Below are 144,179 nucleotides of genomic sequence, written 5' to 3'. Positions count from 1 at the left end.
GATATGGTTATTTCTACAAATCAGAAAAAAGAAAATCATAGCATTCATAATAGAAAGACATTTGGGTAGAATCACTAATGGGAAACTTGTAGATAAATTGGGCATTTGATGCTACATTAGTGATTGAGTCTAGGACTTCATGCATGTTGTCCACGTTCTCTGCTGCTAAGCCACACTCCCAGCTCTCAGCTAAAAGGAATTGTACCTCACTCCAGACACAATCTATTTCTACCCAAACTTTGGTAGACACTTCAACTTAAAGAAAATGGGAGACAAAATCCCTCAGCCAATGATCCATCTCTAAGACAATAGAAGTAGGGGACATCTGATGATCTACTCCTGGACACTTAACCCCACACATACCTATTGTGGATACCATACCTACAAAGGTCCTCAGCATGGTTGCTTCCATGTCCCATCAGATTGCACATTGATAAAAAGACTGGAAATCAGTGTCACAGGGGGAGCTGTGACTCTGGCCTCTACATCACCCATGAAACACAAGGATCTATGCTAGTGTCTAAACAGAGGATAAAATCTTCAGGTATTTCACAATGACCAGAATAGGCAGTACCAAAACTAATTTCAAGTAACTGAACAAATAGAAAAAATACATAAGGAAATCTCCATCACTTTATAGGGGATTCCACTCCCACTGTAGGAGTAATGACAGAGATTTCTGTCTACACCATACTTACTTGAACTACCAGGGAAAACCTACTCTTGCAGGAATTACATAGAAAACAGGTCCCTCAGACTTGGACACCCTCAGACTTTTGACACATTAATCACTGACAGAGAATTCACAGGGAAACTACATAATAAAGACGAATTTGAATCCATCTCAACACTACAAAATAAACCAATATCCCAGGACATATCTTCAGAAGAAGCCTGCTTATAAGAAGGTCCTTACATAAAAGCAGAAAAGCTATTTATCCCAACAGATTTACAAGTCTCAACATAAAAACACACACAAAAGAAGAAGTAAAAAAATATGGTGATGATAAAGAAGAAGAACAGGAGGAAGAAGGAGAAGGGGGAGGAGGAGAACTATCAATTTAGGAATAATTATATATATATATATATATATATATATATATATATATATATATATATATTAGTATTCCTAATTAGGAATAATTATTTTCTACCAATATTGGAAATCATCAAAGGTCTAAGATGAATAAGAGAAGAAGAAATGAACACAGATGTTCAAAACAATCAGAAGAAAATCAGCAAATTAACAGAAACAATTACACACCTTTCAATAATGACTCTGAATGTAAATGGTCTTAATTCACTATTTAAAAATGCATACTAGCTGATTCTATTAAAGAACGACACCCAAAATAAGCTGCCTGAAAGAAACTCATCTCACCTGTGAAAACATGCACAGTCTGAAAGTGAAAGAATGGAAAATTATATTCCAAGCAAATGGGATCCAAATGCAAGCAGAAGTAGCAATACTTATATTTGACAAAATATATTTTAAGACAAAATTAGCTAGAAGTGACAAATAAGGTCACTATGTATTGATCCAGGGAAAATAAATCAAATAGATATAACAATTATAAATAGATATATATCAAATGTTAGAGAAGTCAATTGCAAACACTACTGTCATAAAGAAAGAAATAGTCCCCATCCAATAATGATGGATGTCTTAGTTAGAGAGATAAATCATCCAAGCCCCCCCCAAAAAAAATCAACAAAGAAACACCAGAGTTAAATTGCACTACAGATCAAATGAACTTAATAGACATCTACAGAATATCCCATCAAGCAACTGAAAATATATGTTCTTTTAATAAGCAAGAGGAACTTTTCCCACAATAAAGCATATATTAGGCCATAAAACAAGTCTTAACAAATTCAAAAAATTAGAATTATTTCTCATATCTTATCAAATCACAGGGAATGAAAGTAGAAGTCAACAGCAAGAGAAACTACAGAAATTATACAAAAACAATGAATGAACACTGTGGGTCATTGAAAAAATCAAAAAGGAAATTTTTTAAATTTCAAGAATTGAATGAAAATGAAAACACAACATACCAAAACCTGTGGAATACAGAAAAAGCAATATTAAGAGAGAAATTTATAGTAATGAATGCCTACATCCAAACAAACAGAGATAGCTCAAATAAACAACCCAGTAGTAACTCTTAAGTTCTCAGAAAAATAAGAACAAACCAAATCTTAAATGAGTGGAAGCAAAGAAGTAATAAAGATCAGAGCAGAAATAAAGACTATGAGATCAATACATGAAACAGAGTTTACTCTATGAAAAAAAATTGAAAAACCTTTAAGTAAATTAATGAAATAAAAAGATAAAGACCCAAATAAATAAAATAAAATTAGAGGGTAAAAAGGGGACATTACAATAGATAGCACTGAATTTCAAAGGATTATTAGGGAATGTTTTGAAAAAACTATATACCAATAAATGGAAAATTTAAAAGAAATGGACAAATTTCTGGACATGTGTGACCTATAAAAACTTAGCCAAGAGAATATAAAAATTCTAAATATAGAAATTGCTGGGGAGTTATATTGGCCATATACAAATATGTAAAAACAAATCCCATCATGTAAAACTAAAATGTACCAATAAAAAATGTGAAACAACAACAAAAACACTAAAACTAAATATATCAATAACAAGATAGACAACTGAAGCAGTAATTAAATGTCTCCCAACAAAGAAAAGCCCAGGACTAGATGGATTCACTGCTAAATTTTACCAGACTGTTAAAGAAGAACTGATACTAATGCTTCTTAAAATATTCCATGAAATAGAAGGAACTCTACTGAACTCATTCTACAAAATCAGAATTATACTTTTACCAAAAACTGATAAAAAACCAACAAAAAAGAATATAGGAATACCATTCCTAATAAACAAAGATGCAAAGACTCTCGATGAAATGCTTGCAAATAGACTTCAACAGTACAGCCAGACATGTTGGCACATACCTATAAGCCCAGTGACTTACAGGTTTAAGGTCAGTTTCAGACATTTAGTAAGACTCTGTCTCAAAACACAAATTTTTTAAGAGGGCTGGCGATATGACTTAATGGTAAAGCACCCTGCCAAAAAAAAAAAAAAAAAAAGAATTCAACAGCACATTGAGAAGAAAATACATTGTGCAAGTTAGTTCCATTCTAGGAATGTAAGGATGGTTCAACATATGCAAATTAATAAGCATTATATAGAACATAAATAGAATCCAGCATGATCATTTTAATAATGCAGAAAAAGTTCAGCATCCTTTTATGATATAACCCCTGAATATATACTAATATATTAGTTATAGAAGGATCATACCTCAACATCATGAAGGCTAATATAACAACTCTGTATCTAGCATCATACTTACTGGGGAAAAGCTTAAAGCCTTTCCTCTAAGGACAGGAATAAGATAAGGATGTCTACTCTCATCACTTATTCAACGCAGTACTAGAAATGTTAGCCAGAGCCATAAGTCAAGAGAAAGAAATAAAAGGGATACAAATAGGAAAAGAGGAAGTCAAATTATTACTGTTTGCTAATGATATCATTCTATTCTTAGAAAACCCCAAAGACTTCACCAAAAAAGTCTTCGAACTAATAAACAAATTCAGTGAAGTAACAAGATACAAAATTGACATACAAAAATCAATAGCTTTTCTATACACCAATAATGAATTTACTTGCAAATTAAACCTCACTGAGATTTCATCTCCAGTCAGAATGGCAATTATCAAGAATACAAGTAAAAATAAATGTTGGCAAGGACGTGGGGGAAAAGGTTCACTCATACATTGCTGGTGGGACTTCAAATTGGTGCAACCACTCTGAATATCAGTAGGGAGGTTCCTCAGAAAACTTGGAATGGAGCCACTATTTGACTCAGTTGTGCCACTCCTCAGCATATACACAAAGGACTTAAAATCAGTATACTATAGAAATGTGGATACATCAATGTTTACAGCAGCTCAATTCACAATAGCTAAGCTATGGAATCAACCTAGGTGCCCTCCAACAGAGGAATAGATAAAGAGATGTGGTACATATACATAACGGAATATGACTCAAAGTAGAATGAAATTATGGCATTTGCCGGTAAATGGATGGAACTGGAGAATACCATGCTAAGCGAAATAAGCCAATCCCAAAAAACAAAGGTCAAGTGTTCTCTCTGATATGTGGATGCTGCCTCACAATGCCAGGAGTTGGAGAGTTTGTTCACATTTGGGAATGGGAAAGACAGTAGACAGTAGAATGAATCAGACATAGCTTTCCTATGTTCGCATATGAATACACCACCAGTGTAATTCCACAACTGTACACCCACAAAATGGGAAGTTATACTCCATGTATGTTTGATAAGTCAAAATACATTCTATTGTCATGTACAACTAAAAAGAACAGACAAAAAATAATAATGAATTCACTGAGAAAGAAATCAGGAAAGCAATTCCATTTGTCAATGGTCTCAAGAAATATGAATAAAATACCTACAAATAAACCTAGCTGAGAATTTGAAAGAACTCTATAATGGAAATTACAAAACACTGAATAAGACACTAGATAGTGAAAAGATCTCCCATATTTATCAATTGGATTGTTAAAGTGCCCTATTACCAAAAGTGATTACAGATTCAATGCAATCCCCATAAAACACTAGTGTCTTTCTTCAGACTAGGAAAAACAATCATAAAACTCACATGGAAACACAAAAGATCCTGAAGAACAAAAGCAATCCTAAGTAAAAATAGCAGTGATGAAGTCATCACAACATCTGATTTTAAAACACACTACAGAGTCATTATAACCAAAGCAGTATAGTTTTGGCCTAAAACAGGCATGTAGACCAATGAAACAAAATAGAGTCCCCAGAAATAAATTCATGCATTTACAGCCAACCAATTCTTGATGCCAAAAACATAAATTGGTGGCAGAAAAACTGAATATTCACATATGGAAGATTGAAACTAAATCCCTATCTGTCACCCTGTACAATTTTTTTTTAAAAAATTGAACACTCAATGGTGGAGTGCTTGCCTAGCATGCTCGAGGTCCTAGGTTCAATATGCAGCTCTGGAGAAAAAAAGAAAGAGAGAAAAACAAAGACAAGCCAGGTGCTAAAAGTTTCCTTGTTATTTTTCCTAGAGTAATACCCTGAAATTTTCAAGGTTAAGCAACATCTTTCAATCTAGCCAAGTTAAGTTAACCTTGTATGTTTGTGCATAATCTGTAGAAGCTCATGGGCACTATCTATGGGAGCATACATGGGGTGGCACCTGGGGATCAAAGGAGAGGCACAGAGCACAGGTACTGCATGTGCTTGGAAGTCCCCAGGTGATGCATCCTGAGGTTCATGGATAGACCTCATTCTATGAGGTGATTAATAGAAATCATGACCCTTTGTTGAGTTCCCTGACCCAGTTGTTATGAAACTTCACCCCATTTGCAAGATCCTAGATGTGTGGACTATTTATCCATGCCAAACCCCTCAGTCTTCTAAGTGAGATAAGAAAAAGTGAATCTCTTGGGCAGCTTTCCATATGACTAGGGAAGTCTAATATCCGTGACAGTCTCACTTTCACCCATGGACGACATCTCTCTTGGCACACAGACGTGCTGCTTTGGAGAAGGGGAGATGTAGATAAAGTGAAACTGTTTTTGTTACACTCTTCAAGGATTTGATTCTCCGATTTTTTTGCTTCGATGGGATTCTAGGACCTCTTCGCTGGACTCCTGAACTCTCATAAATGTACTCTCATCTGCAGTTATCAAAATTGACATTTATGTGGAGGAATAAGGACTGACAATGTATATTCTGCCATTTTGCAGGAAAGATGTCAATCTTTCCTAATTGAGGTTTAATATTACTGTGGTTCCCTTTGCATTCATCAAAGCAAGGTTAATACAAAAGTGTTCTTCGGAATAATTTTATTAATCATAAAGTTTAGGAATATGAAAGGGGAGGCATCTAGTCTAAACCCTCATTTTACAAATGAGGAATTTCTGAGGCATTAGGGCAACTTACCCAAGGTTGCTCAATAAATCATGGAAAGGGTAGGTTGAAAATCTAGATTTAATGATTGCATCTACTGAAAATTACAAAGCATTGTGAAAATACCTCTTAGGGATACTTTAACTCAACAGCCTATTGTTCTTAAATTGATTCCTAGGCACTGTTCTTGTCACATTCTTTAAGTACAAAGAAAAGCAGCACACTGTTCTGGATTTATACAATCAGATTTGAGGACTGACATTATTGTAATTGCTAGGTCCCCGGAGTCAACTGGCAGTGCATCAGCCATTAAAATCAAAATCACATAAGGATGCAAGGAGATCTTGGCGATGCATTCATGCACTTAGGGGAAAAAAAGTCAAATTTGAACCTATCAACCTTGGCAATTTTCCTTTAAGAGAACACAGAAAAGCCTCAGTGACCATGGAAATTAAAACTGTGTCCTAAATGAATGAGAAGTGCTGCAGATAAGAGGAGCTGAGAAAAGAAGAACAAGCAGTTGAAGCTCTGTACACCAATCAGACTTTGAAAGATACATTTGGGATTCCATGTAATAGATGAGGCATTGGAGTGAATAATAAGACCAAACCATAAGAATAATTCTCTTCTTATCCTAGACTCAAACCAATCAGTGTGGCAGCGCACAATTTATATTTAAATGTAAATTTCAAAACTAATTATGATTTCCAAATAGCAGATGGTAATTCAGTTATAAACACAATCAAAAGAAAGATTCATTCTGTTTGCTAAAAAGATTTTAAAAACAGAGTGAAAAACAAAGTTCATACCAGTCATGCATTTCAAAGAATATACTGGAACCAGTGGGCTTATCATGGATATTCCAATTAATTCGCCAGGTTCTTTGGTTTCTTTCTGACATTGTTTCTTAGAATTTCAGAAACCCAGAATCAATCCCTTCCCACAGGGATTGCTCTCCAGGAACAGTTCAGGACAATAATTTATACCCTCACTTTCTTTGTCAGGCATCTTGGGCCTGTTCTTGTAGCTACCATATGGCACATCATTTGCCCTAGATTTCCTGAAATGATACCAGTCTCAATCTTCTGTCCCATTATCAAGTCTAGGAGTCCCACAGTTTTCTTCAGGGAAATATGACAACCATGACTTGTCACAAAGGTGAACCAACACGGTCACTATATGAGACTCACAAATGTTTAAAGTAGGCCTAGAATTTGGCAAAAAGTAAGCTCCTGATTAACATTATGTGGAAATAAGTTTTGGATATTTAAGTTTTGTTAGAACTAGTAATCAGTTGGAACTATTTGACTGATATATAATTATTATTAGCAGAAAGAAAGCAAATTCAGGGCCAGTTCTAGCATATAATTGCTATTGAATAAGCAGAAGTATCCACTGTAACCCACATTCAACTATTTTCTTTGAGAAGCTGAAGTTTTTCTTTCTATTTCATTTTAAAATTGCACATTCCACTCAAGCAGAAAAGTCTCAGAAGAAACCACATCTGACTCTGGAGCCTAGGCCCCAGCCCAGGACTGCCCCTGCCAACCAGCAGACCCACAATGGAACCAAGGCCTACCCCACCTCCATCTTGGGGCACTGCAGCCATTACCATAGCCCTCCCCATGCAGTAGCTTCCACCTTGGGACAACAGATAGGACCTAGAGGCAGCTGCATCTCCAAACAGACTGCCTACCCTTTCAGCCCCATCTCTGAAAGTGGTTGCATCCATCTTGGGACATCCCCACTGCTATCTTGAGTTATCTCCACTATTTCCATGACTACCTTTAGTTGCAGTAGCATTTTTAATGGAACACTGGCCAGGTCTAGAAGCCCAACATCAAGGTGAGGTACAGGCAATCTGCAGGGACACTATAAGATTATAGGATAGAAACTGTAATACCTCAGATCCTCCCTGCAAGAAAGGAAGACACATAGACAACATGAAAAAACAAGGGAGGAAATTTCCCCAAACCAAACAAGATTTTACAATAATAAAAGTATAATATATATATATATATATATATATATATATATATATATATATACCAAGATACTACAATAATAAAACCAACCAAAATACTATAATAATAAAAACCATGGACAGCACAGTTTATGAAATATCAGAGAAGGAGTTCAGAATGTACATAATTAAAATGATCTACTAATTAAAGAATGACCTAAGGGAGCAAATACAGGCAACTATTGATCACAGCAACAAAGAGATAAGGTAACAAATATAGGTAGCAAAAGACTACGTCAAGAAAGATATAGAAATTCTGGGGGGAAAAGAAATAAATCAGAAATCCTTGAAAAGAAGGAAACAATAAATGAAATAAAAATTCAGTAGAAAGCATCACCAACAGACTAGATTACTTGGAAGACAGAACGTCAGATAATGAAGACAAAATACACAATCTTGAAAATAAAGTTGACCACACAGTGAAGATGATAAGAAACTATGAACAGAATATCCAAGTATTATGGGAAAACATCAAAAGACCAAATCTAAGATGTATTGGGTTAGAGGAAGGCACAGAGATTCAAACCAAAGGAATGCACAATCTATTCAATGAAATAATATCAGAAAATTTCCCAAACATGAAAAATGACTTGGAAAATCAAATACAAGGGCTTACAGGACACAAAATGTACAAGATTACAAAAAATCTACACCAATACACTTTACTATCACTATTTGCCAACTACATTATTCTATACCTAGAGAATCCAAAAAAAAAATCCACCAGAAAACTTCTAGAACTAATAAATGAATTCAGCAAAGTAGCAGGATATAAAATTGACACCCATAAATAAAAGGCATTTCTGTACATCAGTGACACATCCTCTAAAGGAGAAACTAGGAAAACAACCCAATTACAATGGCCTCAAAAAAAAAATTCTTGGGAATCAACTTAATGAAAGAGATGAAAGACCTCTACAATGAAAACTACAGAACACTAAAGAAAGAAATTAAAGAAGACCTTAGAAAATGAAAATATCTAACTTGTTCTTGGATAGGCAGAATTAATATTGTTAAAATGACCATACCAAAGCATTATACAGATTTAATGCAATTCCAATCAAAATCCCAATGGCATTCCTCATAGAAATAGAAAAAGCAATCATAAAATTCATCTGGAAAAATAAGAGATCCAGAATAGTCAAAACAATCCTTAGCAAGAAGAGTGAAGGAGGTGGCATCACAATACCAAATTTAAACTATACTACAGAGCAATAGTAACAAAAACAGCATGGTGTTGGCACCACAATAGACTTATAGACCAGTCGTACAGAATAGAGGACACACAGAAGAACCCACATAAATACAGTTATCTTATATTAGACAAAGGCACCAAAAACATATATTGAAGAAACTTCAACAAATGGTGCTGGAAGAACTGAAAAATCCATATGCAACAATATAAAATTAAGCCCCTATCTCTCACCATGCACAAAACTTAACTCAAATTGGATCAAGGACCTAGGTATTAAACCAGACACCCTGCGCCTAATAGAAGAAAAAGTAGGCCTAAGTCTTCATCATGTTGGATTAGGTCCCAACTTCCTTAATAAGACTCCTATAGCACAAGAAATCAAGAATCAAAAAATGGGATGAATTCAAACTGAAAAGCTTCTTCTCAGCAAAAGAAACAATTAGTGAGGTGAATAAAGAACCTACATTCTGGGAGCAAATTTTTACCACATGCACATCAGATAGAGCACTAATCTCTAGAATATATAAAGAACTCAAAAATCTTAACACCAAAAAACAAATAACCCAATTAATAAATGGGCCAAGGACCTATAAGATTATAGGATAGATACCTCAGACACTTCTCAGAAGATGATATACAATCAATCAACAACATGAAAAAATGTTCAACTTCTCCAGCAATTAGAGAAATGCAAATCAAAACCACTCTAAGATTTCATATCACTCCAGTCAGAATGGCAGCTATGAAGAACACAAACAACAAAAAGTGTTGGCGAGAATGTGGGGAAAAAGGCACACTCATACATTCCTGGTTGGACTGCAAGTTGGTGCAACCAACATGTAAAGCAGTATGGAGATTCCTTGGAAAATTGGGAAAGGAACCACCATTTGACCTAGCTATCCATCTCCTTGGTCTATACCCAAAGGACTTAAAAACAGCATTCTACAGTGATGCAGCCACATCAATGTTTATAGAAGCACAATTCACAATATTTAAATTTTGAAACCAACCTAGATGCCCTTCAGTAGATGAATGGATAAAGACACTGTGGTTTATATACACAATGGAATATTAATCAGCATTAAAAGAGAATAAAATCATGGAATTTGCAGGTAAATGGATGGAGTTGGAGAATATTATGCTAAGTGAAGTAAGCCGATTATAAAAACCCAAAGGTTGTATGTTTTCTCTGATATGTAGATGTTTGGGGGTTATTTGTTTATTTGCTTGTTTGTCTGTTTGTTTATTTGTTTTTGGTACCAGGGATTTAACCCAAGGGCACTTAACCACTGAGCCACATATACAGTTCTTTTTGAGGCAGGACCTTGACAAATTGCTTAAGGCCTCACTAAATTGCTAAGTCTGGCATTGAACTTGTGATCTTCCTGCCTCAGCCTCCTAGGTTCCTGGGATTACAGGAAAGATTGTGGAATGAGATGGATATCATTAACCTAAGTACATATATGAAGACACAAATGATGTGACTCTACTTTGTGTATAACCAGAGATATGAAAAAAATAATCATTTAAAAGGCAAAGAACTGATTCAACAAATGGTGCCAAGAAAACTATATACACATATGTCAAATAATGAAATTGACCTCTTGCCTTATGTCATTCATAAAAATTAACTCAAACTAGATCAAAGACCTATAAAACTCTTAAAAGAAAACAGGTCAAACTTTCATAACACTGGATTTGGCAGTGATTTTTCTGAATTTAAAAACGAGGGCTGGGGTTGTGGCTCAGTGGTAGAGTGCTTGCCTGGCATGCACAAGGCACCGGGTTTGATCCTCAGCACCACATAGATGTAAAATGAAGATGCTGTATCCACCTAAAGCTTAAGAATAAATATTTTAAAAATTAAAAAATAAAAATGAAAGTACCGGTAGCAAAAGAAAAAACAGAGAAATTGGACTACATACGAATTTTTAAGTGTTATGCATCAAACGACTTTATCAATACAGTAAAAAAGGCATCCCACAGAATGGAAGAAAAGATTTACAAATCACATATCTTATAAGGGCTTGATATTCAGAATATATAGAGAATTCCTAAATCTTAAAAAAAAAAAAAGTAAATCGACTCCTCCCAAAATAAATCAATTCCTTGATTGAGCATCACTTGTTGAGTTATTATTCATTGATGCATCAGTTTATACAGTTTACTGTGAAAACTATCAAAGAAGCTGTAGTTTGGTTTTATCTTTGTCTTCACCGGCACTGGGATGAAAATAGGAATTCTGGCAATGATGGCTAAAAAAAAATTATGTAACATTCCAGCAGGCACTAAGAAAACAATTTTTTGAACAATTTGCATTATCCTGAACAGAATTATTAAATATAATGATAAGAAAAGGTGAAAGTAAACAAACAGATCTGTTAACCTCCTTTTTTGTTCACATAATAAACAATCCTCAACAGCTGTTTACCCAATTTAAATTAAACCATTTAAATCACGTGAATAAAAAAAATATTTGGATCCATTTTTTCATGAGCGCTCCTCATATATGATATATGGACATATGCACCTACAGACATACAACACAAAACAGAAATGTGCACACATAACATACAACACATAAGACAATAGTAAAGGCCTTGTAGCTTTTCACAGGTGAAATCTCCATTGCAATGTTTAAAAACTCCACAGTCAAAAAATAGAACTGATCAGAAAAACATTAACCTAGGTCTGTATGAGCTCAAAAAATAAAATAGAACTTCATGATGTGGGAAAAAGCAATAATAAAATAGATATTGAAAAAAGCATCCTGGTTACCACCTGGGTTTGACTCTTCTTTGGATATCCCATCCTTTTTCCTATAACTTGCATATGGGTTTGAAGGTATTCCCACAAGCAAGCCCCAAGGTTTTTATTGCATTTGAAATAGACCTTAATGGTGTTCATTATTCATTAGCCTCTAGGTGTGGGAGAACCACTGTTGCAGATGTAAGGATATCAGCTGTTATGGATTGGAGCCAAGTCATCTTCTTTTTGGTCTGTAAAAATCGATTTAGTTAGTCTCTCTGGAATCCAAATTGGCTAATGTTCTCCCTGTGGAAACACACAAACAGACCCCTGACTCCAGACAATCACTGGGTCAGGACCTTTCCATTGTCCTGTTAGAATATCCTTCCATAGTACCTTAGGCTTATGTACATTTTTTGGACACATATGCCTTTCCGTAGCACTAAGCCCTGATGAATCCAAATTTAAAAAGTTTAGAGTTATTTTAACTTCATCTTTGAGGGATATATACCCCTTCCCAATTCCCTCTTTTTGCTTTAATAAGTACATTTTAATAGTTTGATGAGCTCTTTCAACTATGCCTTGTCCCTGTGGATTGTATGGGATTCCTGTTATATGAGTAATGCCAAATGATGAGCAAAATTGTTTAAAAGAGGTAGAAGTATAGCCAGGACCATTATCTGTTTTTAACTGTTTTGGAATGCCCACAGTGGCAAAATTTTGTAAGCAATGAGCTATAATATCTTTAGTTTTTTCTCCAGCATGAAGGGAGCCCATCAAAAATCCAGAAGAAGTATCAACTCTAACATGCAAATATTTTAATTTTCCAAATTCTGGCAAGTGTGTGACATCCATCTGCCAAATATGGTTAGGTATCAGTCCTCTAGGATTGACTCCAAGATTAACTTGTGGTAAAAAGGTCACACAATTTTGACATTGTTTTATTATTTGTCTAGCTTGTTCCTTCGTTATTTTAAAACACTTTTGTAAAGTATTAGCATTGACATGGAACCTTTTATGAAAATTTGTAGCTTCTTCTAGTGTAGAAAAAATATGTATGTCATGTGTAGTATTATCTGCTAAATCATTGCCCAAACTAAGGGCTCCAGGCAATCCTGTATGTGCCCTGATATGTCCTATAAAGAATGGATCTTTTCTGTCCCAGATTAGACTTTGTATAGTGGAAAACAAAGAGAAAACAGTAGAGGAAGGGGAAATCCCACCAGCATCTTCAAGGGATGCTATAGCATTAACTATATACTGACTATCAGAAAATAAATTAAATACAGAATCTTTAAATATCACAAAAGCTTGTAATACTGCATTAAGATCTACCTTTTGAGCTGATTGTTTGGGTACTAAAAATGTAAAAGTTTGATCAGGGGTAACTACTGCTGCTGTACCATTATTTGACCCATCAGTTAATATATTTGGAGCATTCATGATAGGTGTTTTTCTTGTCATTTTTGGAAAAACTATAGGATGAGAAGACCAAAAAGACAGCAAAGGATTAGATTGTAAGTGATTAACAAATGAAACATTAGATTTGCACATGATTATTGCCCAAGTATTTAACTCATTAGCTAACTCATCAATTTGATCCATAGTATATGGAGTAATAATTTTATTGGGAGAAATTCCAAACACTCCCTTTGCTGCTTTTATTCCTTTGAGTATCAATTGTCCTACAGCCCCAGGATACCTAGTAAGAATAGTGTTAGGAGAATAAGATAGATGTATCCACAATAATGAACCTTCTTGCCAAAATACTTCTGTAGGAATATTTTTTGTTGGTAGTACAATAAATAATAAAGGCAAACATATCAATTCTATCCAAATGCATATTTTCCATATATGTTTTTTTTTAATGCCTTTCTTGCTTCAGGCGTTAACATTCGGGGTGAATTTGGATCTGATGGACCTTTTAGGATATCAAATAAAGGTCCCAACTCTCCTGTTGGTATACCTAGATAAGGCCTTATCCAATTTATGTCTCCTAATAACTTTTGAAAGTCGTTAAGTGATTTGAGTTGATCTACTCGTATTTGAATTTTTGGTGGTGGACCATGGTTGAGGATAATAGAACTCCTAAATAATTAATTGGAAAATTTAATTGTACTTTATCTATTGCTATCTCTAGATTATAATTTTTTAATAAGTTTGTAAGTGTGGCATAACATTCTAGCAATGTGTTTTTTTCTTTGTGTGCTAACAATACATCATCCATATAGTGAAATATTTGTAGTTCAGGATTTTGATTTCTAAGTGGCTGGATTGCTTTGTTAACATAAATTTGACACATAGTTGGGCTGTTAGCCATCCCTTGAGGGAGTACTTTCCATTCATACCTCTGATCAGGACCTTCATGATTCAACGTAGGGACAGTAAATGCAAACGTGGACTATCCTCAGGATGAATTGGAATTGAAAAAAAAAAAAACAATCTTTAATATCTATAGCTAAAACATACCAGGTTTTTGGCAAAGCAGACAATTGAGGAATCCCCGATTGAGTAGGTCCCATAATAACCATCTCAATATTAATGGCTCTTAAATCTTGCAATAATCTCCATTTACCAGATTTCTTTTTAATGACAAAAAAATGGGAGTATTATGAGGAGATACAGAAGGTTGTATATGTCCCTCCACTAATTGTTGTTTGACCAGGTCATGGGCTGCTTGTATCTTTTCTTTAGTCAAGGGCCACTGAGGAACCCATGCTGGTTTTTCTGATTTCCAAGTAATTTTTATTGTCTCAGTGACCCCTCCTGAAAACCCAATCCATGTCTATCTATTTCTTGATCTATTTGTATTGGTGCCACTATACTTTGTCCTTTTTCTCCTAATCTTTTTCCTTTCCTAAAACCTTGTCTAGCCATAATAGTGGGCACATTTGGATTGATGTTATTTGTTAATGTCAAACCTAATTGATCTAGGACATCTCGTCCCCATAAATTTATAGGAAGATGATCCAATACATATGGCTGTATAGTTCCTTCACATCCTTCAGGATCCTTCCAATCTAATACCATTGCACTTCTATGGGGATTAGTTGCTACTCCTAGGCCTCGAAGCGTTTGAGTGGCTTGTTGTAATGGCCAATGTTTTGGCCATTCTTGATGAGAGATGATGCTAAGGTCTGCACCTGTATCCAGTAGCCCATTAAATTCATGTCCTTGAATATTTAGTTTTAGCATTGGACGAGAATCTAAATTTAAAGACAGCATAGCCCAATCTACACCTGTGGAGCCTAATCCCCTGGAACCTCTTTCTATAGTACTACTGGAAAATTTATCATGCAGGCTGGGTATTATTAATAACTGTGCTATTCTATCTCCTGGTGAAATTACTGATATACCTCTTGGAGAACTAGCTATAATTTTTATTTCACCTTCATAATCGGGATAAATTACCCCAAGAGTTATCATAAGTCCTTTTAGAGTAGAAGAACTGCGTCCTAACAATAAGCCTACTGTTCCTTGGAGAAGAGGTCCTTTTACTCCTGTGGGAATGATTTGAACTCCCATCTCTGGAGTTAGTACTGCTCTGGCGGAGGCGCAGATGTCCAACCTTGCGCTCCCTCTAGTTTGTCTGATGAGAGATCTGATGGGATAATATGTTCTGGGCACTACCCTGATGGTGTTGCTGGGTTCCTCCAGTGCCCCGTATATTTGTGGTCGTGGGCCCCGGAGCATTGGGCCCCCCCTGTCCGTTTTTTGCAATGGAGCCCGATGCCTTTCTCCACGATATTGTGGGTAAACAACCTGGTCCTTGTCCGTTTTTTGATAACGGAGTACCCTCTATGGTGGTTTGAGAATGGCATTCATTAGCCCAATGTCTCCCTCTATGGCATAGTGGGCAAATACCCGGTATTCTACCCCTTTGATACCTAGTTTGTTAAACCCTCCTCCTATGGGGCAACTCCTTTTAAAATGTCCTGTTTGTTCACAATTGTAGCATGTTTTTGGCCTGGCATCTAAAGCCTGTTGTACTGCAGCTGCCAAGACTTGCCCTTGTTCATTAATGTCTCTACATAATTTAATATATGTGCCACAGTCTGGCTGGGCACAAATCACAAGCCACTGAAGCAGGAACAAACTTTATTTCTGAACTCCACCAGCACACTCCACACATGCCTCCCGGGAATCCTCCCGAACACCACGCGGCTTGTCCAGGAACCAGCAACCGGAAATATCCCTCCTCCAGCACTTCCCCAACCAATGGGAACTCTCCGGGAATCCCCGCAAGAGCTCAACTGGAAGTCAATGGGAACTCCGCGAAAACTCGCTGGCGTCACCTCTCAACCACTACTTCTGGCAAAAATGCCATGTGTCATCCCAACTTAGCTGTGGCCCTCAACATATATGTGTTTAAATCTTCATGTTTCCATGGTCTAATGACCTCCCTGCACCCTTTGTTTCCTTGGTCATAGGCTAGCTGTTTAATTAATGGCATTGCTTGTTCTGTATCCCCAAAAACTCTGGTAGCTGTTTGAATAAGCCTATCTACAAATTCAGCGTAAGGTTCATTAGCTCCTTGTATTACCTTAGATAATTGACCTTGTAAATCTCCATGTCCTTGTAAAGTCTTCCATGCCCTAATCGCCTCTACAGCAATTTGTGAGTGTACGGCAGGATCATATCTAATTGGTTGCTGCTGATCCTCATAAGGTCCTTTTCCTAACAACATATCTAGATTTCTCTGAGGATAACCGGCTGCTGCATATCACCTAGCCGTCTCCATGCAAAATTCCTCATTGGCAACCTTCCATAACAAATATTGCCCTCCATTTAGCACAGCTTTACACATACTAGCCCAATCTGCTGGCGTCATGTCCAAGTTGGTAATGGATTCAACCATGCTTACATTGAAGGGTGCTTGGGGACCATAGGTTGTTACAGCCTCCTTTAACTTCTTCACTGTTTTGAAATCTAATGCATGGTGAATTCGCTGCCCTCCTACCTGCTCAAGTACAGGGCATGCTAATCTTTGAGGTCCTGTCTCAGGATCCCATCTATCAACTATGGGGGTTGGGGGCCCCATAGGTGGAGCTGTTGGTTGGACACTTACTCCCTCTAGTGATAGAAAGGTTTTAGTAGCAGCCTCCTATTGTAACTTTTTCCCTGATAGTCCTTTCTCCTTTAAATTTTCTTCCTCTGTCTGACTAGCTCGAGAGATCTTCTCTTTTGCTTGATCTAACATGATTTCTACCATAGTCTGAACCTCTAACAATTTACTTAACACTCTTTCAGTTTTTTTTTTACTAATTTCTGATCCCATACAAAACCAAAACAGAATGAGACCAAAATGGAACAAAAATGCATTGTATCAATTTTCCTATTTTCTTGAAATGTATATTCATGGTCTATTTCTATCTCTATCTCAGGGGCGAAAAACTTCAAACCTTGAGCCAACCATTTTCCCCAGTTTGCCAGAGAAAGTTCTAGGGACAGGCAGCTTGAAACAAAAACAAAAGAAATCAAAACAAGAACACATTGTTGTTTGAAATGGTCACCCATTCTCTTGCCTTCCCTCAGGGGCAAGCAATTTTACTTACCCCCAAGCTTCAGGCGTTCCCTGCACGGGCCACCAAATGCCGCAATCTGGCTGGGAACAAATCACCGAGCCGCCACAAAGCACTTGTATGTTCAAACAGGAAACTTTATTGCCTGAACTCCAACAACACTCCACGCACACTCCCCAGGAACTCTCCCGAAAGCCACACACGTGGCTTCTCTCCAGCACACACCACACACCAACCGGAACTCCCTCCACCAGGCTGCATACGCACTCACTCTCAGAACCCTGCAAGAACTCAACGGGAACTTCAAAGTAGCGGGTGCCCGAGGAGGACAGCAGGGATCTATATACAATTGAATCAATCCAGCATCATCTTAATGGCTTGCCTCTCAACCATTACTTCTGGCAAAATGCCAGGGGCCATTCCGACTTGGCTGTGGCTCTCAACATATATATGCTACAACATGGATGAACTGTAAAAACATGGTACAAAAGTAAGACAGTTACAAAAAGACAAATACTCTATGATTACATTTATATGAGATAGAGTACAAGAAATTATGGTAGATGCTAGGAGCTGAGGTTGTGACAGGGAAGGAATAGGAAGTCACTGTTTAAATGGTACCAAATTTCAGTTCTGTAAGATAAAAAGGGTGAAGGAATTGGATGATGGTAAATAAATATTTTATAAATGTACTGAATACCACTGAACTACACACTTAAAACAGTTAAGGTGGTAAGTTTTGTACTATGTGTATTTTACCACAGTAAAATAATACATTTTTTAAAAGTCAAAAAACTAAGGCCCAAGTTCATAACATTAGGGAACTACAAATTAGAGAGAAACACACAATCTCACTGACTTGAAGTGCTAAAGTCAGTAGGATTCACTATGAACTTGCCTCTCTAGGCATCAAAGTAACCACAATATTTGGAAAAAGAAAAACACATACCAGAAAGAGAAGACAGTCAGAGAAGAGTATCTCAGACTCTGTACATAAGCTCTGCCCAAATGTCTGCCCAAATGCCACTTCTTGATCCATGTTTACATAGGACAAACTCTAATCAGCCCAGATAAGGTTAAAAGAACTGAACTAAAATTTAAGCTATTACTGTTCAAAATGAAAATCACATTTTTAGTTTGAACTGAACCAAGTTAATGGACTGATAAAACCAATAAAATTAATATAGTAAAAAAAAACAAAATAATAATAAGATTGATATAACGAAAAATGACATGGCAGGTACCTCTCTATTTCTCCATTAAAGCAACAATTAAGCTGACAAAGAATGTTAGAAACAACATTTTCAGAACTCTAGAATCTAAAAAGCTACAAAAACCAAAGGAACACTTAATAAGAAAAGAAGCTATTAAATTTTGATAAGAATGTTGTGGCATTTTAACCCATTTACACTGTCTTCCACTTACCAGCTCAGGCACTGGCCCAGAAGGGGGAATGTGGATCTTATTCTCAAAAAACTCTTTTGACCCTTGGATTCCTGATAAATCTTCTCAGGAGCTTGTCTTTTTCTTTTCTTTTCTTTTCTTTTTCCTTTCTTTTCTTTTCTTTTTCCTTTCTTTTCTTTTCTCTTTTTTTCTTTTTCTCAGATGCTTTTGGAATTTCTCATTGCAGAACTGTGATGGAAATATAAAATTGTGTAGTGACTTAGAAAAACAAATTTGGCAGTTCCTTAGAAAGTTAAAAATAAATTTTTGATGTTACCCAGCAATTTCACTGCTAAATACATATGAAAACACATGTTCCAACAAAATCTTGTACATGAAAATTTCTAGTAGCAGCAACCAGAATAGCCAAAGGTGAACACAATCCAAATGTCCATTTAATGAATGAATAAACAAAATGTGGTATGCCTATATGACACGACATTCTTCAGCCATCAAAAGGAGTAAAGTACTTATACATGCTACAACATACTTGAAATTTGAAAACATCATGCTGAATGAAAGAAGCTAGACAAAAAAAACATATGTAGCATTTTTCTATGTATATGATATATCCAGAGTAGACAAGTTCATGGAACAAGAATGCAGATTAGTACTGACCAGAAGATGAGGGTAGAAGGGAATGGAGAGTGAGTCACTAGTACAAGTTTCCTTTTGAGGTGATGAAAATGTTGTAGCATTATATGGTAATGTTAACACAACATTGTAAATAGACTAAATGCCAATGAATTGTACTTTAAAATGGTTTAAATGATGAATTCTATGTCTTACAATTTTGACCAATTTAGGGCTGGGGATATAGCTCAGTTGGTAGAGTGCTTGCCTCACATGCACAAGGCCCTGGGTTCAATCCCCAGCCCCTCAAAAACCCACAAATATGACCAATTAAGCCAGGCACAGTGGCTCATATCTGTAATTACAGCAGCTCAGGAAGATAGCCACTTCAAAGCCAGCCTCAACAACTTAGCAACCCTAAGTAAAATACAAAAAATGGGCTGGGGATATGGCTCAGTGATTAAGTGTCCCTGGGGAAAAAAAGGCACAGTGGCACACACCATAATCCAAGCAATTTGGGATGTTGAGGTAGGAGCACTGCAAGTTTAAGGACAGCCTCAGCAACTTGGCAAGATCTGTCTCAAAAAATAAAGAGGACTGAGATATAGCTTAGTGGTAAAGTGCCCCTGGATTCAATCCCCAGTACCAAAAAAAAAAAAAAAAAAAACAGCCTTAAATTTCCATGTGGTCTTTTGCCAGAAAAGTAGTTTTGTGGGCCTGTTTTCCCATTTGTAAAACAAGATCAGTCTATGGCAATGCACCTGGGGCTTTCCCTTTGTAGAAGCTCTGGGTGTGGGTAGGTTTAAAGGGGAATTTGGCCTCCACTGGTCTCTGGACACATAGCTCTGCACCAAGCTACCAAGTGAAGTTACATTTTTCTTTGTTTCCTATGCTGTCTATGAAGCTCTGAATTGGAACAACTGGTCTTACAGAGGGGTTTTTAGCAACCCTGGATTCCAGGGTCTACTGGTGGAGCCCGCTGGTTTGTCCCTTTGACATGTGCTCCCGTGGATCCCAGTAATCAGTCAGATTGGGTTATTGGCTCTAATGATTAGCAATTCACAACAAGGTCTTTTTAGGGAAGTTGAAATTGTGTTCCTTGCTTCAGGATCCCTAGGTCACACCTGGTTTAAACTGTGGGAACTCTAAAGATGCTTCTGAGCTGAGACCTCTTCTGAGGTAGTATTTGAACCATTTTCCCCCACACAGTGACTTTCTGGAAAAGCAATTGTAAACAAGAGAGGACTACGCACAGAGGGAGAAATGTCTTTATACAAATGAATGCCTTGACTTGGGACATCAGGGCCAATGAGGAAGGATACCATTCATGATGAGAGCTGTCTATTACACTAAACACAAAGCATACACTGGACTCAGCTCTGTGGTATTGTTTGATCTTCACAGATGAGGACACTGAGGTTCCCAGAGGACCCAGGTCACATGGAGAGTAGTGACAGGGCTAAGTTCTGTAGGTCCAGCCTTTCTAGATCCCTTGAGGCCTGATGTCAGACCTGTTATCACAGGCCCTAGAGAATAAGGTGGCTGTCACAAGCCACCTTTATCAAAGAGTGGGGGTGGTGAATTTAAGACCTTGTCTCATAGAATAGCATTCAAGAAAAAAAAAAGATCTTTAAAAAATTTTACCCAATTGAATCTTTATTTGAAAATTATCTTCTGCATAAATTTGATCTAGAAAACCAGAGAGTGGTTACTTGGGACCCCTAGGGTTCCTAGAACACACTGCTTTAAGGCTACTTAACCAGGAGGTTGATTCTTACTGTGAAAATTTCGGGGAGTACCATGATGCTTAAGGCTCTGGCTTTGGGTTTGAAGGAACAAAGTGGGATTATAGCAGATTTATTTCAGAGTTGGTCAGCTTGTGGAAAAATGGGTATCAGGATTCCAGACCTGCCACAGACATTGGAGCACAGTCTCTGTCCAGTGTATCCCCTGCCTCACTTCACCATCTGGCCAGCAGCCCAGGCCTGCCATTCTTGGGGTAGAAAACTTATTGTCACCATCTAAAAGTTAAATAAGTTTAATCTTTAAAGATGTGGATAATAAGATTAAAATCTGTAGCAATTCTTCCTTTTTTCTTGCCCTTATAAAAGGCATCATCTGGTGTCTTCTGGTATCAACAAAGATAGATTGTTCAAGTTCTGATCCTGCTATAATATCAACAAGAGGTCTGTATACTGACCCTAAAGCAGGGATTAGGGAATGATTCACAGTGGAATCATCAAACTGACCTTCTTCTCATAGATGTCAGGGATCACTCACACTGGGGACTTGATCATGAACACAGTATTCTTACCAAACAGTAACTTATACTGAATGAGCTGCTCCCAAAACCCAGGCCTGCTTATTGATACCCTGTTTCTAAATAAAATACAAAAAAAGGGCTGGTGGTGTGGCTCAGTGGTTAAGTGTCCCTGGGTAATAAAAAGAAAAAGGCACAGTGGCACACACTGTAATCCAAGCAATTTGGGAGGTTGAGGCAGGAGCATTGCAAGTTTGAGGCCAGCCTCAGGAACTTAGCAAGATCTGTCTCAAAAAAATAAAAAGGACTGGGATATAGCTTAATGGTAAATTGCCCCTGGATTCATTCCCCAGTACCAAAAACAAAAACAAAACAAAACAGATGATGGGCTGGCTTTACGTGGTCCATGTGTGGCCCTACAGCAGGGACATGGCATGGTACTTCATGATGTAGGCAAGGCACAAAGCCCAACTAAGCAGCTCATGTCAGCAGCAAAGCGTAGCACTGTATAGCCCTGCTTTATTTCCACACTGTGGATATGTTGAGATGGGGTCAAAGAAGTCATAGAGCTGCACAATGGATATATCAGCCACAGGCACCTGTGTGTACTAGATATCCTCAGAGAAGGTATTTACATCTTCTACCAAGATGTTGATGACTGGGGTGATCTGGTTGCTGGATAGCAAGAGCTGGTTGTTGGCAGCCACACCACTTCTTATGTACAGGTTTCTGATGATCTGTTAAAGGCCACTGATTGAGGGATGCCAGAACTGAAGGCACGCACACAGGGGCACTATCTCCAGGTTGTGTTGTCGGCAGTTGACAACACATGAGGCCTACGTTTTTCTGCAGACTGTGTCCATGGAAAACTCACAAGGATGTTGTGAGCTGGGAATGGTAGCACAGATCTGTAATCCCAGCAACTGGGGAGGCTGAGGCAGGAGGAAGACAAGTTCAAGGCCAGTCAGAAATTTAGATAGATCCTCCACTTCTCACTGGTGGAAAGTGAGGCATAGATGAGAGGACTTGTTTAGGGCCACACAGCAAGGTCTTTCTGGTTCATTATATGTAAGAAAAATCAACAACACTGAAAAGCATTGTTTAAATTCTCGTTATAAAAATGGAATAAAATCCATGAGTTGATAGCTGCGAGTTACCTTCAGGGGTGAGCCAGGTAGGTTTCCCAGAGAATTGGCACAGGAACAGGCTTCTTTTCATCTTGTCTTTTCAAAGATGTTGGAGGCTTGATCCTCAGTGTGGTGACAGGAGGTGGTAGGCCATTAAGAGGTGGAACTTACAGGGTTTTTAGGTCAAATGGGGACATGCTCTTAAAAGGGAATGTGGGACCCAAATTTCTCTTTGATTTCCTGTTTGAAAATGATATTGCTCATTCCCACATAATCACTCCCTCCACCCACTATGGGGCCTTCACCAGTCCCTGTGCCATGTTGTTTGGGCTTTCAGCATCCAAAACTATAAACTAAATAATCCTGCTTTCTTTACAAAATTAGCCTGCCTCAGATATTTTGTTATAGCATCAAATAGCAAACTAATATACCTATATGCTGAAATCTATAAAACATAGTTGAGAAAAATTAAAGAGGACCAAATTAAATAGAAAGATATCCCCTATTCATGGATTGGAAGATGTAATACTGTTATCAATACTCTCCATTTAAATATCTATAGGTCCTATACAATACCTACCAAAATTCCAAGTTTTAACAACATGAATGAAATGAGTCTAAAATTCAAATGGAGTTACAAGAGACACATAATAGTACCCCCCAAAAATTTTTGAAATAAAAGAACAAATTTTGGAGATTAACACTTTTCAGCTTTAAAATATACTATAAAACTGCAGTGATCAAGTTAATGCATAAATATAAAGTAGACATAAAGATCAATGGAATAAGTTGAGAGTCCTGGTAGAAATTCATACATGTATGGTCATATAATTTCCACAAGAGTGCCAAGGCAATTTTATGGTAAAAGAATAGCGTTTTTTAAAATATTGCTGGGACAACTGGATATCCAAGTGCAGAAGAATTCAACTTCTCATATCAGGTACAAAATTGAATGGATTAAAGAAGTAAAAGTATGTTTACCAAAGCAAAAACAGGAGTAATTTTTATGACCTTAGATTAGACAATGTTTTCCTAAATATCACATCCAAAAGCATAAGCAACCAAAGAAAAATAAATAAATAAGTGAACTTCACAAAAAATTAATATTCTGCAAAGAATACCATTAAGAAAATGAAAAGATAACCCACAAAATGTTAAAAAGTTCTTTGCAAATAATATGTCCAACAAGGATCTAATATTCAAAATAAAGAAATAACTCTTACATTATTTTTAAATAACACCTACATTATTTTGAAATAACTCCTACATTATTTTTAAAATTCAATATTTTAAATGGGCAAAGGGTTTGAATAGAAACTTTTAAGGATGGCCAATAAGCACATGAAAAAAATTCTACATTATTAGTAATTAAAGAAATGCAAATCAAAACCATAATGAAATATCACTTCACACTCTGTAAGATGGTTCTAATAAAAGGGGAAAAATACAGCAAATCATAAGGGTTGGTGAGGATGCAGAAAAATTGCAGCCTTAATATATTGATATTGCTGGTGGGAATACAAAATAGTGCAACCAAGGTGGAAAATAACTTGACAGTTACTCAAAATGTTAAACATAGGGTTGTCACATGGCCTAGCAATTCCTCTCCTAGGTATATATCTAAGAGAATTGAAAATAACTTTTAATACAAAAATCATACAGGAATATTCACAGTGGCATTATTATATATATTCATAATAGCTAAAATGTGTAAACTCAAATCTTACCAGCTGATAACAAACAAAATGTTGTATAATCAGTCAACAACATTTTATTGAGCCAAAAAAAAAGGAACGACAAGTTTGTGGGATAGCCCAGTGGAGGAGTGCTTTCCTGGTATGTGGAGGTCCTGAGTTTGGTCCCCAGTACTTTAAAAAAAATGAAGAACTTTGACTTACTATTATAACATGTATAAAACCTGCAAACATCATCATACTTAGGGGGAAAAAGTCAAACAAAAAGGATCACATATGACTCCATTCATTGAAAGGTACAAAATACACAAATATAGAGAAATAGAAAGTATATCAGTGCTTGCCAAAAATGTGGGGAATGAACAATAAAAAGTGACTACTAAGGGGTACTGAATTTCCTTGAGGGATAATAAATATGTTTTGCAATTGGATAGTGATGATAGTTGTACAACTCTGTGAATATACTAAAAATCTAAACTAAATTTTTTTACATCTCAAAATGGTTAATTTTAGGACATGTGAATTATATCTCAATTTTAAAAGTATTTTTAATACCATTTACAAGAGCATAAGAAATTAAGGAAATAATGATGCTTTTTTAATGAGTTTATAAAAGAAAGCCTATAGTCCTATTGATTCAATTAAATTACTGGCACAGAGAAAATCTTCCAATCTAACACCTTTATGTATGACCCAGTTTTAAATAAATATTCTCCTGATGTTGTTATAATTTATTTTTTATATTTTATCACCTTTCCCAATAAAGTGAAGGAGAGGATTTGAGTTGACTTATTGCCTTACTATAAACTGAATTATGATAGATGAATTTTATTTGTAAATAAACATATCTGTGAGTCAAGTGAATCCTTACTAATCTTCAAAGATATCTAGAGTAACTCAAAATTATACACTATAGATAACGTGTTTGCTGTCTGCCTGGCAGCCTGTGCATATTATCAGAGATTACTCCTAAACAAGTCATGATGATATGGCCCCACTTGTCCACTAGTGGAGGTAGAAAGTGCATCTCTTGCTCCTGCCACTTCCAGCATTTCTGGGAGATTGCTAATGCGGTGCCACAGGCATGCTCCACAATAATTTTCTGTGCATCTTCTACTTTGCCTGCTCATCTCATCCTTGTAGCACTGCTTCTTTGAGATGACTCCTTTGAAGATAGCTGTTCAGCTGAGCATAATTTCACCTGAGTCTCTGTTCATATCTCCTCCTCCAACCTTGGAGAGGAAATAATGCTTCCTCTCAATTTCACAGTAGAGTAACACTTTTAAAAAACTTTATGGAAGACCTGAGGATGAGAAAATCTAACATAGAATGTACTTTGTAGTAGAATGACTTTTAGAGATTATAGGGCTAAATGTGTCCTTGAATCTATGCCTGACTCTTGCCAGGGATCTGTGAAGTAAGAGCCACTCCAGTACCCCAGTGGATCTGCATGTGAGCATATGCCTCAGAGTTCATGTTCAATACCCCTTCTGTCCTAGAAAAAGAAGAAAATTCTCTAACTAAAATATACTTTTTTTCAGTAAAAACCCACCTTACTCCATCATACCCTTTCCATAAATTACTGTTTTGCTAGCAATTCAATCAAGAGATGATGAGGTTCTAAACAAAAGTAATAATAGAAAAGATGAAAAAAAAGGTAGAAAATGCAAAACTGTAACCTGGCATGGTGGTGCACATCTGTAATCCCAGTGTCTTGGGAGGCTGAGGCAGGAGAATCACAAGTTTGAGGCCAGCCTCAGCAATTCAGTGAGGTCCTAAGCAAATTAGCAAGATCCTGTCTAAAAAAAATTTTTTTTAAATGAAAAGATTGGGGAGGTGGCTCAGTGGCTAAGTACCCGGCTTCAATCCCCTGTACTAAAAGTTGAAAGAGAGAGAGAGAGAGAGAGAGAGAATGCTAAGCTGTAATTAACAAAAGGTAGTGATCAATTAGAAATTGGAACTGAAAAAAAAAGAAGGTGAAAAAAAGACGAAAAGCTGAGCACAGCTGGGAGTCTGTTTAAAAAAGGGTTTGTATATTTAAAGTTTTGGGTCATAAAGTCAAAATAAGGATGAAGTCTAAGTGCTTTATGTTCTCATGTAAACATGAAGTCCAGAGGTAGAAAGAAACACAGTTTTCATTGAATTACATAGTCATATACATGGTCTTCTGTCAGGGCTGTACAGTAGAACTCTTAGGAAAAGAAGCCAATTAACCTAGATAATCCAGCTCGTGGACTGCAGAATCAAGTGACTTCCAGCACCAGTTTTGTCAGTGCCCAGTGTCGTACATAGTAGGACTTCAGAGAACTTAGCAAGGAAACCAGAGACCAGCAGAGGTGTTCTTGCCAAAGTCTGTGCAAAGACCAGAGGAAATTTGGATTCCATGGGCCTATGGTAGTAGGTAAACTATAGGATTATCAGGAATTGTGGGAGAAGAGAGAAAAAAGAATCTAAACTTCAGGGATTCTTAACCCTGTTTTCACCACAGATATGTCTGTTGAAACCAACCTATGGACCTCTTTTAAAAATGAGGATTTTTAAATAAAGTACATAGGATCAAAAATATATATTATACTTAAATAAAGCTGATAATTTTTTAATTTGTGACATACGTATGCTTTCTTATTAACGCTAAATAAGTTATTTTCAAATACTCTGATTTGAAGTAGTGGAAGTAGTGATGTATATAAATGATACTTTAAGATCTATGGTAACTTTGATATGCTAAAAGATATATGAGATTTCCATTGGTGACAGTTGTAGGCATTGCTAATATTACTGCTTTGTTGTCTAAATTCACAATGGAAGTAAATTATAAATTTTAAATTGAGGTGTATGAAAATAAGAAATTAGTTAGATCATTTATTATAATTGCAAATCATCCTAAGCAACTCTGGTGGCATTGCTGTATTAGATAACAAGATAATGATATAAATTCTAACTGAACTATTAATTTTCAAATGTTGTAAAACCTAGTACATGAAAATAGGACAAGGAAAATATTAAGTGTGTAATTTTAAAAGGTGAATTCATTTCCCTATACAATTTTAGGGTAGGACAGAGAATAAGATACTGAGGCTCTTGGTTCATTGTGACAATTGTGTTGTTGAACCCTTTTTAAGTCAATATATCTTTGAGGACCCAAGAATGGAGAAAGGCCAAATAAACTTTTCCTCCATTAAAAGTGTTCTTGTCAGATCTTTTGGTCTCCGCAGTGAAAAAGCTAATACAGGATGGGAACAATTGAAAGGTTAAAGGGCCAAGGTGCTATAAATTTCTGAAGTTTTGCCTTTGTTCTTCTAATATTCTCCAACAAACTAAGAGCAATTCTTTTCTCACTTTTCATTATATTCTTCATTACATTATATTGTTCATTGTTCACTTTAAATACCATATTTTATCCATCGTGAGGAGAGTGTCTCAATGTCTCTCTCTCTCTCTACTTCCTGGTGCCATGTCCTGAGCTACTTTTCTCCATGTTGCAAAAAAAAGCAAGCAGCATCTCAGCAAGGTGGGTGAACAATGGGGAAAAAACATATCACTCACATGGACTGCATTAGCAAGCAGAGGTTTCTATCCTCATATCAGATAAAGTGGACTTTAGGCCAAAGTTAGTCAGAAGGGACAAAGAAGGCCATTTCATACTACTTAAGGAAATTATATGTCAATAAGACAAAGCAATCATAAATATTTATGCCCCAAACAATGGAGCATCTACATATATCAAACAAACCCTGCTCAATTTCAAGAATCAAATAGATCACAACACAATAATACTGAGTAATTTTAACCTGCCTCTGTCACCACTGTTTGGATCCTCCAAACAAAAACTAAATAAAGAAACTATAGAAGTAAAAAATACAATTGATAATTTAGACTTAACAGATATATATATAGAATATTTCATCCATCATTGACTGAATATACTTTCTTCTCAACTGCACACAGATCCTGCTCTAATTTAGACCATGTTATGCAAGCTATCACATATGTTGACATACAATTGTAATATTTACCTTAATATATTTTAGCACCTGTAGGGTTATTTTGATAGCTCCTTTCCATTGATATGAATTTTTGTGTTCTTGGCTTTTTCTTGATTGGACTTTTTTTTTATCAAATTTTAGCTGTATTATCTTCTCTATTTCATATATTTCTGTTCCTGCTCTTATATTTTCCTTCTTCCTACATAATATGAAAATAATTTGATTATTTTTCTAGCTTCTTTCTGATACAAGTACTTTAAATTATAAATGTTCATCTGAGTACCATTTTATTCCAGAGATCCTGATATTTTAAGCTCTTATTATCACTTAGTTCAAAGCACTTTTTATTTACTTTTCTTGTGCTTTCTTCCTTGACCTCTGAAACATTTATAAGTGTGCCATTTAATTTTGAAATAGTTGACATGTGGGGCTGGGGTTCTATGTGTCTTAAGGTGATTGATTTCTAATGTAATAAACCATGCAGGAAACACACATGATTTCAAGTTTTAAAAAGAAATGAAAATACTTTTTATATTGATTGTATTAATTACATATATGTCAAAAACTGATCAAATTTCAAGTATGTGTATTTTATTGCACTTTAATTTTACCTCAATAAAGCTATGGGGGAAAAAAGAAAAGAATACCATGTTGCCACTTTTCTCCCAGTGACCACCTCTTTAGTTTGACTCAACTTTATATCCTCTCTTTGGTGGCTTCACCTGATGTTGCTCATCTTTAAAAAGCATTGGAAACACTTAAAAACACTGTCTAATACTTTATCTCCATTTAAAATGCTTACATTTTCATCATTTACATATGAGATAACACTGATATTTCTGTCCCCTTCCTTTGTTACACATCATCTTTACCAGAAAGACATGGCAGGGTTCTCTTCCATCTTTAATCTTTATCTCTTTCATCCTGCCCCATGTTCACAACAGGTGGAATGGAGGCAACTGAGGATACACTAACATCACCTCATGAGAGGTTTGTAGCAAAGAATATCAACAGAACAAACAGATCCAGTGAGTATGATAAATGTAACTGCAGTGGAATGAAGTCCGGAGCTGATGGGGGGTGATGAGCAGAATAGAAAGAAGCAAGAGACACTGTTTGAGGAAGGTGCTCTGGGAGCCTGTTTGCCTTTGACCTGCACGATAAACATTTCTGGATTTCCTTGACTTCCACACTGCTGTCCAGTCCTACAAAAATGCCAGGCCTCTTTCCCCCACAGTAAGCTAATTCTTAAATTCAAAATAAGATCAATACATTGAACAAAAAAGGATGGGAGTAGGGATAGAGGAAAGTTCTGGTCTCATAGACCCCACTCTGTGCTGCCCACCACTAAACAAGACAGAGGCCACTAGGGTGGAAAGGGATCAGGTTTTCCCTAGAGGGCATATACTGAGTACCCTGCTATGACACTTAACTCCTAACACAATTATCTCCAATTTTTTCTAATAGCCAATGTTTTTGACATTAATGTTTCAACTTGGGAAATTTCCAATTTTTGCCCTTAAGCTACAAAGGGAATTCTAGTTTTTTACAAACTTCAGATGTTCTCTGGGTTCCTGTGTGCCTTCAATCCCCAAAAGAGACTAGGAATGGGGGGACCTGAGGAGGCATAGCCATTGCCAAGATCTGCATTTGAAAATGGCTCAGTGCCTGAGGACAGAGGTCTTCAGAGGAAGAAGGGCTGCTAGAAGTTTTACAGTTGCCAGGTGTAAACATGCAAGTCAATTTCACCTCCCTCCAGCTGTAGTCAAGATTTTTATCTTGTTGGAATTGAACGTACAACCTTGAGCACTGTCATACCAGAGATCTGTCTCTGAGCCAGTCCCCAACCCCTGTTGTCTATTTTTTTTTTTTTTCGGTATTGGAAATTGAACACAGGAGTGCTCCTATCACTAAGTTACATCCACAGACCTTTTTATTTTGTGACCAGATCTCTCTAAGTTACTGAGATTTGCCTTAAATTTGGGATCCTCCTGCCTCAACTTCCCAAGTCCATGTGATTACAGGAGTATATCCCCAGCCCAGCCATATCTCACTAGATGAACTTCTTTCTGTGGTGCTAGAAAGGAAACTCAGGGCTTCATGTATGCCAGGCAAAGCCTCTGGCATGTCACACCCCCATTCTGAACATTTTGTGCAGGATTGAACCAAAGGGCACTTTACCACTCTGTTATGTCCCTAGGTCTTCATCAAACCACCACCACCACCACCACCCCGCCCTGCGTGCCACTCTGTGGTGGCAAGTGCTGGAGATTGAATCCAGAGCCTTATACATGCTCGTTAAGTGCTCTCTGGGCTATACACTCAGCCCTTTCCATTTTTGAGGTAGGATCTTTTCCAGGTTGTCCAAGCTGTCTGCACTTGCTGTCTTCCAGCCTTAGCCAACTAGTTGGCATTACAGTCATGCACCACCATCCAGCTGAATATTATTTGTAATAAATTGTTTTCTTGAAGAAAGAAAGAAAAGGAAGGAAGGAAGGAAGGAAGGAAGGAAGGAAGGAAGGAAGGAAGGAAGGAAGGAAGGAAGGAAGGAAGGAAGACAGGCAGACAGTTGACTTCCCAGTGCCCAGGAAGTAAACTCCTCACTGACAGACAGGTGACCTAAAGTGAGTAAGGAAGAAAAGTTTGCAGAAATCTTTTAGCTTCAAATTTACCCCTGATTATCTCTGAAGAGTTTTCTCTTGTATTTGAGACTGAGCTCATATGTCTTCACCAGCTATTGTGACTACTTTATTGTAAATTATATTCCTGATTATTTGGACTAATTAAATTCTAAATTTCATTTTTTGTTATTATTTCCTTAACCCTCAATAAATCTATTACTTACTCCACTACCTGACAGATTAATTTCAGTGGGGTTCAGGTCACAGTTTCACTGCTCTTTATGCCCTGCCTAACAGAATACTTCAATTTTGACATGATCTGGGTCACACCGACTCAGGAATATATTCAAGAATAAAGAAATTCATGACTTATGTATTTAAAACAATGTAACTGGACAGGAGAAATAACTCAATTGGTAGAGTGCTTGCCTTGCATGCATAAGGCCCTGGATTCAATCTCCAGCACCACACACACACAAAAAAAATAAAAGCAATATAACTTCTCTCTCTCTCTCTCTCTCTCTCTCTCTCTCTCTCTCTCTCTCTCCCTCTCTTTCTCTCCCTCCCTCTCTTCTCTCTCTCTCTCTCTCTCTCTCTCTCTCTCTCTATGTGTGTGTGTGTGTGTGTGTGTGTGTGTGTGTGTGTACCACCATGCCCAGCAAAACAATATAACTTTTTCCAATTTATAGTCATTATTTTTAAAAACTTAGTATCTCTGTTTCTGAGGGTATCAATCTTAATTCTAGGCTGATGACTGCCAAATTTGAATTTTATGAACTAAATCCTTTTTTTCTGTACTAAGTTCTACCACACACTCTGGATCATAATTCTAGTTGCCTATTGAGTTGCCATTGCGGTCTCAGTCTTACAGCACCAAATTACAGAAATGGAATTTGATTCCCACAAAGTCTTCTGTATTAGATCCTCTTGTGGCCTTTTTAATGTCTCAGTTGGTGTTGAGAATCAGAACAATACTGCTAATGCCCTCAACTCAAGCAAAATCTTTTGCTTCTGCCTGGAGTTCCTCTCTGCATAGGGCTCAGACACACTCCAAAACAACAAGTTCCCCTCCCATTCCTGGTCATTACTCTCCTATCTGTCAAAGTAGACTACAAGCCAAAAATAATCAAAAATGATAAAGAAGTTTACTTCATAGTGGAAAAGGGAACAATCCAATAAGAATATATGATAGCTGGGCTGGGGTTGTGGCTCAGTGGTAGAACACTTGCCTCACATGTATGAGGCACTGGGTTTGATTTTCAGCACCACATATAAATAAATGAATAAAATAAAGGTCCATCAACAACTAAACAATTTTTCTTAAAAAAAGAACATTTGATGGTTGATATTTGGGGTATATGATTTATGCCCCAAATGTTGACATACTTAAGTACATAAAACAGACACAACTCAACTTAAAGACTCAGACTGAGGCACAATAACATTAGGTGATTTCAACACAACTCTTTCACCAATAGATAGGTCATCAAGACATAAACTTGGTAAAGACTCTTCAGACCTAAAAAATGTGGCAAATCAAAAGGACTTAACAAACATCAATAAAATATTTCATCCAACAAGAGCTAAATTCATTTTCTTCTCAATTTCAAGCAGTCCCTAAAGTATTACCATGTAGTTTTCAATCCAAACATGTCCCAGTCACTTAGACAAACTACACAAACCTTCACGTCACCCTTGGAGAATCATAGGTATAGGGACTCACTACTGTAATAGAAGAATTACACATTCCTCAGGTGTAATTTTTATGCATTTTTGATGGTACAGCAGGGAAATCACAACCACTCTTTCCCCAAATGTTTTTGGACCTTATTACATAAACCGAGTTAATGTGCATGTATTCATTTTCTAGTGCTGTGTAATAAATTATTATAAATGTATTGCACAAAATAATATTTATTATCTCATAATTCCTTTAGGTCAGAGGTCCAGGCAAGGTGTAGCTGGATTCTCTGCTCAGAATCTCACAAGGCTCAAATCAAGGTATGATGTCATCCGAGACTTGGGGCCTCTTCCAACCTCATTCAAGTTGGCAAAATTCAGTGCCTTGCAATTGTAGAAATGAAGACCCCAAATTTTCTTACAGGCTGTGAGCTCCTTGAGCTCATCCTCATGTCCTAGCCACATGAACCTCTCACAACTTACAGGATACTTCTTCAAAGCAAGCAGAAGACTATCAATCTAGTCTGCTACAACACTGTTTTACACAAGGTAATGTAACCATAGGAGTGAACATCTTAACACATTTACTATATAATGTAATCTAAGCAAAAGTGACCATCCACCATTTCTAAAGTTCCAGCTCACCATCAAGGTGATGGAATCATATAAAGGGTATATACCATTACATGGGAATATTTGGAGTCCTCCTAGAATTTGACCTACCAGAGTACACATTTAAAGGAGAAACAAAAAAAAAGGAATGGAAGAACACTTGAATGGACAGAGTGACTGGAATAAAGGAATAAAATAGCTTGAGGAGTGGTTCCTGAAACCTCGGGAAGAAAAAGAGCTGGACAAACAGCACTGAACGATAACTGAAGAGGTTTTTTTCTGGCAATTAATTTTGTATGAGGCAGACATTAAGAGAAATGCAATAGGTCAGTATGTGTGGCTCAGTGGTAAAGCACTATACAAAGCCACCTATGTTCAATCCCCAGCACCACAAAAAAAGAAGAAGAAAGAAAGGTAAGATGCAATAAGGGAAGAAGACTGTAAGGAAATTCTGAATAGTAAGAACTTACTAGCTGGGTGTGGTGGCCCATGCCTGAAATCCCAGTGATTTGGGAGGCTGAGACAGGACGATCACAAGTTCCAGGCCAGCTTCTACAACTTAGCAACATTCTCTCTCAAAATAAAAATAAAAAATGGCTGGGATGTATGTAGCTCAGTGATAGACTGCTCCTGGTTTCAATCTCCAGTACCACACTCACACACATGCAAACATACTCCCTCTTGGAGACTGCCACAAAATATCTTAATTTCTTTCAAATAATTGTATGTGTAGTTTGCTTTTGATTCTTGCTTATATTTATTTTTGCTTCACTTTTGTTAATTTCAATGCAATTCTGTGCCCAGAATAAAACTCAAATGATCATTGTTACTTTGGTTACATTGGGAAGATCATAGACCTGTGATTCAAATAAACCTTAAGTCCAATCTTTGCTACTTCACCTACTAGCTAAGTTATTCTTTTAAACTACCACCAATTGTTAAGCTCTATATGCCTATTTTACATAATGTTGCTAAATTTATCTTTTGATCAAAATATTGCCTCTAGTAGACTAGTTTGACTTCAGTAATCCAGGTTAAGTGACAGTTATGATCACCAGTTTATCCAGATTGACAACAAAATAACTAAATGCAGTTAATTGCTTAATAAATTCCTTAAGTGACTGTACAATAAAAGATAACATCTATAATTGTCTTAAGTATATAATAAATGTCAGCTTCTTTTATTACAATTTTTATTATTTCTTGCACCCTGATAAACCAAGTGGCAAATACTATTATTAAGTCAACGACCTGAGAAAACAGGAAAGTGAAGTTGAGACATATTAGGAGGAGAGCTCCTAATAACATGATGTTTCCCAGCCTACACTGCAAAGTTACACAGGGGCTGAGATTTTAGTCTGTTTCCATCAATGTTTTCTCAGAGCCTAGAATAGTGCCTTGCACATAATGACTGCTCAATGAATGCAATGTTTAACAAATAAAAACAATATTCTCTAATTACCCACTGCAGTTATAGGGTACATGACCGTACTAAAGGGTCCATGGACAGGATGGAGGTGGAAGACACACACACCTCTTTATAAGGAAGGGCTTAGAAGGGTTGAAAATATCTTGATGGAAAATATTATCAATAAGTTACTTATTTTACAAATATTCTTCAAGTACTTTCTGTTTAGATGCTCTAATATATGTAAGAAATAAAAAGAAGTATTTGAGACATGATTTCTTCACTCAAGGACCTCTAGTCAAATGCAGAAAAAACTTATATATTAATAGCTTCTATCCATCATACAAAAATTAGTAGTGTAGCATCAAAAAATTATACAGAAGATCAGAGAAAGAAAAGATCACTCTAGACTATGAGTTACAAACTTTGACCCATGAGCCTAATTTATCCCATAGTTTGTTGTTGTTTTGTGGGAGAGTATAACCAGGGATTGAACTCAGGGCACTTTACCATTGAGCTATCTCCTCAACCCTTTTTATGTTTTTATTTTGAGATGGGGTTCACTTACATCGCTTAGGACCTCACTAAGTTACTTTGACTGGTCTTGAACTTATAATTTTCCTGCCTCAGCCTCCCAATAGCTGGGATTACAGAAGTACACCACATCTGGCTCTGTAATCTATTTTTGAATGACCACGAGCAAGGATGGTTTTTAAATTTTAATGAAAGCAAGTAATATAAAAACTACATGTGGCCCCAAAAGCCTAAAATATTTACTATCTGTTCCTTTATATTAAAAAGTCATGAACAGGGCTGAGGATGTGGCTCAAGTGGTAACGTGCTAGCCTAGCATGCGTGAGGCACTGGGTTTGATTCTCAGCACCACATAAAAATAAAATAAAGATATGTGTCCATCTAAAACTAAAAAATAAATATTAAAAAAAAGTCATGAACACCTGTTCCAGACTTTAATGAACAAAGAAAACATGGTAGAAGGTACATCTGATTCGAACATTTAACTGAAGGACAAAGATGGGATGGGGGAATGGCACTTAGAAAAGAGAATGACTTGACTAAAAGCCCAGGACTTTAGAGTACATTTGGAGAATAGTGGTGACAAATTCCGTTTGAAAGGACTATAAGATTTACCAAGGGAAGAAGTGGAAGGGAAGCCTGGAAGAGCTGAGTGGTTCCGGGCTAAGGAAGTGAACTATGTAATTACTGAGGACATTACAGTTCCAAAAAAAATAGGTCTGATTTTTTGCATTGGCCTTTCTTCTAATAATGACAGTGAAGATAAATTTTCACAGTAGAGCAATACAGTAATGTAATTTTTATGACAATTAGCTAGGGATGAATCCCATACTTCATTGTGATCACCAAGTAACTTCTAACAGCAATGTATATTCTCTTAACTTCCCCCTAAATCAAATGAAACTCATAAGCTGGTGCTTAAAGACATCTTGCTTTATTATTGCTCATCTCCTCAATCATCTAGCTCTCTGAAAATGTGATTTAAAGTAGAACTTCACACAGACCTTCCATTGTAGCTTTGTTTCACATGGCACTATGTTATTAATGCATGACACTATATTATTAATTATATTCACCAACAAATCTCAGACCCAGTAGTTCACCCTCATTTAGTGGCAATCATAGCAATCAAATAATTGTACTTGTCTGTCTAGTCCAGGCACAAGATGCACTTACACAGATTATTCTGTTGGTCAGTTCCATTTGCTGGAAGCTCAGCAGGAAGGGCTCAATTTATTAAATGTATAAAGCTTTGCATTGGAACCTTCTCTCAGGGAGGGGGAAAAGGCCTGAAAAAAAGACAACAGGAAAATTCAAGCTAAGATGGAATAAAATGGAGGGTCAGGTGGGAAATCTCCATTTGTGAGAAGGCATGTAAGCTACTTCAATTTCCCATTTCCTCTGAAATTCCAGGTATCTCAATTGTCTTCCCTTACAGTCTGAGGAAAGAACAGAGCCTTCATCCAGAAATTTGTCACCTGAACACTATCATTCTGGACAAATACACTGTCAGCCTGGTCTCTGACTCACCACTCATATGCTCCAGGCTAAGCAAGGACAACAGTTATTGCAATTAGAAATGAAAGCAGTAAGTCAGACTAAAACAGATGCAGTGAGAAAAAATGAAATAAAGAAAGGAGAGAGAAAAATCACAGGAGAAATAATCATAAATTATTTTATAATAGCCACAGAGCAGGGTGGCATTACCTGACTTGGGTGCATATGGGGCCAACTGGAAAAAAGTGGTTAGACTGTAGGCTTTTCATTCTGATATCGCAGCATTCTCTCCTCTTCCCAATGCCAACGTTATTATCTGACTCCTATCTGGAACTGTCTTCAATCTCTTTGAATTCTAAATCTCTTCTTTCTTCCTTATTTTTTACTCCAATTAAACTCTTCCTTTTGCTAGTTACAACATCAAAATAATCTCTTAACACAATTAATAGAAGAATCTGTTGATCATAGCTCAAAATGATTATTTACCAAGAATATTCATTTTGAGCAGGGAGTAATAGGATGAATTCCCAATAATATGCTGTTAGGAGATGACAAAATCATTGGAGCAAAGGAGGGAAAGAAGAGACAAAGAAGGGTGGAAGGAAGAAAACAGGAAGACAAGGGAAGAGAGAATTTATTAAGTACCACTGAGTTTTAGGCAAAGAGCCTTTACATACAGCATTATGTGAATAGCTGCCTACAAAAGATTCACTGGGCTTAATGATTGCTAGTTAGGAACTTGAATGCCATTAATAATGATCTTAGATAATCCCTAAAAATAGTGGTAAGAAAATATACCTGAAGGTATATTTTATGACCCAACATTATACATATCTGAAAAAATGAAAAACGGCAAGTTATTACTGGACCCTGAGGACTTTAGAAGTCGGTCAAACATTCTATGGCTCATTTTCCTCATTTCTTAAATAAAACTCTTGAGAAAAATGGCCTCTACATTTTATTCTTAAGTTATGTAACTTGATGAATTTTGTCAATTTTTCCCCTACAATCTATTCCTATGACCAATAAACATGCTATTATTTCTTACATCTTAAAAAAAAAAAAAACTCAGTGGGACATGGTGGTACATTCCTGTAATCCCAGCAACTGGAAGGCTGAGGCAGGATTACAAATTAGAGGAGAGCCTCAATAACTTAGCAAGAACCTGTCTTTAAAAAAAAATGAAAAGGGATGGGGTTGTGGCTCAGTGGTAGAGCACTTGCCTAGCATGTGTGAGGCACTGTGTTTGATTCTCAGGAATACATATAAATAAATGAATAAAATAAACATCCATCACTAACCAAAAATATATATGTAAATAATTTTTAAAAAAAATGAAAGGACTGGAGATGTAGTTCAGTGGCACCTTGCAAAATGTGTCAAATGCAAAAAAGCCAAATCTCTTCTACGACCTCCTCCTCCTCTCGGTACTGTCCATTTCTCTAGTTTCCTTTTCAGCAAAGATTCTTTGAATTCTTATAATCTGTATTCTTATAATCTGTATTCCACTATCTCTTATCATGGCTTCCTAAAACTACTACAATAAGACTTTTGTTCCCTTCATATCAGAGAACTTCTCATAAACATCACATTGATCTCCAGTAGTCAATTTTTGGTCTTTTTTATTTGATTATTGGCAGCACTGGCATAGTTAATCAATCTTTCCTCCATTTAATACTTTCTTCACTTGGCTTCCAGGAAACCATACTCACCTGGTTTCTGCCCACCCCTTTTCAATGTAATTTTCTGGGGTTTCCTTATGCTCTCAAATTCCATACATGGACATAACCCAAAACGTTTATTCCTCTTCTCTCTCCACTCATGCAATACATGTTTCAGCAGTTCTATGGCCTTGGTGACTATATAGAGGCTGATGATTCCCAGACCGTTTTTAACAAAACTACTTGACAAAACTCTTTGGATATCTAGTTGTCATTTCAAACTTAACGTGATAATAGTTCCCATTCCCTGATTGCTCTTTCTGAAGTTTTTCTAACACTTTTAAGTGACAACTTTACACTTCTAGCTACTGACGCTAATAGCTTTGTAGCCACTGCAGATTCCTTTGTTTTCTCTCACACAGTATATTGCATCCATCAGCAAACTATCAACTATATCTTCAAAATAAAAGAAGGAATCCAGACACTTCATTACTTTCATTGCTACCATCATCTCCCACTTCAATTATTGCAATAGCCTCCTATAAAACTCACTATCCTTGCTTCAAACAAATGGTGCACTGTCTGTTTGAGCTTCAATAACAAAATGCCACAGACTGTGTAGCTTGTAAACAACAGATATGTATTTACAAAAGTTGTGGAGATTGAGAAGTTCAAGATCAAGATGCTGGCAGATTCAGTGTCTGGTGACAGCCTGTTTCTGCATAGATAGCCATCTTCTCAATCTCAGTACAAATTAAAGTAGATTCCATGTTTGGTAAGGGTCAGTTTTCTTACTCTTATATGACATCTTCTCATTGGGTCTTCACATGGTGGAAGGAGTGAGGGTCTCTCTGTGGACCTCTTTTTTAAGGACATAAATGCTATTCATGATGGGTTTGCTCTCATAATCTAAACACCTCCCCATGACACCATTTCCTAATACCATCACTGTAGTAATTAGGTTTCAATGAATGAATTTTGGAGAAACAAACATTCAGACCATAGCTAAGTGGAGAATTGAATAAAGGGACTGTTTTCAAAGGCCTGGACTGTTTTCACTGGCAAACAATGATGAAATGTCCTGTGCCTAATAACACAAGCCAGAGGAACTTGAGGAGCAAGGGCTTGGAGTAATTACCAGAACCTACACACAGAAGGAGCTGTAGTCTTCAATGGACAAATTCACTCAGCCTAAGGCAACTGCTAGGAAGGGAGATGGAGAAATAAAGATCATGAACTCACTTTCTTCCTATCTTCTGAACTTAGACCTAACCAAGCCAGAAGACAAAAATGATCATTGATTCAGTCCATTAAAGTCATTTCCTAAGTATTTGTGCTCTTCTAGGGCACAGAGCAGGATAGAAACAGAGGAGATGAGAAGGGAAAAACAAAATATGTCAGTAAAATATCCTCATCTGAAAAACAAAAACAAAAATGAATGTTATTTCCACATGATGAAATGAAATTGTGTAAGGTGATGTCTGGCATATAGTTTTTTTTTTTACATTTTTTTTAGAGAGAGAGAGAGAGAATTTTAATATTTATTTTTTAGTTCTCGGCGGACACAACATCTTTGTTTGTATGTGGTGCTGAGGATCGAACCCAGGCCGCACGCATGCCAGGCGAGCGCGCTACCGCTTGAGCCACATCCACAGCCCTGGCATATAGTTTTTAAGGAGGGAAAATATTTGCCTGGCATTACATTTTCCATTTGTGGATATTTGTACAGAGGTGCCTTCCAAATTTCAAGTCAAATTTCAAGTTGGCTATGAACTTAACAGGTTTCCTAGTATTTTGTTTTTATAAAATACAGAAGACCAAAGATATATCTTGGAGAAAAGCTAGCCTTTTAACAAATGGTGCTGGGAAAACTGGATAGCTATATGTAGAAAAATGAAATTAGACCCCTATCTTTCACCCTGCACAAAAGTCAAATCAAAAATGGATCAGATTTAGGAAATTAGATCAGAAATCTTACAACTGCTAAAAGAAAATACAAGGTAAACACTCCATCATATAGGTGCTGTCACAGACTTCCTTAATAAGACACTCAAAGTATAAGAAATAAACCCAACAATCAATAAATGGGATGCCATTAATTAAAAATCTTCTGCACAGCTAAGGAAATGATTAAGAGAGAGCCAAGAGAATGGGAGAAACTCTTGGTCAGCTACTCTGCCAACAAGGGATTAAATGCAGAATATACAAAGAACTCAAAAAACATCTCTAGCAATCAATCAAGAAAATATGAATCAAAACTACACTAACATTTCATCTTACTTCAGTCATAGTGGCAATGATCAAGAATAAATACTGGCAAGGTATGGAGAGAAAGGAATACTTTACATTGTTGGTGGGACAACCACTCTGGAAAGCAATTTGGAGATTCCTCAAAAAACTAGTGATGGAACCACCATGTGATCCAGGTATCCCTGGGTATATTCCCCAAAGATCTAAAATCACCATGCTACAGTGACATGCCACATCAATGTTTTTAGCAGCACAATTCACAATAGCTAAATTATGGAAGCAACTCAGTTGTCCATCAATAGATAAATGGATTAAGAAGTTATAATATATAAACACATAACACACACAGAATGGAGTTCTACTCAGCCATGAAAAAACAATGAAATTATGGCATTTGCCAGTAAATGGATGGAAATGGAGAATATCATGCTAACTGAAATTAGCTAAATTCAGAAACTCAAAGCTCCAATTTCTCTCTCATATGCGGAAGCTAGAGTAAAATGAAGGAAAGGGTAAGGAAAGAAAAAGATAAAGATCCAATCAAATACAAATTAATAGTTGAATGAAAGGAAGTCTAGTAGAACAGAAAAAGGAGAAGGGAGCAGGAGGGGAAAGGATAGAAAGTGAAACTGGTTTCTATGCATGTATGAGTTTGTCAGGATGACCCCAACTACTATGTATAAACATAAAGCTCTAATAAAAAAAATAAGATAAGACCAGCACATATCTCATGAAATTAGGGTATTGTCTCATAAGACACAAATTTCAATTATGGGAATTTATCTGTGTGTGCATACACATGCACATCCTCACACCAGTATGTATTTGTTCTCGGGGTCATAATGTAAAATGTACTTCTTACATAATCAAAACATGTTTGAAAGCCATAATGCAAGAAGAAAACTCTCAGCTAATCCCTCTCATTCCTCAAGAAGTTACTTGCCTAACAAGTCAGAAAAATTGAGTACACATGCTCAAGTTCTTTCCTCTTCTTTTTTTTTTTTTTTTGAGGGGTGGGGGAGGGTACTGGATATTGAACCCAGGGACTCTCAAACACTGAGTCACATCCCCATCCCTTTTACTTTTTATTTTGAGACAGAGTTCTAAGGCAAGTTTCTAAATTACTTATTCTAAATTGCTAGGGCTGGCCTTGAACTTGTGATTTTCCTGCATCCTTCTCCCAATCCCCTGAGATTACAGTTTTCATCTCTTTTTCCTGCTATCCTTCTTTCTTTCTTTTTTCCCCTCTTCTTCTCTGTAGTAAACTAAACAATGGCCTTCAAAGATATCAGGTCCTAATACCTGAAACCTGTGAACATTTTCTTTGATGCTATGATTAAGAGTCCTTAGAAGGAGAGATGATTCTAGATTATACGTACCTCAACATGTATCCTTTAAGAGAGCAGTAGAAAGAGATTTTACACACCAAGCAGGATGAGATGAAGACAGATTAGAGTGAAATTTAAAAGTTAGCCTACCACATGGAAATGACTCATAAACAAATCAAGAAATGCTGACAGTCACTAGTTAGAAATAGCAAGGTATGATTTTTCATCAGTTAAGGGATATATTTGAAGATTGTTTTTAAAGCCTATTTCTATGATTTTAGCAGGTAGGAAAGATATTTACCAATTTGGATCCTTAAGTGAGGTGTCATGAGAATTAGGAAAGCCTTGCATACCAATTTATACTGTGGCTTGTCTCATAATAATAAGGTACCAGGCTAAGTGATGACTATGTGCAAGGCACATCATGTACATAATCTCCAACCTCACAAAAAAAATGACAAAGTAATCATCACTGTCCTTGCTTTACACATGAAAAACTCAGTCAGAAATAACTTGTCCAATTCAAAGAAGTAAGGACAGAATCAGGATCTGATCACCTCAACAAAGTGTGTTGCTGTATTATCTATCTCATTTTTAGAGGCTAGCGTGTGGAAAGCTGTTTCTCACACAAACCACATGCCATAGTTTGTACACTTGAAAATATGCATAATACAAATTTCCAGATAGCATTCTAGTTTGTTTCAGCCAATTTGGTACCAAAGTCTTAAGCCTCCATTGATTAATTCTTTTTGCAACTGTTGGGTTAAAAATTACATTTAAAAATCCCAGTGAGTCAGGAAGATGAGGTAGGAGGATCGCAAGTTCAAAGCCAGCCTTAGCAAAGGCAAGGTTCTAAGCAACTCAGTGAGATCCTGTCTCTAAATAAAATAAATAGGGATGAAGATGTGGACCAATGATTGAGCGCCCATGAGTTCAATCCCCAGCACCCTCCCCAAAAAAATTACATAAAAGAGCAGGGAAAAAGATGTACACTTCAAACTAGTGTCTCAGTGCTGGATATCACCTGAAATCATGTATTGACAATAAATTTGAAAATCTTAGGGTCAGAAGAGTTCTTAGAGATCCAAATGCAAACTGTTTATATAGATGAAGAAAAGAAAGCCAACTTACTTGCATATTTGCCTAATAAATCAACCAACTTATCAAAACAGAATTGCACTATATTTTTAACACTCTGTAAGTTCTTTTTAAAATTTTTTTTAGTTGCAGATGGACACAATATCTTTATTTTTATTTATTTTTATGCTGTGCTGAGGATTAAACCCAGGCCTTAGGCGTGCATGCAGGGTTGTAACCACTGAGTTACAACCCAGCTCTAATACTCTATAAGTTCTAAGTGGTAAGCAGCTACAAATTTATATTAGTCATCCAAATATTGCATTGTAAACTTCCATTATTGCCTTTATTATTTTTCTCCTTTTAATTAGGGATATACGAAACTGATGCCCTCAAAGGACAAAAATCAACCCTACATTCTATTTAGGGGACAGGGAGAGGAATTTTAAATAAAACTTTTCAGGTGTAGGGATTTGAGATCCCGCACCAGCTATTAACTGTCTATGAAGTAGTAATCACATTCCACAAATAAAAGTCCATTCACAGAAAGTGCTGTCAAGTCGCATCTTAAGCAACCCTTGAAACAGTAAAATTTGTTTGGTGTTCTGGGACATGTGGTTTGCTACACAAGGTTGTTACATATTTATTTAGATTCGTGGTGGAATCTATCACAGCATGTGTAGGTGTAGTCACAACCTTTGACAGATTTTTGGTTTTTAAAAAAAAACTCGAAAATGGCAACGCAATGTAATACGTAGGAAAAGAAACTCTTTTTGAGTAAGGTTTCCCACTATTTATTCACTCTTCCAGAACCCATGCCCTCCTGACAAGAATTTCCAAATCCCAACAGTCTTGGAGCAAAGGACAAACGACACCCTTAACTCCCACCCTTAGCCCAGGTTATCTGTCCACCCTTCAACTAACCCAAAGTCTTGGTTTCCGCCCGCCCACTGCTTGAGGGACCTTACATCCTGCTTCGCGCTTACTTTTACGACAGTTTTCCGACCTAGTTGGCGGCCGCTACTGCCGTATTTCACAGGGCTTCTGGACTTGAGAACTTGTGGTTGCTTCGGTGATTGCGTCGCTTTCGGGTAAAGGCTTATGGTGGTGACCTTGTCTTCTGGACTGGGATGAACCGCGCTCCTGGTGGAAGCAGGGAAGCCGAGCTGAGCCATGGTAGGTTCAACCTTTGGTCTCCCGGGAAATCTCCTGCCCAGGCCTGAGCCTCAGCTCCTGGCCTCGGAAGAGTGGAGCAAAGTTGTGCTCCCTAGTGCGTCTGTTGGCGGGAGGTTTAGGTCCCCGGAGTGTCAGCCTCCAGGACACAAAATCGTTGGCGCACCCCTCGTGGATTTTGTGTTCTTATACTGTCTTTGGGTAGGGGACGCCAGCCTTGGTCCGTGGTCCCTGAGCTCTGGGCATGAAGGCGTTTCTTGAATTCTCAAGTCAGGTACTACCGTCAATTTGGAGATTAGTAGAAATGCATTTAATATTATCGAATACATCCTCCCGCTATTTGCTTCACTTTGCTCTGTCCTTCCTTTCTGGGTCCTACTGACAAAAATTCATTTTCCCTGCTTCCCGAAAATATTTGGGCTTCTCTATTCTTACGAGGCGGGACAGTGTCAAAGGCACTCTGAAAGTCTCTTTGCCTATTTAAACCTACACTTTTAGTATTCAAAACTCCCTTTATAAACAGTTTTACTTTTTCTATCATACTTTTTTTTTAACCTTTATTTTTATATGGTGCTGAGGATCGAACACAGGGCCTTGCACAAACTGAGCCACCACCCCAGGCCCTCTATCAGTTTTATTTCACTGTCATGATTGAACTTTAAACTTCATTGAAATAAGCTTTCAAAGGAAGGGAATCATTCTTTTCACTGTTGTAAAGGTAAATAATACTGTTGTAGAGGTAAATAATAGATCAACTTACCCTCTGATATTTACATAGTGAAAATGATACCTTTGTAATGCATCTATTATAAAAGTTATAGTATTATAGGACCATTGAATAGAATATATTCACCTTAAAAGATTGCTTCTCCCATTGAAATGAAACTTGTACCGAGTTAGGATGGGGAAATAGGTATGATAAGGGTAGGAATTGGAAAAGTAAATGCTTACATTTTCTTCTCCCTTACCAGGCCAGTACAGTGGTAGCAGTTGGACTGACCATTGCTGCTGCAGGATTTGCAGGTTTGTTTTTGGTTTGGGGATGAAAGTGAAGTAGGGACACTGGGGATTTACTTACTTATCCTGTTACTTTTGGTTTTAGGCCGTTATGTTTTACAAGCCATGAAGCACATGGAGCCTCAAGTAAAACAAGTTTTTCAAAGTCTACCAAAATCTGTAAGACTTACTAAACATTTTTTGTGCTTTTGCTAACTTTGCTGCCTGTGTTTGAAGTATAGAACCATAGTTTGAAGGGAGAATTTCCAAACACCCACGAAGTCAGAATATGACTTTGGACCCCTTCTCTTGCTTCCTATAAAGGGTGTAGTAGTTGCAAACTTTGTAATTGTGCTACACTAAGAAATCAAATGTTGTCTGTTGGGGCATGTGTAATTCTATTATTATGAAAGTTAATTACCACTTTGCTTTTTTACATCATCACATTTTTGCCTTCATCTCTGCATCACAAGCACAGAGGGACTGAAAGTGATCCATTCTGAAGTGTGTGACCTTGGCTCTAACACGGCATATCTATTTAATCTATTAGGACTCCTTTATCTCAAAAGATCTCCAACCAGCTGTGTGTGGTGGCACACAGCTCTAATCCCAGATACTTGGGACACTAATGGAGGAGCATTGCAAGTTGAAGCCCATCCTGGGCAGCTTAATAAGATCCTATCTAAAATGAAATTTTAAAAGGAGGACTGGTAATTGTAGCTTATAACATCCCTGGGTTCAAACTCCAGTATGCCCCCCCCCTTTTCTCCATCTTAAACCATATTGATCAGAATTTCTATCTTTCTGGGAATGGTCCTCCCTTTACTTCTCAAACAACTAGCATTAATACTGTGCCTTTGACATATTCCCAAGATACTTTGTGTCGGATGGAAAAATAAAGTTTTAACAGTCACTTAAATGTTTTTTGCTACTAATTAATCTGAAATAACTGGAAATTATTCTCTGAAATGTCAAGTTTTCATCTAACTCTGTGGACAGACTCTTTAGACTTTTTGCTTTTTTAAGAAACAGTTTATTAATCTTTGCTTATGAATGCATTTCCTCTTTCAGGCCTTCAGTGGTGGCTACTACAGAGGTGGGTTTGAAACCAAAATGACAAAACGGGAAGCAGCATTAATACTAGGTGTAAGGTAAACATTCCTCAGGTTTGCTTTTTTTTTTTTACAACTCTAGAGAATTTTATCCCTGGAGGATTGATTTGTGTCAGTAGAACCTTCCTGCTCCATCCATGTGTTTTTAATGTCTGGACACTCCTGCCAGTCAAATGAGAAAAGCACCCTGGGAAAGCAGCACTTTTTCATTTACTGAAAGAAACCTTACAGATTAGCATAGTATTGCTCTCTGTAACTTAAGATGTTTTAGTGATGAAAACCTGTCTTCATTTCCTTTCCTCATAAAAGGGTTGTTATAAAGTGTGTGTGTGAAATGCATTTGTGAAAGTGCAGTTTTTGAGGATCCAAAGCAACTTTTCATTTCATAGTGTTTTGTTCATTTACTATAGTTTCATTTAGTTAGCCCTCATATACATTTTTTTACGTCATCCAGAAGTAAACTGAAATGATACCTTTTCCTCTTTTGATCAGCCCTACAGCCAATAAAGCAAAAATAAGAGATGCTCATCGACGAATTATGCTTTTAAATCACCCAGATAAAGGTAAGTAATCGAGTGACCCAACCTCCCCTCTCCCTGATTGGGGGTTGAACCTAGGGTAATTTTACCACTGAATTGAAGACCCACCCATTTTTATTTTAGGACATGGTCTAAGTTGCTCCAACTGGCCTAGAGTTTACAAATCCCTCAAATTCCCAAATAGCTAGGATTACAGGCATGTACTACAGAGGACTGACAAATTTTATAATTCTTGGCTGTTGAAATGCCTGAATTTGCTCATGAACAGTGTTTTGATATCTATAACTGTGATGAAATGAGAATGCTACTAATGATGGTCACAGATCCGACTAGGTTTGGGGGCGTGGGGTGGCCTACATTCACGATTAATGTTAATTTCAGTTAATGAAACTGATTCACACACACCTCCACTTTGGACACTTTGAACTACAGGTTGCCTAGGTAGAAATCTAGGGTATGTATTACTGGTTCTGTTGAAATCAAATAATTCCTCTGAATGACAGAGTACAAAAATCCAGTGCATAATCCTTTCACTTATGAGTTTTGAGGATTCTGGATCTGAGGTATAACCCATAAACATCTTTTTCTACAAAGTTTCCTATTAACAGTGTTTGGTGGTCTTCGATCCATACAGCCCCAACAGAATAGCAGTACAGCAGCTATAGAGGACATCTTGAAAGGTCAGTTGTTAGAAAAACCATAAAGGACAGAAGGAAGGATGTGAAGTAAACTGGGGTCCTTCCAACACAGAACCTTTGAGAATAGGAAAATGATGCTCACTCATGATAAGTAGGTTTATAGGATTTCAAAAGCACACACACAGCCAGGCATGGTATTACACACTTGTAATCCCAGTGGCTCATGAGGCTGAGGCAGGACTGCAAGTTAGGAGCCAAAAAAGGGCTGGTGATGTGGCTAGTGGTAAAGTGTCCTTGGGTTCAATCCCTGGTACTATCAGTTTTTAAGCATATTTCTGTGGAAATCTCTCAGGGGAATTATTTCATTGACCACTGGTCATCTATATTAAGGATTTGATGATCAAGATGCAGTCACAGTATAACTTTACTGAATAGAAGGGTTAAAGCCCGTTATAACTATTCCTTTTTTCTTTCTTCCTGTAGGAGGATCTCCTTACATAGCAGCCAAAATCAATGAAGCTAAAGATTTATTAGAAGGTCAAGCTAAAAAATGAAGTAAATGTATGATGGATTTTACGCTCATTAATTTATGTATATGAGTACTGATTTTTTTAATAATAAAACTCCTCAGAGCTCCAATTTTTAAAAAATGATTAACCACAAGCTAAAATAAAAGCCTTGGTATAATTTCAAATTTGAGGATTTTAAAAATCAGACTATGGTGTTTAGAGATTAATATTCAATAATTACAGAAAGATACATGTGATGTTAGGAGAAACATTATTATTATTCATTACTCATTTATTATTTGCACATATGGTGCCCATATGTGCTCTTAAGGCACAGTTCTTGCTCTAAAGCAGCCAGTCTAATGGGGGACTAAAATATTATGGAGTTGCACACAAACTGTTGAAGCAGGTAATTCTTACTACCTTTGAGGAAAAACTACAAGATACTACTGGCCTACTTGAATTCTTAAGTAAATTTAGCCACAGCTCTGACCTAAGAAATGTCCTCGGTATGTAAAACTATGAAAATATGAAAGATTTCTGAGTACAGGTCTGTTTTTAATCAGAATTATTTATACAGTATACAGCTAGTTTCTTAAAGACATACTGACCATTGATCAATTATCCCTTTTCTTTTTTTACATAATCCAGATTTTTTATAGTTATAATCAAGTTTAAACATCATTAGTGAAACTGAAATTCACTGTCAAAATATTGTTATGTCTTGGACTATTTAGAATTTATACACTAATTTCAATTACATTTCACGGCAGACAATTTAACAGTCTGACAAAATATGAAAGGGTCTTAAACAACCCGTATAAAACATCTATAGTAAACTAGCCAGTGATCCTCAATAATTTCTATCTAAATTTACCGAAGTCATTGTAAAGTTCTTTAATGTAGAAGACAAAGGTTTTGAGGGTGACAATTGGGACAGTAACCAAATTTGGTGCTGAAATAGCTCTTTGGTTTACTTTCCTCCCTGTATCCTTATCTGATGAAATCTGTAGGTTATAAGGAGGAACTGGCTTCTAAGGCTTTGTGTAATGTCAAAGGGTGGGGGCGGGGAAAAAGATACATTCAGTCCTACTGTATTCACAGCACTTGCATTCTTTTAAGTCATTGTGAACACTGAATTACTAAACTCTAAACCTGAACACTGAATTACTAAACTCTAAACCATTTGTTACTAGGGGAAATACAGGCTCCTTCTAAAGTCTCTGGTCATATTACACAAACCGATCAATACATACACTTGTTTTATTTATGTTTCTATTTCAAGACACCCTATCTTATATTTTTGCTTTATTAATATTGAACTCACTCAACAGCACTATATAACTCACACTTGGCATATGATAGCCTTTTTTTGCTTTTAGGAAAACTAGATAATGCTTCACTGCTATGGTTGTGAGCCATCTTAAACAGCGAAATCACCAAAAACAATAATAAAAAAACACACCCACAAAGTATGAGAGCTGAAAAAAGTATGCACAAGACTGCCTTGTTTCAATGCATGATGTGATTCCGTTTTTTGCCTCTGCAAATGTTCAAAAATGACATGACAAAGTCACAGATATTGATTTAGAAGTTATAAATTTCAGTGAGTATGTGAATTCACAAATAAGGAATCCACTAATAAAGAAGACTGGCTGTGTTATGGCTTACTAACCTTTTATTTCAGTTATTTGGACTAATAAACTTTCCATGAAGAAGAGCTTAAAGAGGAGACAGTATCAGTCCATTTTCCACAAATAGTGTGATAATATGCCCACAGGCAATCAAGCATTAACTATAAAAAAAGACAGACTTAATATAGTAGATACAAATACTTTCAAGTGTTTAATACAAAATAGCATACCTGTTTTACCACAGGTATTAAGAAACTAATACTAAGGAACAGACCTCAATTTTCTTTCATACGTTTATTTTCTCTAGGCTTACCATTTTCAAGTAGAACCACCCATACTTAATTGAAAGCTATAAGCAAAAAATGTTTTAAATAACATATGTGAGGGCTGTAGACCATAATGGGTAATTTGATTCAAATGTGACTGAAACAGTTTTCCTAAGTGGTGTTTTTATATAAAATACTAGAATCTTTAAAATCTGCTAGCATTGTGCTAAAGGATTGTCACTGTATGGTTTATAGATAAATGCCAAAGGCAAATCTTTCTCAGATCAAGAGTTCCATGCACTTATACTCAGTACTGTGGTACCATTCGCAATTCCAATAACCCAAACATATTTACCTTAGTTATACCAAGATGAGTCTAGTACTTGTCCTTAAAAACCTATTTTGAGACCTTTTTCCTTGCCAATTGATGTTTATATATTTTGAGAGGAAGGGACTGGCCTATAGCTCACTGGCAGGAAGGCCCTTGTTTCACTCTGAAACCACCTATCCTTGTCTTCCCAAGAAAGTATGATAAAACACCCTTAAAGAAAACAAGATGCAGAATTCAAATCCAATATTTGTAATCATTGCTATGTGTCTTTCAGCAAGTGTTCTCTACTGAGGGCTCATACTTTCTCATCTGTAAAATGAAAGATAAATGGCCAACTTGAAAACGGTTGAGGATTCCTCATTTTATGGCTGGGGAAACAAAAACCTGAGAGTTATTTTTTTTGAGATTACACAGCTAGTGCAAGTAGAATTAACCTCTGGGTGTCCCATCCAATTCACTATATTCATTTATAACTTGGTACTCTAGATACTCTTAATAATTATTTTGGGGAAATTACTATCCACAACCTTAACAGACCTGACATAGGAAGGATTGTGTGTCCCTTACACTTTCACTTTTTTCAGTGTTGACATCATTAGGAGGTAAGTACTAAGCTGCTTTTCTTTTTTGGTAATGAAAGTGGGCTATGAATGGCCTTAGAACCTCTTTCCTCGCTGTTTTAACAAAATTATCTTGCCTGTAAGTATTCTGCAACTGATAGGACTTATGGAAGTACTTTAATAAAAAGTCATGCAGACCACTATTCCAGGACACATGTCATTCCACAAATATTTGAGAACACTTTTATGAAAAACAGGTCGCATATAAGCACCATACCTGTACATTCAGCTCATATTTTTTAAATGGTTTTCTGTCATTCTTAATTTCTTATTAAAACAGGAGGATATATAAAAATTGAAGCAAAATCACTGACAATTAAAAAAAACTTAGTAGCTACCTTAACATAAGGCAAAAGCCTAAATATGTTAACTGCCATACTGAAGTGCTATACTGCGTTCAACACTGAAAATGTATGCTCTACTGTAAAAACCTTACATTAGAAATATTTAAAATAAAATGCACTGCAGCACCATGCTTCATTCATTCATGGTTAAGCATTATAGGATAGAACACTGAGTTCTACTTCAACTCTGAGAGCTGACCTACCAAAAGCATTCTGCAAAAGCCTATGGAAGGCTTTTTGTATGTATATAAAATATAGCATGCATCAAGCACAAACAACCCTCCCAACATATTATTTCTGTGGAGAAGTCAGAGGTTGGCTCAAAAAAGTGTACTATAGGAAGAAATCTGAGGTATAAGCTTAAAAAAAAAACTATTTAAAATGCTAGATTGTGTAAAGTATGAACTGAGTAACCTTGAGTACCAAGAAACATAAATGAGCTAAGCTCTGCTTTTAGTTGTTGCAGTTATGCACAGTGCTGTTTTTATGCTCAGGGCCTACTGTTGCCTTAGAAACAGAATATAAGTAGTGCTTCTATCCTGTTAACCTATTATATCTGAGCACAATAAGGTAACAGTCCAGTATTATGGTATAACCTGGTACATGTTAACACTTTTTTCCCCCCTAGAAAACAGCAAGTCATTTGAAAGATAAAGCTCATATGATTTGTAGATAAGCCGCAGGCAACAAGTATAAATTTTGTTTGTTTAGAAAAACTACAGAAATTATTTTTATGAAAATGGTCCCTAATCTAAAAAAGTAGTAGCTGCATTTTATAATTCATTAAGTGTAAAAATTTCTAAAAAAGGTGAAGTACAGAAAATATTTTACCCGAGGTTAAAAAAAAAAAAAAAAAAAAAAACACTGAAATAGAAATTCAAGCTATTTAGTGCATTTAATAGTGGGGCATTTAAGAGCTAGGAAGATAGAAAACATATTTTGCCCATCTTTAGGTAGCAGTCTTACCTAATTGGAAATGCCTGGGAATGGATACATGTAAAACACATCATTTTAATTCAGCATACTCTTTATGAGAATACAAGACATACGGTTAATGTTACACTCTGTGACACATGATTAGACTAAACTTAATATTGAAACGGCTCTGGAAATACCAAATAGTCAGTCTAGCCTTCCTTGGAGGCAGAGAAAAAAATTAGGCAAAACTAAAATAGTAGTTCCCAACTGTGTACTATTAACTTATAACATCTATTTGAATCTGAGGAGGAAAAAAGACAAATGGAATATGGTAAATTATAAAACTGCATTAGTTATTCCCAGTGGACTTTTCAAGCCCCTATTTTAGGAACAGCAGAAGAACCTCTTTTTAAAAACAAAGGTTTTCCTACAGATTATATGTACCTCCATCATCCAGTAATCAGAAGTTTTCTGGATGCCTAAGCTCTAGTGAATTTCATACTTAAAATGTACAATTAGGTTGAACCACAGGAAATTATTCATAGATTTTAAATTCTGACTATTACTTGGCAATTTTCTCTTGTTCAATACATGGACCAGCAGAGGGCAGTTTCAAATTAACACCACTTGCCAAAAATGTGACTACAGCATATCACAGTCACTGCTTTATTACAGCAGTACCTAAAATAAAACCCAAAATATTACCATAGGTTAATAATGGGTTCTGAGCAAACTACAGTCCATTCAAACACACAACCTAATAAGGAACTGAAATTCTTAAAGAAGTAGTACATTCACTATTATCAATATTTAAAAAAAAAAAAACATTTTAAGAATCCAGAGTGAGACTTACTTACAAAACTATCCATTTCTAAGTTTCAAGAAGACTTAATAGAAAAGACTTATAGAAAATTCAAGTAATTTTCCAGCCAGGAAGCAGTGGTACACACTGGCAGGAGGGTTGCAAGTTCAAAATCAGCCTCAGCAATTCAGCACCTATCTTACAATCTAAAAACCAAAATAGGGGGCTGGGGAGGCTGGAGTTGTGCCTCAGTGCCTAAATTTAATCCCTGAGTTTAATCCCTGGTACCAAAACAAAGTAATCTTCGTTTACTGTAATTTCCAATAACATTAACCATCTGACTGGCAAAGGGCTTGATACAATGTATCCAGTTTTCCATTTATTTATCCTTAGTATAATTATAAACATAGTTCAGAGAATTACCTCCAAAAAGGCATGAGTATGCCTGCATGTGACAAAAATGGCACAATTTCCAAATCCAAGTGTAAATTTTAATTAACCCAGCAACTTGATAGACACTCTTCTGTTCTAAAACCCTGGTCAAATAACAAACAAAAATCATCTGTCGACATCTGCACAATTAAGTGTTGGAACCTGCCTAGAAAGAATGACTATTATCTATGAACATCCAGAATACAAAAATTAAAAATATCAGCTGCTTTTGACTTAACCACAGCTTATGTTTCATTATTCTTCAGTTCTTTTACTTACCTAAGCTTCACCTGTACTACTTTTTAAAATACATTCCTTTAAGCAGGGCGCAGTGGTGCACACCTGAAATCAAGAGATTTGGGAGGCTAAGGCTGGATGAGCAGAAATTTGAAGCCAGCCTCAAATTTAGCACTCTGAAACTGAGTGAGGTACAAAAGCAACTTGGAGATATCCTGTCTCAAAAATGAGAAGGGGCTAGGGATGTAACATCCCTGGGGGTTCAATCCTCAGTACCAAAAGAAAAACATTCATCTAAGCAACCACCCTCAGCTTTCTCCAAAAGCAGAACTTAAGGTGTAAATTTCACATTAAAATACATGCAAATGTAAGATCACATATCCTTGTACTTAAAATGATATCTAGTCAGAGGCAACACCTCCCAGAACATTTTTTTTAAAGGCTTTAAAAACATACCTAAAAGAATCATCCTTAGCCTACCCAAGGCTATTAGAATGATCACACCATCCCTGCCCCTAATCTTCAGCTCCAGCATAATAGTTCAGGTTCTAAATGACTCCACATATATGCTGAAAACACTGAGATGCACAAGATCTTCCATTTCTACTTTGTTTTCCTTTTGTATTTAGTGTATATGACAAGTACTCCCCATTATATCTAACTAGGATAGCAGCCAAGGATAGACGCCTCTTAAAGTTTAAAAGGCAACCTGAATCAAACTACTTCTAGGGAGAGAACTTTTCAGGGGAGAGGACTTTTCACTAATACATGTGAATCTGAGTGTTTTTTGTTTAAAACAATCTAAGGTATGCACACCCCAAATTTGCTTCAGTACATTTTTAAGAACAAATCACTGAGTGTAGTCATTTCTAAACTAAATGAAATCTCATGTTATTTCTTAAAAGTATGATTAACTAAATACTGCTACTCTCATAAAGGGACGCAACTATACTCACTTCTTAAGGTAGTTTCTTCCTTTCCAATGGAACAATCTATGAAAAAAAGACTTTAGCAAATCTGACTGTTCTGCATGGAAGAAAATGAAAAAACATTTTTTCTTCATATCACATTTACCAATTTGGGGATTAATTAGAATTCTTCACAAACTGGGGATATAGCTCAGAGGCCCTGGATTCAATCCCCAGCACCATAAAATTTTTGAAAATAAACTAATTGTGGAGGGCCCTTTATAGTTAATTTATAACCCACTTATGGAAAAGAACTAACAACAGGCCAACAATTTGTTTTTAACTTTAACAGATGGGTTTAAGAGTAGTTTTTGAAAATCAGAATATGAATAGAAAAACTGCAGGAATTTCACTACTCATACATTACTTAAAAATTATCACTTATCAGGAACCACTAAGTTTTCAGGGGGAAAAAACTGATAACCAGCACATTTTAACCTCAGTGACAATATATTTGAGGGTCAGGGTTACACACACATAGGCAGGGCAAACTGTACATTTTTAACTATACCCTGAATTATCCTTTAGTTCATATAAATCAAAATCACATTTTTATGCACATTACAAATTATGCACATAAAAATCATTTTAGCTGCCAAATGACAAAACTGAGTGACTATCCCTTCTCATTCGGTGGTCCCTGTGACATCATAGAGAAAAATCCTCCCACAAATGCACATTTCACTTGACCTCACAACTAGTTATATAAATTATTAAATTTCACATAAGTCTGTTCATGAAATTGAGCCTTCTGGCTAAAATACTCGTTTTCAATGAATCATTCAAAATTATATCCTTGTAATTCAAAAGGCAAACTGCTAACCTATTCCTTATTTAAAAATTGCTTACCATAATTTTTAAAAATAATTTTCAATAGAGAATTAAAGGCAAAAGTAAAAATCTGGCTTCTACCACCCAACTCTTAATATTCCTTTGATCAGAATTATACAAAGATTTCCCCAATATCAAATGTATTGTTAACTACCTAAACCATTTAACAGACTAAACGTTGAATGTTAAGATTTCTGAAGATTCATAACAAAATGATTAAATAGCCAACTGACATTTTAATTCTATGTATGAGCAAGGGTAGATGCTTTTTAAAAGCAATCAAAGAATACTATTCTAGGCCTATAAGTAGTTCCAACTACTTTACAATAATTGGCATAAAAAGTAGAAAGTTAAAAATCAGCAAATGGAAGATCAAAGTTTATTTACTACCTGCATACAAAAACATATTGCACATCAAACAACCAAAATCAAAAAAAAAAAAAAAAATTTTTAAAAAAAAGGAAAAGGGGAAAGATACTCTACTGAAGACTAACATGTAGTTTATACAGAACAAACCTTCTGGAAATTGATCTTTTCAGTAGTTCAGGTTATGTCTGATGGACATGACTAATTCAGCTTAGTGTTTTAACTAAAGCTATGTTTGATTTTTAAATACTGTACACTTTAATAAATAAATCAAACAAAGCCTCAATGTAGGAACAGTCACTGCCAATTTCACCCAGTGTCCCTGCAGATGAGCGTTAACAAATGTCTTCCAGTGGTCTGCAGATTTTCTTCAACATAAAGCATTTTAAAAAACACATTAAAACAGACCAGTTTCCAGACTAAACTAATGAAGAAATTACAATTCAGTGCAAAATATTTTAGACTGCATTTCATTCTAGGTTTCCTCAGGTGAAGAAGTGGTTGCATATTATTAAAAATGTAACAAAAGCAGCTAATGCTTTCATAAAGAATATTACGTTAGGGCACCCACCCCACCCACCTCCCCCATCTCTGCCATATTTTGAAAACAAAATAACATTTCCTATAGCCAGCAACTTTTTTTAATGTTACATATACTATTCTCAAGGCACATCTGATGATATATTTTATAACACAGTAGGTGTCAAAGTATGTTTAACATATGATTTCTTCAGGATCCCTCCCCTTTCTGAATTCCAAATGGAGGAACTGAAAGTGCGATGTAAAGACTGGCGATCCATATTCTATCTTTGGCAAGCTTGTACAAGCACTATTGTAAATGTAATGTAAAAGAACTGTAAACTAGGAACTTCTTCAGTTTATGAAACACCATTCAGGACTGCTGATTCTTGAGTGTTCTCTTCTTTTAAGGTATTAATCTTTTCTTCTCCTGGAGTACGCTGTAGCTTAGTAATTTCATCGCCAGAAGCACTAGTTGGGCCATTTATTGCCTTTTCTGAAGGACCATGCTCTTCAATCACATCTTTTGCCTGCCAAAGGGAGACAACTTTTTCAACTTCTTCATAAATGAAATCTATAGCTGAGGAGGAAGAAAATATCTACATATACATTAATTAGCTGATGAAATAAAAACTTAAACTTTGTATGCCATAGATCAAAGAATTAAAAAGTTCTTAAAATTTAAAACAAATACCAGTATATTCCACTCTCTGGGTCTGTCAACTCAGAATCTCTAGTACCTATGAGTGCCCAAACCACAACAGTATGCATACTACTTAATGAAAATTATACCTAATTTTATTTTAAATCACTGGAAAATTCACCATGTAAATGAATAGAAACAACAAAAAAAAAAAATCCTGAGTAAAGAAAACCATCACTCACCTTTTTGTGAAAGTCATATCAAATTCTTGACAGCACTTAAAAGAATTCAAACTTTAAAAGTTTATATCAATTACTGAAAAGAGTGATACAACTTTTTGCTCATCAAATGAAGCAAATCGCTATATCCACATTTTGGACAGACTGAAATTTATAAATGCTAAAAAGTTCTATCTGAAAAACAGTTCTAGCTCAAGCATACATATCTTTAGTTACCTGGGGCCAAGAACAAAATCAAAAGAGTTCTTTACCTAAAAGAATATTTATCTAATTGGGGAACAAGTGATCATACAATAAAAAGAATAAATAAATAATAAAGCTAGACCATAGAAAGAAAAAAAAACACAAAGGGAAAAAAAACGAAAAAACAAAACAACAAAACAAATAAATAAATAAAAAATTTTTAAACCCTACAGGTTAAAGTCTCCTTACCATTTCTTTCTTGTTTTTAGCCAAAGATTCCCTTGGGAGGTTTCTTTGTCTGCTCTGAGACTCAGCTCTAGAAATATAATCTGCAACTGTGACTGTTAAAGATGAGAAAAAAATTACAGGTGTTGAAAAAATATTTCTAAAATTTATTTATGGATAAAGAGTAATTCACTATTAAAATAAACTAATGGTGGATAACCCAATTTCAAAATGTTAAGCTGGGTACCACCTTAAACTAAAAACGAAGCTTGAAAAAATGTGCCTATGATTTTAGTGCTGACAAAAGAATTTCAAGCTGGAAATTGAGGAAATCTGAAGTCCTCTTTCCCGAGAATCCAACTCTTTCCTTTTGGATTTAATCTAAGGCTGTGGGACATATTTGGGATATAAACCCACAACCAAGAATTAGTAAATTCTCATGCAGTGTGGGGTTCTACGCTCAAACGGGTGTTTGCAGTTATTAGTAGGAAGAAAATGGGTAAATTTGGTGCAAATCCTGGGGTTATATACTTAACTTTGCAAATTTCAAAAGATTTACTCTGCGGAACTATGGTATCCAAGTGTGATATTTTGTGATCCCATCTTAATGTTTCATAACAGAAACTATTCTGATTTAACAATCTGATTTCCTGAGTACAAGCAAGCTAAAGATGACAAACCACCACTCTCAATGTTCACATTGTTCAGGATTAATAAAGGAGCCAAAGTGAAATCAGTCACCACCTTCCCCTCCCCGCTTTGTCAGTCTTGCTAGGTAGCAACTGAAATGTGTGTGTGTTGCAAAGAAGCAGAATTAGTGGATTAGAAAAAAACTAACCCAAGAAAATACCCTAATATTGACTGGCATGCAATAAGTGACCTCTGTTCTATAGATTTGGTGAACTAGCCTCATTTTGTATCTCAATTTTTTCTCAACAAGAACTTCAAACTTAGAATTCTCTGATTTGAAGAAATGTCAAAAAGAAAAAAAAAAAAGGAAAGAAATAAAAAAACAGACCTATCACAAATGTTTCAGGAAATCCCAGATATATTAAAGTGTGTATTTCAAATTATGAGAGCAAGTTAACTATGTAAAGAATGAAAATAAGTAAATTTTTAAATTGCTTACAGTCCCTAAATATGGAGAGAATACATCAGGTTCAATTATATGGCACTAACTAAATCATTTTGATAGAAGCTGGATAGCAATTATGATACTTTTTCTTAATTATGAATTATTCACTGTACTAAGATTAAAATCCAAGAACTTTATAGGAAATAAAAGAATCATTTAAAAAGCATGAAAAAAACAACTTAGATCCAAACATATCATTTATTAGAAAACCACTAGAAGTGAAGTCTAAAACTATCTCTTTCCTTCCAAATTACAAGAAACTCACTATGCATATTTTAAATATTTCAAAATAGTTTTACGCTTAAATTCATTGCTAATGAATTTATAAACATATTTTGTAATAATTTACAATTTTGGTGACAGGGATGTTTTCTATTAGTTTATATTTCATTACTTCTATATACATGGTAACAAAATGATTTTCAGACTTTTTCTAGCCATAGTCTGGGGAGCAGCACAATGAACATTTTCTGTTCCTACAGTTCAGGCTTTAGTAAAACCTAGAACACTCATCATGAAAACTCAACTTAATATTCTACTAAACACAAAGGAATACTGTTAAATTTATATACATCTTGAAATAATTCACTAAGTCCTCTCATCCACTACATATACAGATAAACAATATCCTTTAAAAAGTTATAATAAAGAGGCACTTAACCTGAAGTGCTCCCTCCCTTATCCCCCTAAATCAAAGTAAGCCAAAAGAAACCTTATTTTTTTCTAAGGAAAACCTGTTCGTAGCCAATCCTTGTAACAGAAGGGTCCGTAAGTATTCAATACATACTAATATCTTTTCACAATTTATGTAGTATCATTTGGATTCGAGTTTCCTTTAAGGGAGTCCAGAAACTGATGTACAATCATAGGACTGTCATATTCTAACTACATTAAAAAAAAAAATGTTCAGTGCTTAATTTATACCAGGTGTAATAAGAAATTTTGAGCAACTGAGAATAAATTCAGTGAAGATGTTTTTAAAAGAATGTCAATTAACTTTAAATGGAAGCTGCCTCCCCTTAAAACTGCCGCCAGGAACAAAGAAAACAATTGGTGCTTGTTTCACCCACTCTGTGTCCCTATCTTTTCTGAAGAAGAAGCAAATAAGAGAATGTAAGGCATTTCAAAAGAAACACAGTAATCCCCAAGAACAGAGTAAAATAGGAACAAATGCAGAATGCAAGACAAATGTCCAAAACATTGAAAATTTATATTCATACCATTCAGAAAATTCTAATTTTCAACAAATTCTACTAACTTAATTTTCTAGACCAGTCACCTTATTAGTAAATTATGCTGTAATTCATTCTATTAACAACATACCAATAAGGTTAAATTTTCATAGTTACAAAATAGGGACAGGAAATGCTGTTGCAACCTTTAAAAAGTGAAATACATAGTCTTAGAAATAAGACTAAGTGAAGAAAGGCAAGTGAACAAAGAAATAAACATTTTCTGTACAGTTTTGTCTTTACTGATAGTGTTTAATCCCTTTTAAAATTCCAACTATCTTTAAAACATGAACTTTCCAGAATGGGAACTAACAATCTTATGCGGTTTTCCAAAGAGTTTCTACAACCACTAACTTAAAATGTTAGAATTTACATTATTTGGAAAAATACATGAAAGAATTTGTTTTTGGAAAGAATGCAAAAACTGGTTTGAAAGGGGTTTATTTGTGGTGCACACAATTTCTTCATGGTGAATACACATGTGATTCTCTATACATGAGAAATGGAATTATGTTTGAAACAAACAATTTATGGCTACTAAAAATTATGACTACAGAAAATAAATCAACACTGTAAAACTAAGTAAATACTATTAATTTCACTAGTTAGTAGGTGTAAAGGAAAAGGCAGCACACTACAATAAAACCAAAAATATAACATGCATTCCTTAATGAGGAATAGGACACAGGTATTTTTCTTTTTTTTTTTTTTTTAACTGTGGGTATTACATTTCCCACAAAAATGAGGTTCTGAATCCAGTATAGTAAGCAGGCACCATGCAAAATCTGCCCAGTTTTGCCTATCAATCTTAATTACAACCTACAAAATAGTGCCTGGGACGGTAAGACCCATCTCAAGTATGAAGAACACATCAAGTTAACAAACTAATGGTTTTCTCAACAGTATTTCTGTGTAAAAAGATTAAGATACAACATTAGTTCAATTAGACTGGTTACTAAACATTTACATTGAGAGGTAAAGATATACTTTCTTAAAGAGTAGTAGTCTCATTAGTTGAATAAACAATTTATGCAGTGCAAATTTTCAATATATATGCACACGTGTACACATGTAAATATGTTTAGAATGCAGACACAGGACATTTTTTTTCATGCTTATGACCTGATGTCAACAGGTCCACTCAAGTTACCTGGCTGTCTATCTTCTGCCTGACCCCTGAAACGACGCCTGCGGCTACGATTGCGTCGCTGGGGTTTTTTTTCACTATCATCTGCAATTGCAAAATTTACCATGAACTATTCTGACCAAAAAAAAAGAGCAAACAAAAAAAGTATTTCTTTCCTTATTTAAAGAAGGGGAAGAGAAAATTTTAATTAAACATCAAAGATAGAACAATATTGACAGGGTAAACATTATACAGTTCAAAGCAACCCAAGGAGACTGAAGACGGGATTATCCCCTGGAAATTAAAAAAAAGTTTGGACACCTAATAAAATTAACCCTTGAACTTAAATTACCATCATTTAAAGTTCTCCACTGAAACGGGGGGTTTAGTATTTACCAATATTAATGACATTTTAGCCCTTCAAAAATTAATTATCATTCTTGATATATAAACTTTTACTAGTGCCATTTATAATAATTTTAAGAAGACAAGCTGAAAGTTTGACTTTGATTTTGGTTTGGAAACCATAAGAGTAGTTGGAATACTTGTATTGACTTAATGGCATCAAAGGGCACTTTAATAATAAAGTTCCCAGTTTCAAATACCTATGACAAATCTGAGAACTAGACACACAAAACAGACTAAAAGCTATATTAGCTTGTTTGAAACACTAGAAAAAGTCATTTAAGAATTGCATATTTTTCAAAAAAATTTGTTAACAATTATTTTACAATTTTATATATGTATGTATATATACATATTTATATATTTATATCTTTTCCCTAAATGCTTACATACCTAGCCCATTTTCATTAACTGAAGCTGTATCAGATTCAGTCATTCCATCCATCAGAACAGCATCTTCATCAGTCCTTCGTCTACGAGACCGCCTACGACGGTTAGTACTGTGATGAGATTCGCTGGCATCAGTGTCTGCAGTCTGATCTGATTCTGTATTATCAAGTAAGCTGTATGGATTGCTGTCTGGATCTTTGAGCACTATATTCATGTCAGAGGCAAGAAATATTTGTTTAAGAGGGCTGCAGTTATGAATGTTTTGATCTACAACAACTAAAGGTAAATAAACTTCAATATCCCCCAATAAAAAACATACTGTCTTCAAATAAAATGTTTTCAGTATCACTGTTTTACCTGGAAGATAACAAGGATGATTAAATAAGAAAAGATTTAAATGGAGATGAAAATTATAAAGAAGTGAGCAGACATCTTAGCTTCCTAATATTTTCTTTGACTTGTTTTTAAAAATTTCACATGTATATATAGAAACACAAACACTATCTGCAAGATTCAACCAACCCGAGATCAAAAATATTTGGAAAACGATTGTCTATACACCAGTATATAATGTACAGACTCTTTTTCCATCACTATTCCCTAAATACAGCAAAATAACTATTCAAATATCATTTACATTGTATCAGATATTACAGATTACCTAAAGATCACTTAATTATGTGAGAAGATGTGCTTTGGTTATATGCACTTTCCCATGTTGTATTATATAATGGGCCTGATCATCCAGATTTTTATTTGTAGGAGATCCAAAAAACCTATCTCTCACAGTACTTAGAGATGACTATATTGAGATATAGTGTAATTCTGCCAATTCTGACATTGACATTCCAAGGTAATCCTATTCCGTGAGAAATAAAAATGAAATAAAATACAAATTCAGCTAATATAAATTACTTCTGAGAGCTCTTATACCATTTATGGACTTCCTTTGATGTCATGTTAATGCATATATATAAATAACACTCAGCACCTGTACTTCATGATGCAACAAGAATCTATTAAATACAAACTAATCAAAACAAGTCCACACAAAACATCAAATTAAGGTTGAAATTCTAACTAGTTATGGAAACAAATGTTGACTTATATTCTAACTCTAGGAATGAAACAAGAAGGTGGTGAGAGTGGAAAAGTTAAAACTTTGAAGATATAATTCAAAAGAAAATTACCCATCTTACCTATGAGCATTTATTGCCTCCAACAAGCAAATTATAGAAGAAATTCACCTAAGTCATGATTTTTCCTAAGCTTCCTTTCATAACAGCTAACTAGCATCTTTGCAAAAGACACTAAAGCTTATCTACTAACTATAAACACTAGGTAAAGTGCATTTATTTTACAATTTGGCTTACAATAATCTTAAAGCACTTGGTAACAGTGCACAATATATTAAAATATAAAAACTACCTTCCTGAAAGCCTATAAAACTAAAATTAGGGTTCAATGAAGATCACAGTGGAATCAGAAAGAACCTAGAACAGCTGCCATAATTTTGTACTAATTTGTTCTAGTTTTTATAATTTGTAAGCATACTTAACATATACTGAATGTATATGCACATTTCTTCCATAATAAAATACTACATAAGCTTAATAGATACAACATTTAAAAAGTGTTTTCTTAAATGGCTATACAAATATACTAATTATCCTTGAAATAACCTAGTCCACATATCCCTGGCAAATCTTCTCTCCAGCCCAATCTGCACTTCTTGTCACAGCTCAGTTTCTCAAAATAGAACTGATGTCACAATTTTGCCGTTTCCAAAACAGTACATATTATAGCAGAGAATGCTTTTCAGTTGGTTTTCAATATTAAAATATACAGAAGTATTTATAATTCTGTGCATCAGAATTTTCTGGATCTATCTGGCAAACAATTAAATAACTCAAAACACCACCTACAGAAAACAAAACAAAAACATTCCAATTAGACTCTCTGCCACCCAGCTGGCAATAAACATCTGATTCCAAAAAAGGAAAGTCAGTCCAACTGAAAAGTTATGACCTGAGTACTTTAAGTAAACCTTCACTGAAAAATACTCTACAGGACCTTTTTGCTATATGGTCTACTACTTTCCATAAGACAGTGAGTAGAAACAAATTTCCAAGAATGTGTGGCCCTGGGAAATAAATTAGCTTTTGTAGGATTATACAGTTTACAAAGAATGGATGCGGACAAAGTATATCTGACATAGTATATAAAAGACTACCAGAACTGATGGAGGATTTGCCACCACGTGGTCCACCACGACCTCGACCCCCTGAAACACTTCTGCCTCTTCCTCCTGGGCGTCTCCTGCTGTCACGCTGATGTCTGCTCTCCCGATCATCCTCTCCTGCCAATGACCAATCGCTCAGCTCATCTTTACGCTCGGATTCTGTTTCAGAGGGGTTAGACAGCTCAGAATTTGTACCTTGGGAAAGAAAAGTACACAAACCATTTGAGAATTCTTTATTTGAAGGGAGAAAAAAGATTCAATTTTTTTTCAAAACTGTTCCCTACAAAGTATTATTTAAATAAGCACAGTAATTGTCTGATTCAAAGAAAGCCAACTGCATGTGATGTTTATTAATTAATGACATTTATACTCTACTAACAGAGTAATATGGACTAGTCAAAACAAATTACAAAATGAATTGTTTTGATGTATAAAAACAGCTAATAGAACAATTATAGAAAAAACACATTATTAAAATATACTTAAGGACTGGAGTTGTGGCTCAGTGGTAGAACACTTGCCTAGCATGTGTGAGACACTGGGTTCAATCCTCAGCACCATATAAATAAATTAAGATACTATGTCCATTTACAACAAAATATTTTTAAATATATATACATATATATATGAACAGTGTTAAAGTTTCTGCCCATTGAGGTTTTACTAACCTAAATTGCTGGAAATATATTTTTCAGTGACTGTACATAAGTAATAGCATGTTTTAGTACTATCTCAAATTAGAATGAGATATCTTTAAAAAAAAAAAATCACTAAACAAATTTTAAGGTTTATGAAAAGATAGCTCTCAACAACCAATGTAACCAAAGACACGAACAGTGAGATGGAAATTCATGATTTTAAAAATTTACCAACAGTTTATTTAATGGTGACCTTCAAACTGTAAAAATTTCTACACTATCATTATTATCGTACTGAAATTAAATAATCAGATATATAGACTCTACTGCTACAATACTCATTCACAATTTTCTCTGTGGGTGTGCGCGCACAATTTGTTGGGAATTGAACAAGGGATGCTTTATCACTGAGCTAAATCATCAATCCTTTTTATTAATTTTTATGGTCTTGCTTAGGGCCTAAGTTGATGAAGCTACCCAACTTGCCAGGCTCCTACCTGGACCTCCTGAATTGCTGGGATTACAGGCATGCAACACCATGCCCACCCATTTCCATTCTTTTGTAGTTCTGACATGCCACATCCTTCTTCGCATATATCCAAATCTGTCTCCTTCAGAGACTAGGTCAATTTCTAGCTTCAGACCAATTTAACTGAAAACACTCTCTTCCTTACTCTTATTTCCATAGAAACACTGTATTAATCATGCACTGTGTCAAGAGTAGTTCTCTACTTTCCCTTGCCTTCACCCCAAAATTACTTTAAAGCTAGTCTATATAAAAGGTAGAACTCCATCTTTTATTTTTAAATGGCCCAAAAAGCTTAAGTAAATTTTTTCATGCCTCTGAAGTTCATTTGCTCAACTCGCATGTTAAGATTTCACAAAGTACCTTAATGCTGCTTGAAATTTCTAGTCATTTGATAATAAAAGCAAAACACAAGAGCACTTTAGACACAAAAAGTAACAAGGGACAGTGAATGAGAAATAAAGTTTAATAATAAGTCTGCCACTTCCTTTCTGCTTTAAAGATAACTCAGAAATGCTTCCCTTTTCTCTTCATGTACTATTAAAATATGGTATAACTGGTCAATTATAGAAGACTGGGTTAAAAGTTATTAGCTGAAATTACACTTTAGGGAAAAAAATACATCAAGTTTCTATTATTTGCTCTCAAGTCTTTCTCTGTAATGAGAATCTCATGAAAGAAATGAATCTCCCTTAACACTTATAGAAAATAGGTGGAGAACCAGATGGAAGGGAAAAAAAACGTTTAAGGATGTCATCAATGTTGGAAATGAAGTCAAGTTACCATTTCAGGAATAGTGAAAAAAGCCTAAAGTATATAAACCTCAAATTTATTTATAAATCTATATATTGCCTGAAAATATTACCTAAATTTGAAGGGAAAAAATAACATTCTTATTTATGAAGCCCAGGGTCACAAGCAAGAAGTTTTTTTCCTTAAACTTAACCTAAAATCTAAGTATTAATTTCAGTAGGTACAAACTGAGGTCAAAAAGGCTAAATAAATGGCTAGTGCTCAGCTTTATTCATATTTAAACACTCAAAAGTTATGATTGGACTTTGTAAAAGTGGCAAAGTAAGGACCACAAGAGAGAAGGCTGTCTAGGATTGGGTTTAAAAATAAAAATAATTGGGTTTAAAAATTGAAAAGCTTTAAAAATAAAGAACCTTTCTAGCTCAAAAGAAAAATGGTAGCTTTAGAATTCTCCATAACTATTATGATGTGTGAGTGTGGGGGGTGCAATGATGAGGAACTGAACTAAGGGGTGTCTTACCCCTGCACTACATCCCCAGATCTCTTTATTATTTTGAGAAAGGATATAACAAGTTGCTTAGGTTTTCACTAAGTTGCTTAGGTTTTCACTGTTGCTGAGACTGTGTCAAACTTGTGATTATAAGGCTGGCTGGCTTCGAACTTGAGATTTTACTGGTTAATGTTTTTTTACATGCAGGAAAAATGGCCAAAAATTAAGAAATAGGGGTAGTCTCTAGAAGTTGGAAATGTTAAAGGAACAGATTCCCTCCTAGAGCCTCCAAAAAGGAATATAACCCAGGTATCACTTAAAAATTTTAATGTTAGCCCAGAAGAACTAGGTCAGATTTCTGAAAGTGTATTCTAAGATAATAAACTTGTGTTGTTAAAGCCTCTAAGTATACAATAAATTACTGCAGTAGCAACAGGAAATAAATAACACTGTTAGAATCACTACAATCATTCCAACCTCTGTTTTATAAAATAATAAATCATGATTTTTTTAAAAAAAGGTTTTTGACACCGCTCCAATTTCTAGTGATTTCAACAAATAAACACAACTTCTTATCTCTAACCACATTTGAAGTCAAGACTTCCCCCTTCTAAAACTCCTTTAACAAACAAACAACAAAAAAACACCTTATCAAAGTGCTCTGCATCCATCACTTCATGGTTTTAAGTGCTAAACTAAAAACATTATATTTCATCAAATCCAAGATGTCATCTATTAAAATATATATTTTAAAACAGAAAGTGATCAATTTCAATGTCATTCAAGGTAAGGCACCTAATAACTTCAGCGAAGCAACACTAACAATTTTTCTTATAGACTCAACAAATATTATGAATTAAAAATCCTTTTGAAATGAAGTATTCAAGAATATTTGGCTTTTACTCCTCAAGCTAACTCAATTTCAATAGCTATTTCAAGAAATACAATGTTACAAATTTTGTAAAGATTCAGAAGACTGCCATCTGCTGAAGAATTTGCATAGCTTTCTCCAATTCATAAATAATCTACTTTCCAAAAAAAAAAAACATTTTACTAATGAGGGAATGCTCATCAATAAACCTCTCACAGAGACTAATAAATTTCTTCAATGAAGTCAACATACTCATGATCCAAAAAGCTAAAATGATTATATCCATGTTGGTAATTTATATTTCAAAAATCAATCAGAATATATGCAATTCTATGTTAGTTATTTATATCATTTTTCATATTAAGCATGCTTTCAGGAATACAGTAATGATTTCCAATGCCCAGTTGTTTGCATGTTAAAACAATTCCACACTTTACTGAAATTTTGTTTTTAAGTTTTCAATGAGGCTTTACCGAAATAAAATACATCAGGAAAACAAAGCACAGACATAAAGATATGATGCTAAAGGGAACAAATAAAACTTTTAACTTTCCGATTCTACACAAATGAAACAGTGTAAGTTTAATATGACCCTAGCATCATCATATTCTTTAAACATGAAATTTGAATTTACAATGTGCACAATGAAAATTTGTACTTATTGATATTTTCCATAAATTCCTGGTATTTTGAAAAAGGTTTATAAAATATTTCTCACAACAAGATGAGCACAGAGAATGGAGAAGAGAGAAAAGAAAGAAAACTGGGTTGGGGAGGAGGAGAGAGGAGAATCAGGTAACTGCTAAGATCCAAGTCCAAATGAAGAAAAATGGAACAACTCCAAAGCTGAAGAAGAATAAATGAAAATTTAGGATTAGAGAACTGTTAACTATTACCACTCCACTGGCACCTTTCAGCTTAGATTAGGCCCCATCTTCAAAATAAAATACATTTTATAAAAATATTAATTATGCTAATTTAAACAGACTTCATTTTAATAAAATCTTATAAAGCTATTTCCACATGCAAAATATTAATATTCAAATCTGCCAAATAAAATCAATGGAGGGAGGGGGGAGGAAGGTGGGGAGAAAGACAGAAAGACACACAGACCGACCGTGTGCACACACAAACACATGCATATTTGTCCGTCTCTGGGGGTGGGGGATATAATGGGATTGACCAGGGTCTCAAACATGCTAGGCAAGTATTCTACCACTAAGCCACACCCAAGTTTGGTTTTTTGTTTGGTGGAGACAACTGCCCTGGTTGGCCTCGAAATTGAGATCTTCCGGCCTCAGACTCTAGTTACTGGGATTGCAGGTGTTCATCACCACACCTGACACTGAATTATATTCTAAAAGCTATTAGAGATTTATTATATGCCATCTTGGTCTAGTAATTAGAATATTTTCATTTTTACTTGGAGGATTGGTTGGCAAAAGAGGATTCCTAACACTAAGTTTTTGGTGGGAAATGAAACCGTACTAGGGAAATATTAGGAAACAGTTTTATATGTATTAATATAAGTATTTAAAAATCAGGAAAAAAATAAATAAAAATCAGGATTATAAACTATCACCTTAAAAATATGCTTCATTTTATTACATAACTGCTTGGAACTACATACCTTTTGCTATCATTAACATAAAGTATACTGTAACTATTAAGACATATACCTCGGAACTACATTTCATCCTCAAAAACCAAGAGTGATGAACTAATTATAAACAAAATGTGTTGGAGCACCTAAATTAGAATAGAAATACAAAAAATAAAAAATGCTTTTTACCATAACCGGAGGTGTAATTAGGGCCCCGACGACCTCTGCCTCTTCCACTATAAGACCTAGAACCTTGTACAGAAGAGACGGTACTTTCATCAGTGGCATATCCTTTCTCTTTTTCAGGCCCTCTGGTGGAAGAAGGTCTGAAACCCATACCAATCTGTCGAAGCTGTTCATCAATCTGTAGGCGTTCCATTCTTAGCTGCTCTACTTCCTATAATCAAAACAAAGGGACAAGTCTTCTTTTATATATAGTTTTGTCTTCTTAAAGCCTAGAGCTAGAACTGTGTCCTCTACCAAAGAATCTGTGACCTTAACCAATTATTTGATAAATCAGTATTATGTTCATAGTAAACACAATTAACAAGGTCATCTGCTAATTTCCTTCAAACATTTACTGACTGTCTTAGTATGCCAACCACACTGCTATTCTAAAGGAAGATAAACTCTTTCCCCTCCGGTGGGAAGATGGATATTGACAGTGTTAAACTTGCTTATGTAATAAATAGCTATTACACAATATCATCAGATATTGTGCTCGTGTACTTAAAATATTACTAAATGAATGGAATTATTATTTACAAAGTTACTTTCCTATCAAAGTAGTAACACATGAGTAAGGACCTAGGGTGGCCTAGCAAGACTTGATCATTCAGAAACTGAAGTTACTGCAGGATGTAAAAGCAAAATATCTAACGAGATAAAGCTCTTGGCTAAAAGGCAGCATAGCGCTAAAGTTAATCCCCAGCATCAAAAAATAAGTCAAAATTTATAAATTGGCTTAGAATGCCGGTATGGATTGATAACTATTAGATAATTAATTTTAAAGAATTAATTTTAAAAACAAAATGGTCCAATATAAAGCATGCAGATGCATAAAGTGACAAGTTCTTATAAACATTAGAAGTGATCATCTTAAAAAAATAAGCAAAGACTTTGTAATGTTTTGAACAACCAATAAAAATACATACATACATACATACATACATACATACATAAATAAGCAAGCAAGCAAGCAAGCAAGCAAGCAAAGAAATTTAAAAGCTCAGAAGAGGCAAAGCAATGCACATAAAGCCATTTTATTATGGAGAAGGTATTTTTATTCTTAAACTCTCATGTAACAAAAACCGAGCAACACTAATGGTGAATTAAAAACATCTAAAGACTTGAAACAGTATAAAGAAATAGAAAATGTTTAATGTGCAGATATGTTATATTTGTTTACAGTAAAGACATATTTGCATACTAAATACAGCAAGGATATATATAAAAATATGAGCAAATATACAAACCTTGAGATAAGCAATATGATATTCTAAAAGGACTTGTACATTTCCGATGCTTTCTTTAGTGCCAACAAATACAAATGGAACCATACCCTGTTAAAAAAAAAAAAAATAAGGAAGGAAAAAACAATGTCCTTAGTATGTAATATTTAAAGAAAATCTGAATTTTTCAAAGAAAAACAATTTCTTCAACTTTTCAAAAACACACAGCAATTTATATCCATCGACTAAATGTCAACATTTGTGGGTACCATGGCAAAAAAAATCATAATTTGAAATATTCAAGATTTTCAACACCTTGTTATTTTGTTATAATTCAGTATGTATGTGCTAAGAATTTAAGAAATCACTTTTTTAAAAATCATGTCAGGTTCTGAGTTCTAATTTAATCTAATTTTCTAACTATCCCTTTTATATTAAGCTAAAAATCTGACATCAATCTGACCATGAACTTTCACACCAGACAGAGAATGAATGTAAGCATAAAATGTTTATAAAGTAACTGGATGGGGTGGCATATTCATGTAATCCCAGCTACTTGGAAACTGAAAAAAACAGGATACCAAATTCATGGGCAGTCTGAGGAAATTTATGAGACCATTTCAAAATAAAACATAAAAAGGACTGAGGGTAGCTGGGCTCAGTGGTCCCTGCCTGTAATCCCAGCAGCTTGGGAGGCGGGAGGCGGAGGCAAGAGAATCTCAAATACAAAGCCAGCTTCAGTAAATAAGCAACTCAGCAACACCACATCTCTAAAAAAGGACTGAAGATGTAACTCAAGGGTAGAAGTCCTTGGGTTCAATCTCAATCTCTCTCCCCGATTCTCTTTCTCTTTTTGGTGGCTGGGGTAATGGGGGACTGAACTTAGTTACAGACACTCAACCACTGAGTCCCACTCCCAGCCCTATTTTGTGTTTTATTTAAAGACAGGGTCTCACCGAGTTGCTTAGTGCCTCACTTTTGCTGAGGCTGGCTTTGAACTCATGATCCTCCTGTGTCCACCTCCAGAGAAGCTGGGATTATAAACGTGCAACATAGGCCCCTGGGTTTAATCTCCAATACCAAAAACAAGTAAAACACACTGACTGAAAATTGTGAAAGTGTTATAATGATTACTCATGACTTTTAAAATCCGCTGATACTCAGAATTAGAGGAAAACAAGCACTATAAACAAGCACTATAGTAGATAAAACTATTGGGATGTTAAGGAAAGGGGATCCTAAATTCAAAGGCAGACTAAGAAACACTGTGGGATCCGAAGCAATTTAGCAAGACCCTATATCAAAAAATAAACAAACAGATATAAAAGTGATAAGGATGTGGCTAAGTAGACTCCTGGAATCAATACCAGATTTAAAAAAAAAAGAAAAAGGAAATAGAAAAAGGAGACAGACAAAACTAAGTCAGAACTGAGTAGAGTTTTGTATTTGTTCATTAATGCAAAATTGATCTCAGGGCTATTTTACCAGTGAGCTACATTCTCAGTTTTTTTTTTCTTAACTTTTATTTCTTGACAATCTCTCACTAAACTGCATAGGATGCTGTTTGTGTGGGTAGGATAAGTTGTTTTTTTTTTTTTAATTGCTGCTGGGATAGAGCTCACAGAATACTCCCACCCAAAAGATGCTCCACCACCCAAGGCACTGGGAATATTATAGGGATATGCCTCTGTTCCAAGGGAGATGGAGACATTTATATGATAATTGTCTATCATTGAAAGATATTTGTGGGGGTGATGCTGAACCTTACATGATGTACAGTATGAAAATGAGTTTAAAAATTTGACCAACTTGTCCCTAATAGCATGTGCTCAGATAAGCTCTTCAGGTATCAGCTTATTACAGGAAAGGAGTCCTGACATTAAGAATGTATAACTTAGGGCTGGGGTGGTAGCTCAGTTCTTGCTTTGCATGCATGAGGCACTGAGTTAGATCCTCAGCACCACATAAAAATAAAGATATTGTATCCATGTACAATTAAAAAAAATTTAGACAAAAAAGAATATATTACCTACAGAGTGTAAATACTTACACAATGTATAAACAAAGGAATTACTATTAACAACAGGTTCTTTTATCAACCACTGAATTAATTCCTTTCTGTTTTGCCCTTTCCAGGATGTCAAAATTGGAATAAAAAATCTTTTTCATTTTAAATAAATAAATAAATAGCAGCTGGGCATGATGGTGCATGCCTATAATCCCCGTGGCTCAATGAGGCAGGAGGATCTTGAGTTTAAAGTGAGCCTCAGCAACCTGGAAGGCTCTAAGCAATTCAGCAAGACCCTGTGTCTCTAATACAAAAAAGGGCTGAGGATGTGGCTCAGTGGTTGATGGCCACTGGGTTCAATACCTGATACCAAAAAACACAACAAGAAAGAGTCTGACAGACTCACATGCCTGTTAATTCTAGTAGCTCATGAGGCTAAGACAGGAGAATTCAAAGTTCACAGCCAGTCTCTGCAACAGTGAGGCGCTAAGCAACTCCATGAGACCCTGTCCCTAAATAAAATACAAAAAGGAACTGGGGATGTGGCTTATTGGCAGATTAGACTCAGTGTCCCTGAGTCTAATCCCTGGTAAGAGGGGAAAAAAAAGATACTTAATCCCAGATATTAAACTGAACCCAAGGACTAACCCAGGCTTGTTTATGAGGCTGAATTTCAGAACAGAAAGATTTTTAAAAATAACATAGAAGAAAAATAAATTTGGGGGTTAAAAACTTTCTTTAAAAAAAAAAAAAATGCTCGTTTCCCGCTGGTCACGAGTGTAATCATGGTTGACTTAATGGAGTTGCCCAAGGCCCGTGTCAACGCCAGCATGCTATCTCAGTTCATCGACAGGCCGGTCTGCTTCGTAGGAAGGCTGGAAAAGATTCATCCCACTGGAAAGATGTTTATTCTTTCAGATGGAGAAGGAAAAAATGGAACCATTGAATTGATGGAGCCTCTTGATGAAGAAATTTCTGGAATCATGGAAGTACTTGGCAGAGTAACAGCAAAAGCAACCATCATGTGTGCATCTTATGTCCAGTTTAAAGAAGATAACAATCCTTTTGATCTTGGACTTTATAATGAAGCTGTGAAAATTACCCATGAGTTCCCTCAGTTTTTTCCCTTAGGGGTTACACAACGTGATTGATCTTACTGAATTTTCTTGTGATTGCAAGTGGCTATGATGAAGATAATTAAAGGAGGTCCCACTTGTTTGAGGGAGAGACTCCTATGATTTCTAATATTTAATTTGCTCCATTTAAATTTTCATTTACTGAACTTTAGACATTCTAATCTGCATTTTTGTTGAAACTGATATATTGACTGTTCTCACCCAAGTCCTTTTATAAACTATTGCCACTCCATTATGTGGTCAGATAAGATATAAGATCAAAGCAGTTGTCAATAATCTAAGTTTCTATTTTATTAATAAATTTTTTTTTTTAAAAAATGCACTTAACTGGGCATGGTAATCCTAAATTCAAGATCACCCTCAGCAATTTGGAGAAACCATCCTGGTGAGACTGTCTCAAAAATTAAAGGGGGGTTGGGGGGGAAGAGCTAGGTATATAGCTTATTTCTAAGGCGCCCCTGAGTTCAATCCCCATTACCAAAAAGAAATAAAAAATATATTAAATTCCCAATTATACCAATAAGCATTATTACTATGGTATATAAGCAGGGGACAAGTAGGGCTTCACAGTAAACTAGTTATAAACTGAGTCTCCAGTTTAAAAATGTTAAGTTATAAAACGGTTATCCCCGATAACAACATTCAAATTTCATTATAAAAATAACAATGTTGTGTATCATATATTTCCTCCTTCTCCTAAAAATATCAGAAGGCTAGAGTGCTAGACAGATAGGTAACTCATTGGCAGCATGCTTGCCTGGCATGCATAAATTCTCTGAAATTCCCACAATTTTTTTTAAAAGCCATATTGTTAACTAGATGTGTAGTTCAGTGATAAAGGACTTGCCTAATACCTAGAAAGCCCAGGGTTCAATTCCCAGGATTGCAAAAATTTTTAAAGAATATATAAAAACATCAGAAGTTACACGTCATGCATTCCAACACCATAACCAGGCTGGATCTTAGCACCATAAGCTTCTAATACAGAAAGGCATTTCCTCATCCATACCTATTTTATACATCCCAACTGTTTAATCATGTACAATGATTAACTGTAATCCCAGCAACACGGGAGAATGAGGCAGGAATATCCCAAGTTCAAGGCCAGCAACTTAGTGAGACCCTGTCTCAAAGATAAAAAAATAAAAAAGGACTGGGGATGTAGCTCAATGGTAAAGGTCCCCTGGATTCAATCCCCAGTACTAATTGGACAGATTCTATCCAACAGTTAACAACCACCCCAAATAGTACTCTATTGTGCAAAACTAAGAAGCTATAAGCGTATTCTTTCTGGGAAATAATTTTGGAGAAAATCCTTAGTTTATATTCAGGGATACCAAGGCTTAAGTCAAGTGTATAAGTTTGGCCATTGAATCTACAAATATGAAGTAATGTACAAAAGAGTCAACAACAATTGTGGGGAAAACATCACCATGTGAGAAGACAGAAGGAAAAAGAAATTTCAGAAAGATGGTATCAGAATTAATAACATAAAAGCATGAAAAATTCAATTAAAAATGATGAACACTTTCAGGTTCTACAAAAAGAACAAGGAGAATGTCACCAAAAATTCCTTTACAACAGACTGTTTTGTTGAGAATCAAATTCTATAACTTTGCACCCTAAGAATAAAAAAGAGGGCTAAGGATGTGGCTTAGTGGTAGACTGCTTGATTCCCTTAGGTAAAGACTCCAGGTTCAATCCCTGGCACCAACAAAAAACGAACAAAACAATAAAAAACATAAAACTTAATATGATCCAACTAAAATGTTTGTATTAATAAATGGCTTAGGGGCTGGGGATGTGCCTCAAGCGGTAGCGCGCTCGCCTGGCATGCGTGCAGCCCGGGTTCGATCCTCAGCACCACATACCAACAAAGATGTTGTGTCCACCGAGAACTAAAAATGAATATTAAAAATTCTCTCTCTCTCTCTCTCTCTCTCCTCTCTCTCTCTCTCTTAAAAAAAATAAATAAATGGCTTAAAAAAAAGTATTGGGCTGGGGTTGTGGCTCAGGTATAAAGCGAGGCACTAGGTTCGATTCTCAGCACCACATATAAATTAATGAAATAAAGGTCCATCAATAACTAAAAAAAATTTAAAAAAAAAATAGTATTGACAAACCCAAGGCTCATATAATCAGTGATGTAACTAGAGTTAAGTAGCTCAACAGATGTAACTTGTTTCCATAATGATTTTCAAAATATAACATGCTAAGTAATCCAAGAAAAGAACATGAATACAACTGTACTTACATCTTCTCTAGGTAGTTTATTTTCATTATCTCCTTCAATTCTCACCCGAACCACACCAGATTTGTCCACTATTTCTTGAATAACTTTGCCATTTTTTCCAATTACCTTTCCTTTAGTAAGACAAAACAAATACAAGTTAAAAAAACATTTGATATCCATTTAACATCAGCCCAAGGTAACACCTAACTTGCTATCAAATATTCACCAACAAGATCCATCTTTCTACCTTCAACTAACTCACCTGACTACCAACAAATTTTATCCTTCCTCTGAAATTTCTTTCTCTTCAGTTTGCCAATGCGTTTTAACTGAGATTGACAATGCTGGTCATGTGTAAGCAATTTTCAGACTTTTTTAAATAATATCATTTTTCACTCTCAAAAATATCAATCAACTCTAACCCATTTCAAAACTTACATAAAAGCAAAGAGAAAACTATTTTAATTTGGCATTAAGCATATTAGTTTGTTCAAAACTATCAAATTATGAAATTTTGCCTTTATTTTTAAGGTTCTGTTTGTCCACAACATAGCTGCCTCAAATATCGCTTTAAAATGAACATTCTCTTCCATAAAATGTTCACATTTAACAAGTACTAGATTTTAAATCAAGTACTTCATAGTTTTATAAAAATACATAACATGTATACAATATTCCTGCTACCTTGCTAGGTATGAAATATAGTAAAATGACATAAAATTCAAATTATTTACCTTTTCCACAGTTGACTTATTATCAGTCTGTCAACCAGCAATTATTGAACATACAATAATGACATGAGAAACAAAGGGGGATGTGAAGACTCCTTCCCCAAGAACTTACTATCTAGTTATAAAGATTAACACAAAAATAATAATAATAATAATAATAATAATAAAGCAACACCAGGTAGTATTACCTAGTAAAAAGTAAATATTTTGGTAACCTTCACTATATGGAACAGATGTATATCCCATATAAAGTTAAGAGCAACCCCATATTTTTTAATCAAGTGCACATCCCCATTTATATTTTTTAACAATTTATTTTTCACAAAAAAAATCTTAGCTGCATTTTGGTAGAAAGAAGTTAAAATGTAAGTTTTCCCATTGCATCCGTGAAAGAACAATTTCCACTGAAGAACGAATGAGGAACAATGAAAACAAACTGGTCAACACAGGAAAAGCTTAACTGTAATGGATTTTCTCGCTCTTTTCCCTACTCTTTAACTTTCTTCCCTGTAACCCTTAAAATTAAAAGCAGCGGCAACAGATTAAAAGAGAGAGAGAGAGAGAATGAATAGGATAGGGAATTCACATGATGTAAGTCTTCAGAGAATCCCTAGCAGCAGCATATAAAAGCAACCTTCGTGTTAACACAGTGAGGGTCAAGCAGCAACTTCATCCTTGACCCTGCTAAAAATAAGCAAATTATCTGTTCGAAAAACAAAAACCGGGTTAAAAGAACATTATCCCTACCCCCAGAATCACAATCTTTGTTCTTCCTTCTTATGAATTATACCAGTGGTGAGTAAATATCCATCATTCTTCTGGGGTCCTTGGCAGGGACCTACCGGCAAGTTTTATATAGTCCCACCAGAGACTGTCAATATCTTAAATGATCATTTCCATAATATAATTCCAGAGCAAATTGACAAACTGAAGCAGACCTGTAGTATAAATTGAGCATTGAAAATAAATGTTCAAAGGGATAGAGTAAAGTGATTAAAGGAAGGCTTCTAAGAAGTAAAGGGCTTACGGTCCAATATGGACACAATATTTTGTTTTGATTTAGGAACTGGGGGTAGGGGGAGTCAAATTCTAGAATTCTGGGAACCTAAATGGGTAAAGGAATCCTCTCTGGAACTTATCCACCAAGTGGTCCTCAATCTCGTTTATCAATCAGTCCTCTTTTTCTATTTACTTGGACAAAGAATGCACTATTTTTTTTTTAAAGAATGCACTGTTTTTTCAAGACTGTTTCACCCATAAAATACTTGAGGGAACGATAGTAGTATAATACATGACAACCAGCAGAAATTTTTATACTATTCTTCAGTATTTCATCAATGGGAACAAATGCAAATCCCCATTTGCACTTTCTGTGAAGGAAGTTGTAATTAATATGTATGTCCTTAAGAGAACACAATACATACATAACTGGAGCTAACCAAAACAGGATAGGGGAAGAAAACAGAGACATAATAAACTAACTTCACTGATATATGAATAAAGAAAAGAATTACAGCATCACAAATATATCATTTCCTTATTTTTGAAATACTAGGAATTTATATTCATAATCACCAATACCACAAACTTTACTGGATCAAGACTATCTCAGAATTGAATTGGGGGGGGGGGGGGCTGATTCCCTTTTCCAACCCCTACCATTAATTTGTTTTTACAAATGAGAAAACCTTACTATAGTTAAATCATCATGTCTTACAAAAAGCTATCATAATGTTAGCACCCAAAAAATACCAATAATTTCATGATTTAGTGTGACTTAAATGACTAAAAAAGTACATAAGCTTTTTTTTTTTTATTTGTTTGTTTATTTAGTTAGTTTTCAGCAGACACAACATCTTTGTTTGTAATGTGGTGCTGAGGATCGAACCCGGGCCGCACACATATCAGGCGAACGCGCTACCGCTTGAGCCACATCCCCAGCCCATACATAAGCTTTTCAAAAGCAGTTTGCCAGGGTGATTTCATTCAACAATTATCATTTGATAACATTTTGTATCAATATTTATTAAAATTATACAAAGTTCTTCAAGCTTTTATTCAATTTTAGTATCTCATCTCTCCAGCTTTTGAGTCTTTATTAACCACTGGTACTCCAAGAATTGCTTAAGCAGAGCTTATCAAGTGGCATTATAACATACCTATTTCAAATGTTTGACATTAAGCAGAATTAAGAATCTTCTTACATAACTAATTGTTGAAACAAAAAACAAATTCTATGTTATAAACTGTTTTTCTGCAGTATATTGGTTCTTGATAAGTATAATGGACAAAAATAACACTTAAGAATGAAAGTGTTTTAAAATTCTTACTATTTTTGATTGTACTACAGAATTTAACAAAACAACTATAGCTAAGAAATTCCTAATGACTGAATAGGAGTCATCATGTAAACAGAGCACAAAAGGCTAAAACTAATTAGTTATGGTCAAAAGTACAGAGACAATAAAGAAATAAAACATTTCCTTACCACTAAATTATTCCACATTATGTTGGTGCTTCATTTTACATTATTTAGGAAAATCCTTAAGTACTTAACACATAACCAAATCCATCCCATTTGCCATAAAATGGCACTTAAAAAGACAAAGCGAAGACAAATGACATATTAATCAGAGCCATTAACTAACTTCCCCCTGAACTACACTGCTAATTTATCCATAACTTTAAACCCAAATATTTTGTCACTTTAACTTATAAACTATGGGTAAAATAATTTTCTTTAAAGGCGATAAATATTTAATAGTGAAACCTCCCTTCATATCATCATCACCGTCTTTCTCTCCTGTCCATGACTCAACATATGCCTTTAACATAACTTATTATTATTAAATTCAGGACCTACTGTGAATACGTTTATTACTCTATTCTTATTCCACAGTTACTTTTTTCTTCTGTACTAAACAAAAAAATCAGTCACAACCAATTCTCAAAAAGTAATGTAACCATTCTGGTGCACATATGAATGATAAAAACACATGAAATCAAGAATAGGAAAGAGCCCCAAGGATGAACAGAAAAACTATAATGACAAACTGTTAACAAAAATTGTGGGAACTATTATTGGGTCACACTGTAGAGAAAAAGGACATTTTTACTTTTTAACATATGACAATGATGAGAAAACAATCAATAATTAAATAAATTTTGCTATCTAGTTATTCCACATTGCTATAAGTAGAATAATGTAATCAGACTAAAAGAATGATTTCAATAAATTCGTTATAAGTAATATTTAACTTTTTAACATTTATTAGAAGTACCTACCAACAAGATTCCTAGGAACCTGAATAAAATCCTCCACAAATTCCAAGAAACCTCTAGCCTTTTTAACAGCATCGGCACTCTAAATGTGGGAAAAATAAAGTTTTGTTAGGGTCTTGAAGCATCACATAATCCTAAACAAAAATAAGACAAAAAGAAAATTCTGAATTATGCTGTACTAAGAGATTCTGTTGAGGCCACTGAAGTGTGTAAGTAATTTACACAAAGTACTTAAAAAAAAAAAAAACTGACATACTACTAAAACCTAAAAAGGCCAGACATTTCTAAGGTCCCATTTTACATGCTGACAATATTAACAATAGTTCAAATTACTTCTATTGTTCAGCTACTGAGCAGCCAAACTTTAACCCAATCCTAAACATACTCACATGATGCATTTCTCCGGGTGTGTGTTTAAAATAATAATGTTTTAATTTTTCTAAGACTCTCTATTTTTTGTTCAGGCTCAACATTAGAAATAATCTTAATCCAGGTATGATGCACACCTGTAATCCTGGTGACTGGGAAGGCTGGAGGCAGCAGAATGACAAGGTCAAGGCCAGCCTACTCAACTTATTCAGACCCTGGGCCTCAATATTTAAAGAGATGTTAATTCAGTGGCACAGAGCACCACTGGGTTCAATCCAGAATACCAGGAGTAGGGAGGGTATGTGATTTAATAAACTGGAAGGGAAGATGTCTTTAAGAGATTTCACAGATTTCAATAAAAGTTACTTCCTCCTTGTCTGGGGATACTAGGAATTGAATCCAAGAGCTTTACCACTGGACTACATGCAAAGCCTCTTCATTTTTTTGAGATAGGATCTCATTAAGTTGTTTATAACCTTGCTAAGTTACTAAAACTGGCCTCAAACTTGTAATCCTGCCTCACCCTCCTAAATCCCTAGAATTACAGGTATGCACCTCTATTTTTTGTAGTTACTTCCCCTTTTAATATTTGTTTTTTAATGACCACAGCTCAAATGTATTGTGTGTTCACTCCATCATCAACTATATGCAATGAGACATAGTGGTGCACATCTACAATCCCATTTACAAGAGACCCTGACACAAAATAAAACTGACTCAAAATGTGGCTTAGGGGTTAGGCCACTTGGATTCAATCCCTGATATCAAACACAATAATAAAATAAAATAAACCATATGAAGCCAGGCATAGTGAGACACACTGGGTAATCCAGGTGACTCAGGAAACTGAGGCAGGATTCCAAGTTTAAGACCAGCCTCAGCAGTTTACCCAAACCCTATTTCAAAATAAAAAGGGCTAGGATGTAGTTCTGTGGTTAAGTGCCACTGGGTTCAATTCCTAGTACCAAAACAAAATTAAACATTAACAATAACAACAACAAAAAAAAAAAACCACACACACTTAATTCTTAAAAAAAAAAAAAAACAGGAATGTAGCACAGTGGTAGAGTGCTTAACTAGCACTGAAGGTCCTGGGCTCATTTCCCAGCACCACCAAAATAAATTACAAAGGTAAATAGCATTATATATCATCATCATCATCATTTTATAAAGAGACACTTATTCGAGGAACTTAAGTGACTTGTCTTAAGCCCATTCTAAATGGTAAAGACAGGATTCCAACCCACAGAGTATGGCTCTAAAGCCTATCTTCTTAATGACTATGTCACACTATTCATTTTCAAAGATTTCAGAAATAAAAACGAAGCATCTTGTCAGAATTATACAAAATGAGCTGAAATGAAAGGCTTGAAATTTCATCAATTAAAAAAAATCCATTTATTCAAATTTTAAACATAATCTCACTGTGAGGCACTGGTTTTGATTCTATTAGGTACATATTTTTAAATATCTACTAATTTCTATCCTTTTAAATGTCACAGTTAACAAGTGACAAATTACTATCCAAATTCAAGTTATATAATGATATTTGTATCATATGCTATATTTATTATTACCAGTGCCTGACATACAGAAAGCGCTGAAAACAGTATTTGAATGTCTGAGCTAGGGAAACAACTCAATGGTAATGTGCTTGCCTAAGACACACAAGGCCCTGGGCTTGATCCCAAGCACCTCCCCAAAAGAAATTTTTTTTTTTTATAAATTATTTGTAATGAGCATAAAAAAGAAACTGAAAAGCAGTTAAGGAAAACCTGAAAATGCTACTCATTTATTATCCAATAAATCTTATAAAATCAACTTCAATTTTTTTTAAACATTTTTAGTTGTAGATAAACCCTATGCCTCACAACTCTTGGCAAGCCCCCTCAATTCACCTTCTTAAATAATGATTACTATAGTAATTGCTTCTAAATGCATAAATTTAACCTTAAAAAGTGCTTTGACAAATGAAAAGTACAGATAAAATATAATTAAACAGGGCTAAAGTTGTGGCTCAGTGGTAGAGCACTTGCCTGGCATATGTGAGACACTGGGTTTGATTCTCAGCACCACATACAAATAAATAATAAAAGGTCCATCAACAACTTATTTATATAAACAATAGGTTTGTTAATATGCTGTAAAGTAAAAGCTCAGGCAGGAAGAGATAACTTACTTCTCCATAGATTCTAAATGTTCCAGTATCTTCATCTAGTTCAATGGCGGTAACTCCAGGAACCTTCCTAGCTTGTTGTATATTACTACCATGTGTACCTATTGCCAGTCCCATTAAATCTTCTCTCACAACAAATTCTTCATGAAATGCTGCTGCAAGTTGTTTCGTGCACTAGTAAAAACAAAAAAATTAGAATTTCTTACAAGAAATCAAACACAAAACAGTTTTTATACACTCAGGCTCACAGCATTATTCAAAATAGTCAGGAGGTGGAAAACAACCAATAAATGGATAAACAAAATGTCATAGATACATAAAATACAGTACCATATAACCTTAAAAGAAATGAAATTCTGACATACACAAGGATGAACTTTAAGAACATTACTTTGATAAGTGAAATAAGTCAAGTTCAAGGACAGCCTCAGCAAATTAGCCAAGCCGTTAAGTAACTTAGTGAAACCTGTATTTTAATAAAAAAAAAAAAAAAAAAAACAACCACTAAACAAAAAATAAATAGACTGAAAGGAAGGAGGGAAGAAGACGGTTGGTTGGTTATAAGAGCCTGGGAGAGAAGAGGAAATACAAAGTTATTGTGAAAATGGGACAATTTCAGCTTTATAATATAAAAAGTTCTAAAGATGGGCTTTTTAAGAATATAAATACATTTAACACTGCGGAACCATGAATTTTAAAAGTTGAGACAGTAAATTTTCTCATGTGTTTTTTTACTAGATTCTTTAACTGAAAACAAAACCAAAAAAAAAAAAAATTAAGGCCAAATTTCAATTGCTTAAAAGAAACTCATTTGATGTCACAAAAAATGGAAGCAAAAACATGTTTTGACTAGATTATTTGTACACTATTTATTTATAGTACCAGAAACTCAAGCCAGGTGCACTTTACCACTGAGCTACATCCCCAACCCCTCTATTATTCAATTTGAGTCAGGGTCCCACTAAGTTGTTGAGATTAGCCTCCAACTTTATTACTGGGTTCAATCCCGAGTGTGTGTGTGTGTGGGGGGGGGGGGGGGGGTTGTAATGTTTGTATGTACAAGTGTTCAGAGGTGGGAAGCGTGAGGGCAAGGGGAAGAGCAAGAATAGTCGTGAAAAAAATGAGAAAAGAAAGAATCTTGAGATAGAGCAGACACAACAGGCTTAATATTAATAAATTACATGCCTATGGGGAAGAAGGATACTGCATGTAATATAATTTCCCTCACCTAATCCTCATAACCTACATGAGTTATTACACTGATCTAAGTTACTCAACAAGTGTGTTAAGACTGACAGGGAAGGGTTAGTTTAAAAGAAAAAAAAAGTAGTAGGGGTAAAGAGAGTAGAGAACTAGCAATACAATAATTCAGCAACCCTAGTTTTAGTCTCTAAGCTCTTTTGACAACTAGTATCTCAGCCACAACAAAATAATCAAGAGGCATTTAGCAAAAGAAAGTTTGATAAAATAGAAGAGTCCTTCTTCTATGACCTCCAGAGATTAGCCATAAAACAGGCCACAGAAGGTGAGAAGCATACTTATAAAACTAAAGGTACACAAAAATAAACATACTTCTACTTTATAAACAATAGTGAAAAATTTATTTTCTTTTTTATTAATTTTTTTATTTATGTGACAGCAGAATGCATTACAATTATTACACAAATAAAGCACAATTTTTCCTATCTCAGGTTGTATACAAAGTATATTCACACCAATTCATGTCTTTATACATATGCTTTGGATAATAATGTCCATCACATTACGCAATCATTTCTAACCCCACACGCCCCGCCCCCTTCCCCTCCTATCCCTCTGCCTATCTAGAGTTCCTACATTCCTCCCATGCTCCCCCTCCCTACCCCACAATGAATCAGAAACTCACTTACTTCTAAATGCTTAGTGGCCTCTTCATTTCTGGACATTAGCATCAACTTTGTACGAATACTTCGCAGATGCATATCACTTAAAATATTTACTCTCTTCACAGTTGCTTCACTGGCGGACTATAAACAAATTAATCACTCAAAAGTTTAATTGTTTTTCAAGATAACACAAACAAATCTACACATACTATCTTCTTTAATTTCATCTATTACACTTTTGACACTCCTTCCTCCCCTAACTTAGGTAACACTCCCCTTTTCTTAAATAATCTTACTTTCCTTTCTAAATTATCTGCTATCAGAGTAAGTTTGGGTAGGAGGGAAATCCAGAATATAACACATTAAAAATTTTACAATTTTAAAAATGTCATATTATCAATTTTATGTTTCCCTGACACCAAAAAAGATCAAAAGGAATTAACACTTTACAGCTGCCAAAATTCTTACACTGTTTTAATTCACTATACATGTTTACCTTAAGCTTTTATTTTCGAAATATCTAATTATTATGATCTACGCAAGTCATTAATTAGCTACCTTAAAATATGCTATTATCTTACCAGTATCATTAGCTGCGTGGTTTCTGGATGGTAAAAAATTCTACATGCTCCTACTGCTTTTTTAAAATCTTTATGTGCATTTTCATTAGCACACCTAGAGAGAAATTAATTCAGATATTAAGATTTCAATAAGATTAAATTTAGGGAAGGGTTATAATGCAAACTTAATATATCATTTTGACATCTCCCATTAAAATGTTGTTTATTAAAAAGGCTTCCCATCAGAAGGTTTTGACTCTTTGAGGGAAAAAAAAAATACTGTTCTGCAGAAAAAAAAAACCTCACAAAGCAATCCAATAGTAAAATTACTCACGCCTCTCTCAAATCCTCAGGAACATCAACTGTGCACTTGAAGAACGTATTTTTTTTGACAGTTTTATTCTGATTGACAGGCCGAAGACGTTCAAATGTCACTATTTCATTGTAAGTGGCATCACAAGCAGCATATTCAATGACATAAAACTAAAAGACATCAAAATACTTTAAAAATCCCTTCTGAACAAAAATAATGAACTTTAAATGAAATTATAATTACCTTGCTCAGCTTAACCAGTAAACTCTTCTCCTTCTAGCATAAATACTAAGCCCATTTTAGTTGTATCAATCTAACTTGCCTTAACTAGATTATAAATTTTTACAAATAAGAACTTTGGTGTTCTTTACAGGCTTGAGATGTGTCTCTGGAAAGCAGCTTTTGTGTTTGCCAACATAGAACACAGACAAAAAATTAACTGTCTAATGAATTTTTGAAATGTCAGATCAACTATTTTTAAGTAGGCTTTTAGGCATAAAACTGAATGCTGGAGGGCTGGGGTTGTGGCTCAGTAGTACAGCGATTGCCTAACACAACCCCAACCCCAGCCTTCCAGCATTCAGTTTTATAAAGGTGAATACAGTACCTTTATTTTATTTTTATGTGGGTTTGATCCTCAGCACCACATAAAAATAAATAAAGGTACTGTATGCACCTACAACCAAAAAAATTTATATTAAAAAAACTGAATGCTAGAATAAAATTTACAGAAATCAAGAGCTATTTCCTTGAAAACAATCAAGAAACAAGTGTCAACATCACTTACTTCTCCTTTCATCATCCGAACTTTAGCCAACCACCATCCACATGGTTCTTGGTCATTTGCTCTTGAATATACCTGAGAAGTATAGTGGGGGAAATGTGTTTATCCATTCATCCCAAAAGATTTCAATATTATAAAATGACTTGTTATATATGCCAAATACTAAAAGAAAATGTCATCGAAATTGGTATACTAAATGAACTTTAAAAAAGTATTAAGTACACTTAAATTTTGCTTCAAAAATAAGCATGAATACTTTTTTGGGTAATCTGGTTTCCTGGACTTACTAAATATAAACATTACTTTAAAGAAATGCTTCTTACAAGGTAGAAAGAAAATTACAGGTCCTACAGTCTGTGTCACCATTATTCATCAAAATGAAAAGCTGTTTTCAGAAATGATAAACCCCATTTTAAATTTATTTCCACATGACATTTAGATCCTTTGAACCCAAGCCAAACATATTAAAATGATTGAGCGGAAATACAAAAAATTACTCTTTTAGTCCATTTAGCCAACTATACACATATTATATTCTTTATAAATGTTAAATGTTAACATCAGCAGTTTTGGTATTGTGGGGTTTTTTAGGTTTTTTTGGTTGTGTGTGTGTGTGTGTGTGTGTGTGTGTGTGTGTGCGCGCGCGCACGCGCACGCCGCATCCTCGAGTGCACAGACATTTTCTGTTTATTGTTTTGGTTTTTTGACATATTAGGATTGAAAGTAGTCCCACCCAGCAACATTGCCTGTTATTCTTATAAACAACATACAATAGAAATATCTCTTCTGGGAATCAGTAGCTTATCATTTTCCTTATGATACAGAACCTTGCATAATGTATTTTCAATATACACAAGGAGTTGGCTGGAAAGAAACAACAAAGCAGTGTGCTTGATTACAGGACCTAGGACTGCCTATGCAGAAGTCGATAGGGAAGTCTACAAATGGTATCAATACCCAAACATGCAAATAAACATTATGGAAAGCCTGAAATCCTATCAACATCATTTTAAAAATAGTTTAAGTAGTGGGAATAATGGCACAGTAAATGAATTAAGACAAAATCTAATAATTATCAGTTGGGTGTGGTGGCGCACAATCTGTAATCCACATAACTCAGGAAGCCAAAGCAGGAGGATTGCAAATTTGAGGTTTGTAGTTCAATGATAAAGTGGCCCTGGGTTATAGCCTCAGTTAAAAAAAAAGACACCTTGAAGTAGTGGGAATACTAGAATAGAAAATGAATAAAACAAAGTCTAATAACAATCAGTTGGGAACTGGTGGCTCTAGTCTATAATTCCAGTAATTGAGAAGGCTCAGGAAGGAGTATCAAGATCAAGGCTAGCCTCAGCAACTTAGAAGGATTCTGTCTCAAAATATGGTGGCTGAGGAGTAGGCCACCCTAGGTTCAATTCCTAGTAAAGATTGACTATTAAAGATCAACTTTTATTGTATCACATGATGGGAAAGGGTGAAACTATGGGGTGAAAAAAACAGGATGACCAATGTTACAATCAGGATCTGTAAACTCAATTTTTGCACATTGATTTATCTTGAGAAGATCTAATTATTCTATATTTCATCACTTTTACTGTTTCTTAGAGATCTTCCACAAATTTTAACTGAATAAAACTCATTCTATCTTTTAATTTGATGTTATATACTGGACCATTTTACAATAAATCTAAGTAGAGCCAGGTATGGTGATGCACACCTGTAAACCCAACAGATCAGAAGACTGAGTCAGGAGGATCACAAGTTCAAAGACAGGGCCTTAGGCTATCTCAAAAAAAAAATAGGGATGTGACTCAGTGGTTAAGCACTCCTGGGTTCAATCATTGGTGCCCCATCCCCCCAAAATGAATAAATCTAACAATCTTAGTTTCCCTCTATCTTGAAATATTTTCTTTTTTCATCATCATTGATTAGTCTCAGCTTTTATTATTTATTGGTGCTTGGGCCTGCTAAGCTAGTACACTACCAAGTTGGACCCCAGTTTTTTTAAAGATTTCTTAAGAATGATGGCAACACCTAAAAGGATATCACACTGAAATTATTACTGCCATCTATCAGTTTTCCTTATTGCATAGCCTCAAGTATCCCATCTCTTTTAAGAAAGCACCAAAACACTGACTATACCATCTTTTTTTTTGCTGCTTTCTATTATTTGTGAACAGTAAAGAATTTGGAATTTATTATTTTCTATCCATAATTAAAACGAAAATTTACACAGGAAGACCCTTCACAATTACTATAGGAACCAGAAGACAAAAAAATAGCAGCACTCTAGATTCTATTGATGAATGTGAAATTATAAAGCATAATGTTGCAGACTATGAAGTCTTCACATGACACCATCTTAGATAAATGTCCTCAAACAACTTATTTCTAGGAACAAAAAAAGAAAGGTAATATTCTCATTCATTTAAACACTCAACTGGAACTTCATCACGTGAAATATTTATCTGATAAGGAGTTGGAACATGCTGTTTTCCAGAATACAAGATAGTATTCTTGTGCACCAAAAATTACTTCTTAAGTAGAAAAATGCCAAAGGCAGTCTTTAAAGTTGACTAGAATGACAGATGCTGAATATAAAATTTTTAAAGGCTTAGTCAATCCATTTGGCTAAATACAAAAATATGCCATAATTATTAGCACAAAAAAAAATGGTCGTAATCTTTGATAAAACTGGAACCCACACTGTTTCAAACTATTTTTCAAGTATTGCATTCTGATAATCCGAATGTAAAATGAACTACAAAATGATAAGTAACAACAATAGATCTTTATTATACTACTTTCCCTTGTACTACGGAGGCTTAAACTCAGGAGCACTCTACCACTGAGCCACATACTCCCACCCTTTTTAAATCTGAGAGAGGGTCTCACAGGTCCCAAGTTGATGAGGATGGCCTTGACCATGAGACACTATTGCCTCAGCCTTCCTACAGTCACTAGGATTACAGGCATATAGACAGTGCCCAACAACAACAGATCTTTTCAGAAAAATATTTAAAATGTGATATCAATATTTACAAGACGTACTGAGTTTTAGAATCACAAATAACAGCTGATGAGTAATTAGCTATACTGAGAGAATTTTATCCATTTTAGGCTTACGTATCATCAAAACAAGGAATATGGAATCAAAAACAGAATTACATTTTATATTTTATTAATATGAACTTCACTACACTTCAGTGGTTGGGCACCTCAAGCTTGATTTGCTAAAAGGACAATATTAAATTACTTAAACCTCTTTTATTCTATTTCCATCAAAGCTTAACCTTCTAGAAACTTAATTCATATGTAGCATGTTTACAGAAGAGAAAATATTTTCAAGTGCCTGGTGGCTTTAATTCTCACTAAATATTAAAATGATGTATTCACCAAGCTAGGGGTGTAGCTCCATGGACATGTCCTTGCCTAATGGGCATGAAATCCCTGGAATCAATCCCAGCACCACTCTAAAATTTAAAGGGGGGTAGGGGACCTGGATTCAGTTTTCTACCTAATTTATGCATGTCTGTAAGTATCATTAATAACTTTAGTTCTGAAAGATAAAGGCAACAAAATCTAAGTCCCTGAACCTAAGTAACACCACTATTGATTTGGCTCCAATTTAGTAGTATGGAGTCAAATCATTGGAGATACAAATCAAGTGTAATTGAGTGCTCCTGAATTCATTCCTCAGTACTCCTCCCCCAAAAAGAAAAATCTCTTTAATAACCCAACATTAGGGCTGGGGATGTGGCTCAAGCGGTAGCGCGCTCGCCTGGCATGCGTGCGGCCTGGGTTCGATCCTCAGCACCACACACACACACAAAAAAAAAAAAAAAAAAAAAAAAAAAGATGTTGTGTCCACCGAGAAGTGAAAAATAAATATTAAAAAAAAAAACTCTCTCTCTCCTCTCTCACTCTCTTAAAAAAAATAAGTAAATAAAATAAAGGCATTGTGTCCAACTTACACCTAAAAAATAAATATTAAAAAAAAAATAACCCAACATTAAATTGTAGCCTACTGAACTATGTCACTAATATTGATTACTGAATGGATTTGTGAACAGGAATAGAAACTCCCATTCTCAGATTTCACTTAACTCAAACTAACCCTTGAAAGCAATTCCCATCATTTTTAACACCCCAATGTCTCTTCAAACCGAAAGTGTTTAAAATGGAACAGAAATAAAGGAGTGACTGTAAGAAACCTAAAACCAAATAGAACTCAGTAAAGACTACCATGTTTCATTATTGAAAGACAGAAATGGGAAGGATGAAATCTCAAAACACTAGTTTTAGGATCTTTTCACTAAATGAGCCCTACTTCTATCAACTTTGTTATAAAATAATCTCTAAATTCAAGCATGCAACCATTATTGATTTTGGTACTCCAATCTGAAGCCCTAAAGTTAATTTTTCATTCAAGTTTGACTATGCCTTTTGAAATACCAAATAAAGATAGAACACCATAATTTTTAACATTTTTCCATACCCTAACTTTATATACACTTTATTATAAAACAGACTTCCTAAAGAAATTTTACAAATAATAAACTATAAAACTGAATGCTTCATCACAAAGACCCATTTTCCAACATATGAAATATATAAGTTCTGTTCCTATGTATCTGCCATTTTAAATCATTACAATTCACAAAGAACTAGAAAATGCACATAAGAAAAGCAAGCTTAGGCCAGGCATGGTGGTACATGCCTGTAATCCAGCAACTCGCCTGTAATCCCAGCGACTCAGGAGGCTGAGGCAGGAGGATCACAAATTCAAGGCCAGCCTGGGCAACTTAGCGAGACCCTGTCTCAAAATAAAATAAAAAGGGCTGGGGATATAGCTCCGTGATAGAGTGCTTACCTACCATATTATAAGCCCTGGCTTCAAACCCCAGTAGCAGGGGAAAAGAAAAGAAAAGCAAGCTTAATAATATTCAGAATATACTATTATCAATTTATCTACCTACATGACAGTAACTCATTGACATTACTGCTGATATGTTTTTAAAAAATAAGTTTCATACCAACTTTCTTGACAATATTATGCCCCCAGAAACTGGCAGTATGTCAAAACAGAAAAATAATGAAGAATATATATGCTCTTCTTCCATGTGTGAGCATCTGCCAAGCAGTAAGGCTAACAATGGCCTTGGTATTATGAAAAGACTAAATTAAAACAGCTAAAAACTTCATGTTGGCTACAAAAATCAAACTCCCTATCTTTTGATAGTATACCATACATTTACATTTTATTTTTGTATAAATAAAACATTAAAAAGTTATGATACAGCTATGTCCTATTTTAAGATTTTTTTTAATTGAAACAAAGTCTTACCAAGTTGCTTAGGGTTCTAAGTTGCTGAAGCTGGATTTGAACCTGCAATTTCCTGCCTCAGCCTCCCTGCCACAGGGATTACAAACATACACCACCACACCCACATTAAATGATTTTCATTCCTGTTTTTATCTAATTTCAAGATTATCTTAATGTCAAGATACCTTTTTAATGAAAATATGTCTGACCTTAATGCCTCACAATCTACCACAGCTGAAAGTAGAAAGGCATGTCATACATAATAACAAGCCCATTATTGTACTACATCAGAAAACCTTAAAATTTAAAACCAAATTATTTTTAATTTAAAATATGCTAAACCCAAAATAGAAAACCTTATAAAATGATACACAGCTTGAGATGTAAGTCTTAGTATGTAACGTTATCTGTTGTGTATTACTTGCTGAACAAGGCAGGTATCTACAATAAAAAGCAAAACGTCACATGTGAAGTCATGTGAAGAGGATGGATTTGACCATCCTTCCAATAAGTATATAAAGAGAATCAAAAGAACTCTTCATTTTCCCAGTACTTCAATTTTATAAACTGCACATATTGGGCTGGGGATGTTCCTCAGCACCACATACAAAGATGTTGTGTCCCCCCGAAAACTAAAAAATAAATATTAAGATTCTCTAAAAAAAAAATAAATAAAATGCACATATTTTCTTAGCTATCACTGGTCAACAAAAATCAATCAATAAGTCAGGCACAGTGGTACACTACTATATTCCCAGGAACTTGGGAGGCTGAGGCATGAGGATCACAAGTTCAAAGTCAGCTTCAGCAACTTAGTTGAGACCGTGTCTAAAACTAAAAAATAAAAGGGCTGGGGAGGTGGCCCAGTGGTTAAGCACCCCTGGGTTCAATCCCTGGGACCAAAAAAAAATTTAAAAACAATCACTGAACCAATAGTTAAAAATTTAATAACACATTAAATGTTTACAATAAAGATTTTTTTAAAAAACATGCCCCCATTTTGAAGTCAAATAAAAAGCTATTAATTAGATTTTAAAAGAAACATTTGCATTTTAGACCTTTAGGAAATCAATTTTTAATTGGTACATCATAATTTAAGACATAAGTCATTCATTGTTACATGTTCCTAGCAGTAAACAATAGAAAAATACAGTTTGCTCAATCTGGCTCCGGGAAAATCAACTTTCTACTATGAAACAGAGTGAACCTTATTTATGTCACTAGCAGACCATGACACTGATTTAACATGCTCTAACTTCATATAAGTTTCATAAAGGGCCACAGAGAGACAAAACCTAGTGTTCAAGCAGCCAACCTATTTTTTAAGTACTTTGGAGTAAATCATATGAAATGATCAATATTCACGAACAGACAACTCAAGCAACTCCTGGAGAACTCAAAAGAAAGCTCTCCAGCGAGGTTCAATGGCACACACCCCTATAATCCCAATGACTTGGGAAGCTGAGGCAGGAGGACACAAGTTCCAGGCAAGCTTCAGCTGGGATATAGCTCAGTCATTAAGTGCCCCTGAGTTTAATCTCCAATACTTTAAAAAAGCAGGGGTGGGAGGTGGTGGCTGGCTCTGTAGCTTAGCACCCCTGAGTTCCATCTCCCGTACGAAAAAAAAAAAAAAAAGTAAAAATAAAAAGGGCTGGGAATATAACTTAGTGGGGTAAAGAGTCCCTGGGTTCAATCCCTACCACCAAAAGGAAAGAAAACAAAGAGGGAGGCAGGGAAAAGAAAGAGTTCTCCTGGATCATTTTTGTCCTAAAATTTATTACTAACAGCCAAATCAGGGCTGGGGTTGTGGCTCAAGCGGTAGCGCGCTCGCCTGGCATGCGTGCGGCCCGGGTTCGATCCTCAGCACCACATACCAACAAAGATGTTGTGTCCGCCGAGAACTAAAAAATAAATATTTAAAAAAAAAAAAAAAAAACAGCCAAATCAAAGGCATTTATCCCTTCGTGGAGAAGAAGGATTTCTAGAGCTGCAAAAGAACAAGCTGTGAGCTCATCATGAAACTGGCCAAACAACGTAGCAAATATTAGAAAATAATATTTGAAACTTAAATTGGGTTTCAACTTCCATACCTTCAATGTATATAACATTAGCTAATATAGTCAATACTTGATATCTGAGGATTCAAGCTACCAAAAGTTGCAGAAGTATTCAGAAAAATAAAAGTAATTCTTTATCATCAACTAAACACAGTATAACAAATATTTACACTTCTGCCATACTAGAAATGATTTAAAATATAAAAAATGCTGTTACATGCAAAAACTTTTGATATTTTGATTGAGACTTGAATTATGCCCAGATTAGGGGGTTCACAGGAAATACTACAACCAATGACATATTCAGAATTTAGAAGAGAAACAGACTATTATGTTAGCCAGAAATAATCTGCTTAAAAAGCAGGTTAGTGGGCTGGAGATGTGGCTCAAGCAGTAGTGCGCTCGCATGCATGTGGCCCGGGTTCGATCCTCAGCACCACATACAAAGATGTTGTGTCCGCCGAAAACTAAAAAAATAAATAAATAAATACTAAAATTCTCACTCTCTCTTTTAAAAAAAAAGCAGATTAGTGGAGCCAGGCAAGGTGGCACAGGCCTGTAATCCCAGCTACTTGGGAGGCTGAGACAGGAGAATCACAAATTAAAAGCCAGCCTAAGCAACTAAGCCAGGCCCTTTCTCAAATGAAAAATAAAAAGGGCTGAGGGGTGTGACTCAGTGGTTAAGCACCCCTGGGTTCAATCCTTCTACCAAAAAAAAAAAAAAAAACCACCACATAGGTGGAGCTTCCAGATTAGTACACACTGATGTACTGATATACACTCAGAGAAAAGCATGAAAACTCTGCTTCCTGGGTACCTCCCCACCACCCAGCCTTATGTATCTCTTCTACATATCAGTTTACCTCTGCTATTGAACAAAATTCCAGAAGGATTGAAAAAACTACTGTGTATATAGGAAAAATATTTCATAACCAAGACTCTCAAACAGAAATTTGTGTTACCTACATAAATCTATTTTTGTCTTCTAGTGCTTTCAATGTTATCTTGGACTGATGAGGGAAGTGGACAAAAAAAAAAGAAAGAAAAAGTGGTAAACTGGTATAATAATAGTAGTAAAATTCTAAGATATATACAAGAGAAAGGGAGCTGGGCTCAGTGGTGCATGCCTATACCACAGCAACTTGGGAGGTTCAGCAAGAAGATCACAAGTTCAAGAACCTGGCAACTTACCAAGCACTTTCTCAAAACAAAAATAAACCAGTCACAGTGGCAAACACTTATAATCCAAGCAACCCAGGAGGCTGAGACAGGAGGACTGGACTACAAGTTCAAGGCCAGCCTCAGTAACGTAGTGAGGCCCTAAGCAACATTGTGAGACCCTGACTCACAATAAAAAATAGAGAGCTGTGAATGTTGCAAAAGCATCCCTTGCTTTAAGTCAAGGTACCAAAAGTAAACAAACAAAAAGGGCTGGAAATGTAGGTCAGTGGCAGGCTCCCACTCCACCCCCATTCAATCCTCAGTACCACAGAGGGAAAATTTTCAAAAAGATTTCCTATATAGAAAACTACATGGGGGCTGGGGATATGGCTCAAGCAGTAGCGCGCTCGCCTGGCATGCGTGTGGCCAGAGTTCGATCCTCAGCACCACATACCAACAAAGATGTTGTGTCCGCCGAGAACTAAAAAATAAATATTAAAAAAGTTCTCTCTCTCAAAAAAAAAAAAAAAAAAAGAAAGAAAGAAAAGAAAACTACACGGGGCCCCGGCGTGGTGAGCACACACCTTTAATCCCAGTGGCTCAGGAGGCTAGGAGAGGAGAATCAGGAGTTCAAGACCAGCCTCAGCAATGGTGAGGTGCTCTAGGGCCGGGGATGTGACTCAGTGGTCAAGTACTCCCCACTCCAGTTCACTCCCTAGCACCATTATTAAAAAAAAAAAAAAAAACCTACAGGAGCACTCTTGCCCCTCTCCCAGTTTCAAGGAGCCAGAAGGATTCCAAGTCATTTTCTTTCCCTTTTAATAAAATTCCTGCTCTCTTCCTTTAAATTAAAAAAAATAACAAAAACTTCATGGACAAGTGCAGTGGGATGCACCATAAATCCTACCTTCTTCAAATGCTCACAGGGGGGATTGCCTGACTAAAGGAGGATGGGGCCAGCCTGAGTAACAACATAGCAGGACCCAATTCCTCATCCTTGAAAAATAAAGAGCTGAGGCTCATGCCCTGCAAGCATGAGGCCCTGGTTTGATTCCCAACACCAAAAAAATGAAAAGACTATCAACCAAAAACTTCAATATGCATGGCTTTTGATCCAGTGACTGAACTTGTAAGGATCAATACTAAAAATTCCATAATATTAACTATTTTGTTGGTACTTAAATTAAAAAAGTAGTAGTTCCAATGTCTAACTGTTCAATTTTTTCCACAACTGAAAAAATTATACACTCTGCACACGCAAAGGAAAAACTGTGAATGCAATAAAAGCTAAAAAAAGAGATTTAAACTCAGGTGACAAGCAAACCTACACAAATTGGATAGATTTGATTTGTGCTTTATATAATTGTCATTTCATGTTTATATATTAAGCTTTACTACTCTGAATTTAAAGGGAGGGGTATTAAGTTTCCAAAAAGCTACCTTGTTCAAAAAAAAGAAAGCACTAACAACCAGAATTTCTAAATAGCCCAGGACATTGAATAGATTCCTAACAAATGGTGGAAAAAAACAAGCAAACATGGATGATAACTAACATGTGGCTTAAATTTTTTTTTCTTATATTTTCCTAAGTGAAGAAAAAAAATCTTAAATTTTTGGTCGTGATTCACAAAAGTAGCAAATTTTACCAGAGCCAAATTATTTTTAAAATTTTAAAAAATAAAAAACCAAAGTAAAAAGAAAGAATCTAGGATCCTCTAAATACCTGTTTTTTGAAATACCTCGGTTTTTTGCTCACAGGAGGAAGGTCACATAAGATAATAGGAACAAGAACAGGCTTCCATGGATTTGAACTAGGGAGAGGTACTGATATCCTCAGTACCTCATTAAGACTAGCTTTTTTATTTAAGACCTTCCCTACTAATAAGTGTCTGGACAACAACCAAAAAGTATAAAAAAAACTATCTCAAAATTTACCTCCACACATTTCTAATTCTAGAAACTTCCAAAATAACTAAAACATTCCTCACTTGATCTCTCATTTTTTATTCTGTAATTCCAGGAAAAAAAATTACATAAAAATGTTTGAAGAATAAAAAAAAAAAAAAAAAAAAAAAAAATCAAGCCTCTTCCATGCTCACAGAACTTTTAATAGAGAAAATTTTTTCATTACAGTCTAACTCCAAATGAACAGGGTACAATAATCTGCTACATCACTGCCATAATCCTTAGTGCCCATCAAGTACCTACCTCAGGTTCCTTCATTTGCAGCAGTTACTTCACCACTATTTCCTTGTGTCTCTCCACAGCACAGTGACATTTCCCTCAAGAACACTAATCATCCAGACTACATTCACAGGTCTACTTACAAAACAAAGTTCTTAGTACCCTAACACAATTAAAACATAAATACTTTTGAATTAGCAAAAGCTAAAAAAAAAACACACATTGAACTTAGAATAATTAAAATCAAGGCTGAATTTTAAAATGGCCAGGAATTTAGGTTTTAGGTTGTCAGGGGTTTAATCACTATAATTTTGGTTTCGTGGTATAATAACTAGATTTATGAGAGGCTCAAAGGAAATTTATCACTTAAAAAAAAAAAAAAGAAGAAGAATGATAATGGCAGGTAAAAGTACTTAGAGCCAGGCTCACTGGCATACCCTGAAATAAAAACCAGGGACTCCAGAGGATCACAAACTGGAGGCCAGCCTCAGCAACTTAGCAAGACTTGAGCTGGGGATATAGCTCAGCTGGAGAATGCTTGCCTAGCATGCACTAGGCCCTTGGTTCAATCCCTAGTACTACCACCTCAAAAAAAAAAAAAAAAAACCTTAGCAAGACTATCTCAAAATTTGAAAAATGGCTAGGGATATAACCTAGTGGTAAAGTTCCCCTGGGTTCAATCCCCAATATCTGGGTTTAAAAAAAAAAAACAGTGCTTAGAATTATGCAGCTGAGAAAGTATTGTGTTTATAGAGCCACTGAGACAGGCCAAGCATGGAGGAACACACTACAATCCTAGCAAGTGGGTGATATAGGAGGATGGAAGTTCAAAGCCAGCCTCTACAACTTAGCAAAACCCTGTCTCAAAAAATACAAAGGGCTTGGGGATGTAGCTCAGTGTTTAAGCAACCCTTAGTTCAATCCCTAGTATACCCCACACCCACCCATCCCCACACACAGCCACCCCCCAACACACACACACACACACACACACACACACACACACACACAAATTGAGATAGGGCGGGGAATGCAGCTCACTAGTAGAGTGCTTGCCTACTAGCATGCATAAAGGCCCTGGGTTTAGCTCTCATTACCAGAAACAAACATTTAATTAGTTAAAAGAATTCTTACCCTACCAGCTCACCTAACAAACATTTCATAAGTTAAAAGAATTCTTACCCTACCAGTTCACCTTCTCAATTCTACATCAACTAAGCACAGAGGAAACTTCAGAATGACTTCAATACTATCAAGCTAACTTCTTGGGGGGAAAACCTAGCAAATTTAAGTATCTATGAGGAATATCACAAATTAAACCAAAAAAACTGAATCTTCAATATCGATTACACTCATCATTGCACTTTTTTGTCCCCTGGGGGACAAGAGAGCGAAGGGTAGTACTGGGGATTATAAACAAAGCATTATACCACAGAGCTATATTCCCAGCCTTTTTTATTTTGAGATAGGGTCTCCCTAAGTTACCCAGTCTGGCCTCAAATTTGTGATCCTTCTGCCTCAGGCTTCCTAGTAACTGAGATTGCAGGCATGGGACACCATGTCCAGAGTTTGCACTTATTTGATAGTTGTTTTCAACTTTCTTTATTAGGTAACAGCAGACATGGCATACTTATCAACACTGAGCCAGGTGCCAAAGTACATGCATATAACCAATAAAGCTGGAAGCTGAGGAGGGAGGATCACAAGTTCAAGGCCAAGACCCCCATTCTCAAAATAAAAACTTAAAAAGGAATGAAATGTTGCTCAATGGTTAAGTACTGCTGGGATCAATCGCCAGCACCCAAAAAACAAAACAAACAAACAAACCCAAAGAGTGAGCATCAGAGAGAAAGCTATTCAAAATCTATTAAGTGCTGTGAGAAACAGCAGGTCTGGTGGGCCATTTTCAAAATATAGTATTCAGCCTTAACTGGATCCAAATGTAGCCATTTTAATTACAGCCCTTCCCTTTGACTGCCTCAATTTTAAAATTAGCCAACTGCATAGACTATATCTGAGTCCTCCAATCAAGGCAAAAGGCATCACTATGTTAGGTATATTAACCAGGGAACATCCCACCAGGTAAACTTGCAAGCCAGGTTCTGTAGTAAGCCTTTCTGTTAAGAAGTAAAAGTTTGCCTTGCCCACCCACTTTCAAGCATGTGACTGATTTCTTACAGTACCTCATTATTTCTAACAATGTTAAAAAAAAAAAAAAAGAGGAAGAAAGAAAGGGGACACTGTAAGCCCACACCTGTAATCCCAGCAACTTGGGAGGCTGAGACAAGAGGATTATAAATTCAAGGTCTGCCTCAGCAACTTAACAAAACCCTGTCTCAAAATAAAAATTCAAAATAAAAATGGCTGAGGATGTGGCTCAATAGTTAAGTGTACCTGTGTTCAATTCCTATACAAAAAAAAATTTTTACAAAAGAAACCTATTTGGGAGGGGAAGAAAATGTAAAACATGGACAGTATTTTTTCTATTAGATGGGATTTTCTTTCTTTTTCTGAACTTTCAAAATTTTTTCCAGACATTGAAAATACTCCACAAGGCAGTTCAAATAATTACATTTCAGATTACATATAAACTATATTAACAATCATAATTAATAAAGGATAACTACGAAAATTTTAAGATACTGAAGCAACAATCAAAAGAAGCAAAACAACCAGGCATGGTGGTACATGCCTATAATACCAACAAGTCAGGAGTCTGGGGCAAGAGCCCCATTAACGTAGCAAGGTACCAAGTAATTTAGTAAGAATCTGTCCCCCAAAAAATAAAATAAAATGGGTTGTGGATGTGGCTCAGGGGTTAAGCACCCCTGGGTTCAATCCCTGGTACCAAAAAAAAGAAAAAAGGCAGAAAAACAAAAACTATAATAACACCATTTAGTTCTGTGCCAGACTGTATAAAAATCAATTCAAATGCACTATAATCCTTAATGTTCAAATTATTTTCATTTTAGTGATAAAAGAAACCTGATCAAGCTCACACAGCTAAAAACACCAGAGCCAAGATACGAATCCAATTCTGACTCCAAGTCTCAAGTACCACTACATTTCCAAGAGAAAGGAATTAAGATTTGTTCTCTATCAGCTAAAAACATTTTCCTAAGAAAATATTTTTTTTAAAAACAAAAAGGTGGCACCACAAGAAAAGAAATTTAAATACACATACCTCTACTTCATCTCCTTCACTAATTTCTTTTTTTATATCAGGTGGTGGTGGTAATCTAACTTCATTAAATGGAACCTGGCGTTCTGGTTGCCAACTGAAGGATTAGAAAAGGAATGAATTTTAAAATACATATTCTAAACAGCATCTAATATGGAAGCTATATAGTCTATGTTTAATGCCATATATTTTCAGGTTAGCTTTTCATTTAATTTTCCCTAAAGAGGAAAAAGACATATTAATACTCTAATTTCCTAAATAATTTCATTGAGGTAGAACAGATTTTACATGACTCGATGAAATTTATAAATAATCAACACTGATAACAGTGTATTACTTTCCAAATTACTCATTGTTAAGAATGGTTTACGGCTTTATTCTGCAAATAAGAGACTAAGTTTAGAGTAACCACTAAGGTTTGAAATAATGTAACATTTACACAGCTGCCAAAAAATGGTGGGATTAATTTATTTCAAACACAACTATGTGACTTGTCAAAAATTATAAAGTTTCATAGATTTACAAAATAAAAACTACATGCACATGCTCAGAAGTACAAAAAAAAAAAAAAAAAACCAGCAATTTAGGTGGGACATGCAGCTCAGGAATAAAGTGTGTGCCTATCATGCACACAACCCTGGGCTTGATCCACAGTATTCAAAAAAAATAAACTTTTTTAAAGGTAATTTTTTGAATAGTTGAATTACAAAACATTTCATATTGTCCTTTTCAATTTATCTTTTCTACAATGGATACATACATTATAATTAGGACCTAGGAAAAACTTGGTCTTTCTTTATAACAAATACGAATATACTAAATTAGTCATTTAGCTGTTGCTTACTTGATAGGTCCTGTTGTATTTTAAGATGAACTGATAAAGCTATAAACATTTTTCCCTACTCTTAAATTCTCACACGTTATATGTCTGGAACGTATACCAGCATATAAAAATGTTCTAAAGCCTTTATCTGCCAAAGCTGGGTAAAGCAACAGTTGCCAAATACAAAACTGAAGTGTACTTCCTTTTCACCATTATGGTCAAAATGGTAGATGCTCAAAGAGAGACATCATCTCAATACTGCTTTCTATATGAAGCAGCTGGTAGACATCTTTTATTATTATTATATTGTGTGCATAGTGCTGGGGAATTGAACCCAGGACCTCCTGTAACAAGCACTCTACCACTGCGCAAAATCCCCCAGCTCCAAGCAAAGACCTTTTCAGGCAGTACCAGAAGCAGCTTAAAAGTGGAATTTGAACAGTTCTTTCACTGTCAATTAAATTGTGCTCTTTTATAAGCCTTCTCAACCAAGCCTAGCTTACGTACGGTCTTGCTCACTTTAGACTGCCTAGCCCTTACAATATTTGTGGAATTAGTTCATATTGATTAAAACCAAGCAGTTAAAGTGGTCTGATATTTTATTTTCTCTAATATTAATCATTTGGAAGGCCTTTTACAGTATCATTTCAAAATTCTGGGATTACAATTTAAGCATATTACAATATCACTTGATGTTGCATTTATTTTCTACAAAAACTTACTGAATCAAATCCATACATGTTTTGCAAAGACAAAGGACTTGGGGGGAAAAAAAGAACAAGAACAAAAAAAAAAAAAAAAAAAACCAGGAGCAGAAAAAGGAGTGAAAGGATACCAAAATTGGGCTTATTTGAACTCATAAGGTGATCAAGCACCCAATGCACTTCCACTTAAAAACAAAATCATTTGGCTTACTGGCAGTAGGAACATGCAAACACAGATTAGTACTTCCACTCTATAAAATTAATCTTTGTTGAAAAAATAACTTACTTATTTTCAAAAACAACTGTTAGGGAATCTTCATGAACATCTTTGATAAATCCCTGCAGAGAAACAAAACATTAAAATCTCATCATTATTGTTAAACATTACATAATCCTATAAAGCTACAATTAGATATGAAGTCAATGTAAAATACTTAAAAGAACATAGGGTTTTGAATTTAGGCAGGTATGGGTTTCAGTTTCATCTCCTTTTGTGAAATGTATGATGTTTAAGTACTTAAATTCTCTGAACCACACTTTTAATGTAGTACCACCTATCTTGAATTCAGCAAAAAATAAATGTTCATCCTTGGATTATATGTTCTGGCTCAATAAGTCAGAATTTAGTGCTGCGACTAGAGTACAGTGTTTTGAACTGTGTCTAAGGGTCAAGGTCTGTAATCTGGTGCCAGAATTTACCTCAGTTCTAACACTTGCATATTCTTGAGCACAGTTTAATAGTTAATTACCTCATAAAACTATAAATTAAATAAATATCCAACACAACAAGTGACAGAGTAAGAACAATTAAATTATGTCATAAATATTAAATTGTAGCCACCTAAAGTATAAAGGCATTCTGAATAGTAGCTTTAACAGTATCTTTTTTATCTACTTCTCTTTTCCCTTTAAAAAAAAAAAAAAAACAAAACTGTGTTAAAGCCCAGCATGATAGCTTACACGTGTAATCACAGCGACTAGGGAAGCTACAGCAAGGATTTCAAGTTCAAGGCCAGCCAGCAACTGTCTCAAATTTTAAAACAAAAGGACTGGGGACACAGCTCAATGGTCAAGAGTCCCTGGATTTAATCTCCAGAATCAAAAGAAAAAAATAATGAAAAACAATTTAAATATTTAACTAATATTTAAATATCTATTATATTTCAGACACTATTCTGAGCAAATTAAATTACAAAACAATGCCAAGCATGATGACACATCTGTAATCCTAGAATTTTTGGAGGCTGAGGCAGGAGGACCCCAAGTACAATTCAGCAATTCAGTGAGGCCTTGAGAGGGGGGGGGGGGGAGGGAGGGAGGGAGGGAGAGGGAGATAGGGACAGGGAGGGAGGGAGGGAGGGAGGGAGATAGGGACAGGGAGGGAGGGAGGGAGATAGGGACAGGGAGGGAGGGAGGGAGATAGGGACAGGGAGGGAGGGAGGGAGGGAGATAGGGACAGGGAGGGAGGGAGGGAGATAGGGACAGGGAGGGAGGGAGGGAGGGAGATAGGGACAGGGAGGGAGGGAGGGAGGGAGATAGGGACAGGGAGGGAGGGAGGGAGGGAGATAGGGACAGGGAGGGAGGGAGGGAGATAGGGACAGGGAGGGAGGGAGGGAATAGGGACAGGGAGGGAGGGAGGGAGATAGGGACAGGGAGGGAGGGAGGGAGGGAGATAGGGACAGGGAGGGAGGGAGGGAGATAGGGACAGGGAGGGAGGGAGGGAGATAGGGACAGGGAGGGAGGGAGGGAGATAGGGACAGGGAGGGAGGGAGGGAGATAGGGACAGGGAGGGAGGGAGGGAGGGAGATAGGGACAGGGAGGGAGGGAGGGAGGGAGATAGGGACAGGGAGGGAGGGAGGGAGGGAGATAGGGACAGGGAGGGAGGGAGGGAGGGAGATAGGGACAGGGAGGGAGGGAGGGAGGGAGATAGGGACAGGGAGGGAGGGAGGGAGGGAGATAGGGACAGGGAGGGAGGGAGGGAGGGAGGGAGATAGGGACAGGGAGGGAGGGAGATAGGGACAGGGAGGGAGGGAGGAAGGGAGGGAGGAAGGAAGGAAAAAAAAACCTGGGAATTTGGCTCAGTGGTAAAGTGCCCCTGAGTTCAAAAAGCACAAAAAGACTGGTCTGGGGCTGGGGATATGGCAAGTGCTAATGCGCTCGCCTGGCATGCACGGGGCGCTGGGTTCGATCCTCAGCACCACATAAGATAAAATAAAAAGATGTTGTGTCTGCCCAAAACTGAAAAATATTGAAAAATTCTTCTCTCTTTAAAAAAATGGTCTTTTCTAGTACAAAAAGAAAAAAATATACAAATATATTTACACACACGTATGTATGTATATATGTACATGAAACAATCTGTCAGTGATTAAAAACCCAAAAGCAGATCAATCCCAGAAAAATCTTTGAAACTGAAGGAAGTCTAAGAGAACATAAGTAACAGCTGCGATTATCACTATTTTAATAACTTAATATGACCAAGGGCAGAAATGTAGGTGATCTTCTAGTTCCATCCAGTCATATTTGCTACTCAACTGAATTATCTTTGTAATTTGTCCCTTTTCTCTTCTACAGTCCCAAATTCCATTTATCTCATCTGCTTTGTGCTATAGCATATTTCCATGCAAATAGCCTCAGGAGTTCTAAAACTCAGAGGATTACCTCCTGTTTCAAGAGTGCTAATAACCACCAGGTGGTGGCACAGGCCTGGAATCCCAGCTACATGGGAGGCTGAGACAGGATGGCCATGAGTTCAAAGCCAGCCTCAGCAATTCAGCAAGGCCCTTAAGGAACTCGGTGAGATCATGGCTCCAGTTCTGATTTTCAGACAGTTTTTTTGCTAAATTGCTCAGGCTAGCCTCAATTGTGCACTCCTCCTGCCTCATCCTCTCATGTAACTGGGATTCTCAGTTTTTAAGAAATATTTCAGAAAAAAAAAAATTTCAGAACTGAAATTTTCCAAGTTCATAAATATTAATTAGTAAATCATCTCTTACCATCAGATTCTAGTCATATTTTCAACTCTCACTAACACTTCCAATCCTTCAACAAGAAACTTGAGTTTGGACAGTGAATCTTTCTAGTTTCTGTATAATAGAATACAAATCAGAATTCCAAACCAACAGAAAATTCTGGTATAATCATAATAAAATTTTTTTTATCAATCTAAAAATCCATGCTTAGCCCATCGTGGTGGGGCAGGCCTACAATCTCTAAGGATGAGGTAGGAAGATTTCAAGTTCAAGGTCAGCCTCAGCAAGTTAGGGAGACCCCTTTCTCAAAAAAAAAAAAAAAAAATGAAAAGGGCTAAGGACTTGGCTCAGTGGTTAAGCACCTCTGGGTTCAAACCCTGGTGTGTGTGTAGGTGTACAGGTGTGTAGGTGTGTTTGTGTATGGGGACACGGGGAAGGGGACAGAGGGAAGGAAGGGAGGGAGGGAAAGACAGAGGGAAGGAAGACCATGCTTAATCACTCCCCCACAAATATTTTACACCCCTGAATGTGTCAATTTCGCACATTTATACAAACTATAAACAAACCTTTAGAAATCCATCCTTATTGGTAATTTCTTTCCACAATAAGAAACAATAGATTAAGGTAAATAGACCATTCTCAAAATAAAAACGTAAACAACCAATAAATAAATGAAAAATGCTCAACATCTTCAGCCATCAGGGAAATGCAAATCAAAACTACACTGAGACCAGGCAGGATGGTGCACACCTGTAATCCCAGCATCTTGGGAAGCTGAGGATCAGGTAGGAAGATCACAAATTCATAGCCAGCCTCAGCAGCTTAGTGAGATCCTGTCTCAAAAAATAAAAAAGGGCTGGAGATGTAACTCAGTGGTAAAATCCTCCTGGGTTAAATCCCCTATACCTTCAAAAAAATAAAGCTACGCTGAGATTCCATCTCAGTTCAGTCAGAATGACTATTATCAGGAATAAACATTTTTTTAAATACTGGTAAAAATAGCAATGCTAGTAAGGAATGAACAGACAAGAGCAGGAGGATCTTAACATATACGCTGTCGATGAGAATATAAATTACTACACATCCACTATAAAAAAGCATGAAGATTCCCTTAAAAAAGAAAAACGAAAATGACCTACTGTATTATCCAACTATACCACTCCTACACACACACACACACACACACACACACACACCCACCCAAAGGAATCAAAGCCAGCATACAAAAAAGGCCTACATACCATATTTACAGAGCACTATTCACAACAGCCAAGTTATGGAATCAGTTTAAATGCAACACATGAATATGGTTTATATACAATATAGTATTATTCAACCATAATGATGAATGAAACAATGTCGTTTGCAAGAAAATAGATGAAAGTGGAGATCATCACGTAAAGTGAAATAGGCCAGACACAAAGCAGTATTGCAAGTTTGCTCTCATGAAATCTAGAAAAAAAATGCTTTGAGTAAACAATGACATAAAAGTAGAAGGGGGAGAGAAAGGGGACCAAGGGAAAGAAGGGGTAATGGTTAGGGAAGAAAGAGGGGAATTGTCAAAGGAGGGGTAAGCCATAGGGAGAGTGGAAATGCCATAAAGAAACATTAATTAGTATAATTAATATGTACTAATTATAACTTAAAATTGCTTGGAATATGTCCCCTCACCCAAATAAAAGACCTAATACCTAGTATTTAAGTATCTTAAGACATTTGTACTAGTAGGCAACAACTTTGGAGGCTGAAGCAGGAGTATTCAAAGTTCAAGACCAGCCTCAGCAACTCAAGGAGAACGGTCTTAAAAAATAAAAAGGGGCTAGTAATGTAGCTCAATGATACAGCACCCATGGGCTCAATCCCCTGTACTGAGAGGGAAAAAAACATTTATAATGAACAATTCCTTATATTCTACTCGTCAAATCCTAATTCATAGGCATAAGGTATTTACTATGTCCCCACTGCCCACAGAGCTGGGGGACTGAATCCTAAGGTCCCCTACAATCTAGGCAATTGCTTTATGACTGTGCTACACACACAGTCCCAGACCTAAGTACTTCTAATGACCAGATCTCTAACACTTAGTCCATTTAACATAATACAGGCACTATCTATTTTTTAGGTTTTTAGGTGGACACAATATCTTTATTTTACATTTATGTGGTACTGAGGATAGAACCCAGTGCCTTGTGCATGCTAAGGGAGCACTCCACCACTAAGCCAAAACCCCAGCCCCCAGCCCCCCCCCACACACACACACAGGCACTATTTTTAAAGGTGCTTTGGTGTTCTCCAAGCCACCAGAACAATGCTAGGTTGTCATTTGTACAATAGACCCAAAAAAGTCAGGGTTGGGTCTTTAGCAAAAATCACTGTCAAAATGCACCGTTAACAATAGCCACTTTTGTCTGCACATGACACAGAAAGGCTTTAGGCCTTTCATCTGGCCCAGAACTCGATAGACCCTCCTTATCATCCGTTTCACTTTCTACAGTTTTACTTACCCAACTGTCAATTATAATCCAAAACTCTTAAATGGAAAATTCCAGAAATAAGCAATAAATTTTGAATTCACTTTCTTGAAAAGGTATCTATATAAAAAAAATAATAATAATACTATCCAGTTTCAGGTATCCAATGGGGAAGTCTGATCATACATCATGATAATAAGACTACTGTGTTTCTCAAAACTTTTTACGTTTTTTTTTTCTTCTTCCCATACATATACAAACGGGAAAGCTTCCAAAGCATCATTATGAAATGTTCACTTTAGTCACTTATTTAGCCAAATATCTGGTTAGAATGGATACTCTTAACTATAACTTAATTAATAAGGCACTATAACATATCTGAAGGGTGATCAAAATCTTAAATTTTTATCCCCATGTCTGATTGAACAAACAAACAAAAGCAAACAGGACTTCACACAAAGGAATACCATGAATTGAAATGTACACTGAGGAGGGCAGTTGGACAAAGTAGCAGGAATCCCTGAGCAGTGGGAATTCTAAGTGAAGCTTTTCAAATGCAATCTACCCTAAAATAGAAATTAAAGGAAAACATTCCTTAGTGATACAGTGAGGCAGAAAATTAATCAAAAATCAATACACTTACAGATATTAAAAAAAAAGTTTTAAACAGTAAGCTGAAAAAATAAAAGAAAAAAGGTATTCTACTCACACTAAAAATTTACTCACTGAAAAACTAAATCTTACTAAGGCCCTCAATTAAAAACTGGAATGGGATATCATCATGTTAAGGGAAGTACAGGACCTATGTGCAGAAATCTTTGAAACACTTGTGATTATAAATGAAAATTTAGAAAAACAAAGCACCATCTTCTTATATAAGTTTTGATAATGTAAGTTTCCATATGCACCTAAAATTAACCTATAATTTCCATGGAATCCCACTAAAATGTTAAGGGAGCATATGTACTCTATTCTGGAGAAATATAAAATCTACCTTGTTATTTTAAAGGCACTGAAATTGGAAACGAAGGCAGGTACATATCAAGCGCTAATGCTTACTTTAATACTACAATAATTACCAGGTTTTGTGACACTCACCTGTAATCCCAGCTATTCAGGAGGCTGAGGCACAAGCATTGCAAGCAAATTCAAAGCCAGCCTCAGCAACTAACTTGGTGAGGCCCTAAGCAATTTAGCAAGACCCTCTCTCAAAATTTAAAAAGGACTGGCTAGCAATGTGGTTGAGAGTAGGAAGATGAGAGCCTTACAGTGGCATGCACCTGTAATCCCAGATACTCAGAAGACTGAGAGAAGAGTATCATAAATTCAAGGCTAGCCTTAGCAATTTCATGAGACCTTTTTCAAAATAAAATAAAAAGGGCTAAGAATGTAGGTTGGTGGTAGAGTGCCCCTGGGTTCAATCTCCAGTCCAGGCCGGGAAGGGGGAAAAAAGTGCTGAAAGACTGCACTGGCCCAAGCTCAGTGGTACACAACTGTAATCCCAGCAACTGGGGAAGCTAAAGGCAGGAGGATCTGGAGATCAGCTTCAGCAATTTAGGAGACCCTCATCAACTTATCAAGACTGTCTCAAAAAATAACAAGGACTGAGATGGAGCTCAGTGGTAAAAGCACTCCATGGAATAAATATCCCCAGTCAACAGAAAAAAAAAAGTTGAAAGATTGGTATTTTAAATGTAGCCAAAATCAGAAAAAAATAAATTATGGACCTGGCTGAAAGTTACCTAATGACACTATATTATGATAGACAAATTTTTACTTATGAACCTTCCAAGCCCCTTGTTTTCAAGAAAAGGAAAATTACAACAATAGGTATCTACACAACCGCTATATTTCATACCCCAGTTTATAAATACCAGTTTAAAAATCTCATCTTTCTGCAGCTCTTTCCATCATTATGAACCAGATGACAAGATTTAAGTCCAGCAGTGGAGGTAGTAGTGACACATACTTCTGATTCCAGCTTGGGGAGACTAAGGAAAGTGGATTCCAAATTCAAGGCTAGCGTGGGCAACCTAGGGAGATCCAATCTCAATATAATATTAAAAAGGGATGCACAGTTGCTCACCTCTGGGTTCAATCCCTGGTATTCGCAGAAAAAGAAAAAAAAAAAAAAAAGATTTACTCTGGAAGCAATATCATCAGGAGAAAATTGGTACCTTTTATAGTTCCAGAACAAAACGTCAAAATCTAGTTGCCAACTGGAAAATCAGTTATGTCCAAGACACGGGCTTTAATTTAAAAGAAATTTATTGCTTAAAAAACACAACAACATCAGAGGCCTTGAGTAATGGCTTAAGAAATCTTAAGTAGAGATCCATAAATCCTTTGGAGACCATTCTACTAAACCCATTACAAACATCATCCTCACCCAGAAAAATTCCTTTGAATATTAACCACCACTGCAAAAGAAAAAGGGGGGAAAAAATAAAAACCACCAATTCATTCCTAGTGCACAATTTACAACACTAAACTCCTTATAAAAGGAAAACAAACTTAAAAACATGAATACTCCACAAACGACCATAAACTGTAATCAAGAACTCAAGAGCTTGAATCCACACAGTGAAACTTAGAATGAAAAGCAAAGTCCAGAACCAAAAATCCAAGATTTGTAGTCCAAAGTGTCAAATGCTATATTTCATTTTTCCCCCCAAACAGACCTGGGAGCCAAAACCAGGCCCCCATGCACTCTAGCACCCAGTGTGCTTAAATTTCAAAATTGTCAGAAACACAGATTGCAAAACAAACTACTAACAGCAAAAGAAAAGCTAGGAGAAACACTAGCATCTTTCTAAATGGAGATCAGGAACCATTCCTCAGTGCAGTCATTAACTTTTTGATAATTCCACTCACAAAAGTAAAACAGAGGAGTAGCACATTCCTGAAATTCCCAGCATCTTGGGAGGCTCAGAAAGGAGGTTCCCAAGTACAAAGCCAGCCTCTGCAATTTGGTAAACTCTAAGTAACTTCCTGAGATCCATCCTGTCTCTATATAAATAAAATAACCTAGTACCAAAAAAAGAAAGTGAATAAAACCTATTAAAAATTTTCATAGTTTAAATCATGAAAAAAATTGTTTTCAAAAACAAATTTTTTCATGGTAAAAAAAGAGATGTCAAGGATCTAAGCCTCCAGTTCACACTTATTCTCCTGAACACGCAAAGAAACTATCAGATTCACATTACTGCTTCCTTCACACTTGACAAAGAATTCTTATGGTATAATTCAAGTAATATTAGTTTTAATAGTTGTATCAAAATTTGCCTTTTGTTTTTTTTGCCATGGATTACTGGAATTAAAGAAACATTTTTCTCTAAGATCTGACACCACAGTCAAAAATAATTTCACACTTTTTATTCTTTCTACAAAGTGTTAAAAATGTTGCTTAGTATTGCCTGAAATCCCAACAACTCAATAGGCTGAGGCAAGAGGATCCAAAATCTGAGGCCAACTTTGACTCTTTAGCAAGACCCTGTTTCAAAAATATATATAAACAAACAAACAAATAAATAAATGACTGGGGTGCAGCTCAGTAGAAAAGCACATATTCACCTGGGCGAGATCTTGGATTCAATTCATATTAACACCCCATCACAAACAACCAAAAATAAGTAGCAGTTGATAGTTTAGTTCCTGAAGCAAACTTGTGATAAAGCACTGTATTTCTGAAAATAAACTCTTATTAAATTCTGCTCTACTAGAGACACTGGGCTCAGTTTGTTAGATGCTATAGATATAGAGCCTTTCTTCTATTCGTTCTCCCCCAACACATAAGTTGAAGATTACTGTTGAGAATAAATCTCATTAAAAAGATATAGCCTAGGAAAAAGGAAGTTACTGGCATGTTTAACACAAAATTTACCACCTCAGGTTTCTGTTTTTCAACAACTCTCACAACGATTATCACTTGCTATCCCCTAATAATTATCATTTTACTTACTGGTTCATTCTCTGGCCCAGTCTACCTTCCCAGCTTAAATTCTAATGATTAAAATCTCAGAAATCAGGATGCTTCTTACAGCTGAGGGCAATTTTAGAATAGCTGATATCCACATGGCAGTCAGGATATGCTCAAACTTTTGTTTGCATGCAATTTTTCTGTAATACTTGATTAAAACCCCTTGACTTCAGTCAATAAACCAATGAAAAATCATTTTAGGAAGGACTGGCGTTTCTTATCAAGAAGGTGGGTCTGTTAACACCTTCTGATACCTTACAGTGTAGATGACAAATTCTTGGAAAAAAAACAAATCCTGGAGATACATGAGTTTTGTTTTGTTTGGGGGGTAGGGGGTTTACAAGGTAGTAGAATCCAGGGGATGCTTAACCACTGAGCAATACCCCAACCCTTTTTGAGAGAGGATCAATAAGTTACTAAAGGTCTAAACTAAATTGCTGATACTGGCTTCAGACTTGTGATCCTGTCTCAGCTTCCGGAGTCACTGGGATTTTGGCAGGCGCCACTGTGCCCAATGAGGAGAGAGCACTTTTAAAGTATGCTTTGCAGCATCAATCCACTCCATGGCACTCAGAAACATATGGTGAGAACAAACATCTTAATGTGAAGATGTTTTGACCATTGTTTTCCCTTTGGTTGAGGGGATATACCAGGAAATGAACCCAGGGACATGACCACTGGCCACATCTCTAGCCCTATTTTGTATTTTATTTAGAGACAGGGTTCTCACTGTTGCTCAGCACTTTGCATGGCTGAGGCTGGCCTTGATCTCCCAATCCTCCTGCCTCAGCCTCCAGAGCTACTGGGATTACAATTGTATTCCACCATGCCCAGCTTGACCTATTTTCCTTCCATTTCCCATTTTATGCATGCAAGTGTTTAAAGGAGACCTCTAAAGTATACATAATAATACTAAGAGAGGCCTGGGTTCAGTGGTGCATGCCTGTAATCCAGCAACTTGGGAGACTGAGACAGAAGGATCTTAGACTCTGTCTCAAAATAAAAAGGGCTATGATGTGGCTCAGTGGTAAAGCACCGCTGGGTTCAATAGCTATACCCACCAAAAAAATTAAAATATAAAATCATAACTCATTAATTAGCAACAGTGCCTCTTACAACTGATGACACTTTAGGTACAAAGAAGCTGCATAGATCTATCATTAATTTTCCAAATATTTATGCAGAAACAATTTATTACCTGGATTCTAACTCAACTTCCAACAATTTAAACATCTCTAGCTTTGGTTTACTGACACCTCATATCAATGTGTCCACCATCAGAACATCACGTTTCCCAGTTTTATACCCTTACACGTATGGTCCCAGCCTCAGCATTTTAGCAAAGTCCTAAGCAACTTATTAATGAGACCCTGTCTCTAAATAAAATATAAAAAGGGTTGGGTATGTGGTTCAGTGATTAAGTGCCCCTGGGTTCAATCCCCAGTACCCCAATTAAAAAAAATCTGAATACAACAAAAGTCTATATTATTTTTGCAATCTATTATTTATGTTTATTTTGAACACATGGGTGCTCTATCACTGAGCTAGATCCCCAGCTCCCCTTTTTTTTATTTTACTCTGAGACAATGTCTAAATTAATAAGGTTGGCCTTGAACTTGTGATCCTTCTGCCCAAATCTCCTGAGTCACTACAATTACAGGCTTGTGCCACCATGTCCAGCTGCAATCTTTTATAACCAGGGTTCTAATACAGCACAATATAATAAGACATCCACTATTGTGTAATGAGTTAATTTCTCTCTCATGCATGGTATTACCTCTGTGCCAAAGTTGCGAGAATTTAGAAAATATTGTTTCTGGTGTTTTATAATTCAGTCTGAGAAAACTCAAGACTGAAAAAGTCTTACTGTCTCCAAGATCTGGGTAATCATTATTACCCAGGCAACTTCAGTTGAAGCTGCTTAAGCTGTGGTACTCTCATGTACTCAAAGGTATGCCAAGAATACTTAATACTACTCCATTTCCTTAAAATATCTTGAGAGATTATCTCCCGTAACTCTTTTATGTTAAGTAATTGAAATAATTCATAATAAAGTAAATAGTTTATGTTCCTGGACTGTTTGCATAGTTAAATACAAAAAACAAAAATAGTCCTTATAAGAGCAAGGGAAAAACACTTCACCAAATGATGACATCAAAATATAGCAGTTTCACTGCTAAGATTTTAAGTCTCATATCCATTACTTAATATGTGGTAGATAAAACAAGACTCAAAGCAATAAAGTAAGTAAGACTCCTAACTAGCTTTATTTGTCAAAAGGCAAATCACAATGTTCCCTCTTTAAGGTCTCTATGATAGTCTTCTCAGAGCATCCCCAGAACTCTCTGGAGCAATTCTCAGCAGGGTTTATCAATACAGAATGGAATCAGCCCCCCTGGATGCCAGACATCATCCTCTCATCCTGATCCTAGAAGTTAGGGAGAGATGGGTAAGGAAGGAAGTACCTAATTCTTACATGTGCATCACCCCGCCCCCAAAAGAAACTTTTCATAGGTGAATTACTATTTAATACTTGGTGCTAGCACAACTGCCCATCTATCTATATGAATACTCAAAAACAGTTTTTGTTCTTTGCAGTGCTAAGGATTGAACCCGGGGACCAGGAATGTTTTATCATTGAGCTACACCCCCACTCCCCTCCCTTTCTTTCAGAACTGGGAACTGAACCCAGGGCCTTGTGCATGCCAGGCAAGTGTTCTACCAGCTATATATCCCCAGATCTTTTTATTTTTTTGAGACAGGGTCTTACAAAGTTGTCCAGGCTGGCTTTGAACTTGTAGTTCTTCTGCCTCAGCCTCCAGAGTCACTAAGATAACACACAAGTACCACACTGTACCCAGCAAAAATATTTCTTGATGTAGTAAATATTTCAATGTAAAAATAATTAAAACACTACAAAATAACCTAAGAAATTCTTTGTATAACTAAGAAATTCTATGTATAACCAGTGCACAAGCTGTTTTAACTAGGATTGCTTTAAAGGGAGAAAAACATAAAAAAATAATAAAATAAAAACTTTTCTATGTCCAGGAATTCCATCAAGAAGACAGGAAAGGGGACACCTGAATTAAGTCACAGGTTAAGTCAAAGGTTTAATGTCCAATATACAAAAAGATCTCAAAAAATGACAAAAGGGTACCTCAACAGAAAAATATGCAAAAGTAGTTTGTCAACATTTACTAGTAGTGGTTTTTTAAGTTCTCCACCAAGCTTTCCTATTCTTTGAAATCTAATGGAAACAGATATGCAGAGTGACCAAAAAAAGACAATGAAATTACTATAAATTTGGGAATGGTTGAATTTGATATTCTTATGAAAATTATGTAACAACTACAAATAAATCACACTACACATGAAAACAATATGTAAATGACTCCATTTTTATGGAACATGCTGAAAAGTTGTATTAGGGGGCTGTACTAGGCGTTAAACCCAGGGGCGCTTAACAACTGAGCGATAACATCGCCAGCCCTTTTTATTTTTTAATTTGAGAAAGGGTCTCCCCAAGTAGCTTAGGGCCTCATTAAGTTGCTGAAACTGGTTTTGAACTTGCTATCCTACTGCTTCAGATTCCTGAGCCACTGGGATCATATGTGTGCCACCACACCTGGCATACATTTGTATCTGAACATATTAGAGTCTATGAACATGGAGAGAAATCTGAAATAACATGTACTGGGCTATAAAACAAAGAGTACCTGAAACTGAAGGGAGAGAGATCAAGCCACGGATAGTGGGGTGGGTGGGGTGAGGGGAAAATCGAGCTATGTATCATACTTATCATGTCTATAAAAATCAACGTATTTGTGAACACATAAACATTTTTTTTTAGAAAGAGTTGAGAGTGTTAGCCAAGCTTGGTGGCATGTGCCTGTAATCCCAGAGGCTCAGGAGGCTGAAGTGGGAGGACAGCAAGTTCAAACCCTAGTGAGACACTAAAGGTGAGGAAGTTAACAGTCCCCATAGTCCCCTTGAAAAGGATGAGAGGTAGGCCCTTGAGCCTGACAACGTGCATACAGTTAAAAAAGAGTGGAGATGTATCTTTAACACTTTTTGTCAACCAGCACTTGTTCCATATAGCACATATGTATACACATACATCACGACACTCTGGATTACAAGTTTCATACCTCTAATGATCTCATATCTACAATTTTATTAAGAAATCTTTTACATGTTCACAAGACTTTTTTTTTTTTTTTGGTACCAGAGATTGAACATAGGAATGCTTAACCACCAAGCCACATCCCCAGCCCCTTTTTTTATCCCCAGCCTTCAGCATTCATTAACACTGAGTTTTTAACTATTCTGAATAGAACAACAGAGGGCAATAAGAATGTGAAGATTGCATAATACATAATATCTACTACTTCTTCATACTAGTAATGTTCTTGACTTAATAACATAAACTTATAAGATTTAACAGTTCTTTTTTGTTTTGGTACTGAAGACTGAACCTAAAGCCAGTTTACCACTGAGTTACATCCCAGACCTTTTTATTTTTTTAAGACAGAGTCTAAGTTACTGAACATCTTGCTGAATTACTGAGTTGGCCTCAAACTTGGGATCCTCCCGTCTCAGCCTCCCCCATCACTGGGATTACAGACATGTACACCACCATATTTACTCTAACATTTCATCTTTAAAATGGAATAACTTTGTTTCCAAATGGCCACCCATAGCTATTACAACATTACAGTTGCAAAGAGTTGAGGTACCATTTACTTAGTCTCCAAGTGTGTATAAAGTTCTGTAACAAACATCTCAAAGTGACCAGGATCAATACCCCTAAAAAAGCTATTTAAGTTCGGTTTGAGCCAAAATTGTTGAGGATATAGTTTTGTGCATACATAAGGTTACTAAGATCACACAACAATTAGTGTCCAGAGCTAAGATTAATTCATTTGTTCATTCAAATATATAAATGAACTTGTGTTCATTTACCACAAAGGCTACTTCGTGCTAAATGAACACAAGTTATTACAAAACTTAAATCTTTAAAATAGTGTGAAATACTATAAAAAAGTTAAAAAGGCAAAAACAATTTATGATTAATCAGCCAGATTAAGAAAGGGGGTGGATGGAAACATGAGTAATATGCCTCATGATCCTTAAAATTATCTCCCCATCCAAACCCCCTCCCAGGAACTGAGGATTGAATCAAGGGGTGCTTTATCACTGAGTTAAATTTCCATTTCTTTTTTTTTGAGACAGGATCTCACTAAGTTTCTGAAGCTGAACATGAACCTACAATACTCCTTCCTCAGTCTCCTCCTGAGTAGCTAGGATTACAGTCATGCACCACCATGCCCAGCCTGATCCTTAAAATATATTGAACAAGTACACATATTCTTTTTGCCAACAATAACTACTTACTTCATCAGGGAGACTTTATTCATCAAAAATGCTGAGGCTAGATAATGAGATAAGCTAAAACAATTGATACAAGTTATCTTGTTTTAAACAATGAGAAATGGGGACAGAAATCTGCTATTAAATAAGCTTGAGATTTAATTTTACAATGTCTTTAAGCTTCTTTAAGGACAAATGATGAGACTGCTATACATGTACATGTTATACATGAACCTATGCATATTACATAGGTAGGTATACATCTAATGTTCAGATTAACAAAGCAATGTCTGGCTCATATTAATTTTGCTTTGTTCCAGCTACCCTTTTCAAAATTTGGTCCCAGAGAAGCCATCAGTACAATCTTCCTATTTATTAGCCAACCTTAAAGGAAAAACTCTTCTCAATTCTTTTGTTATTCAAAAATACTAAGTGGCAAAATTATTAAGAGATGACACCTCACTGGGCTGGGTATGTGGCTCAGTGGTACAGCGTTTGCCTGGCATGGATAAGGCCCTGGGTTCAATTCCCAGCACGGGGGGGGGGGGGGGGGGGGGGGGGAGACAGACATGATACATATGATACATCATTAAAAAAAATTACTTGAGGCCAAGTGCCATGGCACATACCTACAAACCAAGGGACTCCGAAGGCTGAAGCAGGACAATTACAGAGGTGCTAAGCAAGTGAGACCTTGTCTCAAAAAAGGGCTGAGAATGTAGCTCAATGGTTAAATCCTCAGTACCCTCCTCCCAGCCAAAATTACTTGAAAGTAGGGGTGAAGCTCAGTGGTAGAGCATTTATATAACATAAAGAAGATCCTGGGTTCAATTTCAGAATTGAGCAAAACCAACTGAACAAAAGCAGTTTATATAAAAGCATAAGTATATAATATGTGTGGTGTGTGCGCGCACATGTATACATTTAAATATGTCCCAAAATATCTTACGCAGTCAAAAATCTATAGGCTAACAAGTGTGGAGCATATGTATCAGCACTACTGAACAGAAATATACCACTGAGTTATATCTCTAAGTTTTCTAAGTAAATATTAAAATAAGAAAAAAGAAAAAGCTAAAATTAATTTTAATATTTTAACCTATTATATCCAAAATAATATAATATATCAGTATTTAAAAATTATTAAGGGACTGGGGATACAGCTCAGTGGTGGAGCACATGCCCAGCACGTGCAAGGCCTTGGGCTCAACCATATCACTGAAACTAAAATGTCTGAGATATTTTATATTATTTTTCCAATTACATCAATTCAGAGTAGCATATTTCGGCTCAGTGTCTATTGGTTATCATAAAAGAAAAAGCACATTCCTGTAAAACCGACAATACCTTAAATTATTCTTGGAGAATCATCTCAATTCAATCCTAACTCCTGCTATATTAATTAGTAACAATTTAGCAAACCACATATATGTACTTCAAAAAGAATCACATCCTGGAGCGGTAGTGCGCTCGCCTGGCATGCGTGCGGCCCGGGTTCGATCCTCAGCACCACATACCAACAAAGATGTTGTGTCCGCCGAGAACTAAAAAATAAATATTAAAAAATTCTCTCTCTCTCTCTCTCTCTCTCTCTCTCTTTAAAAAAAAAAAGAATCACATCCTAATGGTTAAGGAGACAATCTGTGGAGTCAAGGATAGAGTTTGATATTATGGAGCTGGACTAAATACCCTCAAATGACTATAACTAGAACTAAGTAACTGTGGATGAATGAACTAAATAAGAAATGCACATGTACTTACACATAGTCTAACAAGTAGTCTGTGTGCTTGATAAACAGCTCTTAATGTTCTGCTTCATACTGCAGATGAAAAACTCAAGGTCTCACAACTAGCAATTACAAAAATTAGGGTTCAATCATGGAATGCATATTGCTCTTTGGGGGAGGGACTAATTTGCTACATTTGGGAGGTAGGGTGATTGGGATTGAACCCAGGGGTGTTTCACCACTGAGCTACATCCCGTCCTTTATTTAGTTTTACTTTTTGAGAAGACTAAGTTGCCCAGGCTGGCCTTGAATTTTCAGTTCTCCTGCCTCACTCAGCCTCCTAACTGGTTGATTACAGGCGTGCTACACCACCCTGTCCAGCTAATTTGCTATATTCTTACCACTGTGCTAGAGAACTCAAGTTATAAAATCAAGTCAATTGTCTGCCCTTATCTTCTTAAAATATTATGTTTACTATCTAAGATTTCCTTTAAAGAACTTCAGAAGTGAAAACCTTAACCAGGCACAATGGCACACACCTGTAATTCCAGTGGCTCAGAAGGCTGAGGCAGGAGGATAGCAAATTCAAGGCCAGCCTCAGCAACTTAGCAAGGCCCTAAGCAACTCAATAAGACCCTGTCTCTAGAGAAAATACAAAAAAAGGAAATGGCAAAGTGGCCCACTGGTTAAGTGCCCCTGGGTTCAAAAAAGTCGGGTACAAAAGAAAAAGGTGAAAGCCCTAAAGTTAAATGCCATTTCAGTTACAGTGTAATTTTGGATAGGTTACTTCTTCACTTTTGAGTTTCCTAATGTGTAAAATAGGATTCAAGACATACCTCATGGAGTTCTAAATATGCAGGAAATGCACGTGAAATGTATATACAATATCTGGTGTAAGTAACATGTCCTCTCCTTAAACTATTTATAAAAGGCACACAAATACATGACATAGAAAATACACAGGTGCATTAAATACAAATATGAAAAAAACTGTTTTCTGGTCATATAGAGAGACCTTGATGATATATCTCATCACAGATATGGGTAGGTTTTCTTTTAACTTTTTTTTCAAACTGTTCCATAATTATGTGTAGAACTTATGTAAACAGCTTTACAAGAAACTCAAACATTTAACTTTTAAAAATTGTGGTCAACACCAGCTAAGTGGTGAAGATACCAGGCTTCTATCCCCCTACCCCAACGAAGAACAACATGCCGCTGCAATCATGAATAAAAATAAAAATGGCTGTGACCATTTAATTTCACTTAGGAAAATCTTAGTTCCTTAACACTTATAAAAACCATTATTTTATATTTGTACAACTAAAAATCACTCATATATCTGACATTTCTTATTTAACAGAGAACCCTTACATTAAGATAGCCCCTATTGCCACACCTGCCTGTAATCCCAGTGGTTCGGGTGGTGGAGGCAGGAGGATCTAGAGTTCAAAGCCAGCCTCAGAACTTTATTGAGGCACTAAGCATCTCAGTGAGACTGTCTCTAATAAAATACAAAATAGAGCTAAGAATGTGGCTCAATGATTGAGTGTCCCTGAGTTCAATCCCCAGTACCCCCCCCCAAAAAAAAGACAGCCCCTATCTTTTCTTCAATTACTAATATCCCCAAAGCAATAAACCAACAAGATTTTTGTGCCCCCCTTTTTTTGGGGGGTAGGGGTACTGGGGCTTTAACCCAGGAATGCTTTACCACTGAGCTACATTCCCAGTCCTTTTTCTTATTTTAGGAGAGGGTCTTGCTAATTTGCTTAGCACACCTCCCCCACTAATTTGCTGAAGCTGGCCTTAAAAATTTTTTTTTTTTAAGAGAGAGAAGTAGAGAGAGGTAGAGAGAGAATTTTTTAATATTTATTTTTTAGTTATCGGCGGGCACAACATCTTTGTATGTGGTGCTGAGGATCGAACCCGGGCCGCACGCATGCCAGGCGAGCGCGCTACCTCTTGAGCCACATCCCCAGCCCCTGGCCTTAAATTTTTAATCCTTATGCCCAAGTCACTAGGATTTCAAGCATGCACCATCATGCCAGGCAAAAATATTTTGTTCTACCTGAAAAGTCAGTATATAGTCAAAACACAACTCCTCTACTATACTTCTAGCCTTCATTAGTAGTGATAATATACCTCCAGCATAATTCAGCTATTACTCTCAAATTGCATTCAATATTAAAATAACTAAAAGAATAAGGAAATTAATTATGCACATAATACTTTGAGATTTGTTTTGTAGTAAGTCAATAAATATAGTTAAAGCAGAAATCCCAGAGCTCTGAAGTAATATCTTGGAGTTACACATTTTCTTGGAATACCATGTTAACTTTACATGAGTCAGAAACTAAGTGACTTTTTTTGGTACTGAGGTTTGCACCCAAAGACACTTTACCACTGAGCCACACATCATGAGATCATTTGTGTGTTTTATTTAGAGACAGTCTCACTGAATTGCTTAGGGCCTCACTAAATTGCTGAAGCTGGCTTTGAACTTGCAATTTTCCAGTCTCAGCCTCCCAAGTCAGAGCCTGGTGTGACTTTAATATTTATTTAAAATTATATGCAGGAATGGGGATGTACCTCAGAAATAGACCATGTGCTTGGCATGTGCAAAGTCCTGGGTTCAATCCCCAGCACCTCCAAAAAAGTAAATTATATTCAGTCTAAGACTACACCATGCAATGTTATTACAAAGTTTAGTATCACAGGACATAGTAGCATGTACCACAGGACATAGTAGCATGTACTTGTAGCACTTGTAGTCCCAGCTACCCAGGAGGCATAAGGACTGCTGGAGCCTAAGAATTCCAGAACAGCCTGGACAACATGGTGAGACCCCATTTTATCTATCTATCTGTATCTATCTGTATCTCTCCCCACCCCTCTCCCCCCCCCTCTCTCTCTATATATATACATATATATATATACATATATATATATAACACACACACACACACACACACCCCTTCCTCCCTCTACCTCACACACAGTTTAATATCATATGCATCAGCTAAAAAGCATGTTAAGGGCTAGGGTTATAACTCATCAATGGAGCACTTGCCTGGCACATATGAGGCACTGGGTTCAATCCTCAGCACCACATAAAAATAAATAAAATAAAGGTATTGTAAATATACATATATATTTTTAAAAAACATGTTAAGATGAAATGAACACAAGGTTTTCTTTTATTGGTAATGAAATGTTCTAAAATAAGATTGTGGCAATGGTTGTACAACTGTAAATACGCTTAATCAGCATTTGATTATACAAGTGAATTTTATAGAACATACATTTTCAATGTCTCATAACCTTTTCCTAAGATCAAGTATAGCATATACATTCTACCTCAATAAAGCTTTCAAAAAAGATGTTTTAAATGTTCAATAATAAACCCTAACATGCTGCTCTCAGCTAGGAAAGTTACAAAAGTAGTTACGTTCTATAAAATTATATATCACCACTGTTTTCCATTCCTATAGATTTATAGGGCTAGCTGGGAGTGGTAGCGCAAAGTTGTTGAGAACCACAGAATGGCCGCTGGCATTTTGCCAGAAGTAATGGTTGAGAGGCCAGCCATTAAGATGATGATAATTAAATTAAGCTGTGTTAAATTGCTGTGACTGGATGATCATGGATTGAGATAGGCTGTATATTCAATTGTATATAGACCCCTGCTGTCCACCTGGGTGCTGGATACTTTGGAATTCTCACAGGGATTCCTGGGGAGTCTGAGTTGGTTGGTGAAATTCCAGTGGAGGAGTTCTCGTTGGTGTGTGGGGTTCCTTTGAAAGGGCTGTGTGGGTGGTGTTGGGGGGAGTTCCGAAATAAAGTTTGTTCCTGCTTGAGTGGCTCATGGTTTGTGCCTAGCCAGACTGCGGCACAAAGTAATCCCAGTAACTCTGAAAACTGAGCCAGGAGCACAAGTCCAAGGTCAACATCAGCAACTTAATGAATTCTTAAGTAATTTAGCAAGACCCTATCCCAAAATAAAAAGGACTGGGGGTGCTGGGGATATAGCTCAGTTGGTAGAGTGCTTGCCTCACATGACAAGGCCCTGGGTTCAATACGCAGCACCACCGGAAAAAAAAAAAAAAAAAAAAGGACTAGACATGTAGCTCAGTGGTCAAGTGCTTCCAGTTTCAATCCCCAACACAAAAATAAATTTATAGGGCTGCAAATAAATATTTCTAGAACTATAGATCCTCCGATAAGTAAAAATGCAACATACAGGACAATGATAGCATGCTATCATTTGTATAAATATTGTGGGGAGGGAAAGCCCATCATATTTTGTGTAAAATCTTCAAGGTCCATCTCATCACTGGTTCTAATTATTTTGTGAAATATTTAGGGAGTGGAGTAATGCTTGAGATTGAACCCAGGACCCTGTATGCTAGCCAAGTGTTTTACCACTAAGCTGTAATCTCAGACCCAAGCTCAATTCATGTAATCAGAATCTGCAGTGCACTGACACAAGGCATTACACTGACTACATACCTCAAGGCATGATGACACCTGTTCTTTGAAACTCTTCAATTACAATTTATACTTACAGTCAAGCATATATGTTATGTCCATGTATGTGGGGGCAAGGGGAGGGTAAGGAGGTGGGAAATTCAGTATCCACCACACACTAATAAATACTACTAGAAAGAAGTTGTTGTACTGTATGTAAATAAACTTCATCTGGGCATGGTGGTGCATGCCTGTAATCCCAGCAATTTGGGAAGGTGAGGCAGGAAGGACATCACAAGGCCAGTCTCAGAAACTTAAGATACTCATTAGGTTAGTGAAACCCTGTGTCAAAATTAAAATTAAAAGACTGGGGATATAGCTCAGTGGTAAAGTGAACCTAAGTTCAAACCCCAGCATTCTCTCAAAAAATAAATTAACCTCGATTTAAAACTTCAATACTTTGGGAGGCTGAGAAAGAAAAATCACAGTTGGAAGCCAGCCTCAATAACTTAGGCAGGCTTTAAAGCAGCTTAGAGAGAACCTGTCTCAAAAATTAAAGGGCTTTGTACATGGTAATGAGGCCCTCAAAAACTTATTGAGACCCTGTCTCAAAGGGCGGGGAGCACAGATGCAGTGGCACATGCCTGTAATCCCAGCTACCTGGGAGGCTGAGGCAGGAGGATCACAAATTCAAAGCCATCCTCAGCAACTTAGTGAGGCCCCTCCAGCAACTCAGCCTGACCCTCCCCGTCTCAAAAGTAAAACAAAAAGGGCTGAGGATAGGCTCAGTGGTTAAGCAAACCCCCCCCCCCCACACACACACACACACACCCAGTTTCAATTCCTGGTAGGAAAAAAAAAAAAAAGTCTGGGGATGTAGCTCAACAGAGTTCACCTGGACTTAATCCCCAGCACCAAAAAATAAAAATTTAAAAAAAAAAAAAAAAAAAAGAGCTGGGCGCAGTGGCACATGCCAGTAATCCCAGCAGCTGGGGAGGCTAAGGCAGGAGGATTGCAGGTTCAAAGCCAGCCTCACAAAAGCAAGGTACTTAGCATCTCAATGAGGCCCTGTCTCTAAATACAAAATAAGGCTGGGCTTGTGGCTCAGTGCCCCCGAGTTCAATCCCCAGTATCCAAATAAATAAGTTCTGGGGGTGTAATTCAGTGGTAAAAATACCCCTGGATTCAAGCCCCAGTACAAAAAAAAAAAAGTTCAAGGCCAGCCTGGGCAATTTATCCAGACCCTGTCTCATAAATTAAAAAAAAAAAAGGGGGGGGGTTGGAGATGGAGCTCAATGTAGAGTGCCTGTCTAACTCTGTGAGGCCTTGGGATACTTCCCCAGCACCACAAAAAATAGTTAAAAAAATAAAACTTCAAGTGGCTAAAATTAATGAAATGCTGCTGTATTAAGGCAATTTTTTCCAAGTGAGCAGTCAACTGCCATTGAAAATATTGGGGGCCAGTGAACTATTTCAAATCCCTGTTCTACACAGAGACTAGGAGATTTGCTCAGGGTACAGAGCTAGTTAATAGTAAGCTGAAGGGCAGATGCAGAATTCTCATCTGTTTACTTCAAATCCAGGGTTCTCTCCACTCCATCATTCTCATTCTTTCAGATTTTTTAAATTCTTTCTTTAAATTTTTTTTAGTTGTAGATGGACACAATACCGTTATTTATTTTTATGTGGTGCAGAGGATCAAACCCAGTGCCTCAGACATGCTAGGCAAGCACTCTACCACTGAGCCACAACCCTGTCCCTCTTTTTGAATTTCTTAAAGACTCCAGTTTCCACCCAAGAGGATTATGACGGAATAAAACTCCACAGGTCTCAGTGAAAACTTACAGTACACCTATGTGGCTAAATGTGTCCTTCCCAAGCTTGCCAAACCATTACCTCCTCAGTTGGTGAGATAAAATGGGTAAGGAATTATATCTGAATAGATTTAAGCTGTACATTTTTAGAGTTTGAGGGAGGGTCAATAACAAATCCTTCCAAATTCCAATATGGAATTTGATTGTGACTGGAAAAACAAAACATAAGAAATATGACTATAAACAATATACTTATCTCATAAAAGAGGGGGGAAAAGAAATTGTACGGATTATCCACTACTGCTAAAGTGTTCTCCTACATGATGCAAAATAATTTGTTAATCACTTTGCTTTTCAATATGCAAAGAAAAATGCATACCTGTTACACAAAAACAGTATAAATAGAACTGCAACTTTACAAGGGAAGGGGGATGATGATGCACAATAATAACGCACCTTAACTAGAACAGTATGCTAGAACAGTATGGTTAAGTCCATTCCTTGAGCCCCAGCTGTCTTTCAGAGAAGGAAATGCTAATGTAACTAGTTACACATCAATAGGTCATAATAAAGACACCTTTTCAACAGGCAGTTTTTACCTTATGTTGACCATCAAAGGACATTTAAAACTAGAAAGTTTTGAAGAGTCCTTGAGATGCAAACAGATTCCCCACTACGTGACAGTTAAGCCAAGTCCACAGAGCTAATCAGCAAAGAAAGATTAAGAAGAAATGCTGAAAATAATAAATCACCGCCACCATATAAAATCTCGTGGGATAAAAGATACACTGAAATGAAAATCTGTTGAGAAATTATTCTGCGTACGTATAACACTCGTGCGTTAGAAGAAGGCCCTTCATAAAAATAGCCAAGACTCTCAAACATTTGAGATGCTGGCTTAGTGAGATTGACTGACAGACAACAGCTGGGCAGATTTTGTATTGATCTTGTAACATTCTGGCATGCTTTGGAAGAAAGGGAGAATCGAAGGAAGGAACCGTTATTAAGGCAAAAATAAACTGGATGTCATTTTCAGCTGCGTAACCCCTCTTCACACTGGAAGCCCCCTAACAAATTACTCCAGATTCCCTCTTCCGTATCCCAGCCGGGATTCCAGGGTTATACACCTCCTTTCTCTCAAAGGAAACAAAAAGAACCTCGTGAAAACAAAACAAAACAAATAACCACCTTAGAGAAACTGCTATAAAGAAAATAGTCGCCTCTCCACTTGTCTCCCTAATTCATTTCACGTTTTAAATATTCACAACTCTCCTCTTTTCTTCCGTAATAGAGGGGGCTATAGTAAGGCGCCGCCCTATTACCCAGGCCGCAAAAATAGCTCGACCCGCCACATTCAAGGTTTTCTACTTTTCTCTCTGGGATACCAGCCCCCAAGCCGCTACCCCGCTTCCCCTTCAGACTCTTAAAGGCTCCAGAGCCCCAAACCCTAACAATACAAAGGTGAATTCCTGAGATTCCGCGAAGCACCCCCCGAGGGGGTGGGCAGAGCGCTCCCGCTCCGCCGGGTCGAGGGGCGGGGGAGCGGGTGTAAGCACACAATCCCACCGCCTTCTCTCACGGCTTCCCCACCTCCAGGGGCTCCGGCCTGTTCCCAGGGAGCTCCCAGCCACCCCGCAGCCCCGGGCTTCTCCTTGCCGGCCCGCCAAGGGCCTCACCGGCATCCAAGGAGGAGGCTCATGAACAGAAAAAAGCAAGAGGTGTCCGACGTGTTGTTTCCAAACATAACGGAGCCTGGGCCCCCGAGACCGTTAAACCGCGGATGGAGGGGGGAGAAGCGAGGAACCCTGCGGCCTCTGGCGTTGGCCTGGCCGCCCTTTCGACCCCAAACTTCACTCTGTGGGATCACCAATCCTCCCTCAAACTCGCTCCAGCCCCCAGAAGATCCTACAAAGCGTCAAAAGGGTCAATACCTTGTAGAAAGCCCCGTTAGAGCCGCGAACCTCCACCGTCAGCTCCGCCATGTTGGAACCGCAAAGGCCGCTGGGAAGAGATTCTAGAAACTTTCCAACCAGAGGGGAGGAGGGGGGAGGGGCGTGAAGGAGGCGGGGGGAGGGGCGGGGAAAACAGGGAGGAGATTGGGATCCCCCGCCCCGCACCCCTGGGGTCTCAATGTACCGCCCCGACTCTCCCAGCGGGATCCCTCCGCTCCTTACATCACTCGCGGTGGGCTCCGCCCGCCGCCGCCTACGCCCAGTTCGCCTCCCGACACAATCGCCCGACCTTTGCTGACCCGCCCCTGAGTCCCCGCCCCCTGAGCCCGCTGCCTGCTCGGCTCAGTCGGTCGGCTGCTTCAGCCGCCGGCTTGTGCGCTTGCAGACGAGGGTTCGGCCTCCTGCCCTTAAACTTCAGGGGATTGCAGCTCCAGAATGACTTGCTCACCTTCAGAAGAGTAACTTTGGTGATCCCAATTGTCCGCTGAGGCATAAACGTGCATTCTATTGTGCTCCAAATTTTTGCACCCTGTTTTTTGTTCCTAGCTTTTTGTTTTGGGTTTTTTTTTTTTTTTGGTCTCCCGCCTCTCCGGTCCCTCCCCTCCCCCGACTCCGCCCCTTACTAGGGATTGAACCCGAGGGCGCTTCAACGCTGAGCTACAACGCCAACCCTTTTTATTTTTCATTTTGAGACAGGGTTTCCCTAAATTACCCAAGCAAATCACCGGGTCCACCCCAGCGCTCTGAACCCCCACCTTTTTAATAAGGACTTTATTATATTCAAATTCCACAGTTCCACACCCCATCACAGTTCAGCCGACTTTCTTCCCCACCTGTTACCACTTTAACTTATTATTCAGGGCAATTTAGCGGTGTTCACAACCTGGAGCAGAGTTTGGGTCAATACTCATTACTGGAAGTACTCAGAGAACCTCACAAAACAGGAGGCCACTTTTCCCCTTACTAACACATGCAGTTTCACAAGTAAGATAAAAGTAGAACCATCTTGTATGATTCTACCAGAACCTACCCCCCCACTCTGAAAGCATCCTGACACAGATCCTTTGAATGTTGTTTTAGCAATTTAATACCACAACTTTTTCCCAAAGGAATGCCTAACGAAATAATACCAGTAGGGCTCTATTATATGTGTGATGTTATAGTAGTATTATCATTTTCACAGAAAAACTTAAATGATGCTTTGCTGGTACTGGGTATTCCCAATGGAATGCCCACTAGCCTAGCTTTTGGAGTCCCCTCAAAAATGTTGACATTTGAGCTGGGCGGTGGCACACACGCCTATAATCCCACGGATTCCAACAGTTGAGGCAAGAGGATGGCAAGTTGAGGCCAGCCTCAGCAATTTTGCAAGGCCCTGCCTCAAAAAACAAAAAGGAAAACAAAGAAACAAAGCTAAAGGACTGGTGATATAATAGTGGTAAAGCGCCTCTGGGTTCACTCCCTAGTTCCAATATATTTTTTTAAGTACACATCTGATTAGCACTTAAAACATCTCCAAAGGTTCACAAAGGAAATGGGGACTCAAAAGGTACTCAGTGTTGTTATAAATGTTCTTTTAAAAATGTCCTCTTAAACACATGCTGGTTTGCTCTTCTCCTGTTTTTGATTCTTTGTTTTGTAGTGGGTTTTTTTTTTTTTGGGGAGGGGGGTGGGGGACGGGGGAAAGGGGATTGAACTCAGGGGCACTCAACCACTGAGCCACATCCCCAACCCTATTTTGTATTTTATTCAGAGACAAGGTCTCACTGAGTTGTTTAGCGCCTCGCTTTTTGAGGAGGCTGGCTTTGAACTACTGATCCTCCTGTCTCAGCTGCTGTAATTATAGGCTTGCTCCACCGCTATCAGCTGTAGTTGTTTGTGTTTGGTTGGTTGGTTGATTGGTTGGTTTGGGTACTGGGAGTTGAACCTGTAGTTGCTTTATCACTAAACTACATCTCCAGCCCTATTTATTTTTTATTTGTCAGGATCTGCTAAATTGCAGATATATATATGGAGAGAGAGAAAAAAAAAATAGAAATACACTAGGGATTGAACCCAGGGGTGCTTAACCATTCAGCCACATCCCCAACCCTTATGTTTTGAGACAGGGTCTTGCTAAGTTGCTTAAGGCCTCACTAAGTGGCTGAGGCTGGCTTAGAATTTGTAATCCTCCTGCCTCAGCCTCCCAAATTGCTGGGATTGCAGGCATGTGCCACTGCACCTGGCTCACAATCAATTTTAGAACATTTTCACTACTTAAAAAAAAAAAAAAAAAGGGGGGGATGAAAGTGTACTCACTCCCCATTTCACCCTAACCCCTCAGGAAGCCATTAATCTTTTTTTTTTTTTTTTTTTTTATCTCTACAGCTTTGCCTAGTCTAGCTATTTCACAAAAATAGAAATGTGTAATATATGGTCTTTTATGCCTACCTCTTTTCACTTAGCATGTTTTCAAGATTCATCCTGTAGAAGCACATATTGATACTCATTCCTTTTTGTCAAATACAGTATACCACTGAATGGGCACCCATCATTTTATTGTGATTTGTGTAAAGGAGGTGGACTGATACTGGGGATAGGAGCCCAAGAGAAGCCCAAGTGCTAACCATGAACTCTGGTAAGCTACAGCCTCAGCTCCTTACATCATTTTATTTACTCATTCATCAGTTTACAGGCATTTGGGTCAAATCCATTTTTTGGCTATTAGGAATAAGAAGATTCCTGTACAAATTTTTTTTGTATATGACTTTTTGTTTTTTTGGTACTGGTTAAATCCAGGAGTGCTTAACCACTGAACCATACATATCCCAAGCCCTACTTTTTTTTTTTGGAAACCAGATCCTGCTAAGTTGCTTAGGGCCACACTAAATTTCTGAAGCTGACTTTGAGCTTGTAATCCTCCTGCCTCAACCTCCTGAGCCACTGGGATTACACACGTGTACCACCACACTGAGGGTAGGTCTTTTTTTTTTTTTAATCATCTTACAAAAATATTTACTATTAAAGTATTAAAAGGAAAAGAAGTCAAAAAAACAGAATGCATAATCACATTTAAAATTGTGTGTGTCTATAGAAAAATAAATAGTCTGGAACTTAATATTCCTAATATTAATGATGGATATTTCCATAATGTGAATTCATGGTTGACAAAAAATATATAATTTTAAATTCTTTGCACTTTTGGGGCTGGGGATGTGGCTCAAGAGGTAGCGCGCTCGCCTGGCATGCGTGCGGCCCGGGTTCGATCCTCAGCACCACATACCAACAAAGATGTTGTGTCCGCCGAGAACTAACAAATAAATATTAAAAATTCTCTCTCTCCTCTCTCACTCTCTTTAAAAAAAAAAAAAAATTCTTTGCACTTTCTAAATGTTTTGTAATGAACATATCACTTAATCATTGGAAATTAAGATGTCATTTTTTAAAAACTATACCATGGAATAATCAACAGCCAGTAGAGATTAATTTATAGAAGGTATTAATTTATTATAGAAGAAATGTCTCAGAGAGAGAGAGAGAAAATGTATTATAAAGAAAGACTTTTACAGGACTTAGTGGTAGACTACTTGACTAATGTGTGAGGTCTTTAGTTGATTTCCAGCCTGGCTCAGGAAAAAAAAAAAGAGAGAGAGAGAGACTTTACCAAGATATTAACTATGGTTCTCATAGGGCAGCAGCATTATGAATTATTTTTCTTTGAACTTTTCTATGTTTTCCAAGTTTTCTGTATTAAAAAGCAGTATTTCAAAAATAAAAAGTAGCTATGTCTCTCTCTGCAGATAGTCCACATTCTCCCTTGATTGCATATTCTTTGCTTTACCCCAAAGGTGTCTCCTTTTGAGATTGCCCCCATTCTTCCTTGAATGGGTATCTACTTTCCTGAATAAACTTCTGCTATGCCTTTGAAAAAAAAATAAGAGTTAATAAAAAATAAAAAACAGTATTGTTAATTTTTAAATTATAAATTAAATAGAAAAATATGTTTTAACAATAAAATTAAGCACGCAGTGAAAACTTTACTAAAAAGAAATTACAGGGCTGGGGATGTGGCTCAAGCGGTAGCGCGCTCGCCTGGCATGCATGCGGCCCGGGTTCGATCCTCAGCACCACATACCAACAAAGATGTTGTGTCCGCCGAGAACTAAAAAATAAATATTAAAATATCTCTCTCTCTCTCTCTCTCTCTCTCTCTCTCTCTCTCTCTCTCTCTCTCCTCTCTCACTCTCTCTTAAAAAAAAAAAAAAAAAAAAAAAGAATTTGGACTAAGCTGCTGCAACAGACCAGACTAAAAATCAAAATGGAGCCACCCATATTACAGTCATACACCCAAACAGACCAATGCCCTGGTTACCAAAAGCTTGGTCCTTATCCTTGATGCTAATCCAATAATGAGGACATAGTTTTAAGAAAAAAGGTTTACTGCTTTGCTATCAATGGAGAAACTCAGGGGACTCCAGTCCCAGAGGCTGTGACTCAAAGGTTACATTCCAAGTGTTCTCTCTTAGAGTTGTAATTCACTTGCTAATTTGGGAGATAGTCATTTCTGAGATATTCTGGTACCATCCACAAAGTCTGGATTACTACATTGCTATGGTGGGTGGAGGACAGATAAATCTGCCTTGGATAGGGAAGAAAGGTAATCCTATTTCCCCTGAAATTAGGGAGGCGGGGAGATTAGGGAGGAGCCCGGAGAGAGGAAGAGAAAGAAACATGACCTTTTTAAAAGTAAATTTTAGTGGCAGAGCAGCAAAGGCTATATTCAATGCATAAAGTAACCTCTGTTACATTAAGATGTGGAAGTTTCTGCTGCTTAAATCCTTTCACTTACATCAGTAATAATGTCAATTAAGACCTTAAAACTAGCTTCTGTAATTCTGGCTTTGTATTTGTTTTGGGTGTATTGATCTGTAAAACATTATTTTGAATATTTTCAAAGTAGTATACTTGAAAAATAATTTTAATTTGTCTAAATTGAGACCAGAGTTTTCCTTCAATAAACCAAGAATTGAGAATTCTAAAATAACTTCAAAAGGCAGTTCCTAGAACAATTCAGTCCCACAAATTGTGCCTCATTTTCTAAATAGTTAATGAGTGAGTGATTCCAGAGACATAATTTTAAGTATTTCAAGCCAGGTGCAGTGGCACATGTCTGTAATCCCAGCAACTCAGGAGGCTGAGGAAGGAGGATCACAGGTTGGAGTCCAGCCTCAGCAATTTAGCAAGACCCTATCTTAAAATAAAAAATAAAAAGGCTTGCAGATGTAACTCAGTGGTAGAGGGCTCCTAGATTCAATCCCAAGTATTGAAAAAAAGATTCAGATTCTGAATAGCATCTTTGATATTTTTAATCACAGCACATTATTAGCTATGGAATATAAGAAATAGTATTGAGGCCTGGCACAGTGGCACATACCTGTAATCCCAACAACTCAGGAGGCTGAGACAAGAGGATCATAAGTTCAAAGCCAGCCTCAGTGACCTAAAGAGTACCTAGGTAACTTAGCAAGACCTTGTTTCAAAATAAAAAAATAAAATAAAATAAAATGCTGGGGATGCAGCTCCATGGGTAAGCTCCCCTGGTACCAAAAAAAAAGAAAAAGAAAAAGAAATTAATATTGAGGTTGGGGACTTAGCTCAGCAAAGGCCTTGGGTTCCATATCCAATACTGCAAAAAAAAAAAAAAATTAATACTGTAACAGGCATTCACTTGATACCTTGACTACATATCCCATGGCTTTGAAATGTACATGTTTCTTTTTTTCTTTTTCCCTAACCTTGTCCTCCCTGATCTTTTTCCTAACCCTCTCCTCCCTGACCTTCTTTTCCCTGATATTCTGAGATGCTTTTCCCTAAACTTCTCCTCCCTGAATTTCTTCTTTTCCCTGAATTTGTCCTTCCTAGTCTCTCCTCTCTAATCTCATTTTCTCTGAATCACCTCTGTAAAAGCCCCCGCCCCCTTCCTGTGAGTAGGCAGAATCACAACCTTTGGGCAGAAGTCCCCTGTGTTTCTCCTTTTCTAACAAAGCAATAAAACTTTTTTTTTCCAAGGCCTTGTCTTTATTATTGGATTGGTGTCCAGGACAAGGACCAAGCTTTTGGTTACAATATTAAGGAAATTTACTTTTTAATTTTGTGTGTGTGTTCAGGCTTTTTTGTGTACAGTGGTGTGTTTTACCACTGAGCTATATCCCCAACCCTTTTTTAGTTTTTTATACTGAGACAAGGTCTCACTAAATCACTGAGGCTGGCCTCAGAACTTCAATCCTCCTGCCTCAGCCTCCTGGGTTGATGGGATTATAAGGGTGCCACCACACCCACATAAAGTAACCTAACTTTTTCGCTGTGTTTTAGCTCAGTGATACAGCACTTGCCTAGTATGTGTGAGGCACTGGGTTTGATTCTCAGAATGTAACAAGAGTTCACTTGATGCTCTGACTATAATATACCTTGTGGCTTTGAAACTTAAGTGTTTCTTTTCCTTGAACTTCTCCCTGATCTTCTTTTCTCTAACCTTCTCCATCCTGATCTTCTTTTCTTTGATCTTCTCCTTCCTGATCTCTCCTCCCTAATCTCATTTCTCTGAATCACCTCTACAGATAGAATTACAGCCTTTGGGACAGGAGTCCCCTGTGTTTCTCCTTTGCTAGCAAAGCAATAAACTTTTTTCCTTTTTCTCAAAACCATGTCCTCATTATTAGATTGGCATCAGGGACAAGGACCAAGCTTTCAGTCACAAAAAGGTAATCTAGAGACAAAATAGAACACATATGAAAGAAAAAAGGCTATGTTTTGTACCAATGATCTAAATAATCCCATAGAAAAATGGACAAAGCACATAAACAGCTGAGATCAAACTTAATAATGGAGCTGGAAGTGTAGCTCAGTGGTAAAGCACTCATCTAACATGAGCAAGGCCCTCGGTCTATAAACAAAGGACTTAAAAACAGCATACTACAGGGACACAGCCACATCAATTCCCAGTACCACAAAAAATAAACAAATAAGTAGTAAATAAGTAAAATGATCAAGCTGTGAGTGGTGGTGTTACAGGGCTAGGGACTGCCACAAAACCAAGCCAGCTCAGAGGCCCCCCCTTCAAACACTGATTCTCCTGAGCAGAGCGAACGATTTCACACAAGTCACTCAGAATAACAAGCATGAGTTTATTAGAAGGGATAGGAAATGGGGAGAAGGGGACACTATCAAGGGTGAGATTGGGTCCTCTCAGAGAAAGGGACAATGTACCTCTTCTGCTCTCCAATTTCATTAGGGTGTCCCAAGGACATTTCCAGAGAGTACAGCAAGATGACAATAGACTTTCAAGTCCCCATTGTTCATGACATTGCTAGATCACTTTGGCCCAAGCTGACCAGTTCTAAGTGGAAGCTGTTCTTAACTGATTTTATGGTTGAGGGGAATTGTCATTATCTTCCTGAGTTCTGAGATCTGATCTGTCTGTGTAAATGTCACTAAAGTCCTGCTTCAGAGTAGCTTGTGTGCTTATCTGTATTTTGGGACAGCATTTACCCTGCAGATAACAGGTTGTTTGCTAAGGAAGGTATTGTATCCTATGGACTTAAGCCAGGCAGGCTTTACTTTTTAGAAAATAAAACAGGTGAGCCAGGTGTTGTGGCACACACCTGTAATCCCAGGAGTTTGAGAGGCTGAGGCAGAAGGATTGCAAGTTCAAGGCAGCTTCACCAGTTTAGTGAGAACCTAAGCAATTAGCAAGAGAACCTGTCTCAAAATAAAAAGGGCTCAGTATGAGGCTCATTGATCAGGTACCCATGGGTTCAATCCCTGGTATTAAAAAAAAGAAGAAGAGCTTCTGTAGAGCACAAGGCAATTTAATGGCATCTTGAAGATTAAAATTACTGCAAGAATGAAAAAGGAAAACAGTTCAGTTGAAACTTCTCACTCCTTTCACATAGAATATTGAAATATTTTTATTTCATTGTACTATATATATATATTTTTTTTTTTTGGTACAGGAATTGAACTCAGGGGCACTCAACCACTGAGCCACATCCCCAGCCCTATTTTGTATTTTATTTAGAGACAGGGTCTCACTGAGTTGCTTAGTGCCTCGCTTTTGCTGAAGCTGGCTTTGAACTTGTAATCCTCCTACCTCAGCCTCACAAGTCACTGGGATTACAGGTGTACATCACCACATCATCCTTAATTGTTGTTATTATTGTTGTTGTTGTTGATTGAAACCAGTAGTAGTAGTACTCTACCATAAAGCCACAACCCAAGTCTTTTTTTATTTTATTTGGAGACAGGGTCCCACCAAGTTTTGAGGCTGGCCTCAAACTTGTGATCATCCTACTTAGGGCTTCTTTGTAGCTGGAATTATAGGTGCGGGCCACCACACCAGATTTATATACATTTTTTTTTTTTAAAGAGTGAGAGAGAGAGAGAGAGAGGGAGAGAGACAGAGAGGGAGAATTTTATTTTAGTTTTTGACGGACACAACATCTTTGTATGCGGTGCTGAGGATCGAACCCGGGCCGCACGCATGCCAGGCGAGCGCTCTACCGCTTGAGCCACATCCCCAGCCCCACGATTTATATACTTAATTGTTTACAACATTTTTACTCATAATATTTTCCAGCAACCCATATTCTCTTGGAAGTTGTTTGTTTTTGCATTGCTTGGGATGGAACCCAGGGCCTTGCATATGCTAGGCAAGTATGCTACAACCCAGCTCCCTTTAAAAAAAAAAAATCTAACTGTATTTAGTATTTCATAAGTATTTATTGTGCAATTAAGAATTAAGCTTGGGGGCTGGGGTTGTGGTTCAGTGGTAGAGCACTTGCCTAGCACATGTAAGGCTCAGCACCACCTATAAGGTTCGATCCTGGGCTGGGGATGTGGCTCAAGTGGTAGCGTGCTCCCCTGGCATGCGTGAGGCCCGGGTTCCATCCTCAGCACCACACACAAACAAAGATGTTGTGTCCGCCGAAAACTAAAAAATAAATATTAAAATTCTCTCTCTCTCTTTAATAAAAATACAATTGAGACATAAATTGCTATTAATCTTAAAAAAAAAAAGGTTCGATCCTCAGCACCACATAAATGTAAAATATATTGTGTCCACCTAAAACTAAAAAATAAATTTTAAATAAATAAACAATGGTATTGTGTTCATCTACAACTTAAAAATTAAAAAAAAAAAAAGAGGAATTAAGCTTGTGGAGCAGTGTGAAGAAGAGGCAAGAATGACCCCTACACCAACCAAAGCCATGGGCTGCTGCGTCCCAGCATCTAGCACCTGCCTCCCCCAGCCATGCCCAAGAGAAAGGCTGAAGTGGATGCTATAGGAGATAAAGCCAAGGTGAAGGACGCAAGGTTATCTGCTAAACCTGCTCCTCCAAAGCCAGAGCCCAAGCCTAAAAAGGCCCCTGCCAATAAGGGAGAGAAGGCACTCAAAGGAAAAAAGGGAAAAGCTGGCCCTGGCAAGGATGAGAATAACTCTGCAGAAAATGGAGTTGCCAAAACAGACCAGGCACAGAGAGCTGGAGGTGCTGCAGATGTAAAAAGGAGTGTGTCTTTTTGATAACTGTGTCTTTCTGGTGACTGTACAGTTTGAAGTACTATTTTTTATCAAGTTTTATAAAAATGCAGAATTCCATTTTGCTTTTTTTTTTTTTAAGCTTTGTTATTAGCACACAGAATACTTTGTTCTTATTTGGGGATGTGGGGAGCATATGTCACTACTAGAATGTCTCCAAAGCTGGATTGCTGAGGGGGAAAATACCTTTCCCTGCTAGTTTTGAGAGACTTCCTTCCTCCTGGCTCCCAGGAGGAGGGATTCCCTGATGTAGACACACATAACAACCTTGGCACAAATGCTTTGTGATATGGAAAACTCAAATTCATCTTTATGTCCTTCTCTCCCCCTCTGCCATCCACATAGAGTTAACTCCCCTAAACTCAGACCTGTAAGGACCTGACTCTCCAAAATTGGCTTTACCAGTGTGTCAGGCAATCTGAACTTTCCATGATATCACTGATATGGTTAGTGTCCCTCAGAAGAGCAGCAGTTCCTTTACATTGTGGATCTTCAGATTAATAATTCTGCCATTTTCAGAAAGTCAAGGTCACTCATGAAAAGTTGTTAAACAACATGTAAATGTGAAATGTCAACCCTCACTCTAAACTTTCATTACTCAGAGCTTACTCAGTGGCTTTCTGATTTTGGTGGCCTACCCAAGAAGGAAAAAGTTGTTGTATACTGTTAACGATTATCTGCCCATGTCTTGTCTGAAATATTATGATTGTTTATGAAAAATACCTTTAAGAAAGCCGGATACAGTTTGGCTTGAAAAAAAAAAAAAACAGAATTAAGCTTGTTGCTAGGCGTAGTGGCACACATCTATAATCCTAGTGGCTTGGGAGGCTAAAAAGGAAGATCACCAGTTCAAAGCCAGCCTCAGCAACTTAGCGAGGCCCTATGCAACTCCGTGAGACCCTGTCTCTAAATCAAATATAAGTAAGGCATGGGGATGTGACTCAGTGGTTAAGCAATCCTGGGTTCAATGCCTGGTACCAAAAAAAAAAAAAAAAAAAAAAAAAAAAACAATTAAGCTTGTCTATTTTAACATTGCTGTTACATCTGAAATAAACTTTCATGATGTTCTGGTAGAATAAATGTATATTTAGTGAATGGATGGATAGATTTTTTGATCCACTTGGTAAGAATACAATAAGTCACTCTAAAAAATTTGAAATTAATGTATTTCTAAAAGGTAGCTAGAATATAAGTTAAAAGCAAGGATTGTAGAATCAAACTCTCTGGCTCTTCCACTTACTAGCTCTAAACTTGAGCAAATTATTTAAACTCTCAGTGCCCTGGTTTTCACAATAGTGAAACTGGGATAAAAATAAGTACTTTTTACAAAATTAGCAGATGTAAAGATTAAATGAAACTACATATAAGGTGCTTATAGTAATGTGTCACATATTAGGTATTCAATAAATGTTAAATATGGTGATGATGATTGTGAGAATCAAGCTCATCTATCCAAACCCAAAGAATGGACTGAGAAACAAAAGATACAGAGAAAGTAAGGCTTTTAATGATGGTCTTGCAAGATCGAGTGTCTGGATGAGCTGGCACACCTAGAGCAGTTACCATCAGCATTTAATTCCCTAGTGCACAGGGTTCCTCCCTTGATTCCTCATTGGCTGACTACATGGGGTGTAGTATCTTCCCAAACATCACCTAGGTTTTACTGTCTCCTCTTGGGTTATTTAAAGAAATGCACCTTTAGTTGTCCCTACCTCCCCTGTTGTCTTGCATCAGGAAGACCTTCTTCGGGTGAGTGCATTTTGGAACATGTATAGTTTATCTTTTTGGAAAGGCCGGCCCCTTTCCTTTTACCTTCTGTTTTTCAAGGGACTATGCATTTGTTACACTCCAGTGTTAACTGCTTATACCTTCCTACTCTGCTCTCCACTCCAGTTGCTTTTCTTATATCCCAAGTTATTTTATTTTATTTTATTTTTTTAAAGAAAATCCTGTATGATTGGAATCTACAGTTCATTTTTTTTTTTAAAGAGAGAGAGAGAGGGAAGGACAGAGAGGAGAGAGAGAGAGAATTTTTAATATTTATTTTTTAGTTCTCGGCAGACACAACTTCTTTGTTTGTATGTGGTGCTGAGGTTCGAACCCGGGCTGCACGCATGCCAGGTGAGTGTGCTACCGCTTGAGCCACATCCCCAGCCCCCCAAGTAATTTTACATTTTAAGCTAAATACTGTATTCTGAAAATGGACCACTGAAATTTCTTTTCTTTTTTTTTTAATATTTTGTTTATTTAGTTGTAGTTGGATACAATACCTTTATTTTATTTTTATGTGGTACTGAGGATTGAACCCAGGTCCCTGCATGTGGTAGGTGAGCACTCTCCCGCTAAACCACAACCTGAGCCCCTGGATCACTGGAATTTCTATTTCTCACAAAGTCAGTAAATGAACAAGCCATCACATGTTTAGAGATGGGGAGAGAGGGAGACTCTGTGATTATGGTTGAGTTTAACAAGAATTTTGTGTGTCTGTGGTACTGGGGATTGAACCAGGGGCCCTTGTTCATGCTAAGTAAGTGCTCTACCATTGAGTTATATCCCCACCCTTAACAAAATAATTCTTTGTTGTTGTTATTGTTGTTTAAAAAAGAGAATTCTTATCAGTAGAGAAAAATAAAGATTGAAAAATCACAAAAAATGGAAAAAGAAAGTACTGGGGATTGAAATGAAAGAACCTAGGTTATACACATTTATTTTAATTTTTTATTTATTTTTAAAAATATTTTTAGTTGTAGGTGGACACCATACCCTTATCTTGTTTATTTAGTTTTATGTGGTGCTGGGGAGAGAACCCAGTGCCTTGCATGTGCTAGGCACATGTTCTACCACCGAGCCACAAATTCAGTCTATTTGTACTTACTTCTCAGTAAGTACAAATAGTCTTTTAACCGGTTAAAAGGCAAAAACTGGCTAAAAGTCTATTTGTACTTACTGAGAAGAGATGAGGAGAAACTGAAGAAATAGTGTGGGTATGGCTCAGTGGTGGATCACTCGCTTAGCATGAACCATACCAGGGTTCAATCTCTATCACCATACAAGAAAAAAATATATACTGAAGAACAACAATGAGAGCTAAATGATAAGATGAAGTGGAGATATTTAAAATATGGAAGAGATGAGGCCAAGTAGCTAGGGATGTGATAAGAAACGGGGAGAAGCTGGGTATTGTGGCACATTCCTATAACCTCAAATCAAGGCCAGCCTGGGGAACATAGTGAGACTCTGTCTCAAAAATATAAATAAATAAATAAATAAGTTGATCAGGCATGGGGCACATGCCTATAATTCCAGTGCATGCCTATAATCCCAGCAACCAGGAAAGCTGAAGCAGGAGGACTGCAAGCTCAAAACCAGTCTTAGCAATTTAGTGAGACTCCAAAGTGACTTAGTGAGACCCTGACCCAAAATAATAAATAAGTAAATAAAATGAAAAATAATTAAAAAGGGCTGGAGTATAGTTCATTGGTAGAGTGCCCCTGGGTTCCACCTCTATTAACACACATACACATGTGATATCAAGCCAAAGAGACCCCATTTTGTTTAGTAACTCCATTTTGTAAAACAACCATGCCAAGTACAAGGGTCCTGACCAGGGCAAGATCTTCTTTTCCTTTTGCTATAGAAACCTTTAAGAACACGGAACTACCTAATGGGGCATTGTTTCTGTATCTAGGGAAACAGGGCTCTGTTTCTGTAACTGGGGTGACCGGGCTAACTGTGATTGGTTAGGCTTCCCTCCACTTGACTGCACTCTATTACTTCTGTAACCTGGCTTGCTTGCATTGGCTACACCCCCAAACTCCCTTTTGCAGTTTTCAGGCTTATAAGGAGCGCCCTTGCTATTGTTTGGGGCTGATCAGGGGAACGGCTCTATGTTCTGGTTAGTCGCCACCTGTGTGCTTCAATAAAGGCTTGATTTGATTATATGTGAGTGGTCTGGAAGTCAATTTATGAAACCTGGACGATGCTTTAACGATAACACACATACATACATACATACACACACACACACACACACACACACACACAGTGCAAAAATTACCTGATTGTGTGGTCCTGGAATAGTAATATGAAGTTGAAAAATGTCTTGTCCACTCACCTGAACATTTCTCTACTTCTCTTCATCACCACTGGGGCTACCAGAACCTGGATTCCCAGTTCTATGTTCAATGCATCCCAGTCCTGGATTCTCTGCAGAGCAGACCAGGTAGATTCTCATTCTTCTGAAAAAGTTACTTCTTTCTTTTTCAGTGTTAATTTTTGTACCTTATTAAAGAATCAATTAGTTTTCAAGAAATTTTTAGAAAAATTCAAGATCTCGGGCTGGGGATGTGGCTCAAGCGGTAGCGCGCGCGCCTGGCATGCGTGCGGCCTGGGTTCGGTCCTCAGCACCACATACCAACAAAGATGTTGTGTCCGCTGAGAACTAAAAATAAATAAATAAATAAATAAAAGAAAAATTCAAGATCTCATTCCTCTAAATAACCATTTTTCCTTTCCCAGAGAAGAAAGGAAAATTTTTACATTTTCAGCTTATTATTTTTGCTATCTTCCATATATCTAAATAATGTGTGGGCATTATCTATTGACACCCTAATGTAGAAGAAGGGCCCTTTGGTTTCTTCCCTTACTGCTGCTATTTACATATGCATCCTTGCTATTGCTCTTCCTACACTTCACTCATATTGGATTTAGGCTAGATTAGTATTTTAGTATATTCATTAATTCAGATTTAAACCATAAGATAAATGAGGATTACTTCTCTAGAATGAATTTGTATTTTTCCTACAGTTTTCACTTGACTTTTTTAAGTTGGTTAATGTCCTACCTACTTAGCAGTAATACAAACCTAAGTTACTAATTGTCTAAAGGGTCACTAAAGAAATTCATCCATAGCTGGATGTGGTGGCACATGTCTGTTACCCCAGCATCCCAGTGTCACAAGTTCAAAGCCAACTTCTGCAACTTAGTGAGGCCCTAAGCAAATTAGTGAGTCCCTGCCTCAAAATAAAAAAATAAAAATAAAAAGGGCTGGGATGTGGCTTAAGCACCCCTGGGTCCAATCCCCAGTGCAAAGAAAGAAAGAAAGAAAATTAATTCACAGCAAGCATTCTATCAGGGGTTTATATTGAAGAAAAAATCTATCCCAGAGATTATTGTTGTTATTAATTATTATTATTACTGGGATTGAGCCCAGGGGTGCTTTACTACTGAACTACATTCCTAAACCCTTTCACTTTAATTGCTCAGGGGCTCTCTAAATTGCCAAGGCTGACCTTAAACTTGTGATCCTCCTGTCTCAGCCTCCCAAGTCACTGGAATTATGTGTGTGAGCCACCATGCCTGACTTTCCCAGAGACTTTTTACCGTCTCAAAACTGGTCTCATTACACCCATTTCAACTATCATTCTAATATCTCCCTTAACCAACATCCCAGGAACTTACTGACTTCATTTCTCCTCTGTTAGAAACATTTGTTTATTCCCCCTCTGCACTTTTTGTTGTTGTTGTTGTTACTATTTTTCTGATACTGAGGATTGAATGAAGTGATGCTTTACCATTGAGCTACATCCCCAGCTCTTTTTCCTTTTTTTTTTTTTTTTTTTGAGACACGGTCTATCTAAGTTGCTGAGGGTCACTAAATTTCTGAGGCTGACCTCAAACTTGTGATTCTTCTGCCTCAGACTCCTGAAATGCTGAGATTACAGGCCTGCACTACCACACCCAGCCAGTGTCCTGGAATTTCCTGATGATGTGCTTTGGTGTGTATCTGATGTATCTATTTTTTTGGCACTAAATGGTATCTATCAATCTAGTACCACATGTCCTGCTTCTTTTTTTAGCATTTATTTTATTTTTAGTGCATTATAGTTATGCATAATAATGGAGTTAATTTTAAATATTCATAAATGCATATAACAGGGCTGAATTTGTGGCTCAGTGGTAGAACATGTGCCTAGCACATGCAAGGCACTGGGTTCTCTCCCCAGCACCACATAAAACTAAATAAACAAGATGAGGGTATGGTATCCACGTACAACTAAAAATATTTTTAAAAATAAATAAAAAATTAAAATAAATGTGTATAACCTAGGTTCTTTCATTTCAATCCCCAGTACTTTCTTTTTCCATCCATCCTCCCTTTCCTGATCTTCTTCTTCTACTCTATTGGTTTTCCTTTTATTTATTTATATATTTATTTTTAATTGGTACATTGTATTAATATATAAAATTGGAATGTATTGTGTAGTACTTATGCTTGCACATGGCATGAGTTGGTCAACTTCATTCCCCAGTTCTTTCCTTTCCCCTCCCTTTGACCCTTGCTTACATTCTACTGATCTCCCTTTTATTTTCATGAGATTCCCCATTTTTTATTTCATTTTTCTCTCTCTAGCTTCCACATATGAATGAAAGCATACATGTTTTGTCCCTAGACTTTCTGAGTCTGGCTTATTTCACGAAGTATGATGTTCTCCAGTACCATCAATGACATTTTGTTCTTCTTTATGATTGAGTAGAACTCCATGGTGTGTGTGTGTGTGTGTGTGTATATATATATATATATATATATATACACACACACACACACACACACCATGTTTTCTTTAACCATTTATCTGTTGGTAGGCACCTAGACTGGTTTCATAACTTGGCTGTTATGAATTGTGCTGCTCTAAGCACTTGTATGTATGTGTCATTATAGTATACTGATTTTAATTATTTTAGATTAATACCAAGGAGTGGGATAGCTAGGTAAGATGGTCATTTCAATCACAGTCTTTTAAGAAATCTCCATATGCGTTCCAAAGTGGTTGTATTAATTTGCAGTCCCATCAACGATGTATAAGCATATCTTTTCCCCACATCCTCACCAGCAATTATTATTATTATTATTATTATTATTATTATTATTATTATTATTATTATTTTAGAGAGAAAGAGATGAGAGAGAGAGAGAGAATTTTTTAATATTTATTTTTTAGTTTTCGGCAGACACAACATCTTTGTTTGTATGTGGTGCTGAGGATCGAACCCGGGCCGCACGCATGCCAGGCAAGCGTGCTACCGCTTGAGCCACATCCCCAGCCCCAGCAATTATTATTTTTTTATTTTAAAAATTTTTATTTGTTTTAATTAGTTATACATGACAGTAGAACGCATTGGTGCACTTTGATATATCATACATAGATGGGATATGATTTCTCATTTTTCTGAGTGTGCAGAATCATATTGGTCATGTAGTCACATATATACATACAGTTATAATGTCTGTTTCATTCTACTATCTTTCCTGTCCCCACATCCCCTCCCTTCTCCTCCCATCACTTCCCTCTACCTAATCTAAGGTAACACTATTCTTTCCTAGTGCCCTCCGCCTTATTGTGAATTAGCATCTGCATATTAGAGAAAACATTTGGTCTTTGGTTTTGTGGGATTGGCTTATTTCACTTAGCATTATATTCTCTAACTCCGACCATTTACTGGCAAATGCTCTCATTTTGCTCTTCTTTAAAGCTGACCAATATTCCATTGTGCGTGTGTGTGTGTGTATATATATATACTGTATTTTCTTTATCCATTCATCATTCATCTATTGAAGTGCACCTAGGTTGGTTCCATAGCTTACCTATTGTGAATTGAGATGCTATAAACATTGATGTGGCTGCATCACTATAGTATGCTGATTTTAAGTCCTTTTGGTATAAACTAAGGAGTGGGATAGCTGCGTCAAATGCTGGTTCCATTCCCAATTTTCTGAGGACATCTCCATACTGATTTCCAAAGTGGTTGCACCAATATGCAGTCCCTCCAGTAATGTATGAGTGTACATTTTTCACCACATCCTTGCCAACATTTATTGTTTCCTGTATTCTTGATGATTGGTATTCTGGTAGGAGACAAAATCTTAGAGTAGGTTTGATTTGCATTTCTCTAATTGCTAGAGATGTTGAACACTTTTTCATATATTTGTTGATCAATGTGTTTCTTCTTCTTTGAAGTGTCTGTTTAGTTCCTTAGCCCATTTATTGATTGGGCTATTTATTTATCTATCTATTTATTTATTTATTTTTGGTGTTAAGTTTGTTAAGTTCTTTATATATCCTAGAAATTAATGCTTTATTGGAAGTGCATGTGGTAAAGATTTTCTCCCAATCTGTAGGTTCTCTCATGTTATTGTTTCCTTTGCTGAGAAGAAGCTTTTTAATTTGAACTCATCCCATTTATTGATTCTTGATTTTACTTCTTGTGCTTTAGGAGTCTTGTTAAGGAAGTCAGATCCTAGGCCGACATGGTGCATATTTTGGCCCAA

The 144,179-nt window shown here is 36.5% G+C and overlaps 4 protein-coding genes and 1 long non-coding RNA gene across 11 annotated transcripts in view; 3 read left to right on the top strand and 2 right to left on the bottom strand.

Annotated features, from left to right (window-relative positions):
* Positions 1-21,414, bottom strand: part of LOC308653485 — a 208,092-nt gene extending 186,678 nt beyond the window's left edge. The window contains exons 1-2 of the long non-coding RNA XR_014023052.1: positions 21,288-21,414; positions 18,919-19,125 (exon numbers count right to left, since the gene is read on the bottom strand). This is a non-coding gene — a long non-coding RNA (uncharacterized lncRNA). The remainder of the gene's footprint in view (positions 1-18,918; positions 19,126-21,287) is intronic.
* Positions 21,415-44,263: 22,849 nt separating this feature from the next.
* Positions 44,264-48,292, top strand: DNAJC19 (DnaJ heat shock protein family (Hsp40) member C19). The gene is made up of 6 exons (XM_081301258.1): positions 44,264-44,420; positions 45,389-45,440; positions 45,520-45,593; positions 46,485-46,564; positions 47,018-47,088; positions 48,186-48,292. Exons 1-6 carry the CDS (start codon positions 44,418-44,420, stop codon positions 48,254-48,256), a joined length of 351 nt encoding a protein of 116 aa, XP_081157384.1. The 5' UTR covers positions 44,264-44,417; the 3' UTR covers positions 48,257-48,292.
* Positions 48,293-55,956: 7,664 nt separating this feature from the next.
* FXR1 (FMR1 autosomal homolog 1) lies at positions 55,957-126,345 on the bottom strand. Of its 7 annotated transcripts, none has more exons than XM_081301252.1 (18): positions 126,256-126,343; positions 101,808-101,860; positions 99,998-100,091; positions 86,092-86,163; positions 85,326-85,474; positions 85,013-85,106; positions 84,456-84,572; positions 82,570-82,740; positions 80,025-80,103; positions 76,030-76,139; positions 70,656-70,742; positions 69,520-69,577; positions 69,370-69,432; positions 64,291-64,494; positions 62,061-62,261; positions 61,287-61,367; positions 57,794-57,885; positions 55,957-57,009 (listed from the first exon to the last, which is right to left on the bottom strand). In XM_081301252.1, exons 1-18 carry the CDS (start codon positions 126,304-126,306, stop codon positions 56,839-56,841), a joined length of 1,947 nt encoding a protein of 648 aa, XP_081157378.1. In that variant the 5' UTR covers positions 126,307-126,343; the 3' UTR covers positions 55,957-56,838. The 7 variants fall into 7 exon arrangements, with proteins under 7 accessions (XP_081157378.1, XP_081157380.1, XP_081157377.1 ...); XM_081301254.1 differs by having other exon boundaries at positions 64,291-64,458; XM_081301251.1 differs by having other exon boundaries at positions 69,370-69,577; positions 126,256-126,345.
* Positions 73,401-74,070, top strand: LOC308653002 (replication protein A 14 kDa subunit-like). Its single transcript, XM_081301257.1, has one exon. It carries the CDS (start codon positions 73,425-73,427, stop codon positions 73,788-73,790), a length of 366 nt encoding a protein of 121 aa, XP_081157383.1. The 5' UTR covers positions 73,401-73,424; the 3' UTR covers positions 73,791-74,070.
* A 9,220-nt stretch (positions 126,346-135,565) lies between the features above and the next one.
* Positions 135,566-135,835, top strand: LOC308653309 (non-histone chromosomal protein HMG-17-like; the record flags this gene model as incomplete). Its single annotated transcript, XM_081301912.1, has 1 exon — positions 135,566-135,835. One exon carries the CDS (start codon positions 135,566-135,568, stop codon positions 135,833-135,835), a length of 270 nt encoding a protein of 89 aa, XP_081158038.1.
* Between the last annotated feature and the right edge of the window lie 8,344 nt (positions 135,836-144,179).

This window comes from Spermophilus citellus, assembly GCF_964194105.1.
Source record: "Spermophilus citellus genome assembly, chromosome: 7".
Lineage (NCBI taxonomy): Eukaryota > Metazoa > Chordata > Mammalia > Rodentia > Sciuridae > Spermophilus > Spermophilus citellus.
This window is presented reverse-complemented; position numbering and strand designations above follow the sequence as displayed.

What these genes read in the sequence shown, in the direction of transcription:
- LOC308653002 (XM_081301257.1), top strand. Translation starts at nt 73,425, where the DNA reads ATGGTTGACTTAATGGAGTTGCCCAAGGCCCGTGTCAACGCCAGCATG.
- DNAJC19 (XM_081301258.1), top strand. An exon ending in TTCAAAGTCTACCAAAATCT is followed by an intron (nt 45,594 to 46,484) that starts GTAAGACTTACT and finishes TTCCTCTTTCAG; the next exon opens with GCCTTCAGTGGTGGCTACTA. An exon ending in GCATTAATACTAGGTGTAAG is followed by an intron (nt 46,565 to 47,017) that starts GTAAACATTCCT and finishes TCTTTTGATCAG; the next exon opens with CCCTACAGCCAATAAAGCAA.
- FXR1 (XM_081301251.1), bottom strand. Translation starts at nt 126,306, where the DNA reads ATGGCGGAGCTGACGGTGGAGGTTCGCGGCTCTAACGGGGCTTTCTAC. An exon ending in ACAGTTGTTTTTGAAAATAA is followed by an intron (nt 100,092 to 101,807) that starts GTAAGTTATTTT and finishes CTAATCCTTCAG; the next exon opens with TTGGCAACCAGAACGCCAGG. An exon ending in TAATTACACCTCCGGTTATG is followed by an intron (nt 64,495 to 69,369) that starts GTAAAAAGCATT and finishes TTCTTTCCCAAG; the next exon opens with GTACAAATTCTGAGCTGTCT.